The sequence below is a fragment of the Galendromus occidentalis genome, unplaced genomic scaffold (genome assembly GCF_000255335.2).
Source record: "Galendromus occidentalis unplaced genomic scaffold, Mocc_1.1 scf7180000075612, whole genome shotgun sequence".
Classification (NCBI taxonomy): Eukaryota; Metazoa; Arthropoda; class Arachnida; order Mesostigmata; family Phytoseiidae; genus Galendromus; species Galendromus occidentalis.
This window is the reverse complement of record NW_003803602.1, coordinates 899,778-1,035,979: the sequence shown is the minus strand read 5'-3', so window position 1 is coordinate 1,035,979 and position 136,202 is coordinate 899,778. Positions and strand designations below refer to the sequence as shown.

Sequence of the window (136,202 nt, the reverse complement as noted above, 5' to 3'; positions counted from 1 at the left end):
AGATGATACATTGCCTCCAAAACTTTCTTGTGCCCACCGGGCACCAGACAAACCGCTCCGAGAATTTCCAAAACTGCGATTTTCGTTTTGACATTCCACGTTGACAGAGACTGCGCGATTATCTTGATGGCTTTTGGATGGGCCAAAACGTGAGAGCGACCGGTCTGGAACGAAATTTTCATTAAGGTTTGGTTTTTTCCGCGAGTCTCCTGCGGGACGTCACGTCATCCCCGAGCCTCGCTCATGCCCGAATTTCCTCAAGAGGAGAGCTCCCGACTCCGACCGATGAATGGAACGGAGTGTCGATCACCACTAATTACAGGGGGTGCGACGGCATTGAAGAGATATGAGTGGGAACGCGCGGAGGCGTATCGAGGGGAACCCTGCTTCCGGTGAAACTTTCTCTCCCCCTGTTCCCGGTCATCATCGGATGCCCGTCGTAAGAACTCATTTTGTATTTATTATCCGAATCGATCACAATGTGAGCATGGGAAAGAATACACGCCACCGTACTGAATCTCTAGGACTGGATTTCACTCCGGAATGGTAAAATGATAAACTTCAAATTCCGAATAAAGGTTCCCTCGGATGTGCATGCAGGGCCAGTGGAGTTTTTGGAGGACAACCCAAACTTTATACTTGATAGCGTCACAAGATGGGTGATCGGGATGATTCTTCATTGATCTAGAACCTCAAATGTAAGGGATGATAATCTCACCGAATTATTCATCAAGGCTTTGAGACATCCGATAGCAGAAGTACAGATCGGGCTCTCGAAGGTTTCCCGATCCATTGCCGTGAGAAAGTCCAATAGTCGGATGAGTCCTTCGTCGTCGAGAAATTTCGTGACGAAGGAGTTTGGTTGAGTCCTCAAGGCTGTTTTGAGGCTCTCGAATAAATTCGCTCGGTTCTGACATTCTTCCTCGTTGCCATCGGCATACGGCAGCTGCAATGGAACATCGTGTTATTCGGGATGCCCACGATTGAGCGAGCTTTGTCTTTACGACCGATCGCACCGATTCATTACCTAAATCAGGAAACTCGACGCGGTAACAGAAAAATTCCGTGCGCCCAGAATTTCCAGAGAGGGAGAAGCGGACGGGTTATGAAGCATGATCGGATCAATGACGGAATCATTCAGTCAAGTCGGTCCCTAGAAACGGGGCCTGCCAGGATTCGCCTAGGTCAGGGAGATTTGATGATCATTGTTCGAGAATCAGTCATCTGCTGATCTTTCGAAGGACTGGGTCGCTTCTGGCGTAGCACTCACAATCAGTCTTGCGGGTCGACAACAGAAACGAGGATTCCCCCCCCCCTCACAGCCGTCGCCGGCGCCCCGAAACGTGAGAAGAGGGAGCAGACGTCGAGGATCACCTCTGAGCCCAGATGGAAAGGCTCGCAGAGCTGTGAGCAACTGTTTTTGGGGAGTATGCAAATGCTCTGCTTGCAGAATATGCGAACGTTGCATCAGCGAGCCGACAAGCATTCTAACGAACATACATATGTATGTACCGAAGGTATGCCTGCCGGCTGGAACTCAGTGTGCGAAGAAGGGGAACGGAAAGTTCTGTGAGCTGAGCCTTTGGTTCCAACCACCCCCGCCCTGATAATTATGAGGTTTCCATGAAATCGCAGACACACGGAGGCTTCTCAAGGGGGACCCTAGACTAGGTCCCGCAGTCGACTCGACGAAGACGATGGGAATCGTGATATGACAGAGCAATCAATAACGATTGTTACTCTGACGCAGCAGATTACCGTTCGGCAACATTCGGGACCGGAATCGCTTCAATGGATAGGGTTGAGCTACATGAACGCGCCTGTATACCACATGCTGTCACGTATCAGCTTCTCGTGCCGATTGGGTTGTTCCCACCATCGGAAACCTCGAAGTCGGATCTCCAATCGGTTCCAGATTTACCTTCATGATGGTGACGATTTTCTCCAGGTAGACATCGGGTTGATGGTTGCCGACTACCGCATGCTGCATTTGCTCCATTTTTCGGGAAATGTACAGTTGCCATTTTTTCTCCGGAGGAAGACTGAACATGATCTGAAACGATGAGATCACTGATGAGGATCTCGATGAAGTTTCCCCGCTGGCTCATGGGAACACGTTCCCGTGTTCGCCGACCATCACCGATGAAATTTCCTCCGCTGTTTCTAGAATTCGAATGTTTGTATCATTCTACGTTCTGTCGTCGTCGGTATTACGCCCACACTTGGCAACTCGCTTAGCTGACGTATTTCTGTACTTGACTGCAGGATTTCGAACCTGGTGGGTGCAACCCTAGCAAACCCTCTTGAAAAGTCTGGCTCGAAGGATCCGCGGTTTATTGAGTCTCCTTCGTGTTTTCGTTTTCGCGATTTGATCTTTTACCTCGATCGTCTCCTCTGGATTATTCGTCGTCGATATCTCTGTGACGCCTACGTATGGGTCGCCAAGCTACGCTCCCAGATGAGCGTATTCCGTGGATGCCGCGCTCAGGTCTCGATTTCGCTGTTCAGGGAACTCCGGAGGTACGGATGCAAACACGCTTGTCGCGCTGTTTCCCTACCAGCACGGAGCGCGCCCCCGTTCCGAACGCAATACTCACCGCTTTCTTCGCGTCAGTCAGATCGAGCTCTTCAACGATTTCCTCGAACTTGGCGTTCAATTCTGCTTCGTCGGTCGGCATGGGGGGCACTTCGTAACCACCTCCGACCAACATGGACGAAGGAGGCAGCGTGATGACTCCGAGCCCCCCTCCTGCGACGGCTCCGTTTCCATCCACAACCTGGAAATCAGAAAGAGGGGAAATTAGAATGAATTGCCGGCTGCCTTCCTGACCGGAGAGTTATTCTCGCGCATTCATTCCGGGAACGACCCTGGCCAGAGAGCCTTATGAGGATTTCTCTCTCGCATGGAGAGATAAGCGTAGGTTTCCGCGAAGGCTCCTGGGCACTAGGAGCTGACCGACCGCGGGCAAGGCTGCAAAAAAGTTTGCTTTGCTCATCGCCGTCCACGAAAATTGCCCTCAGCGAACGACCCGAAGCTCCAGGAGCTTCTTGTCATTTCGTCCGAACCTCCTATGATTCTGCAGGCTAAGCAGCTTGGGATATCAGAATGGAGCTGACTCTCGTGACCATTTTCAGAGGTTTGCTCGACTCTTTTTCTGAACTTTTCAGCACTGCGTGATTTGCATTGAGATCAGATTTCCCGAGATCTCGATGTAGAACAGGAGCTCTGAATCGTTTGCATCCCCTTACTCGAGTTCTATCTCGGAATGCGGGGAACCAAAGATGGAAATCGCGCACAGTGATCGAATAATTCGAAACGCAAAATTTCGATCCCACAAAGTCAGCTGGTGAATCGTGGTTAATTATTGATTTGCTCGCTGCTCGCTGAGGGACCTCAGGTCCCGATTGAGCTCCGCATTTCCCCCCCCCCCGCCCTTCTCGTCTCCGATGCAAACGTGACCCCGATTCCGGGAGCAAGCAAGAGCCGTACAGTCACGTAAAATAGACGACGTGCGAGACTGCTCTGCAAGCAATGGGGACTTGATCCGGCAAGTGTCTCGCGCGCCCCAGTCGGAGCCGTGCGTCAGAGTCTTCTCAGGAAATTCCAAGAGAGGCACGCTGACCTTCTTACAAATGGAACCCGATGAGAGGTTTTTCTGTCAGGAAGAGCGGAAGTCACCTATTCCAACTCTTCAGATCAATTCTATACCGGTTTCAACTCTGATCGACCGAGCCTCTCCACATCAGGTGGTCCGTTGGACACGTAGAGCCCTGCCTCACACAGGACCTTCCCCCGGGAGGCTCGTAGGGATCTATAATTTCGAGATTCGGTAGCTGCACCCCGTGTAGAGACGTCAAGTCACTCTAAGGGAGAGCCATCACGACTGAACCTCTCCTCAGCGGGAAGCTCGAATTCGCCTTCTTTTCACCTTAAATCTCCCCGAAACACTTTTCCGGGTCAAATTCTATTCTTGAAGTTCCACAGTTCGTCCGAGGGCCTCAGCATTCAGGCGCAGAGTAGAATCTCAGCGCCCTCGATCGATCCCGATTCGATCGGAACAACCCCGACAAAACTATTGCACGCGCTGCTACTACGAAATAGCCTCCATTCATTGTCCCATGCAGCATCATTCGGAATAGTTGCGCGGAATAGTTGCTCGTCCCGACGGGGGTTCTCCAAAAAATGAGGAACATTGGAAATTCTGACGTCATTGCGCATGATTCCGGTGATAGCGTTTTCAATGAGGAAGAGTCCATCAAAACCGATGGCATGTTCCAGTGTCGCAAAAGAGCTTAGGGCGTTTGTCGTATTTTCTGAACTCTCGAATCGAGACAAAAATGAGAGCGCTCAGGAATTCATATTCATCGAAATGCCTCTCCCCACTCCCCAGCAAGAGCCGCGAAAGGATCATTTGGGGCGTCTTAACGACGGGAGGAGATGAGATGTAGCCGGAGCAGATTCCCAACAAGGGCCCCAGCCCATACGGAAATGAGATACCCGCTCCTAGCATAGCTGGAAATCTTCATGGATCCCGTTTGACCGGACTGCACGGATCAGACGCTGAATTTTACGCGCTCACCCAAGGGATCAAGGATCCTACCGGAGATGCCAGTCAAAATGAATGAACCTATCTCAAGCTCCCCGATAAGAGTTGGCATCTACGGACACTGATCTCGGACCTGGCATGTGGCGCTTAACACAACGCAGGCTCACCCGGAGCTCCGATGCTACGAGTGTTCTGTGTCACTCCGAGTGACACAAGTGGAGAAGCAGAGATTCTCATCGGGGGGAATCACGACTGCCGGCGAAGCATACGACATGGGAGGGATATGCGGCTGAGAAAACAGAAACAGGAAATGATCTGAATGTCGATCATCGCCGAAGGTTGCTGGACAGCGGGTCGAGAGTCGAGAACCATTCCCCGGAATATGAATTTCTGGTCGACAAGCACAACGCCGCCCGTCCGTCAGGCCGGCGCGGCAAGCTATCAAACGTGAGAAGAAGGTCTGTCGATCTTCGTTAATGGTGATGTACTGGCAGAAGAAGGAGTTCCAAACAACAACGCAAGCAAGCCAGCCAACCAGTGCAACTAAACGATGGGAGGAGGGGCTCGTGGCCCAAATAAAAATAAACGATTCCGATCAAAAACTGTGATCTGATGCAGACAGTCTCGGCTGGTTCTTGTTGTGTCAGTCACTGCGCTGCGATCCGCTCGTGATCGTTTTCCATCGCCACCGCCCTCGCGTCATGCCATCACATACCTAAACGAGGACTGTGGTCCTTTCAATCCTTCACGGCGTTCTTCGCATTGAATGGATGAAGTGAGCTTGTGTTTATTGCCATCGTTGATCAGATCGAATTTGCTTTTCAGATTCGGCGATGCTTCCCACGCAGCTTTTCTTCCGTCAGTTCTTGAGCTTTTCTGCGGCGGCGATTCGGAATAAAACTACACTCATCTCTTCTTCAATGAAACATTCGAGTGGCTGTCAAACGATCGGTGTCGAAGTGTTGTCAGCTGTTCCTCTGTGAGGAGCAACAAGATTCGACAATGGATCTACAGGAGCGGACTTTCACGATCTTTCAGTTCAACATTCGCGCAATGCGCAGAGGCATTTGTCTCGAGAGGCATCCTTCCATTCATTCCGCCTTGGGAATGCTCCCACAACAGCCCCGAGTCTCAGACGCTCGATGCCCAGTGGATGTCCCGTCAAGGAGATTACTACTCGGATCAGTGAGCGCTGGGTTCATTACTCTACTTGTGAGGTCATTAATAGAGACCCCTTGGAACGTAATGGACAGACTCAATCCCATGTCCGCAACGCGGGATGCTACCGTATCGTCGTTCATCCTCGACGTCGATGCAGCAACAATATGGGGCATCATCGAAATTTCGGAGATTCTGCCCCCGATGACCCAAGGGGGGAAATCGAAGATGCCCTCGAAGCCCCGCGATTTGCATTCGTTGAGGGCATTTCGCCAACTCTTCGATATCGTAGCATTGTTGCGTCGGTCATTTGTCCTCCTGTCGGCTTCACCGATCGGAGGAACTCGGAACTCCAATATTAAAAGCTGCAAAACCCCGAGACATTGTCCGAAACCCGCTCCCGGGGCACATGCAGCTCTCTCGTCCGGAATCCAGCAGGCGGTTCGCCCTTTCGCTGAGGGGGAGGAAGCTTCGCTGTTGCTGTTGACCCTACCCAGCAGCTCAATACGGCCCCCTCGTGTTATTGAACTCGTCCGCTGTCAAACTTCTCTTGAGATAACGGTATGGACAAGTCCCGACTTCTTAGACTTCAGCATCGCTGGACAAATGATTTTATAAGTCCGACAACAAGCCAGCGATTAATTCGATGGAGCCTCCGCAAAAACCTCCGAATTTACGGGAGAACTTGTTCGAGTTTCGTTCGAGAATTTGTTCGGACGCGGGCTCGGAGCGACTCCGGTCTGAGCTCTTCTTGAAGTCGTCTTGTCCGCCGCGTCTCCTAGCTCGGGATTTTTATTCTTAGTCAAACCTTTCCGCTCAAGCAGTAAAAACCTCTCACTCAGAGTCCACGCTGCCGTCAAGAGGCTGAAAGAGGGCGCTGTCGACGCGGGGTGGTAGCGGGGAGGCGCCGGTCGGTGATGGTGGAAACGCCGCTGGGCGGGGAGGGGCGAAAATCCCCCCCGGGCCGACCGAGTTCGATGAAGCGAGAGCATCGTTTTGAGCCGGCAGGGTTCGTAACTCGAGTTCCGGGATACTTGTCCGGCAACAGCGTCTCGATTGGCTGCTTCGAACAAGCTGCTAAGTCCACAGCCGGAATTCTCCCGAGTTGAAACCACGAAGATCTGTTTTCGGGAGTGATTCGAAGATTCCACCAACTGAGGAGGCCCGTTGAGTTCTTTGACCCCTCGAGACCAATTTCGGGGCTGAGTGAGGTAGATCTTGCGCCGAGCTCCTCACTACAAACGGGAAAATACCTTCTTTCATTACGGAGGTATCCGTTTGACCAACACGCGAGCTCCATTTGGGAAGGGAGCGTTTGCCCCGGGGCCAAGTCTCCCGCGCCGCCATCCGATTGCAATGCTATGAACCCACTCGCAGGATCGACTTGCGAACCGACGCGGGGGGAAGGCGCTCCCGAGCCGTTGGACCCACAAACAATCGAACAAGAGCACATGGTACCACCCCGCGGGTGAATATCCCTTGGTCGGGTCAGACCAATGAATAAGACAAGTTTAGCACCGCGAGGCGGTTGGTCACATTAGGCGAAATTCGCCGAACGACCCAAACAAACAAACAAGCTGAACAACCCGTGCTCAAAGAGAAGAGAGATTCCGGAGACAGAGGCGGCAGACGGGTGTCTGACCGCTCCAGCTGGGGGATGGCCAAGCACAGCATGCAAGGAAGCGACCCGAAGTCATGGAGCTTCGGGATGCTCATAAGCAAGAGCCGCCTTGTTTCCTTCCTCGAGATGGATCAGGTGTGATCTCTCAACGCTTCCACGCGCTCCCTCGGCGAGTCAGACGCGTACACTTAGTTCATATGGGACCGAGCTGAAACACTATTGCACCGGGTCTGATTCTGTACCAGGTACAACTCAATTATCCCGAATCAGACCGTTGAGCTGGTTGCTCCCAATGGGAGGTTGCTCGGGTCGACCCACTGACTTCGTTGCCCATGAAGTTCTAGAAAACGAACGCTAGGATCATTTCCTGACCGTCGACCGACTCACAGATTTAGGATGGCAAGCTCGAATAAATATATTTTCGTCGGACGATTATTCCGCCGGGATTCCGTCCGTGTAGTTCCTCCAGGATCGTTACCAGGATGTGGACGAATCGCCAAAGTCAGCTCCACCCAGTCGGACATTCATCCCCCTGCTCCCCATCTCGATAGGTAGACTCTGCTGCAGTTCACAGCTGATTCAACCGACAGCCCCACCGAGTTTCAATTCGGTTGAGCACTGGCAGAGCGAAGGTTTCAGTGAGTTCGGAAAAACGAAGTGGTCTTACCTGGTAAGTGATCTCCGGAGGTTCCTTTGTGGTTCCCCCGAAACACGAGCAGAGTGTGGATGAAGCGAAGCCCGAAGCATGTTTCCGGGCTTGATTAGCCGCCGTTCGTGCAGCTGCGGCTGGCATCTGGATCGAGAGGACAAGGTGCTGGAAAGAAGAAAGATCTCTTAGCAGAGGCTCTGCGTCTGGAATAATCCATCTTCGATACGTCTACCGTGGAAGTTTTCGTAGAGAATCGCGAGAGACATCAGACCCGAGTCGAGGCTTCTGGGGACATACCGCATGCCGTGGGCTAAATCACAGGAGGAGGGAAGGGTCGAGTAAGGCATCCCCCGACAATTGTCTTCCATTTGCTTATTGTCTCTTGGATATGAATCACCGCTTACTGTCCACCAGCATAGCCCGTTCTCTGACCTATGGGGTCGCTCATGAACTCCACAGCGACATTCGGACCCGTTTCTCTCTACATACTCTCTGTTTATTAACAGAACGAAGGCGGTCTAGTTCTGGGCCTCTCATCGGGAGATTCATCGTGGCTGGACTTTTTCACGAAAAGGAAACATGGCTGTCCTCTTTGGTTCCTCTTTCGTTTTTCTGAGAGTCAGGAAGAACTCTCGAATGAATTCGATCCCTCGAGAAAATCGAAGGGGACAGCTCGTCTCACGATCGAGCTATTTCCGTTCGTCATCCGTAAATAACGCATCCTGCGCTCGGTGGGACGGGGAAAGGCAAGCCGGAGGAAGATGGTCGGACATGTACCCATGAGAAACTCCTATCGCAGTCTCCATAAAGCGGGAAACGATCTTTGCATCCTGAAGTTCCCCATGGAGTGCGCGGACCCGGAACCCCGAAGTTGAATACTCATTCTACTGAGTCATGGTTCCGAGTGCTTCCATTCGATAAAACGATGCGTCTTGGACTCGGGGGTTGAAAGTCGCGGTCTGATCTTTGCTCAAGGATGCCAGCAGATTCATGCGCGCCTATGTTAGCCGATGCTCGTAGGTTTTCCTTCGTGCACTTTTCCGAGCTCAGGAAGCGCAAATCTTTTCGACAAAAGTCTGACAAGAGCCCCCACGCGGCCATGACGCCATCACAGGAGGGCAAACAAAGCTTGAGAACACCCGTCATTGGGACGGCTTGCTCGAACTCAGAATGTGATTCTACGAAACGAATCTTCTTCGAGGAATTCCGCTCATTGTATCTCAGCAGATCCTGAGGATTCGGGGGTCCGTTCCCCGACCGCTCGGCAGTCGTAACATCTCGCGTGGGTTCTGACCACTCCTTACTCGGAGTCAGCAAACGTCAATATCCCCTCGGAGCCGACAACGGAGGAAAGACATCCACACACAGAGGAGCGGATAATTTATCGCCTTCTGATGCTTCCGATTCGAGAGAGACAACGATTTCCTCCAGCCGGCGTGGGGAGGGACTCGAAATGACCATTCCAATGTTGTGCGAAGTTCTACGCAGATGACGATCCTATAGGGGATAATCCGTCAGTGGAGAACTCGTGGTGTTCAAAAAGTAACAATGCCCATCAGTCCCGCTCCTCATTATCAACGAGCGGATCTGAATGCTTAGCATGAGACCACTGAGAACGTGCGTATGCGACTCCGCGCAGGTGAGCCCTGAGCTCTGACCGTGATCAACGAACCGGACTCTCCCCTCATGGGGAGACATACGCAGGGTAATCGTCCCGGCCTCATCGCAGCCAGATGTCATGAGGGCTAAATCCGAGGAAGAGAAGCTCTTATACGTTATGTCTCCTTCCGCAATAGGACTTCATGTCCATGATATTTCGGCCAGCATCGGATTCTGTTTGCCGAAACGAGGACACGCTGAGCCGCAGAATTTTTCTTGAGATGAACCCGTCGACACGTGACAAGTTTCGCGGCGTCGGTCGATTACGAAAGGCTCTCAAGATATGAGTCAACGACATTTTGACATGTCCGTCGATGCCGTGAGCGAGCCGAACGTCTCTTGACCCGAGAGAAGGCACACCTCAATCAAATATCGAGATCACTCAAGTACCTACTCACTCTTGAGCACACGGAACTTTTTTCAGTCGAGGTCTCCACGAAAAACGACGATTTAGAGGTCGGGAGCTCGCTAGACAGACTTCTCTTAGGTTTTCGAGTTGCACGGACGATCCTCCGCCGGCCGATCGAATCGTTTTCCGAAGGATGCATATGGTCGAGCCTATTGCACCGTGATGGTAGGTTCTGGCTCCCTACTTCACCCTAGACAATTACTCATGCGAGAGATCGGAGTCGACTCGAGAGAGAATGCGATACGAGTAGCCGGGAGGAAAAAAGCCCCGACCATGGCACATTCCGCCGTGATTCGGCATCCTTATCCCAATTATATAATTTCTCGTCGCGAGCCGCCAGCATATATATGTAGGCTTTTTTTAGGTTCCCTACATCAGCGCGGTGCTGAGCTTGAATTTTTTCTCCGCGCGGCTCCGGGTCAAAGCGTCATGTATGCAGCAGTGGTGTTTCGTCAGCAGCTTCCGCTGCCGGAATTCATGTTTTCTGCTGCCAATGTCTATGTCTGATCCAGGCGGGATCACGGGGGAAAAAAAGCAGAGGAAAAGATCATGGGACGGAGAGGAACTGGAAGCGAGCCTTCGCCTCCCGGGGAGTACGTCGGCTTCCGCTAAGAATCCCGATTTGGTAGCTCAGACCCCGCTTCTATTCTCAACTCCGATTTCCCAATGCCGAAAGCCGACATGTACGACGGGACTGTCGTGTCTCGCGAGCGTCAACGGATATAAGCGCGACACCGCGATGCTCTTCCGCTTGCATCCGACTCGAAGGGTACCGAGTTTCGACTCCGGGATTGGACAATCATGTCAGCTCTGGGGCACCTCTCTAGGCGATCAACATTTAACGCATCCGGCTCATCAAGAGGCATGCGGATGGTGACGGCTTCGACGTCCGCCTCAATCTCATCTCACATGATATGAGACGGGCACGTCGGCAGACGAGCGGGGAAGGACAGAAACATTTCAATCTGAATCATTTTTTGTCTTCCTCAGCTGTCTTCCTCTGAGCCGTTGTCAAGTGAGAGTCGTAGCCCACGGGGCGGATGACGGCCGGCATTCAAACGAGCGGACAACGACGATAGGCACCGCGGAAAGGGAGGCGAGCGGGCAGGCCGGCCGGCCGACCGACCGTGTGCTGGACGAGCGAGCGAATGGACGATTTTCTTCTAAACAAAAGATTTCTCTCCTGATTCATTCATTACTCCCTTCCTTCAAGCAACAAAGCGTCTTCTGAAGAGAGACGGCACTTCAATGAGCGAGAATCGTTTGCTTGTTGTTGCCACCGCTCATTGTTTGATATCACCTGTGTGAGCTTCCGATCGGGGGCTTTCTCGCCGACTCCTTGTCACGTGAAAACGGACGTGGAAGATCATGGAGCTATTCATAGCCATTCGCTATAGCTTGGTCGATCATGAGATCCGCGTCTCTCCTATAACGCATGAGTATCAGCCCGTCAACCGTTTCAAGAGGACGGGGTGAAACGCGCGACATTTCTCTTCCAACATCAGGATCAGTGCCTAGCGTCAGGTAGAAATCCGATTGCTACAGACCGAGTCCATCAGCAGCAACTACGTGAGCTTGCTCCTCTCTCATCCCAACAGGCACTCTCATTAACCGAGCTTACTCAAGTCATTGGCTACCGATTGGCGTATCGGGATTGTGGACGGTCCTGCTCAATAGGATGTCCCCTTGCTCGACTGCAGCAGGAAGGCTCCTCGGTTATTTGTCTTGGAAGCTCGGGTTCTCGAGAAGCTCGGAAACATCGATATCGGACTGACACTGGACACTGGACCCCGGTAGATCTTTTTGGACTCAGACGGGCAGCGAGAAGGCTCGAATGGCATCTGGCGATTATCTTCACTCGTTATCAGCAGGTGAGCACGGTGCTCCCGAACCCCCGACAGAATGCTGACGGTGATTCGCCGCAAGCGCGCAACAGCGTTGGGGCGCAGAGCCGGAAGCCGCTGTATGTAATTATTCGGAGACGCTACGCTCCTATTTGGGAAATCTCGGAACCTATGTCGCATTAGACTGGACAATAAGGCAACTGGATCTGCAATTGCTGTATTCAGAGGAGGCAACACGGCTGCTCCGACGTTCGGCCAAGAATAACCCGATTAGGACGGTCTCGGTATGGAAATACCGAGAGGACTTGGGCCTTGAAAGCGCCAAATTTCGGGGACCGTCCTCAAAGAATGCTCGTGTCCGCGTCCCAATGCCTTGCCGATTCCTTTGAATTGTACTGCTAGGCTTCCTTGGACCTGATGGATACGCGATCGTCCGCCCGATTTTCAATTTACGTCAACGAAAACAGTCATTCCACTCCATATCAAGGTTTTGTCTCAGCAATCTCTCGCGTGACCTGAGTTTCCCCGTGATGGACGCCAAACTTCGGAAATCACATTTAATCGGTCCGAGTATCGTCAGAGAACATCAATTCCGATCTTCCGATTCAATTCTTCATGGTTGAGCATGCAGCGTTCCCTTGTCGTAGTGGAAAATAGCCGCGCCTATGGGATCGATTCCCTATTGCTGCTCCATCATTGATTGTCAATCCGGAGCATCTCTGGAGCCTACTTGGCAACAGCCACAATGTCCGTTGTCACAACAATCCGGAGCTATGCGGCGACAGGCCGTATACATAATGGTGGGCCCCGTAGCTGACTGGTGCAGCCAATGTCCGACGGAAGCTTTCCCGAAACCCCGATTGACTCTGACCGTCCCGTCGATCTTCTGACGGATTTCCCCTTCCCAAGAAAATTATCGATTGAAGGAGGAGAAACTCCATTCCACGATCGCTCCGATGGTGTGGATTTTGGCTCTCTGGGGATTTCCAATGTTCGGAAGTTGAAAGAGGATTCGATCCCTCAGCGTTACCAGAAAGTGAACAACAAATTGAAATTCGCATCTCATCCCGAAATCGAATGGATCATTTCCGTGTTTGTAACTTCAGATATTACCGAACGACGCCCATCAAGCCGGCCGAAATTCGCCGTAACTACCGCACGATGGCTTCCGGCGCATCTGCAACAGACATGCGGGTAGTAGCAGGAACGTGACGAGAATCTCCGTCGCAAAGGACGTCAACGCTGCAGGGATCGAGTCCAACGAGAACTCCTCTCGGCACCGAAAACGACCAGCTTCGTCTTTTCCCTGATCTCCCTTGTCGCCTAATAGGTGAGTTCTCGAGAACAGAAGTTTTTCCTTGTCGCACGCTCTTATTTGCGGAGAACAATGATTGATGGCTCTGGGAGTCGTTGCCCCGACCACCCATGAAAGCGTGAGGACGCATCTATCTGGCGAAAGATCGTGTCCCAAAACAGACCGGCGACCCAAAACACGCAGGCGACGACGGAAAGTGAGCAACTTCTCGACGTGAGACCGTATCACAAGCACAGAGTGAAATCCTGTCTCCGGTAAAGAATGTTCTCCTCGCCGAGCCGACGAAGCGACACCTCCCGATAGGCGAGTTCTCCGAGCATGCATCGCGCGATCTCGGAAGCTTGGAACGTCCTCGCGTGACAAGGATTGTGAGCAGGTCGTGTTGCAGAGGAAGCGTCTCGTCGAGGTGAGCCTCCCTTGATCGGAGGTCGATACGAATCACGCGGAGCTCGGACGGGAAATCAATAAGTTATTCTGAGGCGAGCTTGCTTCCAACCAAAGGAAGAGACGGAAGCATTCGAACGATCCTCTGGAATGTATAGTATACCGTATAGGTGAGGAGCTTCCCAGATGAGGAGGCTGGCTTATTGCAGCCGCCGAAGTGATCGACTCGGGGCCGAGCTCCGTCAGAGTCTAATTCGATCACTCGGGCCTCAGGCGGGATAAGCTTCCGCGATGAGGGGCATTTTCGACAGCTCGGGGGCTCGCCCTTCCTCTGTATGGGTTGGGGCCTAAATCCTCGAAACAACTTTCCGATAGTGGATGCTGAAGAAAATTCGACGCCGTCTCATCCTATCTCGACCTGGTCGTGCTTCTTCTGGGATCACACGATCGAGAACAGTCGTCCTTGCCGGAGATCTACCCACCACATGCTTAGCCGGGAGTCGGGGAAAACATCCCAAATCAATTGTCTGCTTCACGCGAGGAATGTCCCTAATGAATTGGGTGTGGACAGATCGCAACTTCCTGATAAATGAATCCCCAGCACATCGGAGCCCCGCGGGCATTCCCGCAGCGACAACTGATGATGAGCGTGAGGTGCGTCGACGTCGTTTCCACTGTTACCAATTACGGAACACTGCCTGATCGGGTACGTACGGGGCCTTTTTCTGCTGTTCTCGGCTACGCTTTCTGCTCCGCTATGAGCTAAAGGGGACGCAGGCGCTATATTGAAACGCCCGGGCGAGTATTTACGTTTTGGGGAGGTTCTGATTCGGTACATCGGCGGGCCTTTAGTCGGAGAAGAGAACTCGGATTCAGAGATTTCGGAGCAATATGGAGACGGTCTCGAACAATGGTCGAATTCGATACCTCGCCGGAAAGAGCGGTGGTGATCATGGGAAGAGCTCAAAATACGCCCGCTGAGATAACGCGCCGCACCTTTGATCATAATCAAGGAATGCAAATCTTCAGAAACCACCGTGTCCTGCCCGCCGGTACGCGCTCTCTTCATTAGCCTGATTTCCTACCGCATCATTTGAATTCTTGACTGACCATACCCGGAGCCGACCGCAACCACATTCGATACACCAATTCTGATTCGTGATTCTGGACGTCCGCTGTGTCGGCGGCGGCATGACCGAGCTCAGACCGAAGTGCGGAATGCGTGATGAAAATCAAATCTGGCGGTCTCCAATACTCGGATAAGTCAGATTCGACTTCGGGTGGCGGACCACGATTTACATAAAGTTATCTCAAGGAAGATCGGGACCTACATGAAAACGAAACCAGCGGAATGGATGTCGATAACCGTGAAATAGGCTGCTCGGATATCGGACTGTTAACCGCAGACTAAATCCCGAGCCAAGCGACCGAGTGGCCTGATCGGTTTCTGTCCGTTCATAGCGTCCGTGACCTCATATCGTTGATAAGTTCACTTGGTCTGAATGATCATCTGATAGCTTGCATAATACCGACACGGACACCTCCTGTGATTTACTGCTCTTGCCTAGTTTCGAATAAATTCGGACCGACCCCTGGCAGCAGATTTCACTACCGACTGGAGTCGTGTTCAATCCAAGTCGAACCAGTGAGGCGCTCCGACATCAGCTGATGACTTTCGGGAAGTTGGTGCTCTGGAAATATCTGCCGCTCGGAGATCGACGACTCGGAGCGAATCCCTCGAGAAGCCTCCAGGAACAGCTGCCTAGCTGAAGACTCGAGAGGATGTTTCTTCACCAAACAGCTGCTGAGGCTATCGGTGCGGTTGAACGCTGCGTGACACTCCGGAGGAATTCAGCCACGTGCTGTATGTACAATGCTGGAAAGTGGGTCCGCGAGCACTTGAAGCATATTTTCCGCATTCATACGCCCGCGCGATCGCGAAGCGACTGCCGAATGATCCGTTCCGGGGAGAGCCACCGTGTCTCAACCGTTCGTTTAGTGCACGGCCGTATTCCCGTTTCCGCACACTGATCATTTTACCCGCATGCATATCCTCTCGTCCGTATGTCGTTCCAGATGTTTGGAAGCCCAGTATCCCTGATCACTCGACCGTCTCGGTACGCGACACCATCACGAGTACGTTGACGCGGTGAAGCGCGGTCGAGTGAAATCGCTGCGATGGACGTCTTTTTAGACAGACGGAAATTTCTGAAAAGCTCTTGATGCGGAGCTGGGGTGAGTAAGTACATTGAATGAGAGTCTGGCGACTCTGATATCGTGAGACATGGGTTTCCCAGAGGCACGGAGAGAAAGGGAATTTATCGCTGCTGTCGCTTCCTCAAACCGGAGCAGAGCGCCCGTCAGGTGCATCTCTTCATACAAAAAAAACTGTCAAAGCGTCCCGGGTTAAGTCGAGCGAAATAAGCTAAGCCGAGAAAAGATTATCTCCGAAAACCAGAAGTTTGAATTTATCAGACAGGCACGAGTCCCGCTCTTGAGCCGTGTCGCGGCTGGAGCCAAGTGGGTGACACGCTGACAATCATCCGGGGAGAACGGATCTTTCATCTCTCAGATTGAGAACTAATTTTACCGATCCAAGCACACGGCCGTATTTTAGGCTCTGGAGGAGAGTCTTGAACTCCTAGGTCCACGGTCCTTCCCTCCTTCCCGCAGAGTACGCCGTCGTAAATCAAAACCCTCTGTGAATTATGTCTGAATCTCTCCCATCCCTCGCAGACTCTGAGGTTCCGAGACTCTTGAACATTTTCGCCGTGCGGCATTCCTGCACGGCTTCCCCCCGAAAAATTCGCAGTCCCGGAGTCCTCAGAAAGCCCGGCAACCAGACCAACTCCATTGTTGAGTTTGAATTCTTTTCATGCAGTCCCTCTTCGGAGCGAGGAGATCGCACCTCGACTGAGTGAGGCAAGTCCGAGCCAGCCTGGGCGAAGTCCGAGCTGACGATTTCTCCAATATTGCCTTTCTGCGGACTTCCGGTCCGTTCTTTGCTTTCGGACATAATTCATTTGACTTCGAATCAGGGTGAGAGGAATTATAAAAACACCTTGACCGTTGGGATAGCGGGTGAAATTGCAAGACGAAAACGCAAAGAATGAATGGAAGTTTTTGTCTTCGGAATGTCGAAATTGCTCCGACGACAGCCGCTCTTCAAACACGTTGCATGGTTTTCTTCTCGCTAAGAACCCTCACGTCTTCACACGCTTACTCGATGTCTGCCCTGCGATCATCCAATTCTCCGAAGATAGACCAGGGTCGTTCCATATACGAAACATCAAGCGGGAACCTCGTCAATCAACACGAGCGCATCATATGGGACGTTGTGTTCTCGATCGCCCGACTTATTACGCGTGAATTTTTTGAGGCTTGCATGCTTAATGGAACGGAAAATCATGTTTGGGCCGAGAATAGGAAAGAAACAAGCGAAAGTGATGATGTTTTTTCGTCAACGCGAGCGAGTCGACGAAAACCCGACCCTGGTCCAAAAATCCTTTGCATGAGAAGCTGACTCATAAATACTTTTTTTTCTACACGGAGTTCGGCACCGTCTCTTGGCTTTTCTCAACGAGAACCCGTAGAACAAAACTCTGTCCCATCTGACCTCCCCTTATTTGTTACTATGTGAATAGAATCAGCGGTGCAAGGCTGCGCCATAAAACTCAGAATCAAGCCGGCATTGTTGCATTCCGAAAGGGCCAATCGAAGTCAGAAATTCGATCATCACGCGGGTCATCTCTCAGTCAAACCTTGTGAGGTTTCTTTGAAGACTACCCTCGGCAAAGCGCGAATCACTTGCCATGGCAAGGACTCATGACATCTTATGGCATTGCCGTTTTTTCCCCGTCGCAGCCGCTCAGCTGTTGCATGCATGCTAGTAAGTTATTGGTTGTCGGAATGGCAACAACGGCTCCATCGGCCGGAGCCGGTGCGTGAGTCGTAAAAATTCATCGGGATTATTTGCAAGAGTCGATCAGAGGAAATGTTGATGAAATGTGACTTCTAGTGGCACAGACTTCCCCGGCACTATTTGCCACGACCGGCACCGTATGACCAGACGCGTTGCGGCGGTCCGAAATCGGCGAGTAGGCAAACGCAGACGCACGGGAAATGCCGTTTCCTAGCCGCTTCGTCTGTTTATCCGCGTCCGACCACGGCCTGCGTACCAGTCGGCTTGCCCTGTTGGTTTCCTCCAATTTTCTGTGCAGAAGCAATCAACGGCAGCCGCCGCCGGCGTTCGATCGCTGAACGGTAGATATCCATCCGCTACATTTAAAGACACGCAAACTTTGATGTAGTAGCACCGAGCGAGCGAGCCGACGAGCATTCAGCTGAGCGTTCTCCGGGCTTGCCTGTGCACCTGCCTGCTCGTTGGCGCTGATTGCTCAGTCAGCCAGCAAGTCACGCGCATCGAATTTGAACTCCACTTCTCGTGTCATCACTTTCTCCCTAGTTATAGCACCGAATGAATCCTTCATCGAACACCTCCGTCCGTTCTGGTGGTTGCCCGTCACGACGACGACCAGGTCCACCACGGTGCAGGCAAAGACGAAAGTCGGCGACAAAGCGCTTCTGGCTGACAGCAGAGACGAACAATTACAGAAGAATCACACGCGTGTCGTCAGTTCACGGACGGACTGCTGAGTGGGCTGACCGACTCAAAAATCGACGAGGCAACGTTCGATGGGTTCTTACGGGACCCCCGACCGACTGGCGTACAACAACAGGACGCGCGGTAAATGTCGAATCATCCTCTGAAGACCTAGCGGACGGCCGGATGGGCGGGCGGGCTGCCCCTCGATGTGCATACGAGCGGACAGCGAGTTAGCAGCACTGCCTCGAACCAATAGCTTGACCAAGCGAGCGAGCGAGTGAGCGAGCGAGCAATTGTCCGTTCCAGCGACCTACCGACGACCGACCGAGCGGCTCAACGACAAGTCGACCGACCGACCGACCGACCGAAAGCAGAGACAGAGTGCTCCCACAGGAGGGCATAGGGAGTCAGCCATGCGAAAAGGGGCCTTGCTCGTAGCTGCCGCGGCAAACTCCGTTTTAGGGCGCCCAAGTCGGAGCTTTCGAACTTGATTCTCCGGCTCATTCCAATTAGAAACCATGACGAGATTTTCGTCGCGAGACTACACGCTCCGCTCGTGTCTTTGGGAGCACCGGCTCCTCAGCCCCTGGCGGCGGCTTCGTGCATACTCCCATCCGATGCGAGCTCGCGCGCCTCACGGAATTGCTTGAGCCTTCCGAAGTCTTCGGAAGTATCGCCTTGCTTTAATCAACGGCAACTCAGCATAAGAGCTTCCAAGATCTCAGCCTGAACCCGATCGGCTACGATTCGACAGCCCGGGTGAGTGGTAACCGCGCGGGACCTACTCGGTATCTCCATGGCTCGTGCACCGATGGAATTTGGGAAGTCGAAACAATAATAATTTTCGCCACCGAAATCAATTCGAGAAGAAATTGGCTTGCTGATGGACTTTTCGGAAGTGTCGAGTACTTCGACCAAAAGCGACGGCCGCTGATCGTCTTTCCTCGGCTTTCCCTGGATACTTTCTCCTACTTCGTCTTTCATTGGCTCTTATGGTCCGGCTGTCGTTGAAGGCGATGCCAGCGGCGCCGATGCTTAATGCGATCGAATGAAGTTTCTGCTCGCTCCAATTTCGTTTGTGCCGAGCGGTTTTCAGGAGAGCATTCGTGCCCAGTTCCCCCTTCCGTCTTCCTCATTTCTTGATTTTTGAGAGCGAATGCCGAAATATACGATCGTGTGAGCTCTTAGCTTTGGGCTGGTACAGGACCGGCTCATCCCGGAATTGACACAGACCAGAAAGAAGAGAAAGATCCTCTCCGGAGTCTACTACCGATGGGAGTCGGCGGAAAATCTCCTCTGAGGAACTCCGAACTCTGGTGAGCATTGGGACCGCGAAAAGGCTCCCGAGGAATCGAAGTGACATACCTTGACTCTGTCCCTCGCGGAAGGCTTCGCATTGTTGCCATTCCCCAAGCTCTTAACTTGGTTGATCTGATTCATCTCGCGCACATCCATGGCTTCTGAATATCCGAGAGGGTCCCTCTGTTGTTGTCGCTGTGGATGGTGCCGCGCTCTTCCACCCCTACATCGTGCGGGGCCTCATCTTTCTTCCCTTGTAGTATCCGGCATCGGAGGCAACAACGACAGTTTCGAGAAACGACTATCACGGCAGCACAAGCAACAAAAAGTTTTACAGGGGAATCGCTCCTCTAGAAAACGACACCGTGTCGAGAGAATGTTTTCACAAACTTCCAGCGGGGGACCACCGGTGCTCCCTTCACGAAACATGCGACTGCTGCCGTTTCTGCTTGTTTAGCTGCCGCTGCGACAGCGAACGGTGAAAGCGTGCACGTTGCTCCCTCTCCACGTAACGGCGTCTCGCTTTGATTCAGACACTAGGAAAAGTGGAAAAGATGCTGGATCTTCGCCAGAAACGTCTACCGATAGGGAGTCGACTCCGAAAGACGAACAGACGACTTCTCTCGTGGCTCAAAATTCAATTACCGCTGGACGTCTCGATCAAACAAACGAAGCAATCGATCCATCGCTTGATGGCTCGCCGCGTCTCATCGGAGCTGCGAACAGGAAAACTCTCGACCACCACACGCTCGGAATTCCTGTGAATCGAGCGAGAGAAAAATACCGGGCATAGTCTCAGGGAAAATCCTGGGACAGTCGAGGTGACAATATCTCCTCGTGAGGAGACTGAGCTCCGGACTCCCCAGTCTCCAGGAGAAATTTTTCCGTAATTCCCGTCAAAAACGATAGTCGACGAAAATATCCTCGCTATGGTGCGCGTGATACAGATATCGAGATGCGGACGCATTCGAACAGAGCTAAAAGAAGAGTATTTCGAACTTTGACGGACTGTCGAAGCGAATAAATGAGGCAGATCCGCAAAGTGACACTATTCACGTCTGTGGCTCTCGGAAGTGAGAGTTTAAGCTTGCCAGCCGACGAAACCGCCACTTACGGTCCCATCTTCGGCGACTTCATCACGAGGACCACTGGGAGCTCGTCAGAGCGAAGCTTGGGCTTCACGCGTCCCTGTGACGATGCAGGTACTCCGTAGTCAACGGCTGTAACTTTCCGTCGAAACGAGCCGCCGAAGCTGAGGAAGTGATAATTCCTCCGCCACGCTCCTCGGGATCATGAGATGAATTCCCCAGGTGAATATTTCCGAGCTGCGTTCCCCACAAATATCGTGAAGGATATTCGCTCGATTTTGCTTATTTCATCCGCGAAATGAGTCGATAGAGATGAGATTCTAATGGACCTCTCGCTCGGTGGGCGCTTTGCTTCGCTCTCGCTCGGTGGGCGCTTTGCTTCGCTCTCGCTAAATGTTCGTGTCCGAGGAACGGATCTCATTGGGACGATTTAAAGTTCGCCCGAGCCCAGATGGTTCTTGAGTGTTTCGTATCCCCATTTCAAGTGGGTAAAGTCACAACCATCTGGGAGGTTCTCGTTCGAGCTCATGGCAGACCATGAGCCCGTTCTTCAGACCGATTGGTCGGGTGGCATACGAACGAACGCAGAGACGGACTCCGGGCTTATTCCGATCTTCGGCTCGCGCCGGTGCCGTATCGGGATTCACAACTACGCGAATTTATCTCTCGACGGAACTCGATTGGATTGGACAAAGCGGGAAAAGTCCAGCAGGGGTTCCGAGCATACGGCCCCATGGGGAGAATTCTGGAACTTCATTCCATCGATTTCTATATGGGAGACTCTCTGGCGGTGGGAACTGCGGGGGGAGCAGCTGATTTCATATCGGAACAATCGCGGACCGAGTGAGTTCATCCGCGGAGAATGGGAGCGAGCGTCACACTTTTCATGGAGCAGATGTGGAACAGGACCGTGCTCGCTCTATCAGAACTCAATTTGACTGATACGTGTTCCGCTCGCTCGGCGGATTTTTTGCGGGCGACGTATCGCAGATGAACTCAGGTGATTTGTCGCAGAACATCGAAGTCCATGGGGACAGAATTTTTTTTCCGGGGGAATCAGGGGATTTTGTCGAGGCCCGAAGCCATTGGTATTACGAACGTCGCGCGTCGCTCTGCCTAATGGCGCGAGGACAGTAGGCCGACTTCATCCAGCCAATGGAGCCGACTTCGATTTTGAGTCCCTCTATCCGAGCGTCTCGCGCGGCCACAACAAGAGATTAAGAGGCCGTTCTGACGAGACAGTCTCCACGCTATTCTGGGCGAGCAGGGTCCCCGCCTGTTCGACTTGAGGATACCGGCCTAGCTTCTTTCTGCTCTATCAGCTCATGTCGAAGGATGTTAACGGCAGTTCAGTACGAGAAGACATCTCTTTCCGCAGTAAGTATTTCGTCAGAACGAGGGACCGTCCAAGAACACTAAAAACAGGCACCGGTCTCTCTCGTAGCCCCTGGGAGTGGAAAAGTTCCTGAAGGGAACCCTCAAGGCGATGCTCCTTGTTCGACGTGCGAAGTCCTGGGCCTTGTTCTTGATCGCGAGTTTCCCCGCGAGGAATTCTCAGAAAATGCGATGCCTCGGACTAACGAGCTCCACCTGTCTCTATCAGCAAACGTACCTTCATGTTCCGCTGAACACCCGTCATTTTCGTGGGCAGCTCCTGACGAAACTTAGCACACCCAGAAAACTCTAGAGGCGAAACCGCAGCAGTTCCATTGCGCCGCACTTTAATATTCAATGCTCATGATATGCTTCACTATCACATACAGGGGCCAGAGTTGTACTCGAACGCGGACTAGTAGAAACGTATAAAAGTAGAAATATATCGGATCTGCTTTCAGTTGTGGAACATGGTGACCAGGCTTGAGTAGTTAGTACAACTCTGCGTCTAGTCTATGGATAAGGCATGTTCAAGCACTAGCGCGCCGACTAGGCACTACGAGACATCCACCAACAAAACGACGACCGACCGGCCTCCTGTGTCGCATCTGGAGGGCGCTTCTCAGCTGCTCTTTCTCTCGGTCGGTCCTCTCCATAATCCGGGGGTAAGTCTGTAGGAAGGGTGTTCGAGAAGCGTGGCGCCCCCATACGGTCATTCAGCGAAGGCCTACTACATGGCGCCTAGCTTCGAGTAAACGCTCATTCATTGATGCATGATCGACTGATTCGGGAGGGGGAATCCTCTCGCGGCATTTCTCGCTGAATCATGTTTCCTCCGTGGTACGGATTCAGGAGCTCGATCCGCGCCGACAACGCGGCTCGAGATTCACGGTGTGTCGTGGTGTCACCCGGCTCGTTGCGAGTAGTTCCGAGCCGCATCAGCGGAACCGACGCTGATTATGACCACTCGACGAATTAGCTCAATGATCACCTCGCTCAATTGAGAGTATACTCCCTCTTATTTATCGATATTTCATGGGCTCTGGGCTTCCAATTGTTCTTTCGGAGCGATCTACGAAAAACTGCCTCAGTGAAAATGGGAGAAGAACAGAACGAGTGAGATCATGCCCTGTCCCCGAGGAGAATGAACCCGGCATTAGGCGATAGAAAACTGTCCTGACTCTGGTCCGCGGTGGTCGTTCTCCTCCTAGTTCTTCTTGTATCGCTCGGGATAACCGCTTGTTGTGAAAAGATAGCGAATCGTGAGCACGGGGTTCCCGGACGATACCCGTTCACCTGAGGCGGCGGGTGAATAATATTTTTAGACCGAGCGTCTTCTGTGGTTGTGGGGCTGGGGCGTAGGTTGATCGGATATTTCCCTCTATTGCATTACTACGGACCGCTCCCAGAAAGCTCTCGCTGCGCGTCTTGACGGGATGGTCAGAGAAGCTTCGCTGGCTGAGACAAGCACCCTCCCCGATGCAATACCAGTATGGAGGCAGATTGGATTTTAGTAAACAATTATTTTTCTCTCTGTAGATTCCTCCTGAAATCAGGTCGCGCATACGCAACTCTTTTGTCGAGGCAGCTCTCGGAGCGACGACTCCATCCCGGACTCGGGAATTTTCATTACGATCGCAGCACCTAGTAGATATTTCCTTTTCGCAGTTTCCAAGACAGTCGGGGATGGTTCCAGCTTTTGATTGTCGGCGAGTTGAAGCCAAGACGAGCAGCGCTATCGACTCCTCTGGTTCGTCAGAACAACTTTCAAAAGGATGCTGAATGCTTCCCCGACGCAGTAAAATACTTGTCAGCTGGTCAGCTAGCCGTTTCTCGCGTCGACCGACAATCAGCTTCATTTTCTTCAGAGAAAATTTCCCCGCTTGCCTCTCAGAGGCATCGGTTCCGGATCGACGTGATGACCGGCGTACGCTTCAATGAGACGATCCACAGCGACCAGAAGAAGGCCGCACCGTTTGGGGGCTTCGGAGCCAACCACGGCTAGTGTCCGTGTCTTAGCTGTGCGTTCATTGGTGAGCGAGTGTTTGTGTTTGACTGATGCCATTAGATTGCCGGACACCACGGAAAGCAGGGAATCGCGGAAAGTGATAAATCGCGAATATCAAAACTCGTCAGAATCTCCTTCCGAATGTGAACGCCTGACGATATTCGACGATAAAATTCGACTGGAAAGTCGCGAAGAACTAATCATTGAATCATCGACCGAATTCCGGCCTTGTCGGCGGTCACAGACCGATTCCGATAGCAGTCCGAACGGCAGTTTCGAACTTGGGAAAGCCGTCCGTGCAGCGAAATCGAACTTCCCGTGCCGGTCGCGATCGGCGGATCGGAGACATACATACTATCAGAGGGGTCGTTCAACATGCCCGTGCTTCACAGAATAATTACGTAAATTTTTCCCGAGTCGATGTTACGCAAAAAGTCGCGGTATCCTCATCAAAAATAACTTTGATTGACGCCTACGCGCACGGAGCCCGCGGATCTTTGTACCTCTGTGAACAACACGCGTCTATGCCACAGGGTTCAAGAACGCTCATGTGATCGTCATTTTTCACCGTTGTAACGTGGAATTATCGCAACCATGGCGTCTTAATATCGCTGATCATCGGTGAATAATTTCGGAAATCTGGCTCCGATTCGCTGGAGTCGTCAAGGGGCGGAAAGCCGTGAGCCGATATGAATTCATCACCGATGGTGCATATTTTTGCTATGAAACAGAGGTAGAGAGCCGAAAACGAGCAGTTCCGCCGAAGCATTACGTCCGACGTTATACTTGGTGTTCTCGCAATCATATCTTCTATCAATCATAGAGGTTGTCGTCGGTCAAATCATGCATCGGGAAGGATCACACACGCTCGATTTTTTGTTTCCGTCGGTTTCTCAGTCAGTTGCCGTGAAATGAAGTTGAAATAAGAGCACTAGGACAAGAGACGCACCCTTCCCAATCAAACAGCACCAATATCACGAATCGCCGATTATGTATCGTTTCCGCGTGTGGCCGAATCTTCAAAGCGATCACCCTCGATTATTTGAAGCTTCATTTATTCCGTCATACGTCTCGCTTCTTCTCGAGTATGAGCAAATGATGAGGGGGAGCTCGATTGGTAAATGCTGGCAGGGAATAACTTTCTGGGTCTTATCTAGGGGATAATTGATTGAACGGGGTTACAAAGGACCATAGACGTCCTCGTCCTCATCGATGAGCTTCCGGTCAATACGACTTAACTCCGGGTTTTCTCTCGCTGACTCTCGAATCAGGAGTCTTGTCCTACTGCGCGATGAAACATTCTCCTCAGAATGCCTCCTATTCAACCCTTCCGAGAATCATCATTACTGCGTGGGGAGTTGAGAGGTCCAAAGATCTGGGAGGTCCAATCGTCGCTCGCCCCATCTTCTTCCCCATCTTTGAAATTCTTGGGAAGGCCGCGCGCTTCTTGGAGAGCGAAAACTGGTCCATCTCTGGACAACAGGCACACGAATGATTTCGTCTACCCTACACGACTGAGACAATTCCGGCGTGAGGAGCATAAGATAATTTCAGAGCTTTTCGGTAGTGAAGAGCCCCAATACTCCCTCCCACGAGCTCCGAAGTGGAAGTTCACCGGATCGGCGACAACAAGCGGGACCTGCGCACTTGCTCGAAATTCCAAGCCCACCGGCCTGTCAAACCTCGTGGGTTCCCGCTGAAAATTTGCATTATTTGCGCGCAACATGAACTGTGGGGAAGAAACTTTCCAAGGAATCCCATTCTATCTTTCTGGTTAGCAGCTCGAATGACGGAGAACTTTCTCTTCTTCCGCAGATTTTTCATCGCGAGCGGAGAAATTTCTACGTCACCACGAAAGTGTAGCTAATGCAATTCATCTGGATTTGGTGCGCTAGCGAATCTTTTGTCGCTCATTCTGGCGCCCTACTAAACGCTTCTTCTGCCGGCGCGGCGGCGGGGCAATCTAGGGACTCCGACTCGCGTCATTTGCCAGCGATCAGTGAGCCGAGTTGGCGTGAGTTTCGACAATAGCGTGGAAGTTTCCGAGTGCCTCATTGGTTTTGTAGGATTCCGAGTCGAAGTGGAGGAGAAGCCAAGTCTAGCCGGCAGACGTTGAGAAGCGGCAAACGGATCCGTCTTCCCGACAGTATGAAATTCCAGCCCCAGAATCGTCTCTGACGTCGGCACACCCTGGCGCGGCGCGTCTCGAAGTGGTGGGCGTTCACTAAACGGATCAGATTGGATTGGCGACAATGACAATTGAATCACTGGATCGTCCCGGGATCTGATGCTTTTCGCACGCTCCATCCCCAGTCGCACGGTCTGCTCGGACTCGTATAGGCACGAGAACGGAGCTGATTATTATTCCTAAACTTCGATGGAAATTCTGATTTTTAAGCTAACTGGCTCCTTGCCCAGGATGATGAACATCAATGATTCGCGAGGGCCGAAGGTAACTCTAAATGAAGTCGAAACACATCGACAGATCGAGTGGAAATCCGGAGCGTCGACTGTCACTAGCAACATCAGTACACCCTCATAACAATATGTGTTTATGACACCTTACTGGTGGCAGCAGTCAAAAAGAGCCTCATGAGAATTTTCCCTCAAACCCCAAGCTCATGGATGACCTTCTTGTATTTGGACACAAGTGCGGATGAATCATCGATCTCGAGCGCTCGGCGCCCGAGACTCCCTGAATCCGTGACGTCCCCCTGAAGTTCACTCCGTGTCTCTTCGAGACTTGACACGTGTCAATCAGACTCCGTCAATTTGATGCACCGAAAACCCCCTTCTTTTTGATTTATAGGAGCCCAAACGACATGCTCGACTTACATACTGCTTGACGACCTAAAGAAGGACCGGACTATGCACCCACCTATCTCAGGACTACCTCTCCGTAGAGCGTCGCATGAAGCCCCTCGAGGAATCTAAATCGACACGTTACGCATGATTCCAACACAATCGCACCGTTTTAATCTGTCCTAGAACACAATGGCACAATGTGCATCGAGTATCCTCGTACCGCACACACAGATGATGATCCCGAGAGGGGATGTGGAGAGCGTTGTGTACATTCCGAGGGACCGCGAGGGGGTCCTTGAGCCGAGAGCCAGCGGCAGATGCAGACGACGACCACCACCACCAATGCCAAGGGTAACCTCCTAAGCGCGCCAATCGCAACCCTCAGGGTAATCGCTACTTCAAGTCAGGTTACACATGTCGCGCAGATGAATAAAATCGGGGAGCAGAGCTCTTCGATTTTTGTATATCTTCGAGAGAACGCTCTGGGACCTCTTAAATCGGAAATATTCCAAAAGGTAGGAGGTGAAGTCACCGAGGAGTTGCGTGGATCGATCCGACGCGCAGGCTGGTCGTCTCGTTCTTTCACTGTTCAGATGGAACGACGACCGTTTTCTTGGAGCCTGCCGAGACTTTCTGAGAATGACGCCGTTGAGCGCAAAAAACCGTTGGGATATTCGAGCTCTACGAACATGCGAACGAGTCGAGGGGAACGCAGCCAATTTCGAAACTGAGGGGCTTGTTCTATTCATCGTATTAGGAATAATAAATACTTTTAAAGAGAAAAAAAACAAGGACTCCATTGCCTGTTCTCCCTTTCCGGAAGAGGATGCTCATAAAAAATTGAGATTCGATTCCGAATGGCACGAGCGATTCTATGACTTGAGGACCGCCTGGGTTTGTGGACGATTCAAAAACGCGGCGACAGACTCCTTAACCCTGGCTTCAATCGGTGCTTCCATTAGACCCGTCATCCTCGGTAAGACCATGTTGGCGAGCAGGCGCATCGGGTTTGAAAACCACCAGAAGCCCGTGAATCGGGTGATTCGAACTGGGCCTCGGATGGAAACCTGCAAAGGTAAGAGATTAATCAGAAGCCCGACCAGCGAAGAAATTTTGTTGGTCTAGACAGTGAGAGAGAGGCTAAGTCTTCACGAAAGTCGAGGATTTGACCGCAGGGCGGGGGACGGTCTCCGCGTGCTTCTTAGACGCTGGAGGTAGACATGATGAAAGGGATGGGGTGACGATGGCCCGATTGGCAGCCGTAGGTCGTCGACAGAATCTCGTTGGGGCATAATATATTATTAAGTTCCGAATCAGAATTGATACGGTGGGGCATACGGGCCGTGGCACACCCGAGTTCTCGATCGTCGATGTCGACCTTCATGATCATTTACGCGCAAGACAAGCCTCCCTGGCTGAGGTTCTCGTGGCCCACTCTGCCAGCAATATCCGTGCATCCATCAAACACGGGTCGCGTCTTCATTCCGACCATAAGCAGCATCGAGATCGGAGTACCTAATTGATCCGCTCTGATATTCCAACTCCGAATGCCGAATCGCCATAGGGCTCCACGGGGCGTTCCGTCCTTGCTTCCGACATCGCCCATCTCGCGAAACCTCGACATGAACAGGCATCCGTTTATGATTCCTATGAACTTTTCAGGTTTCGGAGTATGGCGCAGGATCTCGATGCAAAAACCTCGAAATCGATGAGCTAGACGGACGCGACTGCGTGTCTTCGTCGTCGGGTCATATGAATCATTCCGTCTGTACTTGTTCTCTCCTGCTCTTCACGGGTACACACGATTCGATTTGACCCCCGGAGGGACAACCGGGGACGATACGGGCTGCCTCTACTCCGGGACCAGACCTGTCCCAACAGGAGCGAGCTAGTGCCGCGAGGAAATGATCTCATTGTGAATTGTGACCCAATGACATGCTGTCGATTCAATCGCCGGGGAACGAGCGACAGATCGAAGCGAGGGAGAGGTTACGCGAACAACAAAAAAGAAAGGAATATCGCGCAAGGGTCATGGAGGATTTCTCTCGAAAGGAATTGTATGTTCTCGAAGAAAGCGGATCGATTCGTTGCCTTGGAGATGCGCCGCATTCCTGAACAGTCCGCCGTGCATTCGTGTCGCTGGCCTATCACCGTTCTGACGTAGCCGACGTGGCCATTCCGAGGCGGCGGGAAACGGAGCTCAGCACCTGCGAAGATGAGCCGCGGCAAGCAGCTGGTGATGCTGGTCACCCTCCTGATCCTCTACATCATCGTGTTCTCCATATTCCTCTACTATCATCTCTAGACGGATCCACCGTGAAGAATTGCCCTACCAAATGCTCGGCCCTCGGACCTGCCATCGGAGTGAACGCTCTTCGACTTCTCCTCAGGCCGGTGCTCATCACTGCAGCGTGAAAAACGTGAAGTGCACGGTCGAGAATCACCCCGCACGCTTTCCATACCGCCAACGCACTCGACAGTTGTTCGAAGCAACAGGGTGGACTTTGTCGAGCATTTCAACACAGAATAAATCTCTGTAATGCTGATTCCAGTGTATACTGTTCTCTTTCTTATCTCTTTGGGGACTTCAGTTTCGATATCTAGATGGAAAACCAGAACATCGGGACCGCGAACAAGGTTCCGATGGGAATCGGTAAGCGAAGACTTACGTCCACATCCTCCAGGGTTAGGGTGAACAACGGGGAATTCATGTGTTCTCCGCGCATCAGAAGGCTGACATCCACGTCCTCCATGGTTCCCTCAATGCTTCCGGCGATTCTTGCGATCGTTGCGTAGTCGCTGCTGAGGTTCAAATTTCTCCAAGGACCCAGAGTCATGTTGGCTACGATTTTCTGAGAGCCGTCGGCTGGAAGGGAAGCTCGACTCAAGGGTTGATTCCAGGAGGAGATTGAACCATAGGAACCCGATTCCAGCGAAGAAAGCGTGCCCTTGCGAGAAGAATATAGAACCAAGTTCCATGGACGGCGGGGAATGTATCAGCTTGAAATTCGAGAACTCAATGATTTGCGCCTGCGCTAGTCTCGCCATGTCTGAGTTCGCGACGGAAAACTCTTACGTCTGATCAGAACGTTGCCATCTCGTCTGATCCCCGGAAGAAGTCCTCGGATGGTCAACTGTGACAAAGTCAAGTAAGAACTCGTATTCATCGTCCCGTTCATGACGTACTGCGGCTCGACCCCGTCCTTGAACCAGGCCGAAGACATGAACCTGCAAGAAGCCGGCGGTATATAAGAGGCTATTCTCTACGCATGGGTCGACCCGTAAGGATAAAATGCCTGAGCTAGCACCTCTCGATTTTCCTGTCAGCGAACGCGTTCACAGCCGGATCGCTTCTGAAGCTGAGTTCAGCGTCTCTCCATTCAGTTCGCAAAGCTGCCATTCCATATACGGTCAGGATCGAGCATCCTATATCGGAGAGAAAATAGGAACATGCCTCAGCGATTGAGATGAGCGCACACTGAGACTTTGTCACGTCTTTATCGTTTCGGTAAACTGTTGTGGCTAGGTCGAGATGAGCACGCTATGAGAATGCGGTTGTACGCATCAGCCCCGGTTTCGGAGCGCCCAGGAACTCGACTCCAAGGAAAGAGGAGCTGATTCGATATTTTCGCAGCGACGTGGGAACAATGCGAAGAGACTTCGTCTATTCCGGGTCTTCACGAGATGGGACTCGCCATGAAGCTGACAACAGTGTCGGTCTCCAATCCACAGCACGCTAATCGTGCTCGTCCTCGAACGAAATGGAGGAGTGATTTTCCAAGAAGTAATTTATCCGCGTCACGTATTTCGAAAATCACAAGCTTCATCCGAAAAACATGTTCACAGGAGGGAGCGAGAGCAAGTCGTTCCAAATATTAGGAAAGAACCTTGTTCCCGTGTTCGAAAGCACCAAAGAAGGTAGCCGCTCAAGGGACGAGTATCGCAGACTCGCCGGTTTTCTCGGCCGTTTCTCTGATTCCCCGTCTCCTGTCCAAATCGCGTGGAGGCCTGGGCAAAAGAAGTGTGCGATATCTCTTCATCCGCTCCGAGGCGAGCACCATACACGTGGGATCGAGCAGAGAGCAGAGAGCCATGGGACACTTCACCGATATTTTTTAACTTCACTCGTACCTGGGGGCGATGCACTCAACCAAGATTCCGTCAGCTCTTCTCTAGCTGGGAGCTATGCTGTCGTGCTAACTTTCGCATACCCGCCCGAAAATGTGCTCACCGATTGCCATGAGTCCACGAACACACATGTTTGTTTGAGCCATTATGCTGCCAGTGACGATTTAACGGTAATCTATCCACTTCCTATATATATATCAAACGTCCACGACCTTGTCAGGTCGACCTGGACACTTTCTGGGCTCAGTGGTCCGTGACAATTAGGATCATGAAAGTCCCGACAAGGTTCATCATAGTCTCGACCAGAACTTCAAATCAGGTGACTGCTTCGATTTAATAATAAGAAGCTCATACAGTCAGGATATTCACATATATGGAATGCCATTACGCTCCCTAACGCGCCGAGAATATTCGCCTCCATCCCATCCGGATGCCCTTATTGCAATTAGGCGAGATAATCGCGGCATTTCGACAGCTGTCAACTATCTACAATCCTTAATGGATTTCCCGCAACCCAGCCAGACGTCATGTGCGGAGTGCACACGTCGACGCGAGAGTCTTGAACCTCTTAAACTAGCTCCTAATCACCTTTGGGGATAAGTTGCTGTCCGGCGAGGGACTTCTGACGTGGCGTGGACAATGTTCCCCAAATAGATTCTGAAGCTAAGACGCTGTCAAGTAGAAAGTTGATGGAGATCATCGCGTCTGACAAATTGAGGCTCCATGCGGCTCGAAAGATGCTTTTGGTATTTTCTCGGCGATGGGGTGGCTTTAGACACCTCACGAGCTCCTACGAGGTAGGATGAATAACCGTGTTGTCGTTCCGATGGAGGTGAGGTATTCAACAGTTTCTCTTCGATGATCTCGTTTCGGAATCATTTGACGCAGCCCGATAAAATACAGCAGTTTCCCCGCCGTGCCAGACGTGCAGCCCACGTTACGGCTCTGATCTTATATGAGGCTGTTCTCCCCACCAGACTTCAGACTTCGATGAATACAAGCGGCGAGCGTCCATGGAACGCAAGCGAGTCTATCTGCCGGGCCTGGATTTCCTTTTCGGCATGCTGTACCTCGCATCCGTCGGTTTTTTGGTGCGAAACCGTGAAGGGGCCTTCCGAAGACCAAAATTGTAAGTTTCGAATCTTCTCTCCTTCTGTAAATCGTCGAGTTGTAAAATAACCCTCCGGATCGGCGTCCTCTCCCATCAGCTATTGGTTGTACTCGCTGTTCTCGATCGTGCACACCGTGCTCGCCTTCTACGGGATGTATCACTTTGCAACACAACTGCAAGAGGTAAGTTTGACGTTCAATCAAAGGATTCTGCCGAAGACGAGCGAATCAACTCATGCAAACTTATCGTGCGTCCGTAACGAGCAGAGCAACGCGAAGGATCGCCACACGACCGATTCGGTAGCATTGCAGCTCATCTTTGCGTGCATTTTCTTCCAATTCGCAAACGCTGTGCTCTCCAAGCTCGTGAGTTGCATCACGAACGAGTCACGGAGGAAGTATTACACGGAAATGGAGTCCGCCTACGACGACATTTGTGGAGGTACAGTATCTCGAGCAATAAGCGGTTACGATCCGCGGAAGCCGCCCGGTGCGAGGAGGCTGTCGCGAAACTCTGAATCTCAATCGAAAATCGTCTTTCCTGGCCGTCTCTGTTCGCTTCCTCTCCTCTCAGGACAAGGACAATGGGGCGGATGATCTAACGCATGATTATGTTCGTAGATAATCCCCGAGCGAAAGTCTTCATCTGGACGCACATGACGATCGCCATGTTGCTCCATTGCGCCGTATTCGCCGTATCGCTATCGTTCACCACGATGGCTGAGTTCCGGAAACTGTACGGGCCGCTGAAAACCTGGCTCCCTGTTGCTTCTGAAATCGTCTTCGCCTTCATGATATACTCGGCATTCAGCATGAGCACCGTAGCGAACGCCACCTCTCTAGTTCTGGTGCAGTCTGCCTGCACTCTGACAGAGATGAACCGGAGCCTGAATTTGAAACTGAAAACGGTGAGATGAGAGTTCTCGGAATATATCGGAGCAAGGTGGACAGGGTCGAGTGCGCTAGCGCAATCAGGTCATACGTCTCGAATCATCGGATTTCCAACTTCAGGTGACCTCCGCGCCGCATACGCGCTGGTGGCTGACGAAAGACGCCGATTTGCTCCTGGAGCGCTACCGTCGTTTATTCCGACTCTACGGCGACTTCAAACAGCTTCTGAGCTTTCGGGTCTTCAGTCAGTTCTCGGTCACCACTCTTAATCTCGTCATAACCGCCTACATTCATTATATGGACGAAGGCAACATATCTCAGACGAAGATTCACACGATCAGTGCCAACGTACTTTTCTTTGCTCTCTTGTTCTGGTCAGCCTACGAGATCCACAGGATGAAAACGAAGGTTCGTTTATACGCCACGGATCTCAATCAGTGTTCCAATAATTCTCAGACGAGGGCAGAGGCATTCAGAGTGAGTCTCCTCGCACTTCCAGGCAGAAGTACCGGTGCAACTGCTGAGTTCATCGAAATTCCTTCCGAGTGACGGACAGAAGACCGAGGAGGTTCGTATTCCCCCAGAGTTCCGTCTCATGGTCCATGAGTCTCGAACGCTGATCGTGATTGTACCCATTCTCCTCTTCAGATTCGTATGTTCATCATCATGTGGCAGTCACAAGACGTGAGAGTTTCTGGCTCAGGATTCTTCACGGTCGACCTCTCTCTCATCGTCTCGGTAGGTCACAGGAGTTCCCGGGATTGAGTGGCAACTGGCAATTATGACACGTCCACAATCGTGACAAGACTCGAGTGACGGGGATCTTCCTTCTTCCAGATCATCAGCACAGTGGTGACTTACACCGTAATTCTTGTCCAAGTAAAGTCCTTCCGACCGTGTCTCTCGGACTGTTTTTGCAAAAACAACTTCACGAAGCTCTGCTAAATGTTCAGCGTAAGGCTCGAATAAATTTCCTCTGGGGAGACCGTTGAGAGATCTCGCGTCCATGAAACCTGTCCAAAATTATTTTCTCCGCCATCAAAATCGGTCATAGGACAGCGCTCACGATGGAAAACTTTTTCTAGAAAAAACAAAGGCAAACTCTGATTCATTTCTTCCAACATCCCCTTTATGAGACGAGAACGTTCACTATATGTACAAGCGTCTCGATCCCCTTGGAACAGGGACATCAGTTCATTTGGGGTTTACATGCGCAGCCCGGGCAGAGATGGAGGGTTGCGTGGATGAATATATCGCAGTCTAAACAGAATTCTTCCTTGCATTTCTCACAAGTGTACATGTTCTGACCCTCAACGGAGCTCTGGCAGGAGAAACAAGTCCTGTAAACAAGGTGAAAAACATTTTTTGGAGTGCTCTTCATAAGCGACGAACGGATTAACGATGAGAGAATCTTCTGTTCGAAGTTCGCGAACTCCCGACCAGCAGGTCGGAACGAATGTCTCACCGGGTGTCGCCTTTGAGGAGATGCGTCTCTTTGAAGTTGTCCAGTGGAAAGAGATGATGATAACTGCGGGCCAGATGCGGGGCCGAAACCAGAGTTAGACCACAGATTCTACACTCAGCGGGTAGTTCGCAGTACTTAGATTTGCACTGAGGACAAAGGAAGCCTCCAGTCGTGATGTGCACACTTTCTGTTGCGGCTGCTTCCAGATGGCTAGATGAGGAAAATTGATTTCCGTACGCGCCTTCAGAGTTCCCACCATATATCGATAGAGCGATTCATCGATCTACCGTGATCGTCGAGCAACATTGGGAGTTAAAAGCAACATTAGGCAGTCCTTGATCTTCGCTCAATCTTACCACTGACACAGAGCCGGTGTGTCTTCCTGCTCGTTTTTGTGGAACGGGAATCCCATTTTGACCATAGAGCATTCTATATTGTTCAAGGCTGGCGGGGGCAGAAGATGATTCGCCAACAATTCTCGAAGATGGTCCTCGTCTACGACGATGTGGTAGCTTCCTCCTGAGAATCGACGAAACTCCTTTATGCGATTCGAGGAAGAAGCTCTGTCGAGTTGAATGACCAGGTAGCTCCGATGGGTTTTCCTAAATTATATCCTCTTGTAAGCAGGCTCTGTCCGACCATGCGGAAGCGATAGGTACCAGTGATTTCCGTTAGTCGGCGGCACACGTAAACTTCGGCGGCGAGCCCGATAACCGAACACCGCAAGCCGAGTTTTTTCGCCTCTTCAATCGTTTCGTTGATGTCCGTTGGATCACAGGTGGTCAAACTTCCCAAGATGATGACCACCTCCCGGCTGCTGTGCGCCGGCATGTGTCTGAAAATATGAGCCGGGGGAATAAGAGTACTTCCGATCTGGTATTCAGCTGGAATAATTCCAATCCATGTACGGTCCGATCCTCAGTGTCCTCAATCAGCGTGACGATGGACAGTTGAACTCACTGAAGAACAGCGGCGGCCATATTTATGCTGTTTTGGAGGCTAGGTTCCCCAGTCGGCAGCCGGTCCTTGATTTTCGCCAAGCCTTCTTTGTGCTTCAAAGGGTTTCCGCTCAGATCGGATATCTGATTGAGAGAGAATTCCTTCAGTACAATGACATCACCATTCGGGAAAAGGATCGACATTGTCCGATTGCTCCAGAATACGGGAGATTCCCGATAGCTGTGTATTCCCTTTTACCTTCTCGGCTCGTTTATTACAAGTTGCAATGATTGCCAATTGAGAAATAGGATTCTCGTCGTAGAAACGGTCCACGAAGTCGTCTAATAAGTGCAGGACGCATTGAATACGAGAGGGTCGCAGATCGTTGCTGTTCATCGAAGCGGAGAGGTCGAGCACCACATAGAGATGTCGCATCTAAGAATAACCAGATACTAACATTGAATGCATCGGGGCGTACAACTTCAGTATACGTCGAAGCCTCCGGAGATGCTCTCGGATGTAGAGCTGGGTCAGCGCAGCATTTCTGCTGTCGCATCACTCACCATACCAAGGCGGACATTTTTCTGCAATAATAACTGTTGCCTGCGTGTTTTGTGAACGATTTCCTGAACACTCGCTTGAAGGTTCCCGCTCTCATCCTCCCGGATAGCTTCCCTGGAAAGGAGAATCCTTCTTCAGCACCAAGCTGACAATTCCCTGATAGGGTATCAGCCCAAAGAACTTTGTGAAAGGAGAGTAGATATTCACCAGGTACGCTCGTATTCCGATTCCCAGCGATAACCGTCCTGTTGTTCGTCCTCGTCCGCCATGGCGCTTGATCAATCGGATTAGTCTCGACGGTTTCAGTGCGACAATTCCACGCTCAGAGAACCGAAACCTGTGGAGCGAGAAAAAGTTCACAGTGGTCGGTCGGAGCACACCATGACACTTCCACTCATGACTCCAGGACCTCCCCGATGGGGTCTTCCGACGGACTCGACGATACCGACGCTGTCGAGATATCTATGCGGCGTTTCGCTGTTTTAGAGGCGCCAATATCGAGAGATTCACAGGTGGGAGTCGGAAACCGGCTCGGAACATTATTCTGAGAGTCTCCCATCTGCCAATTCCACGTTGGATGCCGAGTGCTCTATGTTAGCCGGGCGTGGAAGGACAGGAGCTCCCCAGCATCGTTTGCGCGATTGTCAAGTGTCGTTCGAGAATATCCCGCAAAAGCATGGAACTTTACCCGAGTGAGCGGTTCCGTTCGAAAACTTACAGAAGTGGATGGGGAATGGGGAGCACTCGCCGCTCGCCGGTCTGTTATGTAAACATTGCCCCTCTCCAAGCCCGATCCCAGCTGATGCATGCCGCGTCTTTCGAAATATCACAGAGAGGTTCGCGCGCCGACTCCCATGGGACTCGTTCCGAGTTGACTTTTTTCTCTCGATGAAGGCGGCTGATGGGCAGAACGCGGCCTGAATGATGAATTCCGCATCCCGTCTCGTATATGTCGAATCGGGAGTCTGCACTAAAGCAAATCCGATCGCGGAACACTGGAGGCGAGATAATCTATGAGTCAAGCAGAAATTTTGGAAATCTGGAGCAAAAATCCCGTTCTACACGAACGCCGCGACCAACGACCGCGAGGATGGAGTATGGATTTTCATTCTGGACCTCTCATGGTGAGAGGGGACAGGTCAGAAAAATACGTTGAATCCTCAGGGAGTCGGATCTCACGCTTTGAAGATTGATTCGTGCGGATGGCTCTCGCTCCGACATCCCAGAGTTTTGTGGTGGACAAAAGTTCGACATTCGTGGGACCCCGCATTTTCGGGTCAGCCCATATGAACCGCGACCTCTCGATTTACCCCTTCAAAGTTTCGCCACGTGAGATCAACGTGACCTACATAATTATCGACGATGGAGAATACGAGTGGCGACAGATTCGTCATGATTTTATTCCTCATTCTATTCCCTCATGTACCTCGATGTTTTCGCGCGTCGGGAAGTGTCGAAGCGCTGTCGCCTAGAGGTAGGAGGAGGTATCCATAAGATTGAGTCTTCCGCGCCACAGGAGCCCATTCTGCGAATTGAACTCGGAAGTAAGAACTCTGATCACCCAGGATTCATGATGGCGTGTAGGGGCGAGGCGACATCAGAGAACGAATGAGCCAGTCAGACGAACTCCCTCCTGAGAGTCGACGCTCACCTATCGCAGTCTACCGGATCGAAGTTCCTGTTAAAGCAAAATGCCATCCCGGCAAGGGTTGGTGCCGACCTCCTCTCGAACACACAGTGGAGCATGGGTTTCGGCAAATTCCGTTGCCTCAAATAGTCAAGGATGTGCGCCGAAGGTACATTCCTGATCCGGCGGTTGGTATTAAACCATTCAGCCATCCGATCTGCGGAGATGGAGCTCGTCGGAAAGTCGGCACGCAGAGAGACCAACGATCATCGTCAACACAGAATAAGAATCGGGTAAGCGTTAACGTAATTAGTTCCTCGCTTGACGAAAAAAGGTGCACCTTCTAATCCTATCTTGCTTGCGAGAAGCTCCGATTTCTCAAGGTATCCCAGGAAACCCCTTATTTCGGAGCTGGAATCATCAATTTTCAAACTGGTATTTTCCTGGAGACATATCGTTCCCGGTCGTTTGCGATTTTAGGAGGGACCTACTATTGTTGGATCATTTTCCTTTCCATCACATAAGACCTAATCAGGAGCGAATCGAAATCCTCCACGATCGTTGCGAAGAAAGGAAAAAGACGCTCTTTCAGAGCCAAGTATCTCTCAGTGCCGACGTCTGAAACCCAGCAATACATAAACGGGTCACCGCGCTTGAAATGATGCGCGGGCGGTCACCGGATAAGCTTTTCGAAGTCCCGACTCACAATCTGTTCGCAAATCCTCCGGGCTCATATCGCAGTCTTCATCAGGGGGCCGAGTCTCGTCATATTCCAGGTCGAGAACGTAGAGGAAATCGATCGAAAAACTGGAATGGGAACACTTCCCTGAGCTTCTTCTCGCCATCGGCTCTTATCAGCGTACCTGAAGTCGGAAGTCGGGAGTATCGATGTTCATTCGAGATTTCCGGTCGACACACCTGATATTACTCGTTCGTGGCAAGACTGGGAAAATTCCACTATAGTGTTCGTAAGCGGGGCGATAGTCATATCTGTAGGAGAAGACAGGCCTGGAACGGGATAAGAGATTCTAGGTCGGATGATGAGCGCTCCGGAAAGACGTTTCCAATGCCGAAGCTCCGCTCACTCGACCGGAATGAGGAACGTCAGCACCTAAGCCATCGTGGCGCTCACCTTTGTTCTTCGTATTCCTTCATCCGCGGCGAAACCAAGTAAAGTCCGTCGGAATTGGTTTCGAAATAGGGTTGACCGTTCACCTGGCTATCGAAGGACCGTAACCGGTCTGGGATGGGTCTCGGTGCTTCTCCCGGAGTCGGGTCGATTCTTGTCTTCAAGAAGTCGAGGAGGGAGCTGTCCGCAGTCAGCCACTCTTCCTCTAGCTGTACCATCCGGAGTTTGTCGTGCGAGCGAAGTTGCTTGATTCGACCGATCGTCAGCGGCATGACTGCGTGGTCTTGAGGCGTGAAGACCTTGCAGACCTTGGAATGAAACAGGACTGAGTTCGCGAACTTCACGATATCCCTCACGGTGAGGAATCGACGGGGTGCTCGAACACTCGTCTCAGGGTAGGTCAGGTTGACCCCAAACGCTTTGACTAGCGCCGCGTCCTCCCAGTGCCGCATTTCTGCAATACTGATCTCATATCCGATCCCGTGAGAGGTTCGGACTCTATGGAAGGTGGGTGATGATTCCTCGATGTCGAAACGCCCGTGCTCATCTACTAGGATGCCTCTATGATGAATTAAAGTGGATATTCGTTGTGTCTTGAGGACGAAATCTAAGTTCAGGCGAAATTGGCGGTCTGGAGAGAGGACGACAGTGAAGCGGCCCAGCCAACGTGCTATGCGAGTCTCGAGCTCTTCCAACGTCATGCTCCATTCCACGTCCATTAGCCATACTCTGAACTTCGTTCGTGGACCACATTCTGCCAAGAGCTGATCGAGGCGAACTCGGGCTCTACGCGCGTCTGGTCTCACGAAATGGAACGTCGGGTTCCTCCTCTGACCCTGTGGGGGCTCCGTGTTAACGGCACCACCTCGGATTACGTTCATCGTGTTCGGAATCGCTGGAGCATCCGAACACAAATAGATTGCCCCGAGCACAGCAGCGTATCCCAGTAATCTCAGCGCCCGCGCATTTGAAGCTCCGCGTCCCCGCAAATTGAGTTGGCCAAGCTCCAGGATAAGCTTTGCCAGAATAGTCCCGTATAGAACACGAATCATCATGGATTCAAGTTCCATGGTACATCCGGCTGGGATATCGTTCCCAATTATCTCCGTCCGAGAGGACCGGGAGGCAAATCGTTGTCTAAGCTCAAAAATGGGTTCTACCGTTCTACCCACAAAGACTCTCCCGGTGAGCTCAATTTCATTCATCTTTCGATCAAGTGAGAACCTCAACACTCCGATACCGATGAGTTCTTGCAGATGCCTATCTTGTCCGCGATTAGGGGCTGATGGGGGCATATTCGGGAGTGGAACTCTTCCTTGAGAGACCACGCGCGACATTCTAATAATAAAGAAAATAAATAATGTGATGTAATGACGAAGAATCTGTACTAATCGTTATAGGTTCCAGAAACCCCTCCAGTATGGCGAAGCAGTTGACCGAGTATCGCAAAGTGGATGATTCATGCTCAGGAGCGAGAGGTCTCGAATCAACGGATGTAGCTCCTTCCGACACGCAATAGTTTCTCCGAAAAGTTCGAGACAAACTAGAGCTCGGCCGAAATCAGTCATTCTGGTCACTCGCACTAGAACTCCGCGTACCAGAATTTCTTGCCCCGAAATTCCGGCGTCATGCCGGGCTTTGCATGACTCATCGCGAGGCAGGAAGAAAATCATGGAGCACTATTTTTCGCCATTCATCGCATCATTCCAGTCGGTTATGTTCAGAAATGCGATAGAAACTGCGACGAGTCGCGATTTCTGCGGCAAATTACCGCGACAAATCCGCAGCTCGTGGACTTTCGGGCCACGAGAAACGCTGAGCGCGCTCTGCGTCTCTTGGCGGGCGCTCGCCCTCTTGCGGACTGAGGGATGAAGAAATGAGTTATAGTTTTCCTGTCCCCCGTCGGCAACTGCTTCCTGTACTTTCAATAAGATGGGAAAATGTATAACAGCTCGGAAACTTGCAAGTCATTCCGGGGAACAATCTTCGCTGTGCTGGATCCTTCGATGGAGATACGCATTTCATTCCCGACGGGCTGATCTAGTATATAAGGGAGGCCGCACAGAGGGAAGCATCAATCGTGGACACGGCCCCGCTAGTGTGCAAGCTCCTGACGTCAGATTCGTGCAACTCAACACTCATCATGCTCTTCGAAGCCATGCATCCCCTCGTTCAAGGGATCGACCAGGAACAACTTCGCGACGTCTTTGAGAGAACCGCCGACTTCTTCAAAAAAATCCAAGAGGACGGGCTCGACCGCGACATTCTCCACGGCACGCAGGACATTCCTGACTCGCTCAGGAACAGGCTCATCGCGGAACTTTTCGGCTTCCCGGTGGGTACGTGTGCCGGGAAAGATTTGCCATCCGGAGACAAGGCTGCTAACAAGGGGAAATCAACTGAGAAGCAGGAGGAGCAGCCGAAACCGGAGAATCTCTATCCGACCGCGAACCTGAGGGGCTTCGAGGATGAACTTGTCAAGCAGCAGAGCGGCTCGTCAAAAGAGACCTTAGAGGACGTCAGAGCGAGGGTTTTCGGCAAGAAGAAGAGACATGCCGCGCCCGATGCCGGAATAGAGAGCGAGAAGTCTGCCGAGATCGGGAAAGGGACATCACCGCCGAATTCGAGTGACGCGAAGCAATCTGGCGGACAGATCTCGGTGTCTGGGAAGGGATCTGATCCGACTTCAGAGGCCCGCGAAATTTCAGCTCCAACCTCCTCCTCGGACGACGAGGGCTACGAGTGGAAGTTCCCCGTCGAGAGCTGGTGCGATCCGAAAGACTCTGCAGTGACCGTGACGGATTCCATCTTGAGACTCAACATCTGCAAGAAGGTAGCGAACTCCGAGAAGAGCATCACAACCCTCAAGTCTCTGGACTTCTGCGTCGAGCTCCCGGACGATGTCGTCAGCGAGGAAGTGTCCGCTAATTTCATTGAGGACAAATCCGAATTCGTTTTGAGAGCGCCGAAGAGGAGGCCCCGGGAGGAGAGCACCGGGCGCGTTCTGCGCATCAACTTCATTCGATCTTGAAGAATTAAACTCAGTACTTTTCTTGCACTTAAAAATTATCCATTCGTGATGCTAGACCAGATGCAGGCAGCGGAATTATAGGTATGTTGGAAGCACGGGCGCGGGAACCCATCGAGTAAACATTCATTTTGGTGCGGAGATTGCTTGTTCATGGAATAATAGTCTTCAAAAATAAAATAAACAACTTGACCGAAGGACTCATCATTCTCGCTGCTTTCGTCACACAGTGTGACGGGAAAAAAATGCTACCTGACTCGCTGAACCAGGTGAGCCCTGGGCTCTGAGGCGAAGTCCGCCACTCGCAGCCCTGGAGAGAGTCTCGCCGCACCGATTCCTGATCCTGATACAATGAAAACCAGGCTCTATGGTCGAAAGATCTATCAACAGGAGATGATTCCGACATTCGGCCAACGCTGATAATTTGGCTCGGTGAATAAATGTTCGTTCCCTCAGCTGTCGCCCGAAAGGGATAATTGGGATTCCGACGTCAATTCCTTCTCGATAGGAGTTCTTTAACAGTGGCGTAGCGAGCCGGAGTGCCGCTCGGGGCGGTGATTCGAAATTTCCCGTTTTTTCACCGTGCTCGACGAAAATGCCGCCCCCCGCCAGCTATTTTTCCTCGAAAACACTCCGTTTTTTTGATGCAAAACCCCGAAATGCCGCCCCTAAATGCCCCGTAGGAAGTGCCGCCCGGGGCGGTCCGCCCCCCCCGCCCCCCCTTACTACGCGACTGTTCTTGAACAAGAATTTCTTCCGCTCTCGGAATCCGTTCGGGAAATACCCGATCGGGCGAGATCTCCGTGAGCCTCACTCATCAGTTCCGGGACGTGAATCAGCGGCTGGGTGAGTGCCGCAGCGGAGGGCTGCATCACTGACAATGCTGGAAGTAAAGATCAACGTCATCATTGTTTCGATGCTCCCCCCGAGTGAGACATTCGACTTTCTCCTCAGTTGCGGGAGTGCTTGCTGAGAGACTCATCTGCAGGGAAATTTTGTCGGTCTCAGTCGGAACATGTGAGTCAGAATGTCAGATTCAATTTATTCTTATGCCGCAATGTCTTGGCCAGCGCCGACGGCGCGAATCTTTCCGTCATTGCGTTTTTCCTGAGTCAGGAAACTGGCATGAAGTCAGACGCAGGACTCGGGCCTTGGATGCAGCTCCGGAAACTCAGCTCAATAGCTAGAAGATCCCAAGAACTCCAAGCTGCGTTCATAGGCGAAGAGCTCACGAGTCTAAGGACTTCTCCGACTGGGGATTGCTCGAGGCATTCGTCCTTAATCATAGAATATCGCTAAAATATTTCCGTTTTCCGTTTCAGCAGCTCTTCGGGTACTCGGAATGTCGTTCTGTCTCCACCTGCCGTGCAATCGGCCGGAATGGCTCGACTTCACCGAGCGTCGTAATGAGCTCTACGCCGTCATATCTGGAACTTTGGTGAGTCACCCGCGTATTGCAAAAAGAGGAGTCTGGTCTCTGCGGGAGTCTCATATCTCCGACGAGAGACGGATCTAAGGAGTTCGCTCACCACGAGATTTCGTTTCAGTTCGCGATCGGATGGTGGATTATAATTGACTGCTCCGTGCAGCATCCGTCAGACATAAAAGCTTTACATGCGATCGGAGTAATCTCGACGCTGAGTCTCGTGATGGTCAATCTAGTTTCAAACGCTCAAGTGCGCGGTGAGTGCATTGCAGATATTTCTAGACAGATGTAACCACTGTGAATGAGAGGAAGAGGGCTAGGAGAGCCAAGCTTCCCGAACGACCCTAGGACGTGATACATACAACTGGAGACGACACAAGCAACAGCCGCCTCATGGGATCCTTGTCGAACGAATATCACCGAGGACCTCCAATGATCGGAATGCTATAGTTTCGATTGTCAATCATCATATTGATTGTGAATTTCCTCCAGGTGAGAGCTCGTACACGGAAGCGGCATGTGGGCCATCCGGGGCTCGGGCTTGGCTCTTTATCGGCTTCGTCATGGGATTCGGAGCGCTCCTCGGCTCGACGTGGGTTCTAATCCAGAACAGTTTCGAAGCACCGTCAGTTTCGCTATTCCTACAGAACAGCTTTATTTTCGCAAGGTTGGTACTCACAAAAGAAGCCGGTCGATGAGCGAGATGTGGATTCTGGGATTCTTGGGACATCGGGATCGAATATATTCCCGCTGGTCATCGATCTGTTTCGGCTCAATTGACTCCCATCTCTTTTTCTCCCATTCTAGCTCGATGGCGTACAAGTTTGGCCGAAAAGAGTCAGATTCGTGGGGATCGTAATCGAGTGGGAGTACGGATTGATCGCAAACATGGTCTCACCCCGTCTGATGTTGGAGGCAGTATTCTTCTACCCACACCAAATCATCTTTCGCGTAATCGTGGCTCCGGTACCTCCGGTCATACGCGCCGCCATCCTGGCTCGTCGTTGAAGCCTCGAAATGAGCTAGGTCTCGACTCGTTCAAGCATCTTCGATTTTCCGCACGAAGGTCCCACGTAGACAAATACTTAATTCCTCGAGCAGGGAGTCGAGGAACAAGGTCAATCAATTCCAATGATGTAATTTATCCGATGAAAGCAAGTCGCGAGGATTTGTCAGCTCCGCCATCTCAATGAAAGATCGAATAAAAATAGGCTTTTATTCAGACCTCCGCGTATTCAAAGAAAGAGAATTTCTCACAGGCTGCGCTTCCCCATGGAGAGTGAGGATTAGACTTGAATCGGGGTTTTTATTTCACTGGGCTCCGAGGAATCTCCAAGGACGTTTTACGTCGTTGTGAAGGCGCGACAAGCCAAAAGTCGCCTATGCACATCTGTTACGCTCCGCCCTTGCGCTCCATTGTTGGTAAATAAATTAGGACCTGTGCGTTCGGTTGTTCACGATCTCGCCATGTGGCGATGACAGGGGAACATTACGGACGTAATCTCCCAAAGCGTCCGGGAAAAATCAGAGTAGCTTTACGCTCTGCGTAGTCACTCATGAAACTTCGTGGTGTGTCCATGGATCAGCTGACTGGAAGTCTTCCAGCGGCGGCCATGCCGGTGCGCGCCGAGCCCTTGGCTGAGGGTGGAGCTGAATCCATGTGTTCCACCTTGGAAAGTAGGGTGAGTAAAGCATTGGATTCATTTGCTCTCTGCGGGAACTTGGGGAAGCATCCGATGCAGCATCCAGGACAGACGGGAGACCGGCTGGCAACTCGTTCTCTATCCAGAATTCGAGCTCAATATGATATCCGGATACTCTCTCCGCGCCCGCCCGTGCTATTCGTTACATCTTGAACTGATACATCGGAATCGTTATCCGCGACGATTATTTTCCTGGGGCTCTTTCGGGGTCGCCGCGTATAGCTACGGTTCCTGTGGTGTAGTGGTTATCACATCCGCCTAACACGCGGAAGGTCCCAGGTTCGAGCCCTGGCAGGAACAGCATTTTTCCTTTTCGAGCGAACTCGCGCATCGATTCTCGGCTCGATGGCTCTTTATCGAATTCTAGCTCTAAGAAACAGCTTCCGCTACTTCCCGACTCGAAGTCTCTTTCGGAGAAGTTTACGGTGAAAACTATCGATTCTCGCTGATGCTGCCGCGGCAGCGTTCGTCTCGATATGCACTCGATGGGTTTGTGTCACGTCGATCTGTCTCAGAACGACACATTCGGTTCTGGCGTCTCGCTTCTTTTTCGCGCAGTCAGTCGGTCGGTCGGTCAGCAGACTTTTGCCCTGTCTCGACTCTAACTAAAAGTCTCTTCTCGTGTTGCGCATCCTCTCCACCAACGACCTGACAGAGAAAACCAACCACTGTGCCGAGACGATTCTCTCGAGTTCGCTCCCTTGAGTTGGTGTCGCTTTGCAAGAAGCCAGGACAAGCGAAATGCCGAAAGAGCGTTCTCTTCTTTCTCGCTGGCAGTGCACCGTATAATGTGACGTTATCCTTCAGCGTGAGCGCCGTAGAGCACAGCGGCTGCGCGGTGCCCTCACCGACTTCGCGTGGCTGATCTTCGCCGGTCGCTGCCGAAGGAGCACGGCAGAAATTCGAACAACTGTAAACGAAGCACTGCACCGCCGCCATGTGAATCTTGTGGAATAACTCCTCGCTCGAGTGATCGGTCCGATCCGAGTCTAGTCAGAATGTTCGAGCTGGAACTCGGTAAGTTTCTTCGGCATATTGCACTGCGGATGAGTGTTCACAGAGAGGGGAAAAGTTCCACCTCTTGATCGGACTGCGGAACACTGCTCGGTCAGTTCCGTGATCCGTTCGTCGTTCAAGGATGAGCGTTCTTGCCGTGTGTGTGCAAGTGTTGGCTTTAAACAGACAACCAGAAATGTTCAACGGGAAATAATATCGGAGCCGATCATTTCGGTCTCATCAGCTGTTATGGATCCGATAGTCGCCTTACGAACCTTGGTTGCTTCCCTGTCTGTGGCGGTCAGAATTTACTCGCCCAATGCACTTCGTCAGGCTTTGTCTCTCGCTAGCCCGCGAAGCGTGGCTCACATGAATCAGATCTCAGAGCCCACCTCAGAGTTCGCCCGGGTGTGGTCGGTGCTGCAGAGACATCATTCGTTGTTCGAACCATTATGTAAACCTCCCGACCTGCTCAATGACCATAGATGTCACAACTGCGGATTCTAGGGACTGTTTACTATGCAGAACTCCTTATCGGAAATCGCTCTGTCGTCGTGTCTTGAAAGAGAAGCCGCTCGAAGCATATTTCCCTCGTCGACGCTTTCGTGGAGCCGAGCGTTCCTCAGAGCCATTCTCGAATCCTGTCTCTCTGCAGGGAAGAATTGTTTTTATGAATATGAATAAAATAATTGCGTGAGAAAAGCCATTCGGATCCTTCGGTAGGTGCAGGAACTTTGGGGTCCACCTCATGAGTCGCATCGGCGCTCGAGGACCTTGGCGAACAAAGTCCGTCAGACGACTTCGATTTCCCCTCGGGACTGACCGCAAAAATCGATGCTGACCGGGAAAACTACTTGGTACTTTATCCCGCGAAGAAAAATCCCTTTCGTTCCGTGCTGATTTATGCCGTCCGCTGAGGATGATACCATTGGGCAGCTCCCGACAGGCGGAAACAAGCTTGCTTTGACGAAACCTCAAAGCATCATGGAAAATGATCCCGGAAAGTTCCTCTCGCCTCTTGGACACGATGTAGAGCCTCCAATCCAGATTTTGCTGCGGGCAAGATTCCGGCGAGACGATCAGTGGAATTTCCCTCAGTATTTTTTAGCGTGACGTATGTTCTGAGTCAACGGCTTCGATCCGTCAGCGAAATGCGTCAGCTTCCAACGGCTCGAAATTAGTGTTGGTCAAGTTGCCTCTGTGCCCGAGAGTTGCCCGTACTGATCGATGACGCCCGCCGCGGAATCCACGAGGTCACTGAATCGACGCGGACGCTCCGAATGCGACTGTGGCTCCTCGTATCCCAGCCCGGATTCCTTTACCTCGATCATCCGGGTGATTCCGGAGCTCTTGAGAACACTCGTATGCAATCGTCTCTTTCAATGTCCATCTGCCGATTCCGAGATGCAATCAATCACCGCAGAAAACATTTCTTGGAATCAAGCGGCTTCACCAGCATCACCGACTCTGCATAAAGCGGAAAAACTCGTCGAATGAATAGTCCAACTCATGCATCCGAAAGAGTTGGTCGGATCTCCTCCCGGGCCTTATCTCACTCAGCCAAACCCATCCACTAGATTAGATTTCGTTACCGGAAGTCATCAGTCCCCTCATGTCACGTAACCCGCGGTAGGCTCGCTTGAGATCACAAGCAGAGGGTTCTGAGCCTGATTACTCTCGACGAATGGTTTGAGCTGGTAGAGCTGGTGCTCCAATCAAAGCAGAGTCGCTTTGCCGTCGGCGACTTCTGTTGCTGTGAATGCAGTCAGTGCTGAGAATCTCCGCTCGAGAACGCAGATATGAGTTCTTGACGGGGCCACCTGGTGATGAATAAACGTCGAGCTTTCACTATCAGAGTGTCACCATACCAGAGTGAGTATGTCCACTTGATTCCGATTGCGGAGAATTCAGATCCGCTGCGCGCCGGGGGAATCCATTCATAGGGAAAATCAGACTCAGAAGCCTCCGCTCGCCTAGAACTCTCTCATCAGACACTTTAGAGCGAATTGAGCGGTGGACGGCTATTCGAAGAACCGTGGGTTATTCGGAACCTAGCGTCATTTCCAAAGTGCGGTTATTGCGGGATACCGCGAGCACAGGGAGCCCGATTCGGCTCGGGGATGAGTACCGGTGCGCGTGTTATGCATCGAGCACGATTTGGATGATTGTTCCTCCATATCCACGTTTGAGTCAACTCCTCGATGTCAGGCTGTGTTGAATACTCGTTAACGAACGACTTGCATCGCAGGGGACTTCAGACGTCAGATCTCACTCCGGGTGCTTTGATTTGCAGACGAGACTGTTGGTAAGGGCCCTTACGAAGATATTCTGCACGAAACTCTTACCGCTGAATTCGTCTCCGAAAATGACAGGTCCAAACGTCGAGGAAAGAAGGACAAGAAGCCAGGAGTGTGTTATATGTCAGACGGCTTCTCACAGGTACAGAGAACACAGCCCGCCGCGAGTCATGACGAACCATAGTAGATCGAATGAAGAATCCCTGATGCTCCCGAAGAAAGTGAAATATTGTCCGGTTTGCAAATTCATACTCGAACCTTTGATGCAGGTCGACTATGTGCTCGTGTATAATCCGACGAAATCAGATGGTCAGAGGAAGCGTGACATTTTCGAGGAGGAGCTCCTCCGAGCGGGGCTCAAACTCGACTATGTTCAGGCAGTGAGTATTCTACAGTATTTCTATTCCTCCGCATAGACAGCGCCGGATTTGAGTGGCCATTGCTCTTTTTCGCTCGAATGGGACGCCTCTATTCCTAACCCCATCCGATCCTTCATCCAGAACGCAAAGAGAGGCGGGCTCATGTTTATCAAAATAAGCGCACCTTGGGAAGTCCTCAGTACCTATGCAGAAGTTATGCATTTCAAAATGCCGGTCAAAGAGGTGAGTTTCGAGCGTTCACCGGAGAAACCTCATGATTCATGGGGTCCAATTCCCGCACTCATGCCGGTTGTCTATTAATTCATTCAGCTTGCGGTATGTGAACCTTTGAGAATTTACTCGGATTCCTATCCGACGATGTTCTAAAACAAGTGTGTCGAGTGCGTACACATGTTCTCTTCCCGAGCTTGGTCGTACATATGTACTACATACAATTATTGCTTCTGAGACTGAGCGCCGAAGCTTCGGTGCGTCCATCAACACGCATGGTTTTGATTGGTGTGTTTGACGAATTCCCAACCTCATCTATCCAACAGAGCTGCCTCAGGAGGGAGGAATGGCAGGCGATTTATGAAGGAGCCCCCCCAAACAGAGAGGTTTGTGTATTAAATTGGTGCTGGACCGAGAACTGTCGCTTAGCGCAGATTCACGCGAATAACGTGCCGGGGAAACATCAAAGACCAGGGTAGAAAGTTCGCAGCGCCCAACATAATCTATCCACTGAATTTCTGAAACTGACTCTTTGATGTCTCTCGTCGGTAATCGCGATGTCAACTGCGCGAACGGTGATGTCGAATTGCGCTCGCGATTCTAACTCATGATTAACTCTGTTTGCACGCAGCTGGATTCCCAGCCTTTGGTATGTGATGTTTGCGTGCATGAATTCAGTTGTTTCGACAAACATTACGGCTCAGTGAAGTCGAAGAGTGGATTTCGGGGAGCGTTCCGCCCCCCAATTGCTCCGATGCTGACATCCGTTGCGTTTCCAGCTCGCCGGGAACGAAGAAATCGAAAGAGCTCTCGGGAATTCGCGTCTCAGCCTTCAGCCAAGGCCGACGAAAAAGATGATGCATAAGCAGTTCGCTGTGACGTTCTCAAAAACGAAAGAATACCTGTGAGTGAAACAATTTACCTCCTATCGGAGGGATTGGGGTACAGGGAAAAAATTCGCTTGGACCCGGGTGGAGTCGATGGGAGCGCCAGAACCCGATGGCGGAACGAACGCCCTCGAAAATTAAATATGAGCTTATGCTCCCAACAGATTCGACATTCCGGAGATAAAGGAAGACTTCTTCAGTTCAGCACAGCGGTCTCAGATCGTTAACTACATCTTGCAACGGAAAACTTTCTCCAGAACCGAATCCGAAGAGTCGTTCGATTTCGGAGTCGATCGCCTCATACGCGACGGCACGTACATGGCCGCGTATCCCCTCCACGAAGGATCGAATACCGAGGCCGATCACTCGTTGCGACACCTATTACTGACCCAATGGGCTTCACTTTTCTCCACGTTCAAAGAACAACCGCTCGACGACATCCGGCGGTATTTCGGAGTCAAGGTTGGTCTGTACTTTGCCTGGTTGGGCTTCTACACGTACATGCTGGTGCCTGCCTCGATCGTCGGAATCGTCACTTTCATGTACGGACTTCTAACTGTGCACACAAACGACCCAACGTAAGCGCACCAAGAAGAGTATACTGCTGATATTATCAGTGATATTAGAGGATCTTCCGGGTCTCCCGAGATCTCGTCCTGCTCCGAGCCCCTCTGAGCGGCGAGTCGAAAATTCTCCGTCGAGCAAGACCATGATTCGCGAAATGCACAAGAGCTGAAAGAATACGGCCCGAGCTGCACCATTATTCTCATTGTCTCATTCTCGCTTGCAGCCTGGATGTTTGTGAGCGGTTTGAAGGCCTTGTCATGTGCCCGACGTGTGATACTGGCTGTGAATACTGGAACCTGAAAGAAAATTGCAAACACTCGATGTTGACTTACTTGTTCGACAACGCAGCTACAGTGTGCTTCAGCGTTTTCGTCGCGTTGTGGAGCGCAGCGTTTCTCGAATTATGGAAACGGTGAGATTTCCGTTCAACGAGATCAAGTACTGATCCGAATAGGCATCCTCAATTTTCTCTCCTCAGACTTGTTCTTCTATTGCTTCTTGGCTCATCAGATACTGCAGTCGAATAACCTACCAATGGGATCTGACGGGATTCGACACTCTGGAGGAGAACTCTCGACCTGAATACATTGCCGAAATGGCGGTACTCAGACGGAAATATGCGCAAAAAGGTCGGGATACGGACGACTTCCGAAAACCCTCCTATTGGAGGCGTAAACTCCCGTACACGATATTCTCGATCTCGGTGATTCTTCTCGCGATCCTGCTCTGCGTAGCGGCTGCCATAGCGGTGATAATATACAGGTTGGATATGCACTGGAATGACGGATGCCGTGCGCCATCAGATACTTGGAGTTTTCATAGCTCGATTCTATCCATTCACGTCTGGCTCTATTAGATCCCTCTTCGAAGCTGATTGGTTTTTCGGAGGGGCTCATTCGAAGACTCCGTTCCAGGATGGCTTTCCGCACTGTTTTAGCGCTCAAAGGGGGCGACGAAGTGACGTCTTCGGTGATCGTCTCCACGAGCGCCGCTCTCATCAACCTCTTATGCATCGTCCTGTTCAACTCAATCTACTCCCAACTTGCCGTAAAACTCACGGACATGGAGATGCCGCGCACTCAGAGCGAGTACGATGACTCGCTCACGCTCAAGATGTACCTCTTTCAGTTCGTGAACTGCTACGCGTCTATCTTCTATATCGCGGTCTTCAAAGGAAAGTGAGTTCGCGTGGAATGCGAATAAATCGATGACGTTGCAAATTGATATCTCTGCACCTCCCCGATCTCTCTTCCCACGCACTGAGCAAACGGAGACTTGCAGGTTCTCAGGACGTCCCGGGAAATACAATTTCGTATTGGGGACATATCAGCAAGAAGCTTGCGGTACCGGAGGATGTTTCCAAGAACTTTCGATTCAGCTCGCCGTCATCATGGTGGGGAAACAGCTCATTTCGGCTCTCTATGAGTTCCTGTGGCCACTCCTCATGAAATTACTACAATCTCAGAATCAACCAAAGATCGATAATGTGAGGCTCTTGCGATAGAGGATAAATCGCTCCCGAACGTATATTGGGAAGTTTCGGAGGTCCGAGCGCAAGCATCTCGAAAGTTATTTCACTCATTCCAGTCCTCGGAGAATGCCGATATCCGTGAGAAGATGGCCGCTCAAGGTGCGATTGACGACGACGACCGACCTTGGGAACGGGACTACTGTCTCCCGGAACTGGGTCAGTCGGGTCTCTTCTTCGAATACCTCGAAATGATCCTCCAATACGGTTTCGTCACTTTGTTCGTGGCAGCTTTCCCCTTGGCTCCCGTTTTCGCCCTGATCAACAATATTTTTGAAATCCGACTCGACGCGAGGAAACTCCTTCTCCAATTCCGTCGACCTGTAGGTCAGCGGGTGAAGGATATCGGTGAGTGCGACGAAGAAAACGAGCCCCAACGGCTGTTTTCGGTGATATCTACCAAGGTTCGAATGTTCCCCCACAGGAGTTTGGTACAGGATTATGGACGTCCTCGGCAAGTTCTCGGTGTTAAGCAACGCGGGCATAATCGCATTCACTTCCGAGCTCATTCCCCGCTTGTATTATTTGCTCAAATACAATCCGAATAGGGACCTGGTCGGATATGTGAACTTCACGCTCTCGTACTTCGATACGAACCACTATGATAAAAACGTGAACCACAAGTAAGTTTATTCTGAGCGGTGAAAACTTCCATTGCCTCTAATCTCACGTTCCACGTAACCGGGTTCGATTTTAAGGCATCGCGAACGGCTTGGGAACTCAACCTACTGTCGTTACTGGGATTATCGTTCGGCGCCCTGGGAAGACCGAGCCTACAAGAGAACGGTCGTGTACTGGGAGATCTTCGTTTGGCGATTGGTTTTCGTTCTCCTGTTCGAGGTTCGTCGAGGTCGAATTCGCTGTAGATATTCATACAGGATAGTGAAAATGGGACCTGATGGGAGTCAATTTCCCCTTCCAGAACATCATCGTCATATTGACGACACTGATTCGCTGGCTCATCCCAGATACTCCGCGCTCTATTCAAGCGAAAATCCGCGAAGACAACCGTCTCACCAATGAGCTGATAATCCTCCAGGAACTCAAGCGAAGACAGCTTGAGAGAGGCACTCGACGATCCGTATCGTGTAGAGACTTCCCCGACATAGCCGAGACTTCTGCGTTCGGAACGGAGGAATCTTCCACAACCGAGGAAGGCGCGCAACCTTCGCCGCCAAGGGTTTGAGAAACGGGACGGATGAGTCCTCCGGAAAATGAAGAGCTGCCATCGCTATCGCTATTGTTCCTCGGAGAGATCCGCCTTGCGACGCAGTGTTGATGAGGTTGATCGTTGCCAAACTATTGTCGTTGGTGTTTGCCTTCGCGTGAGCGGCGTGGGATGAGATGGAAGAGCCCCGTGCACATTTCCTCCTCTGTCCTCAAAGTCGAGTGGATCCCTTCGAAGATTTCGGGTCCTCGAATCTTCCCGCTGCAGCTCCGCTTGCTCATGCATTTGGGGACCCTCAAACCGGACGCGAGGTACTCCCAGCTTTGGGACGATACCGAAGCGAACTCATCCTCGCGCCCTAACGGCATTTTGTTGCGGATAATCCTTCCCTTCATTAGTCAGAGGAATCTTCGCGTTCTCATGTACATAGACAGCTTCGTGTGATATCGTTGTATGCAAGTAAAACGAGCCTTGATATGGAGCAAATTCGGATCCTCATTGATAGGAAAGTGGGAATCGCTCCCTGGTCACAAGGATTAGTTGGAGAACACTGATCTGGCTCCGATCTCAGTATGACTTGCGGGATCGATCTGGATACAACTATTCCGGCGCTTCCGAGGGCAGAGCAGGATGACGACTACCCTTCCGCGCGGTTCTGAGGAGCTTTATTCAAGCCTGATACAAAACCTTAGCACAACAAGAGAAAGCCGTGTCAATCGCCCTCTCGGGAGAGGATTCACCGTAACACCTATCGCAGCTCGGAAAATTCGTAAAGTTCAGTATCATGAGAGATCCTGACGTCTCCTCTAGATACGGTAACCCGCCATACCATTGAGGTTGCCTTGCTTGGAGACCTTTCAACGCCTGAGGATGCATGCGAATGCGAGAGCGGGCTCCACGGAAATCCATCGATGATGAGCGTGCCCGAGTTTTTCTTCGGTACGCCACCGCTCTCAATGACTCAATTCGTGTACGGAGAATGACGAGAACGGCTGTATCCACTCCTGCAAGCTAGCTGTCAGAACTCATCCGCAGGGCTTTGAACGTCGATACCGAATCATTCAATCGTATGTCTCCGCCGCTGCCGCCGCTGTGACAGGCGTTCGAAATTCGCGCCGCAGCCGGGCAAACAACACCGTACGGCCCCCTCTCACGATTGCCGGAGCGATTCGATCAGCTGACGATCTCACCGAAAAGAACACCAAAGTTTTCATGTTTTGTGAATCAGCTCACATGTGATAGAACGAAAGGAGAGAATCGTGAGTTCCAAATACTATCGTCAATCTTGTCAGCAAGCGTCGACTTTGCTCGCTCGTATCGCAGAATCTTATTCATCCGCACGTGACTAAGGAACTGTGACGCTTCTCTTAAATTGGAATCCGAGCTCTCCGGCTCATTGACGAAGTTCTCTCGTCGGCGGAAAGAGAACGGAAACACCAGAACCTCTTGATCTTCTCGGGAATACTGCTGCGTATGATCGCCAATAGCCTGCGGGCGACGAGTTTCGAACAGAATTGGGGGAGGAGTATCGTCGAATGATTCACAACGAAGCGATTCCTATCGTCGAATGTTGGTACAGCACTACGGATTTGATATATCCGCGGAATTTTCTCATTTTCAGATGGTGTCGAGTCACGAGAGCTCTGAAGAGGATGACGAACGAGCACTCCATTACGAGAGGCTCCCATATGACGCTCAGATCGTACTCGATACAGAAGTGGGGTCCTGCATTGCTGTCCACGACAAAGTGTGTATTTCTATCCTCGCTTTCTCCTGCGTCGATATCTAAGCATCGATCCCCAGACACTCGAGACGACTCGAATTGCCTGAACCCTTCATCCGATTGCAAACCGATGCCCTATGCTTCCAGTTCATCCTTGTTGGCACCCTGACGGGGTCGATCCACATACTCGACCACCAAGGCAACAAAACCAAAACCCTAACGAGTCACGAGACGCCAGTGTGCCATATATCTGTCGACGCTAAAGGGGAATACATGGCATCCTGCTCCGAGAACGGTTCAGTTTTCGTTCACGGAACCGCTTCTCAAGACAACAATATCGCGTTCTCTTTCGAAGAGCTCGTTCATTTCTGCTGTTTAAACCCACGTTTCGCGACCGACAGTAAACGTTCTTTCATAATCGGCACAGACAAGGTAGGAGAAAAAAATATATGATTATGAAGATATTCGAGCCCATCCGAATTCCAGCTCGCTTTCAATGGTAGTGAATCAAACCCCGTTTCAGCTAATGTATTATCAGAAGAACTTCTTCAACAAGTATCGGATGTCGGTGATTTTTAGAGGTGAAGGGCCCATCAGGACTTGCTCGTGGCAGAACCGTTTCGCTGCCTTCGCGACGGACTTATCGGTTCGTCGCTGAATCCATAATTGTATCCTGGTTCATAGAGAACTCATCGGCTCATTCCATGGTGTGTCTCCGAAACCCTTCTGGGCGTAGAAAAGCTGACCTCGCCGAACGTTCCTAGGTGATCGTGTTCGACATGTCGATGTGTGCCGTACTTTGCAAGTTCAGGAGGGACCAGGACCCATCTCTCGCACCTGAGCTCTACCCGTGTCATATGGCCTGGATGACTGATCGTCAGTTACTGGTTGGTTGGGCCGACAGGATCAACATGTGCAATATCAAAGAAAAGGTTCGCATCTGAAAGAGCTTCGGAGCTTCACCGTATTCCCGAACGCATCGCGATGTAACAGGCGGTCAACTTTGTGAGAAAAAAAATACCTGTAGAACAAATCCGATGTCTCCCAACCGAAGTCCGCTCCCTCAACAGGATGACGAGATGCGTCGGACACACTCTTCACCGACGAGCTTCTACCTGGAGATCTCTTCGATCTTCACAACCGACGATATCTATGTCTGTGGCCTCGCCCCGTGTGGCTCAAACATTGCCATACTCGGCACAGAAAAAATGGATGGGAGAGACAATACATCGCACATGCTGTTCCAATTGTTGGAGCCTCACAACAAATATTGCACTCAGGTGATCCCATGTTCAAGTGGAAGAATTATTTCACGCAATCGCAGCATCGAATCATCGCGTATCAGTCATACTCCGATGAGAGGCCCCCTGATAGTCGAATCTGACCCGATTTCTCTGTCTTAAAGCTATCTTCGGATCGGATACCTCTGAAGATGACATCGAAATTGAGAACGGATTTCTCCCTGAGCTGTTTGACGTCAGAACAGAGGTGAGCAAAGTCTTCCTGCAACGAGGAAGCCTTCCTGTGCGAGGCCTTGGAAAGGTTCCGCGTGTGAGAATCGGTCCTCTGATTGGCTCCACGGAATCGAAATATGGAGCGAACCCATGTGGAACCTCAATCAGGCTCTCCATCGTTGCCCGAGCGTACCAGGCGGACAGCGGCTCCAGCCGTATGGTACTTCCTCCATGAAGCTCAGAGAAATTTAATAGACTGGAGATTGATTCATTGGATACCTGCGCGGGCAGGATCCTCGCCTCCCGTCCCGATTCTTCCTCATCCGGGTCGCGGAAAGGGGAAGTTCTACGCATCGAATCTATGCGCGACCCCTTCTCACCTCGAGTGGGAACTTCAATCGTGAATGAGAGAGGAAGGCGAGCAGCATGGGAAAGAAGCCTAGGGAACGCGGTTACACCATATCCTCCGGGATACCCGGTGCTTCCCTCCCTGATCCCAGAGGCCACACTATTTTTCTAAACCCCGCTAAACGACTCGAATGCATGTACAGGTGGTTCATCCTCAGCCCCTCGGAGCTCGTCGTGGCGAGGCCGGCTGATAGAGACGACCACATCGACCGACTCATAGGAAACGAGGTCAGTTCTTTCGCCTTGTCCGGCAGGAATCTTTCTCGTGAGATCTATGGTGCTCCGACGCGATTCGTTGTGATTTGCCCCCTCATCCACACAGATGTATGAAGAGGCCATGCAGGTCATGGTCAACTGTAGCTCCGAGATCAAGCGACATAGTCTCCTGGTCGTTGGGAAATACTACCTCAATCATTTGCTTGACACAGAGAAATACGACCAGGTGGGTTCCACTCACGATCCTGCGAGGTCGCTACTCTTAGGGGGTAGGTACCTATATCGAAATCATGAAGGACTCCAACATTCCTCTCCGCGTCACCTCAGGTTGGGCCCCTCTGCCAGAAGATCTTCGGATCACAATCAGCTTTATGGGAGGAATTGATCTTCAACTTGGCCACACGGAAGAAATGTCACATCATCGTCAACTATATCCCTCGTGAGTTCCATAACGCCATGTCGTACCTCCTGTCTCGACGCGTACCGCGAAGCTTCTCCCGATCCGAAGCGTCTCCGGAGACGAAAACTTTTTCCAGAGCGAAAGGACAAGAAGCTGAATCTTCAAAGCTATGAAATCATGCTGAACGAGTACATCCAGATCCTACCCGCGCAACTTCCTGCGATGGTCAAGCGATGGAAAGGACTCTACGATCCTCGAATCGTTCATGGAGCGATTGAGGAGCGTCTGAAGTACGCACCTGATGAGAGATTGGAGGAAGCCGTGGGTGGGTTTAGCAGTCGAGTAGTTTGGGAGCATGACACCGCTAATTGTCACAGGGTAGACCTCGATACGACATATCCTTCCCCCACAGGATTGCTCTTGATGTATCAAGAGCGATACGCCGAAGCTCTGAATATTTTCATCTCCATCCGAGCGGCTAAATGGGTGCACGAGCTTCTTCGCGATCACTTCGATATTCTCAAAGACGACATTTTCAAACGGATACTGGAGCTTATGGATATCGATTACAAGGAAGCTTCGAATTTCTTCGCGAAGCACGACTATTACGATGTGAAGGAGGTAAGTTCTCTTCACTTTCATTCACAGTCTGCCGCATATTCCCCATTCGATTGGATTCCCTTTGAAGGCATCCCCCTAAACCAATCTCTAGGTGAGCCGGCGATTGAATGACCGTAGGGAATATCTTCTCGAATACTTACGCTGCAAGTTCGCGAGAAAGCCGCGGGCCCTCGACGAAGGCGACCACGGACAACTTGTGGAATACTTCGCAAGGCACGACCCGGACTCTCTGCTACCATTTCTGAGGTTCGTATCTCAGTAGCCTCCCTACGGGAAGATATATCATCGAGTGCACTCCGGTCCGAAAACTTCCCCGAAATCCTCAGACCCAACTGTGTGCTGCTTCCGATTCGAGACACTTATGCTTTGCAGGAAGTCGAACAAGTTCCCTTTGGAGAGGGCCCTGCACCTCTGCGAAGAACAGGGATTGGTTCAAGAGACCGCTTTCCTGTATGAGAGAATGGGCAATCACAGGAAAGCATTGACGTTGATAGTGACCGAATTGGAAGATGTGGAGCAGGCCATAACCTTCTGTAAAGAACAGGCTCGAGACGACCTGTGGCAAATCCTCATTGATCTCTGTGTTTCGAGACCTCAGCTCCTCAACGTCCTCCTGAACCATATCGGCAATTACATCGATCCAACAATGCTCATCAGAGCCATACCGAAGGGCCTTGAGGTAAATTACCCCATCGAGTCCCTTTCAATCCCACCACCATGTTCGATCGGTCTCCGGACTGGTCCCTGCGAAGTGTGAAACTCTCCGATTGAAAGGCATCACGAGGCGTTCGGCGGATCTCTGACTCGGGTCTGAAATTATTTCCAGATCCCGGATTTGAGAGATTCGTTGGTCAGAATCATCCATGACTTCAAGCTCCAAATCGCTCTTCGAGAGAGCTGCCAGAAGATCATTCTCAGCAACCACCGCTCTTTGTTCGAACGACACTTCAATTTGCGGCGGAAACCGATTCATGTTCCCGCAGACTCATTGTGTGAAGTGAGTAGCCCTTGGGAGAACACGGTATCGATCAGCTCTCGATATTCGATGGTGATTCTTCGTCTTATTCAGCGGTGATGTTTTCGTTCCCCCGACAGAGTTGTAATCGGCCAATCGTTCAGAGAGACGCCACTCGGATGATGAACGTGATTGCCTTCGCTTGCGAGCACAACTACCATGATGCATGTGTGGAGAAAACCGACGATTTGAAGTGCCGAATATGCTTCAACAAAACCAAATCAAACTTCTTCGAATACTACAATGCTTGATGCAGCGGAAGACATGTACGTCATTGATGGTCCTCTGATGTCTCGATCGGCTGAGGCTGCGAGCATAGGTTTCCTGGAGCGTGATCGAGCGAAGCTCTCCATCGGGAGCATGCGACACTATTGGCATTTCGCCGATCTGTACAGCCCTTGAATGAATAGACGATTATCTCAAGGGGATCGTCCGCGGAGTGATTGGGAGGAGTGGAATGCTTCCAGGGAATGTCGCCTAAATTGTGTACAATTCTAAAATTAGGGTAAAGAACATTTTTTGGGGTGATGAGCGGTGCTGTTGTTGGTACATTCTCTCGTGAGAGGAAGTTCACGATTTCATATGATTAGTTTCGAATAAAAAACCTTGTTGATTTTCCAGACCTTCGCAAAGATTTGATGCTGCGCACAAATTAGGCGAAATATGATAAGCTCAGAGTATAAACATAGAACTTTAATAAATAACATGGTATGTACAACACTGTTCCAGAATACGGCATGTTTACCTATTGCGAGTTCTCATGGATGTGAGTGGATCGGGCTCAATATCAATGATTCATCCGCTATTCTCGAGTCCTTATAGTTATGTGTTTGTCGTTCGTCCTTCAGTGTCAAAGAATTTCCGATCCAAAAATATTCCCATTCCAAACGCAGTTGCCAATCAATTGAATAACTCAAACATCTATCAACCTCTCTTTTGATTGTTTCCCTTGACTTTGAGGGAACAAAGGAGCGGACGGGGACTTCGACATCCCTCCTTTGGCCAACCGTTCGTTCAATGCTTTCAGAGCCAATTGCCTGTAAGGAAAGATTCGGCCGCTGAGTGAGAAATATCGCTCGATGCCCCCATGGGCGATTCAGAAGAACCGACACCAAATTGTTTTTGGGGGGAAAGAAGTTCTTCCCGGTTCTCAGACGCGATGAGAACTCCGGAAACGGTATGAGACAGACTGACTGACTGACTGACTTACTTCCTTCTCTCAGCATCATCTGCGGGCGAGTTAGCCGCCGAGAGACCGCTGGAGGAACCGGGCATGTTGATGGCGATACTCGGTGCACTGTTTGCCATAGTGAACTTTCTCGCCGGTCTTCGACATACGCCGACTTTAACGAAGAACTCGAAAATGGCGTTGCAGATAACAGCAACCGGAGGCTGGAGAACATTTGGGAAGAAGCTGGCGAAACAGAAATGGTCGGCAATATCCCCTTTCGAGCCGTTCGAGTGGGCTTGCCAGAACCGAAGGTACAGCCAGGAGCTCAGAGTGCCGGACAGGTACATCACGGGATACGGTGGGCGAAGCATACCGATCGTATACAAGAGAATCGACAGTGCCAGAACTGTGAGCGGCATATTGCGGTTTCGTAGCTTGCCAATCTTCGGAAGAGCAACGAGCACGTTATCAGGCATCAGCTGCTTGACGGCTACGATGATCGCTGCCGTGTAGCCCGCCATGCCGTGAATTTCAATGTTGAAAAGATATATCGCTTGACCGGTGAACCAGTACAAGAGGATGAAATACACGACAGACAGGAAAGCCGTGCTCACGTTGACCACACAATAGAATAACAACACCTGCAAGTAATTCGAAGGAGTCAACAATGAATATGGGATTCTCATGTGCTGAAACGACTATTCCCCGTCCCACCGCAGAGCTCCCTAAATCGCAACAGATCAAATGGATGCGGGATGCGGATCCATGCTCGTCTCCCCTGGCATATACGGGGGCCTGCCGCCAAATGCTAGATGATCCCCCGCCGTTACTATTCTGATGAAGGCAGCTCCAATGAATCGCTCGGCAGGGAGCTGGATCCACAAAGTTCGACAATATCTCAGGAGAAATGGGATCGAGCATGCAGGAAGCAATGCGGGGCGGGGGATGGGGTCGAGTGTTTGCTCTGGGTCGCGGCTCACAACCACAAGGTTTTCAACCCAGAGTCGTCTGTGTATGATTCAACGTTCGATGCTCTCATTGATTAGCCCTACAAGAAAGCTAAAAAGCAGAGAAGGGAAGAGGTTCGAGGTGTCCGATCGTATGTATTCGGTGTCGAACTCGCAACTAGCTCTCCGATGAGCTGGCTACTTGGAGATTCAAAGGACTTCTCGGATCGACCTCGCTCATTCTCACCTCAGCGTTTCCCCACAGAGGCTCGACAAGTTTCCCACACAGTGTGATCGCGACGATGTCACCGATGAGCATGAGGATGCTATTCTCGAAAAAACAGTGCGTGAATAGTGTCCAAACGCAAAACTTCGGCGGCATGATATATCTGCGGAAGAAAAAATGCCGGGTCAATACACCTGCTCGGATTTTCTCCATCACGTTGTATCACTTTCCGGGAACATTGGAGCGGGTTTTCCGGGTCCTCTACGCCACTGTAGGGGGCTCAGACGAGACCGAGTCGTTCCAACGGAACGAAACGAAAGAAGAGACAGAGCAGCAAGATGCTCGGCCGGAGCTCAGAGGCTGATGGTGGACGGAGAATAAGTAGACGAACCGAGCACAAGGCATCGATCAAATCGAGCTGCCTCGCGCGAGAGCCGTCCTGCTGAATCCTGAGCTCAGAAGATAATTCGGAACTCACTGGAAGGGGGACGAGGAGAATAGAACGAGACAGGATGTCGAATACTTACGCTGGTGTGACAATGACTTTTTTGAAGATCCCATTGTTGTATGAGAGACAGTATCCGATGAACAGGAGTAAACTTAGTCCTTTCACAAATCCGGAGCAGCTGGAGGTGGCTGCCGACACCTGGGATAATATGTATGGCACATTTCTCGATAGAACTCCTCCGGCCATCGCACAACAATTCGATAACACTGACGTCGTTGTCAAACGCTAAATCGTCATTTCGATCGGGAGTCGGAACCACGTCAATCCCAACGCGCGAGCCCCGATCACGCCTTCGTAGCACGAGCCGGTTGAGGTTCTTTTCGAGAACTCGCTCAGAATCCACGTCTCACGATTTTGCGATGTGCTCTCTGCAAGCAAGACCAGTGCTGATCGCTCGACCGACTTAAGAACGACCACTGCAACGGTGTGACATAGGGGGTGGAAATTGGTCCGCGATCTCCCGTACGATTAAGTTCGGGATTCAATAGGGTTTCCTCTAGGTCGCGTCACCCACAATTCATCATGGTCGCGAGTAACCGCAAAAACTCAGACTATGCTTCAAGGTTTCGAATTTTAGCGCCTTCCTCGTTCATGCTCGTTTCCTGCGTGACAACTGAACATAAGTCTCCGTCGGAAATGATGCTGACTGCCGAAGAACTGATCTCTACGAATTTTTCGTCAGTTAGAATCCATGCCGGAAACCTAGCTAAGATCGCTGAATTCTTGAGGAGAATTAAAAAATTTGTTCCGAGTGTTTTTGTATCGTTCGTCGAGAAATTCGTCTGCTAGGTCTCCATCTTTCTTTTCTGGCCGACTTCCTCGAAGGAAGCCCCGCTCCACGTGGAAATGGCACTAAAGTGAGTTTTCTCTCAAATCACGGTATTGTCCGCGTACTTTCACGTGCCCAGGAAAACGGGAATCTGCAGGGAGCCTCGGAACTCTCTCAGAAAGGGTTGGCGATTGATGGGCCAATGTTACGTGCCGACCTGCTCGTCGTACACAGCGTGTCGGCGGGAGTTGAAGCGAATTGTTGGGTATGAACACATTGTCAACCTCAATCAGCGAATTCTAAACTAAGTACCTGCTCTTCCCCATAGATACAACCTCATCATCGGACAGGCCAAGGGCCACCGAGTCGTGAAGAACAAGCGAATCGTGAAACCCACGGCTAAGGGAGGAAAGGTCTCGGCACATACCAAGTTCATTCGTGAGCTCGTTCGCGAAGTCACTGGATTCGCTCCTTATGAAAGAAGAGCTATGGAATTGCTCAAGGTGGGTGGTTGGTTACTGAATATTGAACTCCCTTCTCCTCCATTCTCTTACTCCGCGCTCGGTCCGGGTTCGCCGTGAGAATAACCTGTCCATCGAACGAGTAGAGCCGATCGAGACTACGGTCTACTCCGCCTCGCCTCCTCGTCTCATGTGATGAGGATGGGTATGATCACTCTTCTTTTTCGGGTAAATGACACAAACTGAGGTGGGTTCATGTTTTTCAGGTCTCGAAGGATAAGAGAGCATTGAAGTTCTTGAAGAAGCGTCTTGGCACCCACCTCCGCGCCAAGAGGAAGAGGGAGGAACTGTCCAACGTTCTCACTCAACAGAGAAAAGCTGCGGCCCAGGCACACAAATAAAGCGTTTACGAGGTGTGAGCCTCGGTTACGTGTACATGCGGTGTCTTTTTTTCATACCGCGATCAATTATGCCAATCGAGCCATTCTTGAGGTACCCGAGTTACTTTTCGGTAGGTGAGCCGCCTTTTGGTTTTTAGAGCCCACACTCCATCAGGGCAAGCCCAGATTACCCAGCTCAGCTTAGTCAGACGAAGGATATCCGAGGCCTGATGTACTTCGAGTGCTATGGCATGAGACGATCAATTCGATTCCGAGGTTGTGACGAGGAGCTCCCTCGGTCTCTCGTGGCTGAAATTGGTATTCTTAGGCACCGGTTTGACTGACTGAAAATGCGCGAATCCCCTGGACGGACGTGGCATCCAGGAACCGAGATTCCCGAGGCCCCGCTAGTGACTTGAGGCTCAGATCGGTCGTAGTCGGCCCGATCTGTGGACTCGCTCCATGCTCTACTCGTGATCGGCTCCAAACGCACGGCCTCACGCTCTCTTGTCCCGTAGGAGGGAAAATCTTGTAAATTCGTGCGTATATCAAAATGCAAGCGTTCGCGTTCGATGGTCGTCTCGGGACTATATAGAGTCCGAAATCCCCAGGAGGGGAGCGTAAGGAAGGGTGATGTGGGCTCTGTCTAGCTCCTTCCCCCGGTTCGATCTCGACCTATCTCTTCGGGATGACACCAATTCCTAAGAGATTGCAGTGGGGGTGGCTGGGGCCCTAGACGGGGCAGCGAGGATACTGATTGATCATGGATCGTCTCTTTATCGTCAGCAGTTCTGGCCTTCAGGTGGGGGAAATCGGAGTTTCCGAGTGTGGAGCGGGAATTCGGGGAAATCCGGATCGCCCAAAATATCAGGATATACCTATCGAAATTCGCGGAATAGAGTCTCATGCATATCGGGTATTCGGGAAAAGGATTCGAGAGCGCGGGGTTCGTGGGGGCGAATTCCGGGATACGTTAGCCCACACTTAATTGGCCATGATCACTTACCCGGAGTTCGATCAGAGAGGATCAACCCGGGGTCTGGAGGCTCGATCAGAGAGAGGCCGCTGTTCTTCTCTCCTCTCGAAGAAAATCGGAATACACTCCTGTATATCCCGACTGCCCCCTCATTCTAGCTACCGATGACATATAGAAGCCCAACAGACTGCGTCGACATTCGCTTCTAGTGAAAAGCCTCTGGTCGGAAGTTGGACAGGATTCGAAACAGCACCGGAGGAGTCGAGGTGTTCATGTGTTTGGTGCAAGTGTCCCTCACATTCGGCGTTTTGAGAGCCTTCTCCTCAAACTCCGAGCGAACGTGACAAACTGCAGCTAGTGTGTATCTACAGAAACTCGATCGTGTTTCGTTATTGTTCGTCCGTGCTCCGTTGCCGGCTGTTGCCGCCACGGCAAAGCGAAGAGGGCGCTGCGATAGTCTCAGCTGACTGATAGAGGGCGGCACAGTCGCTGTGTTGTGGTAGCGTAGTGAACTGTGGTTGGTGAGTGCGCTGCTCGTCGTCGCCGTGGTCGCTGCTGCTGCCGCCACTGCCACTCGACCGACCAGTGGTGGCTGCTGCCCTCGGCTCAGTCTGCTGCTGGCTGTCGTCGTCGTCTGTTCGTCCGTCGATCTGGTGATCGGCGTTTGTGTGACGACTCGCTTTTTATGCTCTATTATAAATGCAGTGCTCCCCTCATGACATCAAGGAACAACTCGTGAGGGCTCTCGACCAGGACCACAATGTAAGCGCTTTCTGGGGGGGACCGAAAAATGCCGAAAAGAAAGCACACTTGTAATATACAGAGTCATTTCGGTTAGGCTTAGCTGGCCACTACCAGCACGATCGGCAGCAGCTAGTAAAAGCGGCTGCCGTCCACCAGCCACCGACTGAGAGGCGAAAAACTTGCCCAAATTCAACTTGGCTCGTGCCAGGACCCTTGTCCCGGCCGGCCGTGGTGTGCAGATGGCTGAACACGCCCGCGCGGAGGTTCGAAATCGACGCTTGCGAAGTTCGGCCCCGTCGAGAACTTGCGACGGACTGATGTACAGTGGGCGCCTCGGTCGTCTCGGCTGCGATTCATGACGCCGGCGCCGACTTGTTTGGTCCGACATGTCGGCTCAACTCGCCGGCATCAGGCGTTGGCTGCGGCTGTGACTATTAGCGAGGGATGATTCTCGAATGCGTGTCTTCTGCCAGTTGTATGTCTCTATCTCGAGTATTCGAATGAATGAGTTTTTTTCGTTTTCCTCTCAATGGTGTCTGAGATACTGAAGTTCGATTGTCCGTGTCGCCCGAATCGTATTTTGAGTTCTTCCGAAGCGAATGCGAGATATGAAAACATTGAGTGCTTGTGAGATGCGATACGGAGTGTTTCTCGGAAATATGAGTTCAAGCTGTGAAACTTGAAGCTTCGATCATTGCTTCTGATAACGGAAGCCTTCTCGATGAAGCCTATCGCTCCAGCGCCGGCTGACCGTGGATTTGCCGTCGGGTCCTTGGAATTTAGCGCGTCGCACTTACAGCTCCGCCGAGAGCTCCCCATTGAATTCTCGAGGAGCGTCCCCCGGACATTTCGGAGGAGATTCGGGGCTTCGGAGTGTTCTATGTCGCTCCTGTCTCGCCCCGGCTAATTGATTTGCGGTGTGGCAAAGACAGCTTCTCTGCTTCTGTTGACCAGACAGAGAGTCGTTCTGGAAAATTCCGTCCGTGTGTGTCGTAAGGCCCCGACTTCGTGCTCGCTGAAGTCACCCGTCAGGGTCCGCCGAAGATTCCATGTGTCTCTCGGTCATGTGCCGATCATTTGACTCCGTTCAGGAATCGATCGGTGTAGGATTCGTGCGGAAGTGTAATGTGAATCGTGATGTTGCTACAACCGACATTTCGGCCTTGTGGGACCGAATAAAGTGAATGCTATGCGCCGAAAAGTCTTTGGTTCCAAGACTGGCAACATTCGTGTCCGGTGTAATTCCATCGGGATCTCACCGGGTTTCGACGCATCATCCGGCGCCGAAATTCCCTTTGAGAAGGCGTCTCTCGATGTGTCTGTACCTCATTTATTACATGCGTGTAGTGAAGTAGTTGAACTTGAATGCTGGCAGGCCATCGGAATCGATGCCCTGGTCTCCTACAGCCGCCGAATGACTCATGGTACCTCCTTGGTGATTAACGTTCGGGGATTCCGTGCCCTGACCAAGGTTTTCCTCGTCGCGTTTAGCATAGACTCGAAAGGCTCTATGTCCGGAGCTTCGAGAATTCATTCGTACGGAATCGCTTGCTAAGCGCTGGGTTGACGACCCAGCCGGCTCGAGATAATCTAGAGCGAGTAAGAAAGGATTCCGTAGGGGAGACTGAGAACTCCACGAGTAGACGAGTTTCTATGTAACGTCAACTTTTATTCCATTACACATAGCAGACAAACTATCTCGGGAAATGAGCACGACCACATCAGCGGCTACGACAGCGAAGAGCGTGCTCTCCTGCAAATATTCAATTGTATTTCTAGTCGACAGAATCGATTGTTAACTGACACGTCATGCACATGATGCCACTTGTTCAATATTGTGAAACCATTCTCCTCGTTCCGTTACGATGATCCCGAAAACCGGGGAGTCTCGAGCGAACCAATCGCGAGCGAACGAAGGAACGAGCGAAAAAAAAGTTAATAAAAATGCGAACGATTTGATCAATCGACCTACAAAATACTCTTTTGATTGTATTGCAACGGGGGAATCGAACAAGCAGCAGTTATGGAGTCACGATGAATTCGGAAGTCGACAATCAGACTCCTCTGTAGACGGAAACCGATCTGCGTTGGGTTGATTGGATTCAGACCTTACGGACTGACTGACTTACTGACTGACTGACCGATCGATTAGAGCGGGACGGCTGCGGAGCAAGGTGGATAGGAGCTGAAGATATCAGCGGGGATCGGAGAAGTCAAATTCTTCCGAAAAAAATTCGCGTACGTACACGCGACTTGATACGGGGCCAAGCCGTGGTCTAGTCGAAGACTTTTCCCAAAGCTTCCCGGTGCGACACGGGTGTCCCGTCCTCCCGTGGGCCTCTGTCGGGCCCAGTGGCGACTTGAGATGCGAATGTGCAGCCGCTGCCGCCGAATTCTTCTCTTTCCCCCCGTTAGGAACGAGCACACGCGCGGGCGAAACACACACATATAGAGTTCTTACAGCAGAGCCGATGCTGCTGCCGGCCCTCGCAGCAGCACAGACTCATACGATACCCTTGGCTCAGCAGCCTGGCAGACTCACGCTCACCACATGCTCAGTCGCGCAGCTACACACACACACACGAATTCGAGGGCGAGGGCTGGATCTGTGCGTTGCCATGATCCTTCCTGCTGCTAGTCGACCTTTCGGTTCGTTCGCTCGCTCGTTCGTTCGTTCGCTATCCCGGCTGGCTGTCTGCCGGGCTCTGCTGCTTCAAGCACCACCATCGCCGCCTGCGAGCGACGCGGATGACGACGATTGGAGAAGAGTCCGCAGCGGCGGCAGCAGCATCGTCGAAACCAACGACGACGGCGGTGCCGACGAGTCACAGAGCTGCAGCGGCTTCGTTCGCTTGCTCGAGCAGCAGCCTGTGCGGCTGTGGATGGTTGGATGCTACAGCAGCAGAGAGGTCGACCAAGCTGCAGTAAACGAGCAAGCAGCAACCATTGCTGTTCGAAGCTCTAGTTTGGGTTATATTGCGGTTCCTGTCGGAACGGAACGGGGCGAAATTTCGAAATTTTCACCAAATTTCGCCCGACACCGCGCCGATCCATGGGCGAAGTTTCACGCGAGTCCTGCCAGCGGCTCATGAGAAAATCGCGAATATCACGTGGAGCACGTGGACATACCGCATCGATTGTGTGGGTCTGCCGGCCGGCTAGCCAGGCTGCCTGGCCGTTTCTCGATGTGGACGGATTTTTCCGTGGCAAACGTCAAATTAATCACTCGCCGCACCGAGATCGTGCGTCTCTGAGGCTAGAGAAACGCCGACATTTCTGCCCTCGAAATTCAGAACTTCCTTCGGAAGGTAGCTGATGCCTTCGGCTGCGGGGCTCGTTTGCGCAGTAGTTGTCGTCGCTATCGGAACGACGCTCGCTGCTCTCCCGCTTTTGTCTTCGATTCTCTCAGAATGTTTTGTCGGTCTATTATATCGTGTGTTTCGTCCTAAATCGCGCTGCTTGTCCTGAGCGATGAAGCGCCGATTGATTCAATTAACAGCTTGATTTGTTTGCTGATCAGAGAATTTTCCGTACAGTCTCGTCAGCTGATCGGTTCGGTGAGCGGTCCGCATGCAGGTCGAATTTTCTTGCCACAATCGTCGGGGCGGGGAACGTTAATCGACTTCGGCCAATGAGCTAGCGTGCTTCCATCGAGACATGAAGGATTGTTATCGATACCATGATAGCTTCTGATACTCTCATACGGTAATGGGAGGAATTTTCCCTCAAAATGGAAAGTCGACATCCATACAGATCCGAGCAGCTTGCGAGCGATGCTGCCGAGGACAAGGGTCGAGCGACTGACATTAGTAAACAACGAGCGGCATGTCGCAGTACTGCCTTCTGCTGCTTCTGCTCTTGTGACTACGGTCTATGCTGCCGCTCTTATCTTGCAGTGAGGCGGCGTCGACGGCGGTGGCCTTAGTCGTCGCTGCAGCGGCTGCCGTTGTTGTCGCTCCGGCAGCGATGGTGGTGGTAGCGGCGTTGAGTCGATTCTTTCGTTCGCTGCGACTGTCTGACTCGGTCGGCGGTTCTGCTGTTGCAGTTGTTGTCTGAGTGAGAGAGCCGAACAAGCAGTCAACCAACCAACCAGCCACCTAGCTGGCTGGTCAAAGCATCAGCTAGATAGTCGGCTTGTCGGGCGGTCGGTCCATGAGTTGGTCTTTTGCCCGGTTGTCCTTCCATCCGACCGAGCGGCCGACCATCGATTGCCATAGTGGGTCGCTCGGTCTGCCGTTTCTTGTCCAGACCGACAGCAGCAGCAGCGGCCATGGGGCAGCGGGAACTCCCGCTCTCCCGCCACCGCCCGCATACGCCGCTTACGCCATCTGTGGACTGACGAGGAAGAACACGCGAAAGCAATTCCGAGCGTGTGAACGAGCAAGTAGGCGGATAAGCGGACGAAGCACAACATGGAAATCGAAAGGACAACCGAGTGGGTCGAATGCCCCGTCGCCGCAAAACCTTCGGTCCATCAAAGACCGTAGCCAGGCGGATGGAGCGCTTAGTCGCGGGTGACGGGAGAGGGCTCGAGGGGAATTTTCCGCGACTCGGAACGATGATGTTGACGCCGCCACGGCCGTTGCCGCTGCTGCCGCTCCATGACATTTCCTCGAACCACGATCCCGTGCGGCGGAAAACTGGTGGCTCGGTCCCGCCAAGGATTATCGAGGCTCAGAGCGGGATCCCCCCATTTTCCACGGGACGTGAGCAGACGCTCAGGCGGCAATCCGAGGGCCACAAAGCCTCCGTTCTGTCACTCAGCGACTTCTCCTCTCTCCGCGGAATAGAACTACGCGAGCCCAGGTAGCTGTCAGCTGAGAGCTGTGGGGGAGGCGTCTGACTAAAAATAGCCAGACGATTCCTTCTCCACTGCTGTTCCGTAATCCGACGCATTGGCTGAGTGTACGAACGTCTGGAGGAGTTCGGTATCTTTCTTGTTTTGCCGCTCTCCCCATCTTCACATGGAGCAGGACCGGCGGCGGGAATAACGAGAGTCGGCTGACGTTATTTCGGTCGACGTCGCGCTATCGTGGAACTCGAGAGAATCGTTGCGATGGAGCTCCCGCTGCATGTTATGGTTCTCGTTCGCACTTCAGATCCATGAATCCGGCAGTTCCGGCACTTGCTGAAGTTGAATGATCGAACCCCGCGGCATAACCTTGCGGTTATCGACCCGACCCCAGACTGTACTCCAGCGTGGGGGCATGTAGATGCTGGACTTGAACTATGTAGATGGCGCGGGGATCGATACGCTGTCGGCCGAGGACCATCGATCGAACGGCCACACGAGACTTATGGAAGTCGGCGGTGCTTGTTTTTGAATATTTCTTGAGTGCGAGAGTCGACGAGCTTCTATGCAAGATCTTCGACTAATAGGAGAGGCTGATCAGGGGCTAAGTGGCCAAGGATCGGAAACTCGACGGTTCAGTTGGAATCATCGATTTCGAGAATATCGCGGCGTCTGTATACTGATTGAGATGAAGTTTGTGTCTTAGCCTAGAAATTGGATTAGCTCGGTGATGGGAGAAGTGATGACGCCATGAGTCAGGGATCACACGATGCCTGTCAGGCAACGATACAGTATGTAGATCCTAACTATCGGCTGTTCCGCTCCACAGGTGGTTGATATGGTGGCAGTTTTGGACTGCATCTCCATCTTGGAAGGCTTCCCGATCCGCCGGGAGGATTTGGAGGTTCGTTCGCGTCCTCAGCTGAGCGATGAATGATTTCCGGAGAGTGATTTGGTCGCCATCCCGAGCTCATCGAGATGAATTTGATTCAGTCACTTCTGTTCCATTCACAGAAAACACGTCTCGGCCGAGTGATCAACGAACTCCGACGGAAGACTTCGGACGTGGCCCTTCAGAAACGTGCGAAGGATCTCGTCCGGAGCTGGCGTAAGCTTCTGCCGGAGAACCCGAACATCTCCGCGGTCGTTCAGAAAGCCGGCCCTATTCCCCCGTTGAGCCATGTCCAAGCGCCACGCGTTGCTCAACTGCAACAAAGTGTCGTCTCGTCCCTCGGAGGTCGGACGACGAGTCCGGCGCTGAGCTCGTCGACCAGTCCGATCCTACGAACTCGGAATGGCTCGGGTTTCAAACCAGTCAGCCCCGCGATCCCAGGATCGCCGTCACCGTCCGCTGTTGCGCCGTTGGCCTCGCATCCCGGAGGGACGCAAGCGACACCGGCCACGGCCGCATCGAAGGCGCCAAATCGGAACAGTGTTGCTAACAAACGTCTCCGGAAAGAAAGTCCGCCCAACGGAACTGTAGGAGCAGCGAAAAGATCTCGGATATCGACGCCCACAACACTCGGAGCAGAAGGCGGAGCAAACACCACGACAACACCGGCGGCCACATCGACCCCAGCGAGGACAACATCGAATGGTTTTGACAGTTTGCTGAACTGCAATTCCAGTATCAACGCAACAACAGGAGCGGCAGCGACGCCGATCGGTTCCGCTGCCGCTGCGGCACCAGCGACGGGCATACCAAGCGGCAACAGTGCATTTGAAAGTTTAGTGAGACCGGATTCCCGAACCGGCAGCGTACACTCGGACGACGCGACAAGCAACGGGGGTTTTTCCTCTTCGACGCCTCGAATAGTTCCTAAGGTGAAGACGACCCAACAGCTGATCGACGAGTTGAAAGCGAAATCGGGCATCAACGTGTCGATCGATGGCGTCGTCAAGGAGTCGGCCCCGCCTAAGCGAAGCGCCGTCACTCCGGTCGTCTCCTCCACGACGAAGGGAAAACGCGGCCGACCGTCGCTCCACGGGAACGCTGCCGCCTCCCGCGTCGATTCCCCGACCGGAGCAACGAATCACAACTCGACCGGAGTGCACGGCTCGCGGCAAGCCGCCATGAACAACGCGAATTTCAACAAACTCCTCGCGAACGATGCGCGCGAACTGTCGAAAACGAAAAGCGAGCTCATGGACCGATTCCTGCAGTCGTCGCCGCAGTCGCAGAGCGACGAAAGCAACCACCAGGAAAACGGGCACATGAACGGCCTCACGAACGGTTCGAATGGTCGGCTCGGCTCTGGGAACGGTCCCAGTGTCCCGGCAGCGAACCCGGCAGCTGCATCGTCGTCGGCGGCGGCTGGAGCCCCGATGATGAACGTCGTTGACGTCGAGGAGGACATTCGGAGAATTATGGCGCAGCTCCCGCCCATAACGAACAGTGCAGAGCTCCTGCGCGAGTTCGAGGAGTCGAAAGATCAGGAACGCTTGTTCCCACCCCGAACCTCTGCTCCCACGGAGGAGGAGGTTGAACGGATCTCAAATGGCCAATGGCCGTGTGTCAACGGGAACTATGATATGGATGGCCAGTGGCGGCCATGGAACCAAATGATGAAGGCCCAGTCTGCCGGAAGCGACCCGCTACTCGTTCTGCCTTATGTAGATATTGAATGGTGATAAGCAAGAGATGACGAGAACGAAACAAACTGAATGAGCGAGAGTGGTAGCCGAAGGAGCGCAAGTTAGGGGTAGAGTGTACGCCACGCGCAAATGAGAAATACAAACGGGAAAACAAACAGAACGCATACACCACCACAAGCATCATCACACATATTAAGAATGAACCCGATTACTAGGCTGTTGGAATTAATTAAAAAAAAGAAACAAGACCTGAAGAAAGAAATTTCCGTCGATCACACTCCTTCGATCCTGACAAGCCAAAAACGAGAAGCAAAAAGGGAACCGATGCATACGATGGAGACCTACACAGTGTGAATAACGAGCAAGCGTGCAAATTCCGTGCGAGAACTCCGTACGTTATACGACCACCTGAGATGAACGAGAGAGGGTAGTGAGGGGGGGAGTGGAAGAATCAAGAAGCCACATCGACGAAATTTGGATCCGAATACATGAGGGTGAATGGTTAGACGAACACTTCAGGTCGGGGTAGTCGACGGAAACTTTGCGCTTCTGCAATCTTTGTGAACCTTGTAAAAAGTTGAAGATCTGTTAAATAATATTATTACAATTCTAATATCTATTCACCTGGCAATCGATTGATCGACGGTGCATGCTACCTGGCAGGAAGGAGAAAAGAAGTTTTCTCTCCAGGAGAGCAGAATCCATTCTCCGCCCATTTCAATTCACAATCAAGCGATCGCGTGAGTCTGACCCTTGAGTGATCATGGTCAGCGCAATCAAATCCATCGACAGAAGGCGATCAATCATTATTACTAGACACTGCAAAATCCCGCGATTCCGCGTTTTTCGATTTTTCTCTCCGCTCGTGGTGGAGAAGAGATGCCACAGTGGAGGGTATCGTCGATCTTTCGGCGAAAGAGGAGACTTCTCGGCATATCCCTGTTGTTTCTCGAGGAATCGATTGATTGAATATTCACCGAATATCTGAATTGTCCGAGTTGCTCATTGACGAGACGCTCGGACTGCGCTCAGCCCAGAGCAGCGAGTGCTCAAAATTCGATGCCGTATCCGAAGTCTGCGGTAACCTCGCGTCGGCGAGAAGATCCGCGAGATATTCATGAGAACCATCCTTCTTGCTGCACATGGTCGCAGCAAGAGGTAGAACGTGAAAGGATTCGGAAGGGAATGCGGACTGGTCACTGTATTCATCTTGATGTGAATGTACCGTGGAGATAATCACAATCGAGCGACAAACACATTATGCGAGCTGCGATAAGAAAAGGAATCGACCATACAACGAACTGAAGAATTTTCTAGCGCGGGGAGCCGCGAATCCGATTCAGGGATATTCATTTTTGGCATACCGGACGCGAAGTGAAAACAAAGCCTCCGGGAGATTCTTCCCGTAAAAGCTGCAACCGTCATTGTTGGAAATAGGAGCGTGCAGGTTGTACTTTCATGTATTAGAGCGAGCGGATATGTTAGTAGAAAACGTAGTGACGTGCCCGACGAGGACCCGGTGTCTTTCGCCGATCCCTCCAATGGAGAATGTCTTCTAAAGCATAGTTGAGTCCGGGAGATCCCCGTAGCGGACGCAGTTACACACTTAGGGATCGGAACCGCGAAGTGAAATTACCAAGGTCCCATAGGAACGACTTTGTTATGCTCTGCAGTGTATGCTTTTTTCGGCCGGACGGAACCACAAGGAATGTTTTTTCACACATCAAGTGCCAAGGATCCTCCCGCGCAGAACAAGGGAATCAACAGAATCGATATAAGCATCCATGGAACCGGGGACGACGGAATGAGCGCCTTTATCAAAGCAGAGGGACCCATTATTATTCGAAATTTGTATGACCAAAGCGTATTTTTGATATCGTCAATACGGCAGCATCAACAATGCCGTCAGTCCCGGGGGAGAATCTTACGGAACTCCGAGATCAGAGATGGAGAGGAGTTTCAAAGAAATCGCGCAGTATTCAAGATGGCTCCGCCCGACTTGGCCGAGCTTAGAGAGCGTCAATCCGATCCGTTGAGATATCGTTCCTCCATCGATGTGCAAAACAGGGCTCGATTCCGTGTCGGTGTTGAGCGTGCGCGTGCCGGATCCGCCATCCAACAGGTTAGCCCAGCACGTATTGTGCTCGGTTTGAAATCGAGTCGCGGCATTCTTCATCCATTCCAGTGTTCCTTAGTAAATATGAGTGAAAGCGAACCCAATCTGTGAGTGAAAGGGTGGCCTGTGCGCCTGATGTGAAAACAATGGTGTTCGGAGGATCGACTGCGAATCGGCAGCGATCCTTATCTTCAGTCAGAAGGAGACCATAAGTCAAATCGTTGATCTGGTCTGGAGACAGAAAGACTTGCTTCCCAATCTGCGATGCGTGCGCCCACGGAGCAAGACTCGGAAGAGCGCAGGGATTAACTTGGAATTTCAAAGATTTCGCGGCTTTTTTCGCAATGGCCGGAAGCGCGACTTTTGTTACTTTTGATCGAGGCAGACTCGCTGTCCTTGTACGATCGACGCAGACGACTGGAAATAGAGACGATTGACGGATTTTGTCGTGATCATGATGCATCGCAGTGAAGCGGAAACAAAGATTGACAGTCAAGAATGAGCTGGAATCAAGCGGAACCATGAACACAAAACTGGATAAGAGTTTAAATTTTGTACCATAATAAATGAATGAACATATTATTGACAAGAAAACTCCTGTTGTCCTCGATGCTTTTCTATTCTTGGGGATCATAATCGTCATCATGGAAAACCTGATTCGAGCCGTGGTTCGACCTAAATATTTCCGGAAGCAAGCCGAGACTCCGTCTGACACGAGCCTCGCGCATAATAAGAAATTACGTATGATGCATTGCATTGAAACAAACGCCCGTGCGGCGAAAGTCTAGTCGAGATCATTCCGCTCTGGGGATCGGAAGTAGCTGCCCATCGATATTCTCCTGATTTGACCAACATTGATCAGAAGTACGGGTGGCTTTCCGGAAGTGATCCAGTCAGGGTGATGTATGCTTGGTCCGCGCATCGTGTCGCGCTGCCCATTCGTCTTGCATTAATCGCCTCAGCACCAGAGCTTTTTTCGTTGCATTTTTCTTCTTCTCTAATACTTTCCCACGGCTTCTACGGCCAAACCTATTCCAGGTCCACCTGGGGAAGCGTCGACGTGAGAGGATGTATCCCTGGGTACGACGAATTATTTCCTTGTATGGAGATGGGGACCGTTCGCTTACTTAAAGTATTCGAGTTCATATCCGGATTGGCATCTCAATCCTTTGTCGGTCAAGCCATTGAAGCAGAATCCCCCCATGTGTATGTAGAACGAGGTCAGTCTGGCTTCACCGACCTCTTCGCCCGACGATTGCCTACAGATTGTCGATGGAAGATGGAACGGAAAGCTCTCCTAGGTGAGCGGAAGACGCTCAACTTGTCTGTCACACGACTTCTATCGGAACGGAAACAGCGTTCGTACGAAAAATTGGTCGGTTCCGAAAACGAGGAGAGAGGCGAGGCTTTGTCCTATCGGCAAGTCGAAGTTTACGAGACCGAGTCTAGCATCGGAGCCTCATTCTCTCGACATCTCGGATATACCCACTTCTGTATGGCGCTAGCGTCCGCTTTCATCTTTGGCGCCATTGTCTTCGCGACTGCTGGAGATTCAGGCTTTTCCGGCATCGGTTCCGCGGGCGCTCGATCCAATTCCCGAGGTGGTTGATGTCTCACTGGGGGTGGGAGCTCAGGGCGCTGGGTTGATGCTCGAGTCGGTGGGCGTACAACTGCTTAGGAAGTCAATGGAGCTCCCGCTCGCGCTGGGGCCGATGGAGGACGTATTGGCGCTACCGGCAATGGAGGCAGAACTGTCGTCGGGATCGATCGAGCTTCGACCGTCAGGGTAGCCGTTGGGCGTCCGGCTGCCTCCGCAGTCGGACGGGACGGACGCTCGAGCCGGTGGGGACGGTGGGCCTTGAACCGGCCCTGGAGCAGGTGGGGACGGTGGGCGTTGAACTGGCCTTGGGGCAGGTGGGGACAGTGGGCGTTGAAGTGGCCTTGACGCAAGTGGGGACGGTGGGCGTGGAACTGGCGTTGGAGCAGGTGGGGACGGTCGGCGCTCCACCGGCAGTCGGATCGATCGGGACGGCGTTCGTTGGACTCGCGGCGGAGTCGGGAGGAGAGCAGCGCGTCGAGCTTGCTTCGGAGCAGGCGGGGACGGTTGGCGCTATACTTGCGGTGGACTCGATGGGGCTCGTGCTGGTGCTGCTGACGGTGGAGACGGAGCCGATGCCGTGGCTAGCCTCGTCGGTGGGCAATGCACAGGCGGTTGAGTTGCCGAGGGGCCTCGCACCGACGGCGGACTCGGTGTACTCGGTGGAACTTGCGATGGAATCGAAGGGCCTCGCTCTTCGGGCGGGCTCAGCAAGCCCGGGGACGTTTTGGCTCGGGGCGAAAAAGGTGGAGGTTGCGGCATCGTCGGAATCTGTACCTCTGGACTCGATGCCTGGAGCCATTCTGGCATGAAGGTCTGCATTGGCAGCTTTCCTTCAGTCCAGTCGATGAACCCCGGCGCTGCCAAGTACCCATGTTTATTGCCCGGATGCCAAACTGCCGGGTTCTCGAGATAAAGACGATGAATCAGCTCCGGAACCAGTCTCCTGTACTCGGTACCCACCAATACGTAAGCTTCGAAAGCGTTGTAGAGGTCCTTCAATTCTTCCGACGTCATGAAAGTGATCGCATCATCGGTGTAGACTATCGTACCTTGCGTCAACAATTCCCATAGGCTCAAGGAATCCGTGGCGTTCTCTGTGTCTATTTCCGGCGGATCGAGAGAGGGATTTCTATAGGGGAGACAGACCACGTCCGGGGACGGGAAGTGGTGTTCGAAGCTTCCGGAGCTTGTTCGCAACTCATTGAAAAGATTCTCGGACGCTTGCAGTTTCGGCATGAAGTCCGCCAGGAGCACAGATTGGTTTCTTTACTCGATCACTTTGATTTTGTTTCGTTCTCGCTCCCTCTTTACAAAAGCTGGACCATATCCTCCAAGAGCATTTCCCTTTGCCCTTGGAGCCAATCGATAGCGGTACTGGTCTGTCTGTTGTCCACGCCTTGACGTCTCGCCACTGACGGCTGGGTAAGCGTGTCCTTGGGTAAGCGTATCCAGACCGACTGCTCAACCAACCAGGCCACGCCTGCATAGGCACCTCCACGGAGAACCACATCCGCGGCGAGCCTCCGATCGACTCCCGATTGGAGACCACACGGAAGGGCGACTGCTATCGTCAAGTATCGTAGGTACTTCAAGAATCCAACTCGGGGACGTCCGCTTCCCTGAAGTCGGGTGATCTACGAGCTGTTCGAACTCCCAATGAAGATCACGAAGATTGCCGTCGGTATGATGTATGACCGAGTCGTAGACGCCCATCGTTGTTTTCACGTAAGCAATGCAGGAGGGATTATGTATTTTTATCGGTCGAAGGGTCGAATTCAATCGCTCGCAAGGGAGATCCGACCGTGACACTGAACAGGTCTCGAAAACGGAAGGTTCCGAGCGCTCCAAAGCGATATTAAAGACTCTGGTCCGACAAGCCCCATAAATTGAGAATAGAGAGGAAGTCCTGATCAGATTCGCGCAGTCTGACGACTTTTATGCGCTCGTTATCGGTGAGCGAACATATTTGCCATATCTGGCCGCTGACTTCCCCGGTCGATACCGCACGTCGGTGTAAACATTTGAATTTCCTTCTAGTGACCCTGAACGTTTCCTCAAGATCGTTCCATTTGTCGAGGGTCTCCTTACTTCATTAACGGCAGCCCCCGTGGCTTGTGAGCTCCGGGAAGCCTTCTGTACCCGCTGCAGAAATTGCCATTTGCATTATACCTCATGTATTTTTTCGATGGCCCCGTGGTATCGCTATCGTCGCCCTGGGCTCGGCGCTCATCAGTCATCGAGACCTGTAGGGATTCTATGACGCCACGAGAGATCTTTCCAAGTACCTGTATTGATCTTCGAGCTCCACTAGAAGTTTAACAAAGCCTTTATAATCCGGGGAATGCTTACAGCAAGGATAAATAACGACGCTTGTCGAGGGATATAATCTTGTCTTGAATCTTGAATCTTATATAATCTTGGTCAGAACTAGAATAAGTTAATGCCGAACACTTCGGAGAGCAGCTGTAGGACTGGTATGGCTTATTTACAAGGTGGAGGAATACAGAGTTCAGACGCGTTCGATTTCCACGTTTTTCGCTTCGGGAATACTTTTCCTGCGTAGAGATGTCACTCGAGTATTCTGATACTCTTTTTGCTCTTCAGCATCTATGACGTTTTTCCAGTTGTCTTTGGCGAAACGTCCGCGGAGCAAGTAGACGATCAAGGCGACGGTCGCCCAGAGAATCACGAACGAAAGCATTCCGATGAGGAGAAAAAGTCCATTGATGGCTTCTTCCGTTCCGAAGAGATTAGGCTGGAAGGAAATCGCGAAGGTTACCGCCGTCAAGAATCCCTTCTGGCGAATGCAAGTGTCGATTCCGTCACTCGAGACCCGAGAGATATTCAAACCCTCCGGAGCACGTTGAGCTTGACGGGCCCGCGACCACATTCCACGTGGCATATAAATCACGCAGAGCCTCCAGAGTTAGGGTAAATGTGACTCCCTCAGAGCTCTGCTGTCTCTCGAGTCACGGAAATGGGCGACAGAGGATCCACGAGATGCCGAGGAGGATGCTCTAATTTTCGGGACCGCAACCTCGAGAAACTCGCTCTGTGGAGCCCGGGTTCCCGCGCATTCCCTCTTGAGGAAGATTGAGTTGAGTAGAGGAGTAATCGATTTGGATCTCGGGATTTCAAGGGGGATGATCTCGTGAAGTCTCAGTGTTCAACCATCTTTCCTCAGGGGAACTTCGCTTGGATCCGGTCATATTCGTCATGGCTTGCGTGGCTTGTGGGTCCCGTTCAGTTCGAGAGACGTGAGTCCGTCATATCAGCGGAGGTGTGCGAAGCTCACGCGAAAAAAAGATCGGCAAGAACCAGTCGCCTACAGTATAGTTTTCTACTCACAAATCGGTTATGAACAGCCATCTGGAGACCGCATGAACTGCACTTCACTTCACTTGTCTGAATCCCCGATTACCGACGAAGTCTTCTGATCCAGAGGAAGAAATGGCGTCTTCATGTTTTACGTCACCGATAACAGACGATTCGATAATTTTCGTTCGCCGCGAACCACTCTCTCCTTTCCGGTTGTCTGTTTACGCCAGCGGAGTCATCGGCTCGGGAGAGTCCTCGAATCACGGCAGAAGAATAAATCGATTGCATTGCGCGCGTTCACCTTTTCCGGTGAACTCCTCCAGCGCCCGCGTGACATCATCGGACTCCTCCCGAATCAGCTGAGCCGCTCAGAGACCGAGGCTTGTGCTCCCCTACTCTTCGAGCTCTTCGAAGTTCAAGCACTCACCGAACGAGCGAGCATGCGTGCGCGCGTTTACCAATATCTGGCTTTTGTCCAGAGGCATCAGTCCAAATCATCAGAGAAGAAAAAGCGCTGTGCTTGAACGTCTCTCTCGACATGAGCGAATCCCAGAAACGAGATATTTCATAGTTGTTCGATATGCTGATGCGATGAGCTTGCACGCTCCTCTGCAAACGATGAATTTCTTGGTTCGCTCACGACGCGAAGCTGTTGGGAAGACATATTCTGGAGAACCAGAAGACCGAATTCAATGTCGCTGTTACGTTCCGTTATCGCTTTTCAGAATCTCGTGCTGAGATGCTTCAGCGTACTTCACCTGTGTATTGCGCTCATCCATGACAACCCCATGTCGTGTCTCTACTTCCTAGCGAAGCATCCGAACGCTGAGCAGCCGAAACGTCCCGTCGATGATTGGTGTTAGGGTTGCTCTCGACACGATTGGGGTTGACTTACTCAACCTCGAAACATTCGCGAAGAGTTTCATCTTCGTTCAGTTTCATTCTCCTCCGTCACTTCATGTGGAGGCTTGACTTCAAATCGCCGAATGTGGACTTGGCCCGTCAATGGGCGAAGGACCGAGTTATCAGGGCACATCGTACCATCATGACTCGTCATTGGTTGCGTCAGAGGGAATCTCCCGCTCGTCGAAACACCCGCGCTCCACCTTCTGTACCACAAGAAACACTTCATGGGAACCCGATGAGTATTTACGTTCCAACGTCTTTCGATACACGGACATCGGATCTGTTGGAATTATCCGTGAGAGGCGCCTGCTCTGACTTTCATAAGCTCGCAAGAATGTTGAAAGATATCCTGTTGACCAGCACTCTGGATGGGTGTGCGTCATGCGCGACTCCAAAGCTCGTGTTGTAGGATCGATCCCTCAGAGGGGGCCCGTTTCCAATCTAGACTGCATCGGTATGGAGGAATGCCCTGCTCCGGAGGATATTGTGACTGTGACCCGCCAAACACCAACAAACATTCGGTGACGTATGGAGAATTCGCCGCCCCTAGATCACGTTTGAACCGCCGTCCCGATATAGTCCATGTGGGAAGTCTATAGCCTAGTGAGCCTACCGGGTAAGTCCACAAGGGCCTGGATTCGACGATTCAGCTCGAGCTTTGGTTGACTGGGTCGGTAAATACTTTCCGCTTCTTCCGTTTCAGGAAGAATTTATTCTGGTCGTTTTTGGAAGTATCCCGTTATACCGGTTCGCTCGCATGAATGAGTCGTCTTCTCGGGGATCTCAGCCAATATTTATGTGACTTCTCTCCGGGCACAAGTATTCCGAAGTCCTGAAGGTTGCTGCTAGGGAACTTCATTCGCCTTTCACGGCTTCGCGATCGAGGACCCGAGCCAGAATTATTCGAATTGACTCTTGCGGCAGGCGGGACTCCCAAAAAAACCCTCTCCTGGACTGATTGGGAGTAAAAGTACACGATCCGATTCATTCGTATACTCGGTATGCTGCTCGATGGAATATCGGGAGAAAAGCTCCTCTATGACCCAGCACGAAACTTCTCTTCTGGCTGCCTGTCTGGCCATCATTAGCGGTCTTCATTGATCCATAATTTCGGAACCTACAACTATGAGTGGGACCGTGATAACAGAGGTCCTCTCAGGGGTGATCCGCGAGTCCATCGGATCCAAAAGGAATGAAGATGTGCCGTTTCAGTTTTGAGCTATCTGTTTTCCAAGCGTGACTCTGTTATGAAAAAACGGGCATACGCGCCGCTCCATCGTCTTCCCCGTTCCTTCTTCCTTTGCGTTGCCTGTTTTCGGCTCGACTTTGCGGTTTTTCTCCGTGATAACATTCCTCAGACCGACCAATGGATCAGCTCAATTCTGAGGCGGGAGAGTCGATAGAGAGTTCCCTCGGAGGATTCGACCATACTGAGGCGAAATCTCGCTCGACCAAACCCGCGCGCAGGTGAGGAAGCGCAGAGCATCCAGAACCCATTGCTTCCGGAAGGCTGCCAGAATCTTTCGTCAATTTCTGGGTATGCAAGAAGGAGTTCCCAGCGATCAGTTCAGTTGATGTTTGAAGGAGCAGGAGGCTCGACGCAAGGAAGGAGGCTTCCAGGATCCGAAGGCGGCATTCTCCAGAACGTTATTTTCAAGACCTTCCATCTCCATTTGGTGCCTCACGGGTACCGATTTTCGTCTTAACGAGGAACACGGTCGGGGAGCCGCGCGGTACCGTGGCTGCTCTGCTCGAACACTGAATTTCATGCCGAATAACGGACATTCTGTACACGGAATCCAAATATCAGTGCTCTTGCAATAAGGCTTCAATATCTGAAAACCCATCTAGAGCCCACACCCTCGGGGAGGGGAATCGGACATCATAGATGTTACGGAATTAACGAAACGCGAAACGCTAGTCAACGCAGCATTGGATCGTTGGATCGTTGCGTTTCCGTTCATTATCCGATGCCTCCAGTGTATTCTCAATAGAAGCGGCCCTCGAAAAGCTGACTTATTCCAGCCCGTCGAACACGCTCGTCAGTACCCCGTTCTTCGCACCTCATGCAAATGCGCGATTAGGCATTCGCGATGTAGTCGTGCTTCCATCGCGGCTTGGCGCTGGTTTGGTCTCGATGCCTGTGTGAAATAAAAATCCGTCGGAATCAGCAGAAAAGACAAGACGACTCGGAAACCGTTATCGGTGTCCTTGACGAGACAGCAACACGAGCTCCGGAAAGAAATTACTTCGATACAAGATAGCCAGGGCGAGATCAGATTCTCCGTCTTACAATGGGCATCCTCCTCCTTCCTGCATCCTTCCCACAGGATATAGGATAAGCTGGGATTCACGGCTCTTAAATCATGTATCAATCTACTGGGAGTCATGCCCTCATCGCGAGCGCACCGCTTCGAGCTATTCCAGGAATCGTACCACAGAAGCGTCGATAGAGGAAAACCATCGGAATCGCAGACTTGGAGCGATAAGGACCCGCGCCATAATATCATACATGCGTCCACATCTGTTTGATTGGAACGATGCGGACTCGAAAAAGCGAGAGAATCTCTTCAAGACTTCGAACCTGAGCTCCACAAATCCTCTGGACACGTGACAAAAACCGTCAGGAGCGAATGACTCAAAACTCAGAGTCGCAGAAGATCGCTTACTCGTCTTTTCCGTGATATTCTTCCGACCCAATCACTGAAGGCGCGGCTCCCCAAACGGCTTTGCTCGTCACCGATACCGAAGCGATCCAAGGTTTCCTCGTCACGGGAACTTTCACGGACGTTTTTCTCTACTGCTCTGTTGGGAGCTGAAGGAAAAAATCACCCGAACGCTCTCGACCATCTGAAAGCCGTATCCACCTTTCGAATTGCCCCGGTACTATTCGTCCGGAAGCTCTCGCTCTCCGCTTGTCGATCAAAGCATCGCCATATTCGGTTCTTGGTCTCTGTGAGGGGATTTCCACGGGCGACCGCAACTCAGACGGTCCAGCATCCCCCGGGCGCAATGAACTGCTTTGTCCTAGAATCACATAATAATATGAAATGGCCAAATCTTCCGTTTCATCCGATGAGACGAAAAATAGGTATCAACTGTCCGAGCGTGTCCATCAATGGAAAGTTTCTAAGGGACACGGGATCGTCTGGGCAGAGAAATCAAATCCACCTCGCGATTCGAAGTGAAAACCAACTCCGCGAGACAAATCGAGTACGGAAGCTCTGCACTACTCTCGACTTAATTGCAGCCGTATACCAGGTCTCGAGACGGCTCGCTAGTGAGGATTGGGAGCTACATATGTCTATGGAGTTCGTTGGCACGAAGACGAAAATCTCACAAATAGAGGAGAGATCTCGAAGTCCTCCTTCGGGACGGCGGATCGCAGTTTCGAGATGCCATTTATTGGAGATTGAGAAATGGATACATCGAACGTTCAAAGATGCACTCCGACAATTTTCTTCAGCTCATCTATGTCGATATCGGCAGCTGATTCTCCGTGGCACCGAGCGCAGCTCTTGCGCTTCCTGCCGGGATGAGTATTTTTTCTCGTGGATTTCCGTCCCAGCTTCAGATATATGATCCAGCAGATCAGTCCCAATACCGCGAAAAAGCATCCGCTGACTCCGATGATGGTCACACCTCTCATGAAGGCAGGGGAAGTTGTGTCAAAAGGCTGTGAACATTCAAACACTGAGACTGATCCCCTCCGAAATCATTGAGCAATAGCGCTCGCGGTGAAGCACAAAAGAACTCCCAAAACGCACCCATCGTCTGTGGATCGTCATACTAACAAACGTTCAACTTGCCTCCGTGGATGAAACTTATAATGAAAAGAATATCCCCATCCGTCTGCATGGACATCCTTTCCCTCAAAGATTTGTCTCATCCAGGCCGGAGACACGCAAATATCCAATAGGGAATAGAGCACCGTCTCAGCGAGTGTTGAAGGCCTCGAGATATCTGCTTGATTTTGTCTTGAGAGCGTCCTTCTCTGCCGCATTATTCTATAAGTACAAAAAAGAAGAGAAACAATCGAAATGAGGAATGCGCGCCGTAAGAGAGGGAAGGGTCCACCTCAGTCCGTCAAGATCAGACACCTATGAGCCTGATCAGAGTCTTCCCGAGTCGAAGTCGGCCGGAACCCCGGAATTCCTCCGACGCCCTCAATCTAAGCCGAGCTCGCTTGCGAGAACGATGCATCCTCTATCATATGTAGTACTCTTTGTACCTTCAAGCCCGAGAGTTAGCGTGGACAGTAGAACCCCCTCCGACAACGGCGACGCTCCGAGAACTCACAGAGTCAACGGAGAGCTTCTCGATGGCCGAATCTTGCTTTTTGTCAGAGGTTCGAATATGAGCTTCGCGGGGGAGAGCGGCATTCATGAGATCTTGAGGAGGCTGGGGGAGGATGAAAGAATCTGACGCCACGGTGCTCTGTCGATTCGCAACTCGAACCATGACCGAGGCAGAGCGGATGATTTTCTTGATGACGTCTACGCTGTGTGGGAACCGGGACAGCTACCGTTGAAAATCGTTGTCGCGGACCTCGCCCTCGACGGAGACGTTGAAACCAGACCAGTCTGATCTGTCACAGAGATTCCGTTCGGAATCAGTCATGTCAAGGGCAGAGGCAAGGCGTCTTCCCGCCACCGGTTTCGAAACGAGTGGCTCTGTTTTCAAAACAGTCTCTCGCCAAACAGCTGATTATTATCATCGCGCTTAGAGAGCGGAGAATCTATCAACGATCAGAGGTGATTTTTGGTTTCGAGCTTTGGTGTTTGGAACTCACGGATAAGGGTCGGTATGGTCCCCGATAGTCCTCATCGGATCACATCGGCGCAACCAAATTTGCTAGCGCTTGATCGTGATTCTTCCTGAGGATGAAATACCAAGGATAGGCAAGACAAGGACGAATCCTGTCCGTAGATAATTTGAATCCTCCGATTCTGAATGTCCGTCTCCCGAATCCGATTCGTGACCTGAATGGATTGTGTGAGGAAGGGATGTCCTGGCCTTTCACTAATCGGTCTTTGTGACAAATATCTGAATGACAGACTTTTGCAGATGGCCGGTACCGTGGCCGTGGTCTTCGGTGGCTCCCGAGGAATCGGAAAGGCATGTGTTCAGGAGTTATTGCGAAAAGGTTGGCCCACAGTCGCCATCGGCCGAAACCCCGAAAATCTCAGATCGCTGGGAGCTGAGTTGGTGAGAGGGGGAAGCTATCGAGGGTGTTTTTCTTGGATAAGTGCAGCAGAATTTATCTCGTTGACTGGCCCACGTCTCAATCATTAAACGAAATTCACAGAACTCTCCAAACCTACATTGCTACGAATGCGACGTGAGCAACGAGGCCAAAGTCGTCGAGACTATTAAACACCTAGAAACGTCCGTCGGTCCCATACAGGTTCTCGTGAACAGTGCCGGTAAGAATTCCGGGCTCCGGCTCGGCGATTCAGGAGGGAAAATGCTCCTCGAACGAAGTAAAGGGGTCCTCAGCTCACTCAGCCGAGCACCGTGCCATGCTGACTCCTCCTTCCGTACCCAGGTATCGCCTTGAATAAACTGCTGGTTCAAACATCCACCGAAGAAATCCAATCGGTTATCAACACCAATCTGCTCGGGACAATGTTCGCCTCGAAAGCCACAGTTCGCTACATGATAAAACGGAACTCCGGATCTATCATCAACATCGGTAGGTTCGATGTTGTGAATCTCGGCCGAAGCCGCCTCTTCTGAGCGAAATTCACTCGGTCGTTTCATCCATCCCCTATCCCCTTACCGATTCCAGCAAGCGTTATCGGACTCCACGGGAATTTCGGTCAGACGGCCTATTGCGCTGCGAAAGCAGGTGTTGTCGGATTCACTAAATCTTTGGCGAGAGAGGTGGCGGCGAGGAATATCCGAGTCAACATGGTTTCGCCGGGTACGTATGTCAACTTACCGCCGAAGTTCCCATTAACCCGGGTATCCTACGGGGGAAAACTAGACATTTTCCGGGTGGACGTCGAAGCCGAAGATGGACGACAGACCGTCCGCCAGATATCCACGGATCAAGAGTTTGAGTTTACCCTCAATTCTCGAGAATCTCCCTGAAGAGCCCTCTTTTAGGAAAATTCTGAGCAATACCCATTGGCTCTCCGAGCTCTTCCGCAGTCCTCGGAGGGGGGAACTTACTTGATCAATGACACCTCGTGGAATCTGAAGAGAGACAGGTTGGGAAAAACACAGCAGAGCGGTCGCGCTCCGATTCGTTCGCGTCGGGAACGTCACGCGGCCAGAGCTACTACCCGTTCTCCGAACATACGCCCGGCCTTGTGGACCGGAGATCGAGACCGAGACGCGCTCAGGAGTCGGATATCGACTCCCGGACGAGTCGGCTGCCGTCGTCCTGGTATTAAATTTTTCATACGTACCGTATTTTCTCTAACGGGAGGGCATGCTCTTTGTACCAGGCATGCTCTTATTAAGTCGCTCTCCTAATTGATGGCCACCCCTTTAGAGCACCTGAACGATGAACGGGCAGGCCCCCTTATTAGAGGAAATACGGTAACTTGTGCAATAATTCATGCGAACAGTCTGAACATACGTCCTGCTGAACCGGACAGAAGTTTGGAGATCGGGACGAATCGGAAAACAGAACCAAAAATTCGAGAACCGAGAAAAAACCGACACGTTCATGTCCGGGTAAACGGGAGTTCCGCTGAACAGCACAAGCTTAGCCCAGAGAGGCTGACGCAGAGGAACTTCCCTTCTTGGAGGAAGGAGAGAAGTGATCGGTCTTACCTGTTTTGAATCCCCCTGACACTTGAAGGTATCATCGCGACGGACATGACGGCTCATCTCAAGACGGCAGCCATCGAACAGAAAACCCCCCTGGGCAGACTCGGTCAGCCACAGGACATCGCCCCGCTCGTCGCTTTCCTAGCCGAGAAAGGGACCTATATCACCGGACAAGACATCATGGTCGACGGCGGACTTGGCTTGAAATTCTAGGTGCTTAGGGAATAAAATTGAGAAAGTAGTGTTTTTTCGATCTCATCGCAGCTCGTCTATCTAGCTCGGTTTTTCGTCGAAATGACTCTGATTCTGCTGGAAGCTAAGACGTCTGATTATGTGACGGAAGATACGGGAATCATCAGCACGACTGAAAGTTAGCCTTTATTCTCTCGCTCGGATGTGCCCGCGAGGAACTAATCGAGGGCGAATCTCACTTGACTTGATTCTCCTCCTGATCAAGAAATCCTCAAAACTAGAAATTGAGTTCACAAAAAAACCTTAAATGGCCGTTGTGAACGCACAGCATCCGTTGTCGGCCGGGGCGGTGGCCGATTCAATTCACAAACAGCATCAACAGACACGCGTCGGCAACTGGATCATGAATGATTGCATACATTCGCATATATGTCAAACCTGACTCCTACTTCCGTGTTCGACCCGCGGCTCGCGCGAGATGAGCACATTATGATTAAGGTACCACTTTGCTCCCGCCTGGGAGGTCCTGATCTGCCGGCTACGTTTCTTCCTTTATCCCGTCACGACACGGAAGCACGTCCCGTAAACAATAATAGAGGTGTTGCGTCGTTCCGCTCCTGATAAGTAGCCTCCGCAGGTACATGCTATCCCCTTCACAACCTCGGGAGCCCGCGAGGTGGCGACGTCCAGCGTCACTCACGGAGTCCGACTTGAATGAGCAACTGGTCATCAACGAGCAGGTCTCCCTTGATCAGCTGATCTTCGGTCACAGCGAAGGCGAAACTAACCAAGCCCGAAGGTTGCAGCTCATTCTGCGGGAACCAGTAGCGGGGGATGCAAGCTTCGGTAGACGAGAAGGTCTTCACTATCGGTTTCTTTGAAGTCGGCGAAAGGATTTGAAATCTGGAAGGAGGACAGGAAAGCCATGAGATGAGATGTACTCCGCCAGCGGCTGATTCCGGACGGTCTGCGGCCGATAAAGCCTAATCGCCTAGAAGCGCGTGGCTCTGTGGTTATTGGAGATGTCACAGATTCCAAAACATCCAGTTTCCTAGAACATGAGACCCGCGGCACGTCTGGGATGCTTGCGGTCCCGACGTTCGGAGACGGCGCGCCGGCGCTCTCTGGCTATTCGAGATACTTCGCCCTAAAATTCATCTCACTCACCGGAAATCGAATTTCCTCTGGTATTTTGTCGCGTAGAGAACTTCCAGAGCGAACTGGTACACGTCTTCGTTCGGTAGAATAACAACAAGGAGCCTGAGTACGCAGCGTACTGTGCCATCTTTTTCGATGCCGAAGGGTCTGGAGTACAGCCTGCGGAAACAGAGTGAATCGAAGACGGGATCGAGCAAGAAGACTCACTCAGTCAGGATTATGCCCAATGATCCGGGATCCGGAAAGGATATATTCACGTCAAACGAATGACTGCACGGAGGAAAAAGTCGAAAATACCTCCGACACGTGTTTCCACGCGCCAATCGCTTGAATTGGCTGAAGTTCTTCAACTCCCATTGCAGAGGCGAGGATTTCGATGGATGTAACAGGTGGATATTCCCGAGTGGCGTCCGCGTCTCTAGCGCCGTTTGGCCGATTTCGGTTTCCTCCTGCAACTGTCGATATTCGGACCATTCCTGAAGGCGGTCCGCTACATTGTCGAAGTTAGAGCGCAGAGCAGAGACATCGGAGCGAGTCTGATCGAGTTGTTCGTTTGTGGCGTGTCTCGAAAGCTCGCCCGAAATCCTATCCTCGATTCTCTGCTGAAATTCCTGCTCACGGGTCGCTGTGAGCGCTGAGACCTGGAAGCGTTTAAGATAAACATTGTGCCCATTGTTGCGGATCCTAGAATTGAAATTTCTAGTCGCGAGTGTTCCGTGTGCAGCGATTACCGCCTAAATAAGTCAAGACAAAATATTGTTCCAGAGTCCGTCGTAGACGATAAGGATCGTGATCCATGGACCGATATAGCCGGGGAAAGCCGCAAGAGCTAAGGTCTTTCATTCTGGGCCAAGCATTTCCCCAGCGCCGGCCATCTTGCGGTATCGGGGTTCTACAACGATTGCAATGAATACCTATTCTGTCTTAAAACATGGAAAGTTTCACCGTACAGACTCACCTCTTCAAGTGTAACGAATCGCTCTGCGGCTTCCCGCGTCGCCTTGATGTTCATCTCCGCATCATGTAACCTCGCCTGCAACGCTGTAGTTTTACGATCTACAACCGTCTCTACGCGATGTGCTAGATCAGCTCTCAGTCTGTCAACCTGTAACGATATGAAGTCCTACGATGACAAATCGCTCGCGCCGCATCGCATCGTTGCACGCCATCGGTCCGCAGCAGCAATGTACTCACACTGTGCTCTTATTGGCGCCGCGTAAGACTTGCGTCATTTTCGAGAGAAAATCGCTCTCGAATTAAGCCAGCCCTGCGTTCGCGGATTCGTCCACGTCTCTCGCGAAAATGCATGACTTCGAGCGACTCACCTGCGTGCGTAGATTCGTGTTCTCTCTACGGAGTTCGTTCACGGTTACTTCCAGGCACTGATGTTTCTTTTGGAGCACTTGACAGAAATCCAGAACTTTCATTAGGGTATCCGAAATCTTCGAATTGCTGTTGTTGTCCAGGCTGCCCATACTGAGGAGGAAATGCGTGAAACCATCCGATGAGGCCATTCGCTTTTTGATGCTCAAGGGTTTTTCTAGAGTCTAGAGGTCCGTCCGACGACCGAAAGGCACCAGCTGATACCCTGTCGAATAAGTCGGCCGTCAGCAGTTACAATGCCGCTTTGCTTTCTCGATCGGTCGTTTCGAACAACGCTTTGCGGCGCACGGAACAGGAGATCGTTGTCACATGAGAGCTCTCTGGAAAATTATTCTGCCTTTGCTTGCCGTCGCCGATCATGAACGGGGAGCCCTTTCCGAGCAGTTCCCTCTCCTAGAGTACAGAGAGGAGTTAATCTGAGAGACGCTTGTTTCTTAATGGTTGTTTGCGTTCTCTGAGTGAGTGAGACTCCCACCTCCTGATATTCTATCGAGACCACGCTGTTGACATCAGGGCGACCCGTATGCGACGGACGAGGCGTCATCTCAGGGATGGCGCAGAGCAGCTTTGCTGACGAACACTCGCCTTGTGTAATGAATTTAACCTTTCTCTCGAATCGACATTGCTGGAATTGAGGGTTTAAGTTACCCTACGACGGTTATCGCAAACTTCCTAAATGCAATCAACACGAACATCTGGATTTGACCCCGAATTCCACTGCACTCCTATAGACTAGATGTCTTACTTTGAATGAGTTTCTCATCAGAGGTCAACGCAGCTGTCAGTTCAGTTTTCGAGCTGTCAGGATCAGGCCGAGAGGGATTATCTAAGTCCTAGAATAAAATTATAAAATCCTAATTCTCCCGATATTGAAGCATCGAATAAACCATGGGAGATCACTCTCTTCTCTGTGTTACCGCAGAAGACGTCCTCGTCACTCCGAAGTCTGGATTCTGTTCTCCTCCCGGTACTCCGAGTGACCTAGCAGAGCTTCCCCTCACGGGAATTCCCATCAGACAACATAAGTGAAAACTCTTGCCAGCTGGTGGGAGTTTCGCATTGGAGACACCCGTAGATTGAGTTCACCGCAAAGCCATGAGCAAGGTGGAACGGGCGAAAAAAAACGCCCCATCATCAATCTGCAGAGATTCGCGCTTTTTTTGTAGACTCAGGATACCCTGACGTGAGATTCGCTACACTTCTCGAGAACCGCAGTTCGAAAGAACGTTACGCCGACGCCGACGCGTCAAATAATTCAGGTGAACGTCTCAGCTTCATGCTGATGCTAGTCAGATGCGACTTCCCATTCAAGTATTTCTCTCCACAGGGAAGTCGTAGACGGGGACCACTATCTGCGCATGTTGTCATAGGTCATAAGTACGTCCCGGAATATCTGGGAACGAGTTTTGAGAAAAAAATCCATCATACCGATTCCCGCGCCTCGCTGTCATTCTGCTGTCAGTTCCACGGGAAGGGAGTTCCTGGAAAAAAGCACAGCGAAAAAAGCACGCCTCTGACGGAGCTATGTTCGGAAGCAGCTTCGACCTGAGTCTCGCCTGGAGGATCTCTCCGATGGCATCAGACGAGGGATCGCACGAGTTTTCGTGACTCGTAATCCGAGACTCCAGATGACTTTCGTTCTCTAGCCTCCAGTCCCCGAGCTAAGCCCTCCTATCGCGTCGAAAAACGTCTAGAACGCCGCAATTAGCGAATATCAGAAAGGAGCGAGGATTCTCTCAGTACTGACACAGCCTTCGGGCCGACTCTACCTCGAGCGGAAAGAGTTGTTAATATTCTGTTCTGGGTTCTCAGCTGATCGGAAGCTATTCCGCCCGTGTAATGTTCCGGCTCGGATTTGTTCCGAGCGACTTTGAAAACTCTCATCCGTGATTCCGACGAAGGAAAATTTTGGAGGCGGAAAAAGTCAAAATATGGCCACGAATTCCTACACAAGGAACCTCTGCTCAGGACCTAGGACCTCTCCATGCCGAAGGGAGTGACAGAAGCCTTCGGCATGGAGAAACGAAAAGCCATGAAGAACGTTAGCCGGGGATGAATTCCTCCGACTGCAACTCGTTCCCGAATAGAGATTCGTCCGAGTAGGTATGAGTCATCTCGTCGAGGACGCTAAATGGCACTCGGCGAATCTTTTTCCGGAAACGACGTATCGTCGCTCGACATATCTCAAGTTTCGAAATCGCGAGTCGCAAGAACTTGTCTCAGCGGCGGTTATAGCGGTGGAAGTGTGACAACCATGCTCGATGATGACATCGCCTGTCTCCTTACGGGCATGCGATCATCGTGCGCTCGAAATTGGAAACGACATAACGATGGGAACAATTCGAGGCCAGCTGAGCTAATTCGGAAGGTCCGAGTGAGCAGTCAGATCGGCCCGCTGGAGAGTTCAGATTAGAGTTGAGGAAGGGTCTTACATCTTTTTCCCTCCCAAGTGAGTCCGTTCAGTCCAAGCTTCCCCTGTAGAATTTGAGTTTTCGTCGAGCATGCGCGAATCCGACTTCCAATACATACAGACTCGATCCGAGCGCGAGATCATCGACGGAGGGAGGATCCTCGGAGTCAGACCTCTGTTTCCGTTTCGGGAAGCACCAGGAAGACCTGATAATGAGGACTGGGGAATGCGCAGAGCATAGGCGGTTCCCGAATCCCCGCGTGAGTCCGTAGTTCAGTCATTGAGCTCCGAATCTCTCGGTTTTCATCATCGTATGCTAAGTTATCTTCCGGTAGGTACAACCTTTCCCGTCAACACACAATGGCATTCTGCTTCTTGGACGAGGAGTGACGTCCACGGAAAGAAGCCGGACGCGAATAGCACTCCTGTATATCTTCGCATCGGTCCAGGCTCTCTTCCCCGAGCTAAGTGCGACTCCTGTCCAATTTCGTCACCTGAGCTTGTGTGCGAATTTTTCAACAGAGAACTTCGCGGAGGAAGAGCCGATTCCAATGAAAAGCGAATGATTGTGAAAGAGGACACGGACGGAGACTTCCTCCCGAAGGCAGGCCTCCAAGAGGAAAGTCAGGACCCTTCGATCGTGATTGAAACCAAACAAATCCCGGAAAAATGGGAGGAGGAGACCAAGGATCTGCTTGAGCGGCCTGGCATGGAAGGCTAATGTGTAAAGTTGTGAAACACTCGGAGGGTCAAATAGATGAATCTAAAGGGGAGGCGGTCGGGCATATAGCCTGAGCCCATCTATCTGTGGAGTCGTTCGTCGCAGCAAGGCGGCCAGATCGTGGAATTGATGAGCTGTTCAGATCGGGCTTCCGAAGACTTTGGAGCTCACCGGGTTCGAGAGCGTCCTTGCCTTAGTGCGTGAGTCGCCTCCCGAGGAAGATGAAGCACCCTTGTCGTGCTTGAGGGTGACTCTGACTTCTGAAGAGTGATCTGCCTCCCTATGTCCTAGTTTGCGTGAAAGTGGTGTGACTCATGCGCGAACGTGAGGACGAAACCAGAGAGAAGAACGACCAGCTTCGGAATTCCGCATCGGCGTCCATGTCATCCGAGCGCTTACCTTTGCGGGGGAGTTCCATCCATGGGTGATCCTCACCCGACGCGAGCGGGCTGTTCCCGCGTATATTCCTCCGCCGAGAGCCGCCGTTTGAGCTCCGAAACTGGCGCTTCGCTAGCCCTGGGAGTCGATGCGGTCGTATCCGATGCCACAACAGGGAGATGCTTCCGGGGCGTTCTGTCTAGCGACGATGGGTCGCCCACCCATAAATCGGTGACGGCCAATTTACGCGCACGTCCAATTTGAGCGCAAGTACGACTTGAGCGCAGATCCGACTTGAGCGCTCCGCCAACTCAGCGGAGAATCTCCAGAAGTCTGAAAACCACTAGATGCGCTCCCCCGAGCTGGTCTCAATGATTATGTTAGGTTAGGTTCCCCCGGGCGAGCTCCGACAGGCGAGCGGAGCGAGCATAGCCAGGAAGTATGATACTGTGAGGCGGACTAAACCTCAGTTTCGCGAGGCATTCGAACTGAGGTTTAGAGCCGAACCACAACCGGAGAACAGCACATCGTTCTAGTCGCGCCTATGACTTTGAAGGTATGCTCAGTGCCGATTCTTCATGCCCCGAATCAGGAATCGGCTGGGCTAATAGGAGCTCCAAGCCCCAAGCAGGATACAGTGCCGCTCTCTCGCATGCAGCTGACCATTTTTGAAAATTCTCCGCTAGTCCGGCAGTGAGCTCAGGTCAGATTGGCGCTCAAATTGGATCTGTGCGCAAATTGGATCTGCGCGCGAATTGACTTGCACGCAAATTGGTACGCACCCCATAAATCGAACTATCCTTCCCTCTCTTCTGCGAATACATGAGTACCTGAACGTTGTAAAGCTGAGACTCCACTTTCTTTCGAATCACCTTCTATCGAGAGACGCCCATACCGCGGGGAATCGTTGCTCCTCGGTGCGGGACAGTTGTACCGGGAACGATTTTCGCACAACCCCTGCAGCCGGCTCCGGATCGGCTGGTCTCGAATGCGGGAGATTTGTACTTTGATTCCTCGATCCAGCCTCGGGACCGTTTCCTGATCGAAGATGCTCGGGTAGTAAAATGCCGACATTCTACAGAGTCGAACTGGTTCAACCCGGAAAATCGCACCTACGGCCTGGGCAGCCACTGGACTCCTCCATTCAATGCTCCTCGGTTTTACGTCAAGCCGTCTATTCATATCCGTATCGACACTGCTTGGAGCGACTAAGCACCGGTTCCTACATCGATTCTCAGGTCATTATTCACATCCATCTCTAGAGCATTGACTCCGCTTCCTGCTCTCGAGGAATTCCTTCGGTGCGACGGAAAGAGCGCTGATGGAAGTCCGCTGCCTTGTTTACCTGCATATGAGCGCTACTACGCTCATTTGTGCTCAGTTCTGTTATGAGCTTCGACGTACCCCAAGGGATGCCCGGTGACGGTGCTGCCTCGCCTGATGGAGAAGTTGCGCACGTGGTTCTGTGAATAGAGGATATCGGATATATCCTCCGGCATTGTGGGAGGAAGAAGGAAAACGAGGCGGATATTAGATGGCCAGGCAATGTGTATCTCCCAGATGGAACGGCACATTATCTCGGGAGAAGACTAAAGAATTTATTCCGGATCAGGGCGAAACACCACTTCGTGGATTGCAGACGGAAACAGGAGTGCCGAGCCCTCATTCCGGAACCCTTACATAGTTCAAGCTCCCCCGAGCGAGAAGTATATGGTACCGTCAGCATTCATCTCGTCATGAGGGGGCCAACGGAGTCTGCCATTGTGGCTTTCGATATCCACTGACATCCTCTCGGTATCCTAGAACACACGAGTATCGAGCTCACTTCCGTGTCATTGGAAGCCGAGTGACGCTATACTACGTAAGTCGGATCAGAACACTTGATGGATCCAGTCTCAATTCTAAACTTCCTCACTCTGTGTATTTCCCGCTGCGGGAACATATTCTAAGGACGTCATTTCCTCAGATCCGACGCCGGGACTCGCCTTGCTGTCGACCATATAGGAAATAAGCCTCGTAAATCATTTGAGATGTCGAATGAGGACAACTGGAGAAAATTTTCTAGGTCTCATGGGATATGACCTTTGAACAGGGATAATTTCTCGAAGACTTTCTTGGCCGGCTTCATGTTTTCGACATGCTCCCGTAGCGATCGAGATCAGCTTCAATATCCGCGTCCGCGCATCAGGACTCTTTCCGTTTCCGAGACGTCTGTTGCTCTCGGCGGACGTCGCTACAGTTGTCCTGTGGCGGTCAGAAATCCCTTCCGCCCCCGAACGGTTCCAGAACAAGGAGTTCGAACTAGGATCGTGCGGCCTACCGCCGAGGTCGAGGCGCTACTATTTGAATATTCAGTGACGGCCGCGGTCAGGACTCGGACTAACAATGAAAAGAGCAGATCGACACTCGAATCGGAATTCTCACTCCTGTCGCACTCATACGGATCATACGGATTTTGAAAATTTATTCGAAAACGTCGAGGCTCTGCCCAAGCGGGACTCCTCCGTCCTCCGGTGCCACTATCGGGCAGTCTCACTCAGCCGCAAAAGGTCGCAGACTTCTTTGAAGCGTTGACCCATCATGAGTTGTCGGAATATGCATTTCTTGCAACGAGGTCTCGAAACATGCATTTTCAGTAGGGGAGATCCAACACATGTTTTTTCGTTGGAAGTCTGATCTCTACAAGGGTGAGAGGATTCACTTTCTCAAAGGACTTCGAGATTATCACTATCGAATATGTACGGTGAGGTTATTCAGGTCATCAATGATGTACCCTTCATGGCTCAGGGTGTGCAAGCTTCGCAAATGGAATTATCGCTCTTCCACGTCTAGATCAAGCTGATGGAAAACCTCTTCAGAATTGCTTGTAATTAGCCATCCCAGCCCCGGGTAAAACGGAAAGACTTGAGACCTCACTCATTGCAACGCTATGGAGGCGTATATACGGAGAGCATTCGAGGCGCGTCTCAGTTTGATCGTCGACAGCATGGAGCAGGGTTTCGCTAAGTCGAACGATGGGAACACGTAGAGACGGATCTTAGATCATGCTGAAGTATCGGCTGAAATAACGGGGCTGCCCATGAGCTCGATCTGGAGATCGGGAACAATCCTATCCTAGACGCTATAAACCGCAAGGGGTTGGTCAAGGTGACGATAGCCTTTTCATATTGGCGCGTCATATTTCCCTCGGTACCCGATGAGCGATTCTCTGCAGTGTACTTGTCGTACCCAACACTCCCTGTACCCGATCGTAGGAAAATGGAGGCGTCAGATAGGGACGAGGTGACCGGGCAATCCCTCCGCAAGCCTATGGAAACTACCTCATCGGAATCCGATTTGGCATGTCATGGAGCAAAGAGAATTCAAGGGGTGAAGTCGACTTTATTTCTCGCTGACGTTGTCCGGAGAATAGGTTTTCAACGCAGCTCTTGCCATCTCCAGTGCACCGTCTCGTGTCTGGTTGCCACCGATGAAACCAGACGCATGAACAAATATACATCCTGGGATCCCCGACTCACGGCAGAGTTCATCGTCCCTGAGGCCTCTCCAAGGTAGCGAATGACTGCAAGAAGCATGGAGGATTGGGATCACATTGGAACAAGTACTGGAGCGGACTCCCTGAGGGGTGAGACGATGAAATGTCATACCGAGTCACTGAGGCTCCTGAACTCACCGATTGTCGAAGGCTCCGAGCTTGAGTGGGACACATTGGACTCGATAAGACTTCGTGTCCGTGTGGATCACGTATATCAACTCTCCTTGGATACCGAGCTCCTCCTCGATGTCGAACAAGTGATCTTTCCACGGGCAACCAGTCTGTGGCAGTTCGATGATTCTTCCGCTCTTGTCGACCTGCGAGATGAACTCCGCTTTGATCCACGTACTGACGAGGCTATGGTTGAGGCAAGACTCGTCTCGAATCATCTCCCGGGACCCGATCCATGTGCGGTTCAAACTCACTTCATATCGTTTGTTGATCGCTTCTCGCACAAGCTCCTTCGCCGGCAACCAGGCGTTGCTGTAGTAATTCACCTTATCCAGGAATTCGGTCTCGGCCAATTTCATGGCAAGTTGGAACTGTCGATCGGCGGCCGCCGGTGTCTGCTCCTCGTTCCATTTCGGGTTGAGGCCTCCCACACGAGAGCTAAGACCCGTGTTGATGCGATACCTTCAATGCAACGTAATCCGGGACGCGAGTCAGTCTTGCGGAATTTCTATTTCAAAGCCAGAAAACTTGAATCAGAATTTTCATTGCGAGCAATTTACCGGGTGTCTCCATCACACATGTTGACTCCGTTATCGATAGCGTCGATCTCTATGATGAACTCTTCATAGATTTTGCGGTAAACCGTTTGAGTATCTCTATGTTCAGCGGGTCGCTTCATGAGATCGGCCAGGATTTTCTCTCCATAATGGAAATATATGAGCCCCGCAGAGCTGAGTTTGATTTCCCATGGAAAATCCGCTCGGAGCGAATGCATCGTTTCCTGAGAGACGAATCATCCTTAAGAACGATTCTCCATCCGCTGGGAACTACAATCTATTGACTGAGTGAGCGCCGAATGAGGAATGTAGGGATATATTCTCTGCTGGAGAGATCACTCCACTCACCTGGAAAGTCTTTTGGTGATGGTCGAATCGGAACTTTGACGCATCGTAGACCGCGCCGACATCGACAACGACATCGCAGGTTTCCAATAAGGCCGGGTCGCGCGTTCTGGAAGAGAATCAAGCGAGATTGAATAACCCCCAAAGGATCCTGTAAGGATGCATCTCCGAAGCGATGAGCAACACCGAGAGCCCAGTGATGAGTGAGACCTGAGACGACCTCCGCCCGGCGGAGCTTCCAGGACGTCTTCGACAATATGGAGACCAAAGTTCCTTAAGGGGGCAGGAAGCAGTGATAACTGAACTTTACTTCAATATGAGGGGTACGGATAGTCAGAAGCCGCGAGCGGGGCTGATTGCAGACCAGCTCCATCTCAAATCTTGATTCGGGACTAACCTTAGGATTTCTGCGGTAGAATATTCAGGGAGCAGTTTCAGCAATGCGCAGGCCAGAGCCTCGTCGCAATGGAACGTACCATTGTGAGTTCCGATTTTCTTTGGCACTGCAATCGGGGAAGAGATACTGAGCTTTTCAATTATTCGGATCGACTGAATCAAAATGATGAGGTTCATAATTAGTATTTCAGGGTTCGGAATTCGTAAGTCCCCCTCAGGGGAATTTTTGGAAAGCCGGGAGCGAATTTCGGAACGCGTTCCGGGAGTCTCGCCGAAGATTTGGAGAATTTCCGTCCTAGAGGTTCCTGGCTCCAAATTGAAAGACGATGTTCAGGAGCGGGGATCCGCAAGGAAATTCGGCAAAGTTGCATAGTTAGGCGACAGTCAGCTGGATCCCTCCCATGGAGTCGGTCATAGAGATGAACGTCAAAACCATTCAATTTATTCATTAACAATTAGTGTTCCAACAGTATGTACAGTGTACAGACGGTTTTGATGCACGGAAAGCTGTGCGAAATCGAGTCAGAAAGAGATACGAAACATCACTGCACCAAGTTATTTACAGTTTCAACCAAGCTGGGGAGATCCCAAGGTCGCAATATCAATCTGTACAAACATCAGCGGCTCATAGTTTTTTTCATCTCTTGACATTGACTTTGCATGGAATCTCTCTCTAAATTGATCCTTGTACATCGGAAGCTTCTTGTATCGTGGCAGGCGAGCGGGGGAAACGCTCGGATGCTTCGTTGCGGTTATACGGCGTCAGCAGTTGGGTGCTCGGACATCCTTCCACCATGAGTCCGGATAGAGATACTTTTGGATTTCGAATTCTTCGTGGGGCGCATTCACACGCACGCCCATGAAATCAAGCTGCTTGAGCGGGGGCTTGATGAGACGGGCGGGAAAACAGGTTCCCCCATCACAGACTTTCGAGCTCTTGAGTCGATGTTTCCAGCCGACCCGCCACGCGGACCCCTCTTGGCTTTCGAACACGTACAAGTAGACTTGACAGCGGACATCGGCATCGTGCCACGCATAGTACAGCCCGTTAGGGGAATCGTAGCGCACCTCCAACCCGTGCCTGCGAAACGCCTTCACGACGGCGCCTTCGTCGGCCTTCTCCAGCAATTCCTCGTTCTGGATACAGAGTTCTATCCGGTTGGTCCACGGGAGAGGCTCTCCGATTTTCAGTGCTCCCCAGAGAGAGTAGAAACAGAGGTAGTGTGAGATATCGAGCGACTGGAGAGACTTCAAAACCAGCGGAAAGAGCTTCTCGAGACACGGGTGAGCGTCCTCGGTGGCCCCGCAGCCATTGGCTGCCTCTTTTTGTAGAAAATTCACCACCACCAACAGAATAAGCATCAGGAGCACCACATACAGGGAAGTTCGTCGAAAACTCCGTGATCTGTGAAAGCGCATCGCGTGGTTGTCGCACGAACGCGTGCGACGCGACTCAGCGAGAGTGTCGAATTGTAAGAGCTCGTCGTCTGTCGAGCACTCGTGGATGAGCGAAAGCAAGAAGACCGAAAGCGGCTCTGATTACGGTCTCTGCCTGCATAACACAACTTCGATACTTTGGAGCCTCACCGGACCGTACCCTCCGCACCGGAGCGAAAGGAAGGTCAACAGACGAACTTGTCAGACAAAAAAATAGCCTTACTACTTGTCGACTCATCGAACTTGACTATTCCCTTGGCGTATGGAGCAGCCTCCACTCCGTAAAAAATAGGGGAGCTAACTCCACTCCAGCATCAACTTCTCCTCTTCCTCGAACTAAGATCCCAAAGCACTACGGTCAAGTAAACAACCTGAGTGAGCTCACCCATTTTTTGAGAGCCGGTGAATTGTCGCCCGGATCTGGGAATACGGAGCAGCCTACTACTGCTGTGGAATAGAGCTCGCAGTGCCAACTTTAACACGAGTGAACGGGGCAATTAGAGAATCAGTGGAACGCCGCGTTCTCTAAAAACCCTCACACACACAGATGACCGGCTCGTTTTGTTTTCTGCTCTCAATGCAGATGACAGAGACCGCGATGATCTTTGTCTACTATCCGATCGGGCAATCCTCGACGATCGGACAGTAGGCAAAGATCATCGCAATCATTTCCCCCGCCTAATCCATTCCGGCCAATTCCAATATATTCCGCCATTATATTGAATGGAATTTTCGCATGCGATCTCCTGCGAGGAAGTTCTGCCTGCCTGTTCGCTCAGGATTCCACTTCTTGTCCCGCTCTTCCGTGTGGCGTCTCTGCAGAGCGCGGCTTGATTCGCCTCTGGAGTGTCGGCCGTCATCCTGGCTGTTTGTCCGCGGTGGTGGAGTGGTGGCGGTGCGGCGGTAGTAGTAGCAGAGTGGTAGCGGTGGATGAGGAGGAGGACCGTAGCACGCAGCAGCGGCGGCAGCAGCAAAAGCAGCAGCAGACGGGCCATGGCGTTGTTGTGAGAAGAGAGTTGTTGAGGAAGAAGAAAATGAACCAGAGAAGATTACTATGGATCAGTAGATGATGAATTAAAAAATCCACAGAAACTTCTCGAGAGTGCCATTCTTGTGAGAGTGTGTGTCAAAATTCCGGGAGCTGGTATAGTGAGTGTATTGACGGCGGAGATTGAAATGAACATCTAAACCGGTCGCTCAGGTAAGCAAAGCGAATCCGTAGGGTTTCATCAACGCTCTTTCGGAAAGCGCTCGACATTTCAAAGAGTCCACGCATTGAGAAGATCCCTCATCCTCTATAGAGGCGGCATTGCAATGCAGAGGCATCCGATATCTTTTGAGTGACACGCTCGGTCAGCATTCCAGAACAGACGCCGGCCAGTGCTCTCCGAATGATCGTAGAAAAATCGCTGCATTGGACGCTCAGGACGGATGCGCACTTTTTCTGCTGGTCTAGCATTGGAGAGATCTCGAACTTCTCGGGATTTAGAATTAATACAACGGTAGCTGATTTCCACTGCCGTTTCTCGAGAACTACATACCAGCTGATCCGATGGCAGCGTAAGAATCGTGAAGTCAATTAGCTGTTCTAATGTAACGCGCCAGGATAATCGAATCCGCCCCCTCTCTCTCGATGCGAACCCCAAAAAAGTGGCAACTTCATTGTCATCAGAAACTCTGAGCCGATTCACTCGCTGGAAGTTTGGCAAGAGTCAAAACTGATGGTGAAATGTGTGCAGCGTCATATGTTGAAGTCGTGGGCTTCTCCGAGTCTCCAGCTGCGCCTCACCTCAGAACCTCATCCGCGCCCCACCCACCCTAGGCCTACACCTCTCCCAGAGCGGCGGCGCAATTGACAGTGCTTTTGGAAATCGGGCGCGATTCCATCGAATGCTCTGATTTATGTGTATGTGTCCTCCGATGTTGTATTTGACCGGTGACGCGGATGACCAATTTCATGAAGCTCCATCATTGTGGAGATACTTTTCTCCGACGAAAATTGTATCCGAAAAATAGCGACAGCTCTGGAAAATACAATCATCTCGACAGACCGTCTCGTCGGCCGTTTTCTCGAGAGTATCGACAAGGAGGGCTCACTTTTCCGTGACATTTCCACGAAGCCCCTTCCCGTTTTTCCTTCACGTCCTCTGGTGTGACATACCTACAGGCGCGGGTCTGGTTTGATACGTTCGCAAGAAACGAACATTTGGCGAGAATGTCCAAATTATGCTCTCTAGAGAAAGAGCGTAATGAAAATCTCAAGCTCGAATTCATTCCACGCTTGCCTGCTGTGGAAACTGTCGGCATTAGCCCAGGGGTTCCGATTTCTAGCTGAATCGCTCAAAGACGAAAACAGCTACGCGTTGCGCAGAACTCGATCCACAAACTAATGCACTCGTTATGCTCAATCGCTCAGCGCGTTCGCATTAGACGTCGTGCACGAGAGCACTCGCGCTGACCATCCCTGATGCGACAGTTAAGGTCCTGATCGCCCCGATTCTCATCCCCCCTAACATGAATTTAGGGGGGATGAGAATGCGTTTACATTGAAAATATTCCGAAGAACCGCTGGCCTGCTTAGCTTCCGCATTCTTTTCGGGGCCTGGGAAATCGAGATATTCTGCATCAAGTACGCCGTCATACTATGTCGATGCTCCGAATATTTTTCCGGCGGCTCATATCAGCCTCAAGCAAGCAGACGGAGAAGAATTGATTCGAGCACGAGACCATCGGAAAAACTGATCATGAGCTGTGGTACCTGTCCAACTTCCGCAAATGTCCATGGTTAAGCGAGGAAGCTTTCATCGGGTATTTACGCGACAACGACTCTTTCGTTCGTTTACTGTGAGAATGTTTCGCTGGAGACAGCTGCGAAAGTGGCCTTGAGATCGAATTGAAATGAGTCGGTCAATTTTCCCGTTCAATTATTTGGGGATTCTCCGCGGCTTTCGCGTCATCGTACGTGTGCGACTTCCGATAACACGGAAATTTCACGCGAATTTCACGTGTATCCTAGCTGCTACTCGGCTCTCCAGGCAACAGCGACGTATGGCGGTGTTATTTTCTGAGCATAGATGAATATATTTCCGAATCGAAGCGATCCGAGACGACATTGAACATCATTTCCGATTATGTTTTCAATGCTCACTGTGTTGTAATCCGAGTCGCTCGCCAGATCCAGATTCTGCTAAAATGAGTTCCGGGGTATTATCGAGGATCTGAAGATGCCCATTGGTTCAGTGGTGAGCCTTCCCTCCGACACTTTATATTTTGGACGCTAGGATAGTTTTTGTCTGGATCGTCTCCGTGACTCAGAAATGACGCCTTTGAACGTACCCAGCTTTAAACGGTTTCCCGACGCGGGGTCGGATTCGCGGAGTCGTGCAGCGTCTCACAAGGACGACGGTGACGTTACCGACCATCCATGTCCCGCTTCTACGTCCATAGGACTTACTGTCTGACTGACGGTCGGTCGCTCGGTCTAAGCGACAGAAGAAACTTTTTGCTGCGGAATCGCGGTCAGAGGGAGTTTCTTGCACAACAATTGCCTTCTTTCTTCCTTGAAGGGCACAGTTTAGTTTTGAGCACGCTTTTATTAGGCGCCGATGAAGGATAGAATAGGATAGAATATTCTCAGCCCTACGACGCTCACGCAAGAGCTGACAAAATAAACTGATCGCCCGCGAAATTTCAGGATCGGCGAGGCGCGATGCGACGGGGAGTCGGTCCTCTTGTTGGGTGATTTCTTTCATTTGCCTGTAGGCTGTCGACGTCGCATCGACTCCCTCTAGTTTGATCGAATTATTATTAGGGCTGGGATTATTAATGAAGGATTACGGGCTATCGACTGAACCACATCGCTCGGCAAAAAACGTGGACAGCCCCACAGGGAAGAAAACAGCCGCTGATCCGTCATGACACGTATGGTGCGCGGGGTTTCCCGGCAGAACAATCCGGTTACGCGCGCCTCATGCAGACTATCTTACCGCACTGTGTACAGGTAGGCGCTCGATGAGTATTTCGAGCGGAGCGGCTAGCTCGAGGTGCTGAGCTGATGTTATCGACTCGAAACGATAAACAGCATCCGAGATGCCTCATTGTTAATGCGAGAAAATCACAACGTTGATATTGCTGATGATTCCATTGTTCGAAACAGCAGCTACTTCAATCGGTCAGAAGTCGAACTTCGCCTAGAGCTGTAGCGTGAAGAAGCTGAAGAGTCTCGTTGTCGCTGTTCGGCTGTTGTTTGGTCAGGACGTATACAGCGGTGACGAGCTGCTCTTGCTTTCGTCTTCTATTTTGGTTTTTCAGTCGGCCGGTTTTCTCGCTCGCTCGCTCTGCTTCCCCTCGTCTGGCCCCCTCAGCTCACCGCCTGGGGGATCGCGCGCCACACACAGCGCGCGCATCATCCCATCGGAGTGACAGATTCGGACGGCCGTTTGAATTGAGCCAAGTTCGCCGTCGCTGCCACCGGCTCCGACACCATTGATTTCTTCATGAGTCGTTCCGCCCACGCTTATTTGTCACCTATCCATCAAGAGATAACCCATTTTTATTCCGATCGCACGTCGGACCATGAAGGGAAGAATGCTCTCCTGTCGCGTAGTTCACACGCAGTTTCGTGAGGGATGCTCCTCAAGAATTCCTTGATCGACACGATGGGCGAATGTAACGAAAAGGAACGACGTGAAACAGTTCGTTGCCACGTCCGGACTGATTTTCTCGGAGTCCTCGGTAGAGAGCTCTGGAAGCAGGCTATTCCACCGTAGCCCTTCGGGTCCGATCGGTTGCTTCTTGATTTGTTTTGGGCGGGAGCGTCTCGAGCCTCTACGCGAACTGTCTCTCTGAACGGCGCGGGTGCTTGGGGCACGGGGCTTCTCATGCCCCTATCTGAGACCACTGGATTTGAAACGTCTCACGACAAAAGTCAGGCAGATCCGCAGGATAACGGCACACAGACCATCGACCGGAAGGCTGACGTTGCGAGAACCTGCGTGACAGCCGAAACCGTTTTGCTCTGACTCATGAGCGGCTCGGAGCAAAAAACTACGATCTCGATAGCCTTGTACTCCGAACGAGAGCTGACCGCCCGTGGAATCGGAGTCGACCGGAACAGAATGTAGGGCACAAACTGGTGCTCCTCGAGAATTTTTATATGACATCGGGTTGTTGTAAGCTGGATGCTGACATCCAGAATCGCGGTAATTCCAGCTGGCCTTATCCAGGTTTTATCCCAGCGTTCTCACCTTATCCCAGCTCCAAATAAGTCGCGTGAGCTGCGGCTCGAGTCAAAGAATTCCGTCAAAAACTACCATAAACGGTACGCTATCGATACGCCTCTCTTTCCCGGAGAGTGTTTCGGACGTGAAGCAGGAGAAGAGTATGCGCAGCAGCAGCAGTAGCACGACAGTATCTCGTTACCCGAGCAGAGAATCGGTCTGGGGATCCCGCCAGGATCTCTTTTGATTCGTCGAGGACTGTTTGCGGAAGAGAATCTAACGCGGAAATTCCATGCGTGCCGCGTTTTCCCAATGAACGGGAGGAAGCGGACTAATTGGCGACCGATCTCGTAAACGGCTCCGATCTGAGAGACCAGCGATTTCCTACTGTCAATCCAAGAGCGGGCTCCCCGCGGACCGAACCGGAACGAAAGGAGCGACTCGTCAAGCTCCGAGCGTTTCGAGCCTACGCGATCGTCCTCGGGAGCGTTTCTTTGCGGAATAAAAGCTTCCCGTGTCGCATTCCAGCGCCTCGGGGCACGCATTTTTTAAGAAAGGTTCCTTTATGGCTCTTTCTCATGAAAGCTTTCTCTGACGCGCGTTCCCTCCGAGAACCGCTCAGACATGATTTTCCGCTCCGCTTCCGCGGAGGAATTCCTGAATCCCATCGGCTGCGGATTGCGACACCGAGTACTGCGGGGATGATTCCCCATCGGAAGCCCCGATCGGGAACGGCTGATATCGACTCCGAAAGTCATCTTGCCCTCCGATGGAAACACATTAGAGCTCAGTTCGAAAACAACAAGGTTAAGCCGGGTCGCAGGATCGAAGTCACTTGGAAGACGTTCGTCGGGTCGTCGCCATTGCACGATCGCAGCTGAGGTCGTGTGACCATCCGCGTTCGGAACATTTACCTAGTTCCGATATGTAGGTCCGGAAATCAATTATAGTCCATCGGGAACGCTACAAATTTATTCGGGATAGAGACACAGGGAGGATCGCGATAGTTTGAGCCCTTGTCGTCGTTGATCGTGAATCGTGACTTGTCGATTCTTCAGAGGTTCCAGCCTGGACGCGTAACATTCAGATAGCTGCAGATGACTGAGCCCGATTCTCCGTTTTTTATTTGCTGTCAAAAGAAGAGACAACATATTCGACCCAGAAATCGGGTTCTCGTCTAACGGGTTAGGTGGTGGGAGGCTGATCTGGGTGAGCCGCGTGGTGTTCGAGTAGTCAACGCGTGCGGCTCATGCAGCCGTGCGCTTTGTTGACGCCGCCATCGTCGGGGGCTGCCGGCTTCAATTCCCGAGGTCGGCGATGTTTCTCGTTGGGGAATAAAGGTTCCAATTCAAAAGTCAGGAAAGTCAGGATTGCACTATGAGGGAGAAACAGCGACAGGCCTGATACCCTCCCCCGCCCTTACTGTGGTAGTAACGAGAAGATTATAATTATAGGCTGATCTGGAGTCTTCTCGAGACAGTGAACGTCTGTCTGATCGATGATGTTGCGGGAACATCTTTCTTGGCGGAACAGGTACGGAACTGACCGAACCGAACTTTTGAAATGTTGGAGTCCTGAAGATAATTGCTCCGGTTGAAAGATGGTGTAGCAGCGTCATTCTGCTCTATCTGACGGGTAACGTCGCAATTCACAAGAGCGATCGCAGTCGATTTTTGCACTCGCAGACGGACGGGCGCGAAGCTGTCCGAGTTTTCCTCCCATACTCCTTGGATCGTTCCAATCTTCGTCGACTCCGGCTACCTGAGGCTTAGAGAGTCTGTCGAACTCGCCGATCGCTCCGCACATCCGCTATAGATTCCGTGACTCGTGACGCAACAACGTGATTTGGCCTTTGGAATCACCGATCCGATTCCAAACGGTGTCACATGACATCACATTCGACCTTTGGATGCCGAATAAGTTCGATGGGAGTAGGAAATTCGAACAAGCTCGGACTGCTGTTTGTATCAGTACGTCAGAGAAATGTCATGTCGGTGGAAGGCGCGCGCATTCACGGAACTTTGGGAAAGCATTAGCGAAGAGAAGAGAACTGTTTCTCGCACGACCTTTCGATGAGCTGCGGCGCGTCCTTCGCTAATGGGCAGTTCCGAAACATCGTGTTCCGTCCCGAGGAAAGCTCGTTGGCTGAGACTGGATGACTTTTCGCGTCGCGTCGTGAGCTTCATTAATTCTCTCGGCGCTGATTCCTGCTCCCCGCTGGATCTCAGTGTCGTCCAAGGGCTCTCCGTCCACCAAAACCCTCGGGGGGGGCCTTTGCTTTGAGATGCTGCTTCTGAGGCTCGGGGTCAAGTCCGTACCTAGGAGTATCTGTCTTGCGATGAGCGAGGGAAAAGCGATGGCCTCCGGGCAGATTTGCCCTGTGCGTGATCCGCGACTGGAATTTGGTGATCAGTAGATATTTCGATGATTCGACGGTTTCTCCGAGAAAGTCTCATCCTCCAACCATCCCAGTCAGAGCGAAGTGTGGAGACAGAGCTGGAGGGAGAAATTATTCCTATGACGGGAAGACGACTACATGCAGTCAGCAGTGGAAATGTTTACATTGAATGGAAAATCAACCGCCGAACACATGTGCCGAGGCAAGACTACAACTACCACGGAGTCCACTGCTACCGCAGGCATCTCGGGGTCGGAATGTCGGTTGATGGTTTCTCCATTCCGATAGTGGCATTCGGCGCTCAGATCGCTGACGTGAGCGCCAGCCAGCGTCGGCCGTTGTGCGTGCATCCGTCCGGCCACCACAGTCATTCTTGCGTGAGACATCCACGACGAAGAAATAAAAGATTACGGAGGTAAAGAGTACGCTCGATACAGAGAGGCTCGCCGACGATGACAGTTTTCGCCTGTCTTCAATGTCAACCGGACTCAGCGCGCCCATCGACTGTTTTGTTTGGTTATTATCTCGATGAACAAGGAGGACTGTCAGAGGGAGAGACTTGGTAGGGCGTACCCGTTCAATGTTAGGGCCTCTGCTCTCGAGCAAATCGAATAATTGAATCGAGAGCCGCTCGCGGAGTTCAGTTCGCTGTCAACACGACCATACACGAACCACGAAAAGGAAATGTGTTCGGAAACCGAGCCACTCCGGCTACGGGCCGTACCAGCGGTGGATGCCTTGCGAGCGTTTCTTCTGATGCAGGAGAAAGTTCCAGCCTTCTGGAAGTTTCTCAGACCCCGAGGAAGTCAATCGCCTCGAAAAAAACACCAATGGTCTCCGAGCCGCTTCCATTCCTTTTTCCTCGCTAAAGCCGACGCTATAATTAGGGGGAGAAGAGAGCGAGACGATCCATCTCCTGAAGCGTCCTTCCCACGAGTTCATTCTCCGGAGTCTTGTATTCCCTCGCACGTCTCATCCGCGAGATTTCAGAGGGAAAACGGACGCAAGTCTAGCGAGCGGAAGAATTCCTCGTTCAGGAGCGATTTCCGTCGCCTCAGACTCAGATCGGGACTCTCTCGTTCCGTGGAATCTACTCCCGAGAGTGTTCCGGAGGATTAAAGCTCCGGAGTCTTTGTGGCGGCTTCTCCATACGTCGATAATAATGATTACTCGATCGTTGGATAGGGCTTCGGAAATGGGAAACGAAACTCGAGAGAGGAAGATCGGTTGGATCGACGACTCAGATTTCTCCCACCAGACGTGGGGAAGCCTCCTCCTGACGCGTCTTCGATTCTACTCACCTCCTCGGGACCACGATATTTTATTATTAGGATTCCGTACTCAGAACTCAGCGCCAAGGAAGCGCTTCCCGGAAGTGTACCCCTCACTCAGCAGCCGAAACTTCTTCCTCACCCTTCTCCATTCCGCTCATGATACCTGAGGGAATGTGACTGTCGATTGTGTTGACTGTGCTCTCAACGGCAGAAGACCCGCAAGGGCTTTCGCGGTCAGCTTCGACAATCACCACATTTGTAGCGATCTCTGCTGGAAGCCTCCACTCTCCGAGGGTAAACACAGCGAGAGTGCGCTTTAGCGGAACCTGTTGACTTATCAGTATCTTACCCCTATGTGAAGGAGCGGTGTTTGTCCTAGCGAATATCCGAAAATGATCGCGGTCAGGTGTTCAAGTCACGTGAATTTCCGATCGGACCGCCGAAATTGATACCCATCCCCGAATCGGCTGTCGGTGGGGACGAACATGAGTGCAGCTACGGATCCCCCCGAGGGAGGAATTACCGTGCGATAGGTGAATCGTGAGTCTAATCGTGAGTTTCCGCTCTCATTTCCAGGAGGCACCGGATCAGAAGTTCATGCGTTCGAGGAGGAAACTTCTCTTTATCTACGAAGACATATCAATTAGCTAGTGGCTAGCTGAAACTAGGATCAGCCTCCCCAGAGCCTACCGCTGCGTCCGAACTAGTTGACAAGGGAATCATCCTCCTCGCTTGAGTGGAAATCTGTACAGGGGCGACAAGAGGTCTGGAGGAGCGAGTATCATCCGATAGCTCGGCTCAGTACGACGGGTCGCCTGAGTAGTCCATCGTCGACTGAATTGAAAACAAAAAATAGTGAGCTCAACTACAGTCGACACTCTGTGATGCAGCAATCCTTAGCGCCGCAATACGGCCACCAGCAGCATCATGGGGGACAACAGTACCACCCCTCACAGCAAGCACAGCACCAACAGCAACAAATTCATCACCCGCAACAGCATCCGTCGCAATACCACTCCGGTATCTATCCTGGCGCGGTGGTGACTCCGTCTCAGCAGATCCAAGCTGCTGGTCAAGAGGTGGTCTACGACACCACCTGTTATCAGCAACAACAGTATCAGCAAGCACAGGACAGAACGCAACAAACCGTAGGCATGCAGCCACAGCCGCAGCAGCAACAACAGCAACCACAACCTCCTTTGTCGCAGCAACCGCAGCCAAGTCCTCAGCAACCTCAACAACCAACTCAGCAGCAACAACAGTACCAAAAATGGTAAGTGCTCATATCCTCGATCTGGAGGACGACACAGCTCATTGAAGTCATCAGTACATAATCGAGGACGTGTCCCTCTCGGCCTGTACCGACGCGCGACGGGAGGAGGAAAAATATATAACGTTATTCTTTTGTGGAATGGTGCTTTCCTCGGGGATGGTGAGAACGAAGTACCATGGGGTCCCGACGGGACCTTCCTGCGAGATTTCGATGATCGGAGCTCGAGCCGATCGCCGATTACGGATCGCGTCGCTCGGCTTGGACCTCTTCGATGAAATCGGATGCGTCTTATTCTATTCATTCATTCTCCGATCTGTGTCGGGGAATAAGTTCATTATGTGACCGCGGGAACCGAGATGGAGCTCATCCTGAGCGATCGCCTATGTCTGTATGCTCACGGGGGAATGTGATCTCAAATGGAAGCTCCACTATTCAATTATCAGATTCGACTCATTCCTCGATCTTGGGCCTTTCGAAGCACCGTAGACCTCCTCATATGGGAAAACATGATTCAAAGACTGTGGAAGGCAGAACCTCTCGGGGATGTCGCCGCAGTCGTACGGAAAGTGCCGGTCCGGTCGCCGCGCCGGTCGTGCAGGTGTTCGCTCCGCATCACGAATATGCTCGAGGATCAGGAGCACGCAGTGGATGATTCCCAACTCGTTACCGTGAGAGGCTCACCATTAAGTATTTTAATCGCCTAGCTCGGGTGAAAAACGCGGAAAAATCATGCGCGGAGTAGAGACGCGAATCGGGAGCGGCAGCTGGAGTAGCTCCGTTGCGGTCCCGTGTGTCATATACTGTCTGTATTCCTCTCTCGTCCGCCATACGCGAGGGCCCCGGAGGGCCCGGGCCCTCTCTCGTTCCTTCGCTGAGCTCCGGATAACATGGCGGAGGTCTGCTGCTGTTTCCTTGGAAAGGGTGCGGCGTTGCCTTGAACGAGTGGCCTTGCGATTTGCCAGCTGACGGCAGGGAAGCGGACAGAAATCGTTCACTGCCGAATCGTTCGGCAGCCCGAGTCCCTGAGAAAATAATGTGCGCTCGCCAAAGGAGGCAAACCAAGCCTCCGAGAGACCGGTGTGACCCTTCTGGCTGAGAGGTCGTGCGACCAGAACTTGCGCAAGTTCTCGTGCGCAACGCATTTGCTGTGCGGTGGCGAAGAAGGGTTCTCGACTTGGTTTTTTGGCTCGACTCCACGGGGAAATAGCGGCCGGTCGATCGGTTGCTCGGTGGATTCCTCCCTGATCCGTGGAAGGCAGACAAGAAAGCAAGCCAGTACGATCCGGACAAGGCGGACTACCTTGAAAAGCTAACTCTCCTTCGATACTCCTCTACCGCTTGTCTCCCGCGCTTCGAAGTGGCGCATTGCGCGTACCCTATCGCGAAAGAATGACTTCGAAGAAGAGAAACAGCGCTAATCTCGACAAGTGAGTCTCCCTGATTTCGGATAGAGGCAACCACCGATGGAGAATTTACGTGATGGAGAATCCTGTTGGAGGAACGAAGAGGCGGCGTGCTCGTGACTGGAGCGGCCGGTCGCTCGGTCGCCCAGCGTTCGTTTGTTGGGCTCCTTCCGCTGCGATCTATGCGCTTGGTGGGGTGTCGTGGAGAGGGCCCGGCTCACCCGGCTGGGACTCTGGGTAAATGAAGTCCTTCCTTCCTCCTTCCGAGGATGGGTGGGGAGAGTTCCCAGTCAGTGAGCCAGCCAGCCAGCCAGCCTGCCGAGCAGCCCCATCCGAGCAGTTCGGCTGCCACCGCTCGCAGCAAGTTCGTGAGAGACTCGGAACGAATGAGCGGGAGACAGAGGCCCTAGGCCCTGATCGAGTTGCGTGGTCGGCGGCGGCCCATCGAAACAATGACGCTCACCCGTCAGTTTCGTGCAGTTTCTACGAATCCTACAGTGTCTCCGTACTACGAAGTGTAAGCTGAATGAGGAATCTTGCAGACTTCATTGCGACCGTGCTCTGTCGGAATCGGGCGGTCGACGGAAGGAGAACGCGTTATTTTCGCCGGAGATCTTCGTACGATTCTGTGACGAAACGATCGTTGAGCCGTCGCGACGCTGCTCTGACGGACCGATTCTTTCTTCCTCCTAGAAATGGTCACGCCGACGTCATCTCTGCTGCTTGCTAATCTTGATTACAGTCGCGCATAAGCGTCTTCTGCTTTCGTTGTTGATAGTGGTAAATGGTGGCGACGGCGACAGCAGCAGCTCTGGTGTTTATTTGCGTCAGTTCTGATCGCAGGCAGAAAAGGTTTTCTACCCACGGAAAGGGTGGGCCGTTAGTTCGTTGACCCTCGCTCAACAACAATCAGAGCCAGAAGAGGAGCGGAAAGGCACAGAAGCGGTTTCATAGTTAAGATACCGGCGGCCCTTTCCGCAGTACTCAGTACGTCGTTAGATGCGCGATTCTATTGAGGTTCCGGTAGAAATCGATCGGGTCTCGTCGGGCATCGGTCAGGGTTTCTCCGATCAGCTGATTCGAGTAGTTGTTTCGCGGACAAGATTCGAGGATGAGCGTCGCGTACCGCGGGGCTTCCGGGACGACATCCTCCGGTGCTCCTACGGTCTCGCCGTGGATATAGACGACTTCTACAGAATTCGTATTTCGTATTTGCATCTGGCCAACCTGCCGATTCTGCACGATTCCAAGAGACTAACGCCGATATTCTCTTTCGCAGTGAGGTTTCGGTTGCTTCGGCCAGAGCGTCGGTTCTCGTTTATAACGAGCAAAGTAAGAAATGGATACCTTCGGGGACGGCATCTGGATTGTCCAAGGTACACATTTACCAGCACACTCTGAACGGCACGTTCCGCATTGTGGGCCGCAAACTGGACGATCACGAGGTAGTCATAAACAGCGCCATCCTACGGGGCTTCAAATACAACCAAGCAACGCCTACCTTCCATCAATGGAGGGACCAAAGAACCATTTACGGACTCAACTTCAGCTCTAAGGATGACGCCGAGCATTTCGCTCATGCTATGACTTCTGCCCTCGAGCAGTTGTCCAATCCCAATGTCCAAGCACTCCCTCCTCAACCTCCAGCCGCAGCTCCTGCGGTCGCTCCGGCCGCCGCCGTCGCTGCCGCCGTCACAGCTCCAATATACCAAACACCGGTCGAAGTTCCACCTCAGACCCATCATCATGTGGCTCCGGTGACGAACGGAGCTCCTCCACCACCTCCTCCCCCCATGCCGATGGGTGCAGCACAGCACCAGAGGAATCTATCCAGCAATGGAAGTCCCTACAGCACAGTTGGAAACGTTCCTCCTGCTCCTCCAGCGGGTCCTCCTCCTGCTCCCCCGGCTCCACCTGCTCCCCCGATGGGCGCTCCGCCGGCACCCCCTCCGCCGGGACCGCCGATGACAGCTGGTGCGCCTCCTCCGCCCCCTCCTCCTCCTCCGCCCGGGGGACCTTCATCAGGAGACGGTGGCAACTCCCTCCTCGCCGCTCTTAGTAGCGTTAAACTCAAGAAGACCTCGCCCCCTGCCGAGAACGGTGGCAACCATCCCGACACCAGCCATTTGGTAAGCTCACCTTCGGCGGGAGCAAGAACAGAATTCACATGGTTCGGACAAGCACTCCACCTCTTGCACTTGGAAGCTCGGAGTACTAACGCCACGTCTGATGTTTCAGAGAAAACAGAGCTCAGGAAACCCTATGGCCAGTATGTTGGATGAAATGCAAGGCACTCTTGCGAAGAGGAGGGCCCAGGCGGAGAAGAAATCCGCTGCGACCGCCCTTTTCCAAGACGGGAAAGACAAGGACCAGACGGACCATTCAGCAAGCAATGGGCAATCTAACGCAAACTGTAAAACCTGGTCACCTGGGCAAAATGGAGTTGTAAAACGAAACGATCAAGGCGACACTAGTCCGAAGTCGCAGAGGAAGTTAGTAGACTATGGGATTCCCCGCCGGATTGGGCATTTTATTGGGCTTCGTGTCACTTTAGTTCTATCAGCCTGACGAGATCGGAACGATCGCTCATTTTTTTGCTTCTTCCCCCGTCTTTCTAGGCAAAGGATGGGCTCTCTTGGAGACATGGAGGGTATCAAAATGAATGGAGACAGTAACGGAACTGTCATCGATAACGAACAGATGGAAAGACTCAAAAACGAAATTCTCAACGACATGAAGAAGCACATGAACAAGATCAAGGACGACATAATCATCGGTAATACAAGAACTGAATTACTCTGCAAATCTGGAGACTCAATTTGAGCTTCATGGCTCTAATTTTTCCTGCCTTGATAGCGATACAGTCCCCCTCCTAACTCCACGAAAATTTTCAGCGATTCGACAAGAACTCAATCGACGATAGACATGGCAGTCTGCAGAAGTCGATATCGTGATGGTGCCGATTCACTGATAAGATTGTGTATGAACGCCTCAAGCTAACCGATTTTAGGCCAGGGAGATGATTGTCGATAAGTCGATCGGTGACGACGACGGTGTCGAACGGCGACGATGGAAGTATCTAGTCTATCACACTTCATTTCATCGAGACGTGGGGGAAGAAAAAGGACTCAATCCGCAACACTGTTGGTCACGATATCCATGAGGAGAGGGCGGAGGTAAAAACGAAGCAGGGTAGATTCCGACAACAGGGGAGAGAGCGGGTCCTACTGGCACCAAAGCATCATTATAGCATCATAATTTTCGAGAAGCTTGCCTCATTGAATTTCACTCAATTATAGACGGATTTTAAGACGAAGTTAGGCTATGTGAAACGCGTGGAATGCATGAATGATTGAGGAATGCATGAATTATATTCCGTGGTAGAAGCTGTAAGAACAAAAGACTGGGGGAAGACGAGTCTCCGGGAGCCAAAGGCGACATTTTTGTGTTCGGGCATGATATCATTATTGTCGAGTTTTTTACTACACATGATGCCACAGATGATGTTCATCTACGTGAGAAACATTTCGAGCGAGGTCATCCTTCGTGAAAATCAAGAGGCTAGGTGAACTCTGAGCGGGAACACTGAGGTCGATTTCAGTATTCGGAAGTTTCTTACCGGATCGATACGAACCCCAGAAGGCAGGCGGGTCGACGGATGAGCTGGTTCGAAACGCCTTAGTATTCGCAGGAATTTTCGTTGGGTGCCATAAGCCATTCCCCGGCGCTCGGCTAACCTATTGTCACTTCCCTGTGCTCTAAAGGGGGACACGGGACGGGAACGGTGTATTCCGGGGGAGAGGATGGGGTGGATGAATTCGCCTAAATTATGAAGTTGACGGACTGCGTCGGTCTTCCTTGAGGGACGGGTCCGGATCTTGATCTCCGCCATCACGCGTGTCGAGATTAGAGCTCAGTGTCCAAGAAAAATGCTGTCTCCATTAATTCCCTCGGGCCGTCTAATTTGTTCGATTAACTAGATTCTGGCCCTCCCGCCATCTCCTTCCCCGAAATCGAGCTCACTAAATGCCACGCAAGTAAGCCAGCCAGCAGATCTGCATGCTGAGGCTGCGAAAGCAGAAAGTATTCTATCTTGGAGAGTAGGTCAACAGGAACCGTCAGTGTCATCGATAGGAACGCGATAAGTGGGTGAAAGAGGAACGATGACTTCCGGGGAGAAGACTGTCGCGAAGATATCTAATAACAATCGCATTACTACTATTATTTATATATGGACGATGCTGATGATAACTTATTTTTGCATTGATTATTACTATCATTACCACAACAAAATGGAAACAAAGCAGAAAGGAAGAAGACGAGCCGCGTCGCCTCCCACGATCGTCAATAATTCACTTCGAACCACACCTACGGCGCCATAAACACAACCAATTACGGTTTGTCGAGGTGTACAGCTGAGAGAAGGCGCATGGTTGCTCCCAACGCCATCTGTATCAATCTGCCCCCGTCTCGCTCGTCTTCAATCGATACGACCTTCATTTCGATTAGTTCTAGTTCAACAGCTGATCCGAATGTGGTCATAAAGTCGGAAATGATCATACTGTCGATGGTGGTAAGAATAAACTCGAAGTGAACGTGACGGCGAAGTCTTTGACGGATATGATGAAGGAAATTAGAAGGTTTCCAAAATGGTACATGGGATGAGGAAACGCATCTTGACGATACTGCGAGGAGAAAAAATAATAATATACTTGGAAGGAGAAAATCAAACGCTATAGGTAGAACGCGCGTCTGTAAGAATACGACGGAATTCAAATTGTGGATGATGCCTCGAGAACCGATGATGGCTTCCGCCTGTTCGCTGCATGTCCAGGAAGAACAACCTCTGGACATGGAATTTGTGTAGAAATGAGCATCCGCTGTCTTTGGATCACATTCGCTGAGCATCGAGACGTAAAAAAAGTCTGTGACGCCTACGACGCAGGCGAAGTTCATCATCCATTAGGGACATCGATAATATTCCTATTCCTGAATAAAGAAACTTTTCACATCGTATCTTCCGGTCTTCCAATCCCGACTTTCCATCACACGGACCATCGTCGATCGATCAAATTCCAATTTATTCTTGGGGACTAAGCCAGATGGACAGAGAAATTTCAATAGGTACACTTGTATACAATTGAAATTGTGTACAATTTCAAGCCACTCAGGAGCGCGAGCTCGTTGAGGGCGATACTCGGAGGTAGACCACCTGATAACATCCTAGCATTGCCGCGTTGGATCGATTATAGACTTTTCGTCATCTGTTTTCTCGGGGAAGAAGACATCGCGCAAAGGGTCACTGTGGCGCACAGTGTAGGATAAGGTTGCTCTATCGTAGAAATCGGAACAAATCTCCAGGTTTGATTTCACGGTGTCCAGCAGGTGCCCTCTCTGACAACCTCCACCTGGAAAAAGCATGAATGTCAGAGACCGCGATGGTCGAATTTTTTTCATCTGTAACCGGGACGCGGAGGCGGATGGCAACCCGCTCGTGAAGACTGAAAACTCACCTGGGGGGTTCTCGAATGTGAGAGCAACAATATGAACATGGAGCTGATAATACGATGGCGGATAGTGGAAGTACATGAGGAGTTTGTCCTCGCCCAATCCGAATTTTTCCTCGATGAGCGTGATCGATTTTTCTCGGATATTTTCGAGGAGGGGGATATGTTCCCGCCGGAGATCTCGGATCGAATGCAGGGTCCGGTCATGAGCTATGACCAACGCGTGGAGATCTGCATTCGACTTCATGTCCCACTTCATGTCCTTGCAGAGCATGAATCCCAGCTGGGGGGCGGACGGAAGAACCATTCAAGCAACAAAATCGTGAGGGTATGATTCGTCATTTGTCGTTCCCAGGAAGCGACGTATCATGGGAAATTCGCTCTCAAGGAAAAGCGTTCTACCACTCTTAATCGGCTCACTTTCTCGTCCTTGTCCTCGAACAAAATATTTTCCTCCTCTTTCTTCCGGTCTAATACGTTGTAGACCCATTGGAGTGAGAAACTATTCTTCTCTAGGAAAGGTGCGACTTTCTCGCGGTAAATATCCGCCGTCTCTCTGACGTAGTGGAACTCCTGTCTACTGTATTTCTCGATGTGTTTCGGCGTTGCCGGGTATATAACCGTGGCTTTGATCTCTAGAAGAGCAAGAGATGCACAGCGATAAAAGTTGTGGAAGAGCTTCGAAAAACCTGCTCGCAGGGGGATTCTAGAACACATTGTGTCGATATTGAATCGCTCGGATTCTCGGAACTCACCATTGAGCTTTTTCTCGGGCTGGATTCTGTACCCGGAATAGATGTCGTTTCTGAAGGTTTCCGCATGGCTCCCAGCACCAGACTCAGTCAGAATTTCCGCACACTGCTGCTCCTCGAAAGGAACCTTCTCGAGTATCACCACTGCCGGATCATCGCCTTCGAACAGGCCCTCAATGTAGACGACCTGCTCCGCAGAAAAAATGCATTGAGGACCTCAGTCGAGCGTACAATATACTCTAGACAAAACTAGATATATGGATATATTTTCTGCACGACGAGCGCTCGAGTTGAGCTGCTCGTTTCCTCCATCGTGGCTCACTTTCGCATGAGCATCGTCATTCAGGATTCTCTTGAAGCGAAATTTCGTGAAGTCGCAGGGTACCGCTTCTCTGATCTCGTCAGACATCTTCTTCGGGATCCTGGAAGGAATCGCGGCTTCATTTATCGTATGATTCCATCGGGATTCGACCGTTACATCTCCGGCTTGAGATGGCGCCGTGAAAGCCCCGCGTCTCGCAGCAATCATCGGAAGGAGGATACCAGCGGCCAGCCCCCACGGGGCAGGAAAACTCCAATCATTCTCAAAGCTATCGATCGTTCTTGGAAGCTTGATCTTCGGAGAGCAATTCGGTTTCAATTCACTCCGCCGATCAATGCGTTCACAGGATCGTCTTCCGGAATACACTTGACCGGCATCGAGTTCACCGGGTCTGAGTACTTACTCGCGCGGGAAGATGGGAATGGTGAATGATTTCAGCGAATCACCACGAATGGATGAATGCATTTCAACTCTACGGTTATCATGAGCCCGCGTTGAGAAAGGGAATTCCTCCCGTCATAATTTGGCGCCCGGAAACGCCGGGGATCCAGTCAGAAGCTCGGCCGAACTATTCTGCGATTCGGGGGACGGACCCGGGAAATTCAGTAGGAATACCGCCGCGATGGGCAGAGTCTCGAGACTTTTCGAATGACTCTCCTCAGAGGCTGCTCTTACCGGACCTCTCCACGCGGCAGCCGACGACGACGGTCAGTTACAGAGAGTTGATTTTTACCACTCGTGCGAATGTAAACAGAATCTCCTCGGAGATAAGTCGGCGTTCATCTGACTCAGAAAACGGTGAGCTCCCCCCACCGCTGCCTGAATTGTGCCAGGAGTCGATCTCACGTGCGAGGCCATGGCCGACGCGGGCTTCAAGAACCGTCTGGGGAACTACAAGAACAAGGGCAAGGACAACGATGAGATGCGAAGACGTCGAAATGAGCAGACTGTCGAACTCCGCAAGAACAAGCGCGATCAGAATCTTCTCAAGAAGCGGAACGTTCCATCCGAGGGTAACGTCGTGCTGGACGAAGACGATGAAGCCGCAACGAGTCAGGACAGACAGATGAGCCTCGAAAAAATAGTGGAAGGTGCGCGGAGTCCAGACCCAGCTGTTCAATTGGAGGCGGTCCAAGCCGCTCGAAAACTCCTCTCGTCCGACCGGAACCCCCCCATCGACGATCTGATCCTGACCGGAGTGCTCCCAGTGTTCGTGGAGTGTCTCCGCCGACACGACCAACCTGGCTTGCAGTTCGAAGCCGCCTGGGCCCTGACGAATATCGCATCGGGGACGTCGAAACAAACGATCGCCGTGGTCCAGGCCGGAGCCGTTCCGTTGTTTCTCGAGCTACTGCAGTCGCCTCAACAGAATGTCTGCGAGCAATCGGTCTGGGCGCTGGGCAATATTATAGGCGACGGAGCCCAGCTACGCGACTACGTCATCGAGTTGGGTGTGGTGAAGCCTCTGCTGTCGTTCGTGACGCCCGACGTCCCGTTAGCGTTCCTCCGTAACGTCACATGGGTTCTTGTGAACTTGTGTCGCAACAAAGAACCTCCTCCGCCAATGCACACTGTGATAGAAGTTCTACCTATTCTGGGTCAGCTTGTTTGTCACTCGGATAATTCGATCCTCGTAGATAGTGTCTGGGCGATTTCGTACATTACGGACGCCGGACATGAGCAGATCCAACTCGTCATAGACGCCGGGATTGTTCCTAATCTTGTGCCTCTTTTGTCGCACAAAGAGTTCAAGGTTCAGACCGCAGCCCTGCGAGCTATTGGGAATATCGCCGCCGGAACCGACGAACAGACTCAGATCGTATTGAACCACGGTGCGCTGAACCACTTCTTCGGCTTGCTGAACCACCCCAAAGAGAAAATCACGAAAGAAGCCGTCTGGTTCCTGTCGAATATCACCGCCGGAAACCACCAACAAATTCAAGCTGTGCTCGAAGCGAACCTCGTGCCTCTACTCATACACCATCTGGAAAACGGCGATTTCCAAACTCAGAAAGAAGCCGCCTGGGCCGTATCGAACATCACCATCTCCGGAACCAAGGAACAGATGGAGTACTTAATTCAACAGGGCGTCGTGCCGCCAATTTGCTCGATGCTGGACGTTCGGGATTCGCAGGTGGTGCACGTTTGCCTCGACGCCCTCAATAATCTGCTCAAGCTCTCGTCGATGTCTGAACCGTCAACTTTCGTTGGCACCGTTGCACAACAGATCGAGGAGTGTGGGGGCCTGGACCGCATCGAAGCTGCACAGAACTCGGAAAACGAGGAAGTTTACAATCTAGCCTACGAAATCATAGAACATCATTTCTCCGACGCCACCGACGAAGACCCCCACCTGCTGCCCGGTAGCGAAGGCCAAGAGTTCCAATTTGATTCGAGCAATCAGATTGCATCCCCAGAATTCAAATTCTAGACAAATGCCACGAAGGAGGTGAACATCGCCGTCGCTCGTTGACGGGGTTCAGGGCTGAAAACCTTCTCCGCCCTTCGGGTTGGAGATCCCGCTTTTTTTAGAGGTAATTTAACTCGACCGTCGAGGATCAGAGCGAGGATTTCCCTGTTGAGCCGCGGAGCGCCTATCGTACTCGAGCGGATGAGTACCCGATAAATTGTTTGTTTTTTTGGGATTTCGACGGAACATCGCGAACTCTCTGCAATGTACAGAGAGAAGACATGATGAGTAATACATATGATGACGAGATCGTCACTGAGGGAATGTTCACAATTGAGGAAATCGCTGGAATACAATGACAGCTCTGGAACTATTCGTAATACATACGATTCCAAGCACTCAATCATGCTCAAAGCCCAGTGAGTGCAGCCAAGTTGTGGTGACTGTGTACAAAAGAAGAAATGGACTAGGAGAGTGGACGAGTCTCTCCGAAACGTCCGTCTGAAATCCTGGCAGTTGGCGTTCCGTGAACGGAGGTGTTTTTTTTGTGATTTATACTGATCGCAATCTGTTGGCATGCGTTGTTGTAGAATAAAGGAGCTCGCTCACGAGGAAAAATCATTATGTTTTTTTATCACGCTCCGATATTATATTACAATCACCGTCGGGTGATGGCGATCCCTTTGGACTCGGTTCGCGGGACCTCCGCGATCGGAGCTCCTCCCGGATGACTCGAGCTCTCTGAAGGAGCTCCTCTTTACCAAGCGTGAAGTCGCTCTCCAGCCATATTTCACGCAGTGAACCAACGACCTCGCCGAGCTGGAAAATTCATCAGGGAAAAATTCTCAGAACCCGCGCAGAAGAGGGTTTAATCTGGATTCACCATCCCAACGCTCTCAGTCTGAAATCGGAAAGCGGAATTGACCTGTGGACCCTTGCGGAAACCGAAAAGCTGAAGATCGAATCCACTGACGGGACATTTCGGTGGATCCCAAGCTTCCATTTTTTGGAGAACGTCGCCTTCCCCCTCGTATTTCAAGAGCTCTTTGATCCATCTCAGCCTATCCTTTGGCGCGCCCACTGAAATATGCACATGATGATGAGCTGATGAAGTTCAAAGCAGAGTGGTTCTCGAGATTCTTCTTCGACAAATCGGAAATGATTCGACCCTCACATTTGAAATCGTTCCTGTACAGGTAAGCTTGACTCGTCCTCAACTTTTCTTCATCGCTCAGATTCGAGAGAGCGTTCCTGTACCGATTGATGTATAAGAGGAGATGCTTTTCAAAGTTAGAGAGCTTCAGCCTGGCGTGCAATTGCATGATCTATGAATTCATAATCGGCCCGTTATTAATTTATGCAGACGTAAAACTTCTCTCGGAAAGGAGCGAGGAAAGACGATCTCCACGGGAAAGAATGGAGCACCTATCGGATTAACGAGGTTGAAACTCACCTCATCCTCCGTTCGTAACAAAGCCGCGAGCTTCGTGGGGGCGAGTGCTTCTAAATCCTGGCAACGTTTACAGACTCTTGAGAATTCGTCGAGATTCGGATTCCGTGGGAAACCAAGATATTGCAACACCCCCAACTCCGCCATGAGGCGAATCATGCTATGGTGGAAGCGCCCGTCCACAATTTTCTGCAGCTCTGTGTAGAGTCTCTCGCCAGAAACTGAAGCGAGTCCATCCGTATTCAAACGAATCGCCTCTAGCGTCGAAGCATCGTGAGCGTTCTCGTCCACGGCCAGTCGTCCGTAAAAACTGTAGAAGATGGAGCATTCGAAATTACTGAGAATCATCCCGAGAATGCGAGTCAGCGCAAAGCGACCCTAGTCCAAAACTGCTTACCGAAAATAGCGGAGTATCCTGAGATAATCCTCTTGGATCCTCCTTGCGGCGTCGCCGACGAACAGAACCTTTCTCTGGGCAAGATGCTCGATACCTTTGAAGTAGTCGAACACGGTTCCATCGAAGGACAGGAACATTGCATTCACGGTGAGATCTCGACGATTGGCATCCATCTGCCAATCAGTAGTGAACTCGACCTGCGGAGAATCGAATCGAAATTGCGTCACGGTGGAGATGGAGTCCGGGGCTCGATCATTTGCGCGGCGAACTTCTAGCTCCAGCAGTGAGCCATATTCGATTTCGCGTCAGATATATGTACGTAGCATATAACGTGTATGTACATGGAATTCACCTCAGCGTGCCGACCGTCGGTGACCGTGTCGACTCGTAGAGTGGTTATCTCGAAGTTTTCCTTATCGTTGACGCGGGCTGTGATAGTCCCGTGTCTCTCACCGCTTGCGTTAATCATCCGGATGCCTTCAGACTCGAATAATTCTTTCATTTGCGTCGGCGTTGCGGTCGAAGCGAAGTCGATGTCGTGCGGCGTGATGCCCATGAGAAGGTCTCGGACGGCTCCTCCGGCGATTCTGAGTTGGTATCTGTAGGAACGAGTGATCTCAAATTAAGACAGCGGTTATTTAGAACTTCTCTATCATCCAACTCGACTATGCGCCTCACTCATCCAGTCCCTCACCCGTTTTTCTTGAAGAGCTCTTCGACAACCTTCATCTCTGGTGAGAGAATACGCCGGAATTGATCGTTCTCCAACTTCATCGTTTCTAGCTTTCCGAGTTTCACTCGCTTACTTCGCAATCTCCGTCCAGCCCTGAGGACATCCGAGTAATGCCTCACTCGCAGAAATGCTATTCTGTCGGTGATGAACCGCAGGCCTCTCCTCAGGAACATGAGTTCACCTCGATGGAGTCGATTGAAAGGGAACCCGCACACGCTTGTTCGAATTCTGCAGATAATTCTAAAGCTGAGCGTACACAGAGCGTACGAAAAACCTGCTCAACTAAGAGCTTTCGAGGGCTTCCATGCATGGCCTCACTCCCTCAGCTTGAATTCACGGCATGGCCAAGTGAACGTGTCACGGATAACGCACGCGGCGTGTTTTCGAACAGTGTTGTTGGCGCACCGGCCATTCGGAGAGAGGTGGCGCAGTCGAGAGGGAAACGGCCGCTGCGGCGGCCCGGAATGACGGCCTATAGACCGAACAAAATGGCGGAAAGCGCGGTCGCGGACCCGAGTGTCGCGATTTTCCGATCCCACGTCTGAAAAGGGAGCCCAATGGCGCTCCAGCGCAAGACGGAAGCCGACTCCTGTCACTGTTTGAGTATTCGTCTCCAGGCCGAGGAATTTCAGCCCTCCACATCTCGGAAGCTGAAGCGGAAGGAGACAATCGGCACACTGAGCGCCGAGCTCGAAACGAAAGACGCGAATAGCCAAATGACACAAGGATGCGGAGCCTCAGTAGATCAGTCATTTTAGCCCTTAGTCGTCCTTCCGAGATTCCGGGAAATAATGGATAATGGGTTACCATCTGTTCCGATGAACGATTGGAACGAGCCGTAGCCTTATCCGACGGGGAGAACAGCACGCGGTGGCTGTACAGCGCTTCCGAAGAACGACTTCGGACCCGATATACGGACCCCAAACGGAAAAGGTTCCCATCGGGAGCCCACTTCCGGCCTCGGAACGAGAAAGAGTACGATTCCTGGCGCTCATCTCTGTTTCATTCTCAAGCCTCCCAACTCGCTCATACGGGTGAGAGACGATCCGGAGTGAAGCCTGCGATGCGCGAGAGCCGTGCGTATGTCTACTGAGTCTGAGGATTTATGAGAAGAAGCTCGTTCCTCTTGGATCCCGGAATCGTAGAGGTTCCTTGACATGGAGCTCTTACGAGCTTGTGGGGCTTACGAGTTTATGGTATCAACGGAGAGTCCGCGTGCTGTTCTCCCCGTCGGATAATCATAGTTATCTGTCATCCTCCGTCGATTCGCCCGCTAGAGATTTACACGTACCGATTCTCCCGCTAGAGATTTCTTTTGCCTGGAGGCGTTTTTCGGTCAAAAGCCCACGCCTAAAACCTAATTTGACAAGACAACGATGCCATACTTCACAAGAGGCAGGAAAGCCGATGTTATCCGCAAGTATAACGAGAAACTCGCCACAGCAGCGGAGGATTTTCTCGCGCTGTGGGAGAAGGACGACTGCCCGAGGAAAAGTGTCAGAGACTTCACGGTCACCCGGCGCCTCGCGTCGGGTGCTTTCGGCGTAGTGTACGGGGCAGAACATGGGGGAATAGCATATGCCATGAAAGTCCAGCCGAAATTCGATTCTTTCGAAATACCAAAGAAGGAGAAGAGAATGCAGTGGGCTCTGAAAAATATGTTCGTCGTCGAACTGTTCTATTGCTATGTGAGCCACACGGACGTATTTCTCTTCATGGATCTCGCACCCTACGGTAATCTCAACGCCATGGAGCCGTTTCCCCTCTCTGATGCTAAAACCAAATTGATGCTCAGCCAAGTGGTGAGGGGACTTGAGTATATCCACAAATGTGGCATTATCTACCGGGACCTAAAACCAGACAATGTGCTGATTTTCGAAAAAGGACTTCTGAAAATAAGCGATTTCGGACTCTCTGTCTTCAAGGGCAGCTGCCCGAGGGATCACCTCGGAACTCCGCAATACATGGCGCCCGAGATGTTTTTGCGTAAGCAATATGATAATGCAGTTGACTGGTGGGCTTTCGGCATAATGATGTACGAGCTCCTGACCGAATCGCGTGCCACTCCTTTCCACCCTCCGTACACATCCGCAGCCGATTTTGCCAGGTGCACGACAGACGCACCGCCCGCGGGTCTGGACGATCCTCGTTATACACCGGCGGCGAAATCCATGATGCTACAATTCCTTGTCAAGGATCCTAAGCAAAGACTGGGCTCGGGTGGTTGTGAGGCGGTCATGGAGCATGCTTGGTTTTCCGACATAAATTTCGACACCTTGATCGTCGAAGAGGAATTCCCCCATATCGAGCTCCCCCCAGAAAGAGAAGCCGTCGAGGGCGATTTCTCCAATTTCAACATGGAGCGTCCAAATGAAGACCCGGAATGGCAAGCTTTCTGAGGAGCTGTATTCGGTCGGGCCCGAGTGAACGAATAAAATCGACGGTTAAAATTGATCTCGGCTTGACCGAGAAGAATTCGAGGTCTCCCTCGGAGCCCCCTCTTCCTACCAGACCCACATGATAAAGAGAAAGTTTCTTTAGACATCAGAGCGCGAGTAGGGATCGCAGGCAGTGACACGAAGTCCTACTCTCTCGCGGTTCCTCGCGTCGTTATCTCTCCTTGATTTGAGAGTCCCTCACGCTTCTGATTGCGTCCCTCTGCCTGCCGCCGAGACCTAACGCTCGCGTGTGGCTCGATCCGAAATGAAACCCGGGTGGGGAAATCATCGATGCCAAGATTGTGGATCCTAGAAGCGATGAGTTCATACCGCGTAGGCCCGAGGTCGAAACTCGGAATGGACAAGCAGCGACGAGTCTATGCCTCGGCTGTCGCGACGAGCATGACAGCGCCAGCGTCATCTTCGTCGACCTACGGCTCGGAAGGAGACGCGACAGCGGATCCACTAGGAATGAGATTCTCCCGCTTGGCGCTCGTTCCCTTCAGAGAAGATTTGTTCGGACAACGTGACTGGGTATCGTTGGAAATGGCGTGTCTCCCTCCGCGCGACCGAGTGCAAGAATTAACGGTCCTCTAGCAGGAAGAGATTCACTGAAGCATCCCGCACGTACTAAGAGGACCCATCAGGCGGCTGAGCGTCGTGAATTCTCCTGACTCATTCTCGTGCATCAAGGGGAAGAAACTATCTTGGAGAGCGGGAGTCTGCGAAATCCGAAGCAGCTCTATCATATGTGTATTCCGTTCGATTCGACCAGCACAGGCTCTCGAATGGTGGGGGAGAAGAAGAAACGGAGAAAGACGGTAGTGCCGGTGACCCATGCACAGTATGTGTGGCAGCCCTTACTGATTTCGGGTGAGGGCGGTGATAAGGCCGCAATCTCTGTAAGAGATTTCACCCTTCATGGTTTTCAGAAGGTCTCTCCTCATCATTCCTCTGTCTATGTAATCGCAATCGGCTATAGCGTGAGAAAGCATGTCATTAATTTATCGGGAGGACGAGAAATGCTGTTGGATCCCGTTCGCGAAAGCTGCCCCAGGAGTGGAAGAGTCAACCTCTAAGGGGGAAAAACGAGCTCCCCGTCAAGAGCTTCCGCGTACTGGTTTCCCAGTCTGTTTCTCGTCTGTGAGTGCCCAGCGGGGGTTTTCATAATGCGCTAGCGAGGAATAAAACTTCCCCGGAGCTCCGAGAACAACCCGGGTAAATGCCGTGATTGAGAAAAGACTAAATCGCTTATTTTTACTTGAGGGAATTTTTTCGGTAAAAATATGCAGGGAGGGATTGGCTCGGTGCTCACATGCTTCCGAATGTGAACAATGTTCCGTTCAATGGGAGGAGGGAACTGATCCTCTTCGTAAAACCGTGGGAGATGTTCATCAGATTTTCCTGTCCTGGATGCGATCCCACGTAGAGACAAAGGCAGAAAATCACGAAAACGCACGTGGCTATGATGAAGGTACGAAACCTGGAAAGGTAAGCGGGTAACTGAGAGCCTATCCAAGAGTATGCGCAAAGCCCCGGCCGCTTCTGGAATGGCATGACGGGGTCGTCTGGGCTCAGGGCCGAAGCCGGGCTTTGCTGACTCGAATCTCGTTGCCGTAACCGGACCCTGAGAAGGAATGTGTATATCTGCCTGACTCCCGCGCCATTCCCCTCTCGAGCGGCGACAGTTCACAAGACAAATCGCCAGAATGAAAGCGGCCTTAAACGGCCGGAGTCGAATGCACCTATGGCGCCCGAGTGTTCAGTGTGCTGCTGACTCGCCCGACAGTCGATGACTCGACGCAAGGCTTCGCTCGATCGGATACACCTTCTTCGATGGGGAATAGGCGGACGGGGTGCAAAGCTACGCAAAACATTAAGTGTCCTGCAGCGCGGTGCAGCCAATACGTGGCGAGTCGAGGCGATGAATCTTCATCTTTCGACGACGCTGATTCTGCAGATGTTTCCTTCTGATGAGGGATCGGGAACGGACGACTCGGAAGGAGGGCGATTCTCCGTGGAAAAATACCATCCCCAATATGCAACTTACCCTATATCCTTCAACAACTCCTCGGGAGGTCCTACGTCAATTCTCGTTTCGTCGGTGATCGGGTTGTGCAGCTCAACGTTGCGGAAGCTCCGGTCGTTGTAGAGACTCATTTCGAGAGTATTCTCGGCCCTCAGAAAATGGCAAAACGTGACTCCTTCGCCGTACCGAACCTGGATCAAGAGTTCGCCGGATCCGTTCCTGCGAGAAGCACTGCGAGCCCGGCTGCTTTTCGGTGAGACGCACAATCGGTGTTGATGCTCGGAGCGATCGTCGAAGGAGTGAAGTTTTCTCTTCCTTTTTAAGTCTGATGCAGGAGACGAGTCACCCTCTCTCGATCGTCCACTCAGGTCAACGCGTCTTCTGCTCCAGGGTCCAGAGCTCGCATCGAGTGTTCTTCGTTGATTTCGAGGTAATCATCGAACTTATTCGAGAACTCGAATTGACCTCCTCTGTCTATCAGTACTGGTGACACGCGCGTCTCGTCCGAGATCGGACTCCGCCGCGCAATCTGGCTCCACCTCGATGGGCATTCTGCTCTTCAGCGTCGATGACCGATTTATTGATTATTTTTATCGTTCGTCGGGAGCTCGGAGGTGCGATCCCTGTAATCACGAGCCGGCGAGTGCTTCAGACTTTGCTCCGATACACCATTTCCCTCCTGGTGTCGGGAAATTCAAACGCTCCGTCGCCGGGTCCACGCTCACCCTCTCCATCGTTCCCGGAGCACTGATGAGCCCAGGACCAGAACATGACTTCCTCTGCGAAGCCCCCGCTTTTTGGGGAAGGAAGCTCCCGGGTCTGACGCGAGAATCAAGGATCAATGAAATCGGACTCGAAACACAAAACCAATGAGAGTTCTCTTCTCATCAGCATGATGATGACTCATCCACATCGCTCGAATCGCCATGCCGGCATGAGATCTCCAGAAGCGCTCAATGACTCCTCATATCTCATAGAGTCGCGTGAACGAGCTCATCCCGGCTCAACATCCAAGTCGCGAGGTGAGGCTCCAAAGCCTCCCGCCGATATCGGCACGGCGGAGCGCATTGATAGAGGAAATCTGGAAAAGTTGAGGAGGTAATAAGCTCATCGGAGACTTCCCGCCTAAGCGGCAGGTTTGCGGATCGCTGTCTGAAATGAGTTTGGCAGACTGTTATGCGCTCCCTCGGGAAACCGTTTCCAACCGAAAATGTGACGTCTTCTCGCAATTTTGACGTGAAACGTCTTCAAAATCACTAGGGCTTATTTCCACCTGAACTTCGTCTTCTCTAAACGAAATCTTGATTGGTTGATCTTTGTAATTTTACTGAATCGAGAGCCTTCAAAGTTGTGCTCCTATAGAGGACTGTCGCAACCCGCGAAAGTCACCGAATCGAAATGTTCCCTAGAGCCTGCTCCAGGAAATCGAGCTCTGACAGCCCCTCGGAGATGCCAGTCCCGTTGAGGTAGCCCGATCCATGTGGAATCGGGAGGAAACCGATTAGATAGAAAAAATTAGTCTCGTCGGACAGAACCGAATCATGTATATACTCTGATAATTCTTATGATATGAGGTCAAAACCAGAAGTTCGCGTGGGGCAAGTGGGAATACGTTTCACGTCCGTACTTACGGTAGTGTCTCCGACACTACTCGCCGGGGACTTTTTTGTCCCTTCATTTCGACGCATGATGCCCCAGTGAAAGAGAATCCGCACAGGAAGGGCTGTAATCAATAGATGGATCGAGGAGACGACTAAATGAGAGTTGCTGCCCGATTCTGGCTTCCGCTGCGGGTCGGAATTCGAAGTAGATGGATACCATGCTATCTATATCCAACGATACTCATTGTTCAAGCAGCTGCAGTCATAAATTAGCCTCGAAGAACGCGATTTTCAGATGATGGTAGTGGGGGGACTTCATAAGAAGTTCGGGTGTTGCATCAAAAATTCCGAGCGAAAGCCCCGCGAAAGATCCGTGGCCTTGAATAACGCGGTTTTCGCGGAAATACGCCCCTGTGGACATTCCGGCATGCCTTCATTCCGCCACCTTTATTTGCGATCTCAATGGGGGTGAGGATAATAGCGACAGTCTCGCCGTAGCTTGTGATGTATCGGCTAGAGATATTCTGAGACAAAGAGATCGGTCGAGAAACATTGTGTTAGAACAACACTACGTTCCCCGATCGAGGAGACTCCGAAGAGACTCGCTCAGAGCTCCAGCTGCAATAGAATTCATCTGAATGAGCACTCCTTCAGCTCCCTCTATGTCGGTTTGAACGATTGCGGGAGGGTACATACTCCTCGTACTCGGAGACGATCGATTGCAGTCGATCTGACGATTCCTCGACATTTTCATCGGGCACGAGACCCCCGAGGGCGAAATTTCCAGTATGCGGCTCACTTATCCTCTCGGAGTGAATCGCCTGCCGTGGTGCCGCGAGCTTCTCCTCGTTTTCGGTATTTTTGGGTGTAGCCCAATCAGATGGAAGCAAGATCGCTTCGCCGTATCCGGACTCGGTTGCCTGATTTGCAATCTCACCGCTCTTGTCGGACTCATCGTAAACCTAGTGGCCATCCACATATGGTGGAGAGATTCTTCTGCCTTCTCCCTTCGTTTCGACTTGGGAAGCTCAATAGATTTGGAACTGCAAGCTTTCCTTTATTTCCTGTGCGTCACGTTCAGCGTTGTCAATTCCGCATTCCTAATGATCCTCATTCATCAGAGGAGAAGATTGGCTACTGCTTACAATTTCCTGAACGAGCTCTGGATCTGGTGAGTGAGATCTCATTCTGATTAACGAAGAAGCTCCTCCTTAGTGTTTCTCTCGGCTTGTTCCCTCCGGACCATTATCGCTTCCCGTTGCAGCTCCGGTCGACCCCGTCAAAAACTCTCTACGATCTCGTTCTGTTTCGGGATACCGACTCTCGCTTTCTGCCTCGCTGCCGTGATCATGAGGATCAAAATCTGGGTCGAAACTGAGGAATTAGACCCTTCGAAGCTTCTAGTCTTCGTATCGGGTTTTCTTTCATGGTGTGTGCTCACCGTCCTATTTTCGCTCGTCTTTTGTCTAATGATCATGCTCTATGGAGCTGTCGTAGAAATCTTGCGTTCCATAGGGAGAAATCTGAGCTGCGAGCAACCTCATTCCTCGGAGAAAATCCGTTTAAAGGTGAGCGGAAATCATTCTCGCTCTCCTCAGCTCTGCCGCAAACCGAAGATCCGCTTACCCTGGGAGCTCCGAAGATGACCGCTCCATCATGGGGGTGTCCTTCGGGAAAAATCGCTCCGTGGAGATCTTTGACTGGATACCTCAGTACCCAGCTGGAGATGGGCTTATTGCAGGATGCCATCAAAGCTCTGAGCAACGTTCTCAACTCATTCCGCGCGGCCATATCGCCATTAGCTTCGCTGTCCCTGGCCTCGACCATTATCATGACCATGCTATCCCTTTTCGACATATTGGCGGAGTACCAAGATGAAAATATGATGATCTTCTACGGGACCCAGACAATCTTCTTCCTCGCATTCGTGACGGCCCTTGCTCTGTCCAAGGCTGTGAGCGACGAGGTAGGGGAGTTTCACCTGACATTGCGAGGAGGATGACTGCCGCGAACGATGCCCTCGAATCGCTCCACAAAAATTCATTGTGATTCCGAAACCTGTCATTTTCAGCTAACGCGCTTGAGTCTCCTCCTGAGCAGTAGACATTGCGACGATATTCCTGAAAAGTTAATCGAAGAACTTGACAGAGCTCTCGACCGAATCCAGCACCCAGTGAAACTCCTGAGGGTTTTCAGATTCGATCTGAGCATCGCGCTGCCGGTGAGAAGCGGGTTCTGTGACGATGTAGCTCCGAGTGAAGCTCCATTCGACCGTGACTCATGACTATGGTCAACTTTCCACCAGCTCGCCGCATTCGGTTTGAATTATTCCCTGGTGCTTGTTCAACTGAAGGCTATTGTCGTGGGACCTCACTCCGCCGCATCGAGAAATCAGTCATCTTCCTGATCGACCACCTCCGGAGCCGATGAGTCTCCGATTGCGTAAGGCGAGTCTGCAAGATCTTGTGTCGAGAGCTGAGGGCAAAGATTCATTCTCAATCCAAGTGGATATCCATTTTATATCGGAGGAGGAAAAGGAAATAAGAATAAATTCATGTAAAGATTACAATGAATTCAAATCAGTGATTATCGATCAACGTTCCTTCACGCATTCTTGTGTGGGTAATACGTATTAGCCTCGCGAGTGGCGATGTGTGACGCTGAACGCAAACTGATCACCGTGGAGAGCGTTGTCCGGCGCAGCATCCCGCAATCGAGCGCGATCACCTGGCGCGAATTTTCCGGCCAGAGGACGTGGGCGAGGAGTAGTGGGTTTATGGATAGAGCAAACTATTATCCTTGCATTTCAGAGCCGCCACCAGCCGTCCGCGTCGCGACGGTCCGGTTCGCCGACACTCGACTCGACGCGACGTCAGCAGAGGGAGTCCCTAGCCCCATGAAGAATATTACTCTGGAGGAGCCTCAATGGGGGGGATGATCCCATGCATCGTCTGATCGGGTGTTTCAAGTTCACCACCATCGCAACCACAATACGATGACTTGTCCTGCTCGGCGTTGTTCGACCTCTTATCATACGTGTGGCACATGAATGCATATGCTTCGAATCTCTGCATATGCTCTCTCGCTCCGTATGGTCATCTAGAAACGTCGCGACATTTCCAAGCCGGAAGCCGACGATGGAAGCGGTACCGATCACGCTGTCATGGAGTCGAGAGTTCTTTCTGGTCCTGAAATGTTTTTCGTGCCATGCGATTGAATGGCAACAGAGCCGTTCCGTCGCTTCCGGAGTTCCCTTTGTGATCCATGCCAGCTTGGCAATCCTCCTTCAAGTGATTGTTTTTAGTATAACACTCGATTTATTGAGGATGATGAGTATCGTCGAGGTAATCACAGGTAATCGCTCATTTTTCGAGCCCAGTGTCTACCTCGGTGTTCTGGCGCGATCCCGCCGGAGCCCAGTCAACGCGGAAATCGGAGCATTGATGTGGAGATTGACGGTGGCCGACAGCCTTCTAATTGCCATTCACGCAACCCTCCTCATCCTACAGCGAGCGACCCAACGATCCTGCAACAGAGCTAATCGTAAATTTCTGGATGTACATACTCCGGAATGAGAATTAAATGACCCCTCAAACTTACTTCTGTCCCGCACGATCATATCAGTTTATGGACCCCTGATTGACATCCTGCGCGAGGTTTCGGAGAAAGGGGCATTCCGCGCATTCTCGGCAAAATTCGGATGTCAGTTTACAAGTGAGTCATGGAAAAAGAGTCAAGTCCGTGCGAGAGCGCTTTCCCTGGGGCGGAGCAGCGGGACTCTTGATGAGTTCCCTTTTGTCAAGGAGTCTCATGTCGATTCGAATGTCGATGCCTAGCCACCGAAAGATCGAACATCTATGGCCTTGAGGGGAGCCAGTCAGCGATCATCCGTTCCAGGCTATCATTGGGACCTTGTCTAGGCTTTCGACCTCTTCCTCATCGGCCATTCCGCCCCTTGTCTCCTTCTCGGTTGCTGTGCTTGTCGTCAATGTGTCCCTGAGGATCTCTGACTCCATCATACCCGACGGGAGACAAATATCCGTCTCCTCAGAGATTGGGGCTACGATTTTGCTTGCTTTTTGTAGAGCCCAACGGAGCCCTGGGCTGGCTACATTACTGAGGTTCTCCTCGTGTTCTCCTTCGGACGATATCCGCAAGTGATGGAATCACGGAGAGGAGGAGTCTCTGAGTATATCGAAGGAGTTCCTGTGTGCTTCAGACAATGAGACTCGGGAGGATTGTATTCATTATTTATTATGTTGGTCGCCACGAGAAGCTCTGCGCGGGTAATCTTTATTCATGGCTCAATCAATGTCGATCGGCACATCGAATCCTTTGAGGAGTTCTCGTGATATCATAAGGCCATCCGATGGAGTCGGATACGCATGCTCCTGGAGCCATATTGCCGGGGAGTCGGGTGTTTGTCCTGATTTCCCGCTCGGTCATCTGCAGTCCGATTACCTGGCAACGTGATAGATTTTCCAAATCGGGAATGGCTTTCGTGACTCAAACATGCCTCGTGATCACCGTTTATTCCTCCGCTCTCATCAGTCGATTGAGCGGCCTATTTCTGTCGGCCCGTTTTGATCTCATCAAGAAATTGAGGGGCAATCCGATTTCATCGGAAATCGGTGCCTTCGTATTTGGGCAGACTATAGCCAGTGACGTCTTCATCCCTCTCACCATGATCTCGTTCATTCTGGAACGAGAGAAGCTCACCACGGCATACAACCTCCTCAACAAACTCTGGATTCTGTGAGTAAAATGTTTTTCTGAAAGAAATCTGTTCATTCCCCGACGTCGTTTTCGTACATCCTGAGCGCAGTCCAGAATCCCAGTCCAGAAGAAGGGGGAGTCATTGCGGACCCCCGACTCCTGGCGAGGCGCAGGCTCTGAACTCCGAACGGGACCATAGAGGCTCCACAGATGAGGCGGCGCCGGCGCCGCGCAGGCGGTCCGCAGAGGGACTCCTGGTGGACTGCGAGTTGTGCGCCCGTGGTGCGGATTCTATATTCCAGTTACTTGTCTGATGTCGTCTGCCGAATGAATCTTGAGACCGCATGATCCCATGCTCGATTTTTCAGCCTGCAACGACCCCCGCGAAGACTTCCCTTGATCACCCTTCTCGCTGCGTTCGCGAATATAGGACTATACATATTCGCTACTCTAAATGTAGTGCGTCTGCTGGTCGCGACGAAAGGACTTTCACCCTTCGGCGGACTGGTTTCGCTGCTCGCCTTCCAAGCATCGTACGCTTTGCAAGTTCAGTTCGCATTCGTGTACTGCTCGATGATTTTCGTCTACGGGTCCATCGCAGACATGTTGCGCTCAATTCCAAAAATATCGGATGGTTCTCACGGTGCGGGTCCGCCCGCGCTCGATCTGCAGGTGAGTCCCTTGCAATCTTGGCTCCGTCAGATGGGGGATCTTGGGTTTCCAATCTAGCGGAGAGCTTCCGGAAGTGCAACCTTTCCCATTAAAATCTCTGGTCTCTAACGTGGGGGAACGATTCCTAACCGCATCGGCCGAGGGTACCCGATGTCTCTTCTCGCCTGACGGCGCTTTCAGGGGGTGATCGAGACGCTTCATGAATTACTCAGCAACTTCTCTTCAGCGATATCTCCGCTCGCTTTTTTCTCGCTGGCATCATGTATCATTCCCTTCTCGACCAGAGTTTTCGACGCCCTCATACCGGATGAGAGGTCGAGAGATTTCACTGAGTTCCTTTCGTATGCGATCTTGTGGCTCGCAGCGATCGCCGCTCTGGCGTTTTCGAACGCCCTGTCAGATCAGGTCTGTTGGAGTTCCGGAATTTATGTGGAGCAGAGCAGAATGCAAAAATCGAATCTTACCGGTCCTATCCGGGTACTAGGTGGAAGAACTCCGCGATATCTTCATGAGAGAATATTCGCGTCACATGCCGCCGCGGAAGATACGATGCGTTGTACAAACTCTTGAGGCGATTCCACATCCGGCCAAAGCTCTCGGAATGTTCAACTTGGAGCTCAGCGCTCTCCTCGCGGTGAGACAGAAGAGAGCTGAGCTCTCTCGGACACAGACAATTCATCGCCGACCAACTCATCGCCGACATCTCAACGCCGACTTCTCAACGCCGGATAGCTCAACGCCGAGACAACTCAACGCCGAGACAACTCATCGCCGGACGAGCTAACGCCGGGACAACCCAGCGCCGAACAATTGATCGCCGGTCAACTCAACGCCGAGAGCCTGTCGCTAACTCGATCCTAGCTCAGGAGGCATACTGCTTGAAAATGATGCGTCCACATGATTTGCTATCCCAAGTACACAGCTTGACGATAGGTACTTCTAGACGATTCGAGGACCGTGCGTTTGCTCCGATTCTCGTGCAAAGTATAAAGAAACCGAGCAGTCCGCTCTCGGTAACGAGTGCGAAGGCAGGGCGAATTGCACGTGTCTTCTGTCACAGCTCCAGAACATGACGTCGGCGGCACCTTCTGATTCGCACCGGGTGATCGCGTGCGTTTCCTCCAAAGACATCAGGCCTCCACGTGCTGCCATCATCGAGACCGCTCATTCTTTGGTTCTGGTTCAGATTTCGCGATCTGAGAGTGAATACGTTTGCGGACGATTCTGCCACTACAATGGCTTCCCCGGGCAGAGAGGGATTGGTGTCGCAGCGTGGAAAACCGAAGCTGGCTTTCGAAGGACATATGTTTGTACAGGACAAGCGCAGCAAGGATGGAACCAAGGTGTTCTGGCGATGTCAGTATCTCACAAACTGCAAAGTGCGATTACACACGTCAGCTTCGACTCAAGAAGTCCTCAAAGTCATGGGTCTTCATAGCGATGAGCCCGACCCTGCAGCGATCGAAGTGGCGAGGAACAGAGTTGCTCTGAAGCGGAAGGCTCTGGAATGCCAGGAGACCCCGCTGCAACTGATCGAAGGAGTTATCGAGAGGTCGAGCAAAGCTGCAAAATTGATCCTGCCGAGTACCGAAACGACTCTCAAGGTCCGTCAATCGCGCTCGTAGAGGAGCTAGGAGACCGATGGCTGCTCCAGTAAATCGCTCATCTCTGATCATACCCGATGAATACAAGACGTTCGAAAGCGAACCAGGAAAAATTTGAGAAATTTCTCATCGGTGACACCGGTAAGATTCTGAGCAATCTGACATCATGTTTCCGGTTTCAATGGAACTCATTTCGCTCATCCACTAATTTTGATCCCTTCGGAACTTGCAGGAGAAGGGGACGAGAGACGAATCCTAGTCTTCGGGCGGGAAACAGTCGGTGATTGGATCGGTTTATCTAAGAAGATATATGTGGATGGTACTTTTAGTTGTCACCACCATGTTTCTACCAAATAGTAGCGATTCTCGCAGAACGCGGTGATTTT

The 136,202-nt window shown here is 51.7% G+C and overlaps 17 protein-coding genes and 1 non-coding gene across 19 annotated transcripts in view; 10 read left to right on the top strand and 8 right to left on the bottom strand.

The window, feature by feature from the left end:
• DAAM (disheveled-associated activator of morphogenesis-like protein) overlaps positions 1-8,134 on the bottom strand; it is a 13,749-nt gene extending 5,615 nt beyond the window's left edge. Inside the window, exons 1-5 of the mRNA XM_029111709.1 lie at positions 7,994-8,134; positions 2,598-2,777; positions 1,922-2,053; positions 719-946; positions 1-164 (exon numbers count right to left, since the gene is read on the bottom strand). The exon at positions 1-164 is cut by the window's left edge and continues 34 nt beyond it. Of these exons, the coding sequence (XP_028967542.1) occupies positions 1-164; positions 719-946; positions 1,922-2,053; positions 2,598-2,777; positions 7,994-8,119 (830 nt within the window). The 5' untranslated portion in view covers positions 8,120-8,134. The remainder of the gene's footprint in view (positions 165-718; positions 947-1,921; positions 2,054-2,597; positions 2,778-7,993) is intronic.
• Positions 8,135-34,084: 25,950 nt separating this feature from the next.
• On the bottom strand, positions 34,085-36,610 carry Ssl1 (general transcription factor IIH subunit 2 Ssl1). Its single transcript, XM_003737780.1, has 9 exons — positions 36,579-36,610; positions 36,068-36,197; positions 35,863-35,974; positions 35,558-35,734; positions 35,321-35,442; positions 35,020-35,195; positions 34,717-34,879; positions 34,361-34,570; positions 34,085-34,235 (listed from the first exon to the last, which is right to left on the bottom strand). Exons 2-9 carry the CDS (start codon positions 36,127-36,129, stop codon positions 34,085-34,087), a joined length of 1,173 nt encoding a protein of 390 aa, XP_003737828.1. The 5' UTR covers positions 36,130-36,197; positions 36,579-36,610.
• Positions 36,611-42,602: 5,992 nt separating this feature from the next.
• Positions 42,603-44,290, top strand: LOC100902000 (transmembrane protein 50B). Its single transcript, XM_018640362.1, has 5 exons — positions 42,603-42,661; positions 42,967-43,082; positions 43,192-43,327; positions 43,563-43,737; positions 43,878-44,290. Exons 2-5 carry the CDS (start codon positions 42,987-42,989, stop codon positions 43,927-43,929), a joined length of 459 nt encoding a protein of 152 aa, XP_018495878.1. The 5' UTR covers positions 42,603-42,661; positions 42,967-42,986; the 3' UTR covers positions 43,930-44,290.
• Positions 44,291-45,000: 710 nt separating this feature from the next.
• Positions 45,001-45,073, top strand: TRNAV-AAC (transfer RNA valine (anticodon AAC)). Its single transcript has one exon. It is a non-coding gene; the product is annotated as a tRNA-Val (tRNA).
• Positions 45,074-45,771: 698 nt separating this feature from the next.
• Positions 45,772-52,824, top strand: LOC100904736 (anoctamin-1). The gene is made up of 15 exons (XM_029111895.1): positions 45,772-45,790; positions 48,063-48,208; positions 48,336-48,446; positions 48,567-48,668; positions 48,983-49,048; positions 49,436-49,560; positions 49,708-50,121; positions 50,334-50,522; positions 50,621-50,872; positions 51,025-51,288; positions 51,392-51,596; positions 51,707-51,986; positions 52,063-52,261; positions 52,337-52,478; positions 52,561-52,824. Exons 1-15 carry the CDS (start codon positions 45,772-45,774, stop codon positions 52,822-52,824), a joined length of 2,778 nt encoding a protein of 925 aa, XP_028967728.1.
• A 1,143-nt stretch (positions 52,825-53,967) lies between these two features.
• lt (vacuolar protein sorting-associated protein light) lies at positions 53,968-59,362 on the top strand. The gene is made up of 16 exons (XM_029112132.1): positions 53,968-54,065; positions 54,428-54,553; positions 54,677-54,961; positions 55,053-55,175; positions 55,294-55,461; positions 55,609-55,809; positions 55,935-56,017; positions 56,535-56,619; positions 56,714-56,833; positions 56,935-57,046; positions 57,144-57,332; positions 57,420-57,628; positions 57,720-57,874; positions 58,001-58,307; positions 58,455-58,625; positions 58,724-59,362. Exons 2-16 carry the CDS (start codon positions 54,428-54,430, stop codon positions 58,892-58,894), a joined length of 2,505 nt encoding a protein of 834 aa, XP_028967965.1. The 5' UTR covers positions 53,968-54,065; the 3' UTR covers positions 58,895-59,362.
• On the bottom strand, positions 59,316-62,068 carry LOC100901570 (transmembrane protein 115). Its single transcript, XM_003737680.2, has 4 exons — positions 61,515-62,068; positions 61,009-61,150; positions 59,854-60,455; positions 59,316-59,680 (listed from the first exon to the last, which is right to left on the bottom strand). The coding sequence occupies exons 1-4, from the start codon at positions 61,679-61,681 to the stop codon at positions 59,557-59,559; spliced, it is 1,035 nt and encodes a 344-aa protein (XP_003737728.1). The 5' UTR covers positions 61,682-62,068; the 3' UTR covers positions 59,316-59,556.
• Positions 62,069-62,254: 186 nt separating this feature from the next.
• On the top strand, positions 62,255-63,160 carry RpL36 (ribosomal protein L36). Its single transcript, XM_003737681.1, has 3 exons — positions 62,255-62,352; positions 62,593-62,767; positions 62,992-63,160. The coding sequence occupies exons 1-3, from the start codon at positions 62,342-62,344 to the stop codon at positions 63,124-63,126; spliced, it is 321 nt and encodes a 106-aa protein (XP_003737729.1). The 5' UTR covers positions 62,255-62,341; the 3' UTR covers positions 63,127-63,160.
• Positions 63,161-64,780: 1,620 nt separating this feature from the next.
• On the top strand, positions 64,781-72,248 carry LOC108864421 (mediator of RNA polymerase II transcription subunit 26-like). The gene is made up of 3 exons (XM_018640019.1): positions 64,781-64,843; positions 70,447-70,521; positions 70,632-72,248. The coding sequence occupies exons 1-3, from the start codon at positions 64,781-64,783 to the stop codon at positions 72,246-72,248; spliced, it is 1,755 nt and encodes a 584-aa protein (XP_018495535.1).
• A 12,619-nt stretch (positions 72,249-84,867) lies between these two features.
• On the top strand, positions 84,868-87,185 carry LOC100901425 (carbonyl reductase family member 4). Its single transcript, XM_003737679.2, has 6 exons — positions 84,868-84,906; positions 85,220-85,360; positions 85,461-85,578; positions 85,701-85,847; positions 85,944-86,078; positions 86,967-87,185. The coding sequence occupies exons 2-6, from the start codon at positions 85,220-85,222 to the stop codon at positions 87,146-87,148; spliced, it is 723 nt and encodes a 240-aa protein (XP_003737727.1). The 5' UTR covers positions 84,868-84,906; the 3' UTR covers positions 87,149-87,185.
• Positions 87,186-87,293: 108 nt separating this feature from the next.
• LOC100901283 (uncharacterized) lies at positions 87,294-89,998 on the bottom strand. The gene is made up of 5 exons (XM_003737678.2): positions 89,611-89,998; positions 89,244-89,390; positions 88,583-88,926; positions 88,295-88,444; positions 87,294-88,030 (listed from the first exon to the last, which is right to left on the bottom strand). Exons 1-5 carry the CDS (start codon positions 89,797-89,799, stop codon positions 87,820-87,822), a joined length of 1,041 nt encoding a protein of 346 aa, XP_003737726.1. The 5' UTR covers positions 89,800-89,998; the 3' UTR covers positions 87,294-87,819.
• Positions 89,999-96,558: 6,560 nt separating this feature from the next.
• LOC100904443 (UPF0160 protein MYG1, mitochondrial) lies at positions 96,559-100,164 on the bottom strand. Its single transcript, XM_003737777.1, has 7 exons — positions 100,004-100,164; positions 98,183-98,288; positions 97,789-97,894; positions 97,444-97,664; positions 97,138-97,345; positions 96,851-97,029; positions 96,559-96,739 (listed from the first exon to the last, which is right to left on the bottom strand). Exons 1-7 carry the CDS (start codon positions 100,005-100,007, stop codon positions 96,559-96,561), a joined length of 1,005 nt encoding a protein of 334 aa, XP_003737825.1. The 5' UTR covers positions 100,008-100,164.
• On the bottom strand, positions 98,717-99,738 carry LOC100901141 (uncharacterized). Its single transcript, XM_003737677.2, has one exon. The coding sequence runs from the start codon at positions 99,598-99,600 to the stop codon at positions 98,944-98,946; it is 657 nt and encodes a 218-aa protein (XP_003737725.1). The 5' UTR covers positions 99,601-99,738; the 3' UTR covers positions 98,717-98,943.
• Positions 100,165-109,393: 9,229 nt separating the features above from the next.
• LOC100904300 (protein enabled-like) lies at positions 109,394-114,157 on the top strand. Its single transcript, XM_029111882.1, has 6 exons — positions 109,394-109,633; positions 109,739-109,782; positions 112,465-113,314; positions 113,424-113,677; positions 113,804-113,961; positions 114,080-114,157. Exons 1-6 carry the CDS (start codon positions 109,394-109,396, stop codon positions 114,106-114,108), a joined length of 1,575 nt encoding a protein of 524 aa, XP_028967715.1. The 3' UTR covers positions 114,109-114,157.
• A 2,091-nt stretch (positions 114,158-116,248) lies between these two features.
• On the bottom strand, positions 116,249-118,424 carry Dcps (Decapping enzyme, scavenger). 2 transcript variants are annotated; one of them, XM_003737676.1, is made up of 6 exons: positions 118,170-118,424; positions 117,767-117,866; positions 117,448-117,631; positions 117,113-117,327; positions 116,699-116,975; positions 116,249-116,593 (listed from the first exon to the last, which is right to left on the bottom strand). In XM_003737676.1, exons 1-6 carry the CDS (start codon positions 118,229-118,231, stop codon positions 116,409-116,411), a joined length of 1,023 nt encoding a protein of 340 aa, XP_003737724.1. In that variant the 5' UTR covers positions 118,232-118,424; the 3' UTR covers positions 116,249-116,408. The 2 variants fall into 2 exon arrangements, with proteins under 2 accessions (XP_003737724.1, XP_028967560.1); XM_029111727.1 differs by having other exon boundaries at positions 117,767-118,173.
• Positions 118,425-118,538: 114 nt separating this feature from the next.
• LOC100900856 (importin subunit alpha-4-like) lies at positions 118,539-120,759 on the top strand. Its single transcript, XM_003737675.2, has one exon. The coding sequence runs from the start codon at positions 118,623-118,625 to the stop codon at positions 120,195-120,197; it is 1,575 nt and encodes a 524-aa protein (XP_003737723.1). The 5' UTR covers positions 118,539-118,622; the 3' UTR covers positions 120,198-120,759.
• A 38-nt stretch (positions 120,760-120,797) lies between these two features.
• LOC100904159 (CCA tRNA nucleotidyltransferase 1, mitochondrial) lies at positions 120,798-123,139 on the bottom strand. Its single transcript, XM_003737775.2, has 7 exons — positions 122,718-123,139; positions 122,376-122,622; positions 122,024-122,220; positions 121,630-121,936; positions 121,351-121,501; positions 121,102-121,256; positions 120,798-120,995 (listed from the first exon to the last, which is right to left on the bottom strand). Exons 1-7 carry the CDS (start codon positions 122,927-122,929, stop codon positions 120,798-120,800), a joined length of 1,467 nt encoding a protein of 488 aa, XP_003737823.1. The 5' UTR covers positions 122,930-123,139.
• Positions 123,140-124,132: 993 nt separating this feature from the next.
• On the top strand, positions 124,133-125,155 carry LOC100904014 (probable serine/threonine-protein kinase DDB_G0272282). The gene has a single exon (XM_003737774.1). It carries the CDS (start codon positions 124,133-124,135, stop codon positions 125,153-125,155), a length of 1,023 nt encoding a protein of 340 aa, XP_003737822.1.
• Positions 125,156-136,202: the final 11,047 nt, after the last annotated feature.

Bases quoted from the DNA above. Each gene is read 5' to 3' on its own strand.
- LOC100904443 (XM_003737777.1), bottom strand. The intron at 97,895-98,182 runs GTTAGTCCCGAA...ATTCTCTTCCAG, and splicing joins TCTACCGCAGAAATCCTAAG to AACGCGCGACCCGGCCTTAT. The intron at 97,665-97,788 runs GTGAGTGGAGTG...TTCGTCTCTCAG, and splicing joins ATCACCAAAAGACTTTCCAG to GAAACGATGCATTCGCTCCG.
- LOC100901141 (XM_003737677.2), bottom strand. From the start codon at position 99,600: ATGCGCTTTCACAGATCACGGAGTTTTCGACGAACTTCCCTGTATGTG.
- Dcps (XM_029111727.1), bottom strand. From the start codon at position 117,973: ATGATTGCTGCGAGACGCGGGGCTTTCACGGCGCCATCTCAAGCCGGA. The intron at 117,328-117,447 runs GTGAGTTCCGAG...TTGCTCTTCTAG, and splicing joins GCCCGAGAAAAAGCTCAATG to AGATCAAAGCCACGGTTATA. The intron at 116,976-117,112 runs GTGAGCCGATTA...TCCGCCCCCCAG, and splicing joins TCGAGGACAAGGACGAGAAA to CTGGGATTCATGCTCTGCAA.
- LOC108864421 (XM_018640019.1), top strand. From the start codon at position 64,781: ATGCAGTGCTCCCCTCATGACATCAAGGAACAACTCGTGAGGGCTCTC. The intron at 64,844-70,446 runs GTAAGCGCTTTC...TCCGCTCCACAG, and splicing joins CTCTCGACCAGGACCACAAT to GTGGTTGATATGGTGGCAGT. The intron at 70,522-70,631 runs GTTCGTTCGCGT...TTCCATTCACAG, and splicing joins TCCGCCGGGAGGATTTGGAG to AAAACACGTCTCGGCCGAGT.
- LOC100902000 (XM_018640362.1), top strand. From the start codon at position 42,987: ATGTCGTTCTGTCTCCACCTGCCGTGCAATCGGCCGGAATGGCTCGAC. The intron at 43,328-43,562 runs GTGAGTGCATTG...AATTTCCTCCAG, and splicing joins TTCAAACGCTCAAGTGCGCG to GTGAGAGCTCGTACACGGAA. The intron at 43,738-43,877 runs GTTGGTACTCAC...CTCCCATTCTAG, and splicing joins AACAGCTTTATTTTCGCAAG to CTCGATGGCGTACAAGTTTG.
- LOC100900856 (XM_003737675.2), top strand. From the start codon at position 118,623: ATGGCCGACGCGGGCTTCAAGAACCGTCTGGGGAACTACAAGAACAAG.
- LOC100901425 (XM_003737679.2), top strand. From the start codon at position 85,220: ATGGCCGGTACCGTGGCCGTGGTCTTCGGTGGCTCCCGAGGAATCGGA. The intron at 85,361-85,460 runs GTGAGAGGGGGA...CGAAATTCACAG, and splicing joins GATCGCTGGGAGCTGAGTTG to AACTCTCCAAACCTACATTG. The intron at 86,079-86,966 runs GTACGTATGTCA...TGACACTTGAAG, and splicing joins AGTCAACATGGTTTCGCCGG to GTATCATCGCGACGGACATG.
- LOC100901570 (XM_003737680.2), bottom strand. From the start codon at position 61,681: ATGGCCGGAGGAGTTCTATCGAGAAATGTGCCATACATATTATCCCAG. The intron at 61,151-61,514 runs GTAAGTATTCGA...TTTCTTCCGCAG, and splicing joins AAAGTCATTGTCACACCAGC to ATATATCATGCCGCCGAAGT. The intron at 59,681-59,853 runs GTAAGTCAGTCA...CTTTCCTTACAG, and splicing joins GATGATGCTGAGAGAAGGAA to GCAATTGGCTCTGAAAGCAT.
- Ssl1 (XM_003737780.1), bottom strand. From the start codon at position 36,129: ATGGCGGACGAGGACGAACAACAGGACGGTTATCGCTGGGAATCGGAA. The intron at 34,571-34,716 runs GTAAGATTGAGC...TTCCTCATCTAG, and splicing joins ACACCGGCTCTGTGTCAGTG to CCATCTGGAAGCAGCCGCAA. The intron at 34,236-34,360 runs GTGAGACATTCG...CCTTGTTTACAG, and splicing joins CTCCTCAAAGGCGACACCCG to GACTTGTTTCTCCTGCCAGA.
- LOC100901283 (XM_003737678.2), bottom strand. From the start codon at position 89,799: ATGGCCTCATCGGATGGTTTCACGCATTTCCTCCTCAGTATGGGCAGC. The intron at 89,391-89,610 runs GTGAGTCGCTCG...ATATCGTTACAG, and splicing joins ACACGAATCTACGCACGCAG to GTTGACAGACTGAGAGCTGA. The intron at 88,927-89,243 runs GTGAGTCTGTAC...AAACGCTTCCAG, and splicing joins GATTCGTTACACTTGAAGAG to GTCTCAGCGCTCACAGCGAC.
- lt (XM_029112132.1), top strand. From the start codon at position 54,428: ATGGTGTCGAGTCACGAGAGCTCTGAAGAGGATGACGAACGAGCACTC. The intron at 54,554-54,676 runs GTGTGTATTTCT...CTATGCTTCCAG, and splicing joins GCATTGCTGTCCACGACAAA to TTCATCCTTGTTGGCACCCT. The intron at 55,176-55,293 runs GTTCGTCGCTGA...GAACGTTCCTAG, and splicing joins CCTTCGCGACGGACTTATCG to GTGATCGTGTTCGACATGTC.
- RpL36 (XM_003737681.1), top strand. The intron at 62,768-62,991 runs GTGGGTGGTTGG...CATGTTTTTCAG, and splicing joins GAGCTATGGAATTGCTCAAG to GTCTCGAAGGATAAGAGAGC.
- LOC100904300 (XM_029111882.1), top strand. From the start codon at position 109,394: ATGCAGCAATCCTTAGCGCCGCAATACGGCCACCAGCAGCATCATGGG. The intron at 109,634-109,738 runs GCACAGGACAGA...CCAAGTCCTCAG, and splicing joins AGCAACAACAGTATCAGCAA to CAACCTCAACAACCAACTCA. The intron at 113,315-113,423 runs GTAAGCTCACCT...CTGATGTTTCAG, and splicing joins ATCCCGACACCAGCCATTTG to AGAAAACAGAGCTCAGGAAA.
- LOC100904159 (XM_003737775.2), bottom strand. From the start codon at position 122,929: ATGTTCCTGAGGAGAGGCCTGCGGTTCATCACCGACAGAATAGCATTT. The intron at 122,221-122,375 runs GTGAATTCCATG...GATTCTCCGCAG, and splicing joins CCGACGGTCGGCACGCTGAG to GTCGAGTTCACTACTGATTG. The intron at 121,502-121,629 runs GTGAGTTTCAAC...ATGAATTCATAG, and splicing joins TGTTACGAACGGAGGATGAG to ATCATGCAATTGCACGCCAG.
- LOC100904014 (XM_003737774.1), top strand. From the start codon at position 124,133: ATGCCATACTTCACAAGAGGCAGGAAAGCCGATGTTATCCGCAAGTAT.
- LOC100904736 (XM_029111895.1), top strand. The intron at 49,561-49,707 runs GTGAGTGAAACA...TGCTCCCAACAG, and splicing joins TCAAAAACGAAAGAATACCT to ATTCGACATTCCGGAGATAA. The intron at 51,597-51,706 runs GTGAGGCTCTTG...CAGTCCTCGGAG, and splicing joins ATCAACCAAAGATCGATAAT to AATGCCGATATCCGTGAGAA.